At 45.4% G+C, this 137,049-nt stretch overlaps 2 protein-coding genes across 15 annotated transcripts in view; one reads left to right on the top strand and one right to left on the bottom strand.

The window, feature by feature from the left end:
- Positions 1–27,126, top strand: part of LOC123769148 (acyl-coenzyme A synthetase ACSM3, mitochondrial) — a 401,722-nt gene extending 374,596 nt beyond the window's left edge. For all 4 annotated transcript variants that reach the window (XM_045760127.2, XM_045760117.2, XM_045760154.2 and 1 more), the window contains 2 exons: positions 21,405–21,624; positions 26,715–27,126. In XM_045760127.2, the coding sequence (XP_045616083.1) occupies positions 21,405–21,624; positions 26,715–26,801 (307 nt within the window). In that variant the 3' untranslated portion in view covers positions 26,802–27,126. The remainder of the gene's footprint in view (positions 1–21,404; positions 21,625–26,714) is intronic.
- A 45,630-nt stretch (positions 27,127–72,756) lies between these two features.
- On the bottom strand, positions 72,757–132,138 carry LOC123769167 (uncharacterized). Of its 11 annotated transcripts, none has more exons than XR_011225574.1 (5): positions 114,861–117,120; positions 101,774–108,561; positions 97,375–97,473; positions 95,259–95,356; positions 72,758–73,754 (listed from the first exon to the last, which is right to left on the bottom strand). XR_011225574.1 is itself a non-coding variant. In XM_069317014.1 (4 exons), the coding sequence occupies exons 1-4, from the start codon at positions 101,781–101,783 to the stop codon at positions 73,539–73,541; spliced, it is 423 nt and encodes a 140-aa protein (XP_069173115.1). In that variant the 5' UTR covers positions 101,784–101,798; the 3' UTR covers positions 72,767–73,538. The 11 variants fall into 11 exon arrangements, 3 of the variants coding, with proteins under 3 accessions (XP_069173115.1, XP_069173113.1, XP_069173114.1); XR_011225573.1 differs by having other exon boundaries at positions 72,759–73,754; XR_011225572.1 differs by lacking the exon at positions 114,861–117,120 and having other exon boundaries at positions 72,757–73,754; positions 101,774–111,639.
- Positions 132,139–137,049: the final 4,911 nt, after the last annotated feature.

The following is a 137,049-nucleotide window of genomic DNA, read 5'->3' as shown; positions in this document are numbered from 1 at the left end:
TTGGTGCACTGGGTATGTCTGGCTTCCGCTCCTTGTTGGTGCACTGGGTATGTGTGGCTCCCGCTCCTTGTTGGTGCACTGGGTTTGTGTGGCTCCCGCTTCTTGTTGGTGCACTGGGTATGTGTGGCTCCCGCTTCTTGTTGGTGCACTGGGTATGTGTGGCTCCCGCTCCTTGTTGGTGCACTGGGTTTGTGTGGCTCCCGCTCCTTGTTGGTGCACTGGGTATGTGTGGCTCCCGCTCCTTGTTGGTGCACTGGGTTTGTGTGGCTCCCGCTCCTCGTCGGTGCACTGGGTATGTGTGGCTCCCGCTCCTTGTTGGTGCACTGGGTTTGTGTGGCTCCCGCTCCTTGTTGGTGCACTGGGTTTGTGTGGCTCCCGCTCCTTGTTGGTGCACTGGGTATGTGTGGCTCCCGCTCCTTGTTGATGCACTGGGTTTGTGTGGCTCCCGCTCCTTGTTGGTGCACTGGGTATGTGTGGCTCCCGCTCCTTGTTGGTGCACTGGGTATGTGTGGCTCCCGCACCTTGTTGGTGCACTGGGTATGTGTGGCTCCCGCTCCTTGTTGGTGCACTGGGTTTGTGTGGCTCCCGCTCCTTGTTGGTGCACTGGGTATGTCTGGCTCCCGCTCCTTGTTAGTGCACTGGGTATGTGTGGCTCCCGCTCCTTGTTGGTGCACTGGGTTTGTGTGGCTCCCGCTCCTTGTTGGTGCACTGGGTATGTCTGGCTCCTGCTTCTTGTTGGTGCACTGGGTATGTGTGGCTCCCGCTCCTTGTTGATGCACTGGGTATGTGTGGCTCCCGCTCCTTGTTGGTGCACTGGGTTTGTGTGGCTCCCGCTCCTTGTTGGTGCACTGGGTATGTGTGGCTCCCGCTCCGTGTTGGTGCACTGGGTATGTCTGGCTCCCGCTCCTTGTTGGTGCACTGGGTATGTCTGGCTCCCGCTCCTTGTTGGTGCACTGGGTTTGTGTGGCTCCCGCTCCATGTTGGTGCACTGGGTATGTGTGGCTCCCGCTTCTTGTTGGTGCACTGGGTATGTGTGGCTCCCGCTCCTTGTTGGTGCACTGGGTTTGTGTGGCTCCCGCTCCTTGTTGGTGCACTGGGTATGTGTGGCTCCCGCTCCTTGTTGATGTACTGGGTTTGTGTGGCTCCCGCTCCTTGTTGGTGCACTGGGTATGTCTGGCTCCCGCTCCTTGTTGGTGCACTGGGTATGTGTGGCTCCCGCTCCTTGTTGGTGCACTGGGTTTGTGTGGCTCCCGCTCCTTGTTGGTGCACTGGGTATGTGTGGCTCCCGCTCCTTGTTGTTGCACTGGGTATGTGTGGCTCCCGCTCCTTGTTGGTGCACTGGGTATGTGTGGCTCCCGCTCCTTGTTGGTGCACTGGGTATGTCTGGCTCCCGCTCCTTGTTGGTGCACTGGGTATGTCTGGCTTCCCCGCTCCTTGTTGGTGCACTGGGTATGTCGTGGCTCCCGCTCCTTGTTGGTGCACTGGGTTGTGTGGCTCCCGCTCCTTGTTGGTGCACTGGGTATGTGGGGCTCCCGCTTCTGTTGGTGCACTGGGTATGTGTGGCTCCCGCTCCTTGTTGGTGCACTGGGTTTGTGTGGCTCCCGCTCCTTGTTGGTGCACTGGGTATGTGTGGCTCCCGCTCCTTGTTGTGCACTGGGTTTGTGTGGCTCCCGCTCCTTGTTGGTGCACTGGGTTTGTGTGCTCCCGCTCCTTGTGGTGCACTGGGTATGTGTGGCTCCCGCTCCTTGTTGGTGCACTGGGTTGTGTGGCTCCCGCTCCTTGTTGGTGCACTGGGTATGTGTGGCTCCCGCTCCTTGTTGGTGCACTGGGTATGTGTGGCTCCCGCTCCTTGTTGATGCACTGGGTATGTGTGGCTCCCGCTCCTTGTTGGTGCACTGGGTATGTGTGGCTCCCGCTCCTTGTTGGTGCACTGGGTATGTGTGGCTCCCGCTCCTTGTTGGTGCACTGGGTTATGTGTGGCTCCCGCTCCTTGTTGGTGCACTGGGTTTGTGTGGCTCCCGCTCCTTGTTGGTGCACTGGGTATGTGTGGCTCTCGCTCCTTGTTGATGCACTGGGTATGTGTGGCTCCCGCTCCTTGTTGATGCACTGGGTTGTGTGGCTCCCGCTCCTTGTTGGTGCACTGGGTATGTCTGGCTCCGCTCCTTGTTGGTGCACTGGGTATGTGTGGCTCCCGCTCCTTGTTGTGCACTGGGTATGTGGTGGCTCCCGCTCCTTGTTGGTGCACTGGGTTTGTGTGGCTCCCGCTCCTTGTTGGTGCACTGGGTATGTGTGGCTCCCGCTCCTTGTTGGTGCACTGGGTATGTGTGGCTCCCGCTCCTTGTTGGTGCACTGGGTATGTGTGGCTCCCGCACCTTGTTGGTGCACTGGGTATGTGTGGCTCCCGCTCCTTGTTGGTGCACTGGGTTTGTGTGGCTCCCGCTCCTTGTTGGTGCACTGGGTATGTGTGGCTCCCGCTCCTTGTTGGTGCACTGGGTTTGTGTGGCTCCCGCTACCTTGTTGGTGCACTGGGTATGTGTGGCTCCCGCTCCTTGTTGGTGCACTGGGTTTGTGTGGCTCCCGCTCCTTGTTGGTGCACTGGGTATGTCAGGCTCCCGCTCCTTGTTGGTGCACTGGGTATGTGTGGCTCCCGCTCCTTGTTGGTGCACTGGGTTTGTGTGGCTCCCGCTCCTTGTTGGTGCACTGGGTATGTGTGGCTCCCGCTCCGTGTTGGTGCACTGGGTATGTGTGGCTCCCGCTCCTTGTTGGTGCACTGGGTATGTCTGGCTCCCGCTCCTTGTTGGTGCACTGGGTTGTGTGGCTCCCGCTCCATGTTGGTGCACTGGGTATGTGTGGCTCCCGCTTCTTGTTGGTGCACTGGGTATGTGTGGCTCCCGCTCCTTGTTGGTGCACTGGGTTTGTGTGGCTCCCGCTCCTTGTTGGTGCACTGGGTATGTGTGGCTCCCGCTCCTTGTTGATGCACTGGGTTTGTGTGGCTCCCGCTCCTTGTTGGTGCACTGGGTATGTCTGGCTCCCGCTCCTTGTTGGTGCACTGGGTATGTGTGGCTCCCGCTCCTTGTTGGTGCACTGGGTTTGTGTGGCTCCCGCTCCTTGTTGGTGCACTGGGTATGTGTGGCTCCCGCTCCTTGTTGTTGCACTGGGTATGTGTGGCTCCCGCTCCTTGTTGATGCACTGGGTATGTGTGGCTCCCGCTCCTTGTTGATGCACTGGGTTTGTGTGGCTCCCGCTCCTTGTTGGTGCACTGGGTATGTCTGGCTCCCGCTCCTTGTTGGTGCACTGGGTATGTGTGGCTCCCGCTCCTTGTTGGTGCACTGGGTATGTGTGGCTCCCGCTCCTTGTTGGTGCACTGGGTATGTGTGGCTCCCGCTCCTTGTTGATGCACTGGGTATGTGTGGCTCCCGCTCCTTGTTGGTGCACTGGGTTTGTGTGGCTCCCGCTCCTTGTTGGTGCACTGGGTATGTGTGGCTCCCGCTCCTTGTTGATGCACTGGGTTTGTGTGGCTCCCGCTCCTTGTTGGTGCACTGGGTATGTCTGGCTCCCGCTCCTTGTTGATGCACTGGGTTTGTGTGGCTCCCGCTCCTTGTTGGTGCACTGGGTTTGTGTGGCTCCCGCTCCTTGTTGGTGCACTGGGTATGTGTGGCTCCCGCTCCTTGTTGATGCACTGGGTTTGTGTGGCTCCCGCTCCTTGTTGGTGCACTGGGTATGTCTGGCTCCCGCTCCTTGTTGGTGCACTGGGTATATGTGGCTCCCGCTCCTTGTTGGTGCACTGGGTTTGTGTGGCTCCCGCTCCTTGTTGGTGCACTGGGTATGTGTGGCTCCCGCTCCTTGTTGTTGCACTGGGTATGTGTGGCTCTCGCTCCTTGTTGATGCACTGGGTATGTGTGGCTCCCGCTCCTTGTTGATGCACTGGGTTTGTGTGGCTCCCGCTCCTTGTTGGTGCACTGGGTATGTCTGGCTCCCGCTCCTTGTTGGTGCACTGGGTATGTCTGGCTCCCGCTCCTTGTTGGTGCACTGGGTATTTGTGGCTCCCGCTCCTTGTTGGTGCACTGGGTTTGTGTGGCTCCCGCTCCTTGTTGGTGCACTGGGTATGTGTGGCTCCCGCTCCTTGTTGGTGCACTGGGTATGTGTGGCTCCCGCTCCTTGTTGGTGCACTGGGTATGTGTGGCTCCCGCACCTTGTTGGTGCACTGGGTATGTGTGGCTCCCGCTCCTTGTTGGTGCACTGGGTTTGTGTGGCTCCCGCTCCTTGTTGGTGCACTGGGTATGTGTGGCTCCCGCTCCTTGTTGGTGCACTGGGTTTGTGTGGCTCCCGCACCTTGTTGGTGCACTGGGTATGTGTGGCTCCCGCTCCTTGTTGGTGCACTGGGTATGTGTGGCTCCCGCTCCTTGTTGGTGCACTGGGTTTGTGTGGCTCCCGCTCCTTGTTGGTGCACTGGGTATGTCTGGCTCCCGCTCCTTGTTGGTGCACTGGGTATGTGTGGCTCCCGCTCCTTGTTGATGCACTGGGTATGTGTGGCTCCCGCTCCTTGTTGGTGCACTGGGTTTGTGTGGCTCCCGCTCCTTGTTGGTGCACTGGGTATGTGTGGCTCCCGCTCCGTGTTGGTGCACTGGGTATGTCTGGCTCCCGCTCCTTGTTGGTGCACTGGGTATGTCTGGCTCCCGCTCCTTGTTGGTGCACTGGGTTTGTGTGGCTCCCGCTCCATGTTGGTGCACTGGGAATGTGTGGCTCCCGCTCCTTGTTGGTGCACTGGGTATGTGTGGCTCCCGCTCCTTGTTGGTGCACTGGGTTTGTGTGGCTCCTGCTCCTTGTTGGTGCACTGGGTATGTGTGGCTCCCGCTCCTTGTTGATGCACTGGGTTTGTGTGGCTCCCGCTCCTTGTTGGTGCACTGGGTATGTCTGGCTCCCGCTCCTTGTTGGTGCACTGGGTATGTGTGGCTCCCGCTCCTTGTTGTTGCACTGGGTATGTGTGGCTCCCGCTCCTTGTTGATGCACTGGGTATGTGTACTCACCTAGTTGTACTCACCTAGTTGTGTCTGCAGGATCGAGCATTGACTCTTGGATCCCGCCTTTCGAGCATCGGTTGTTTACAGCAATGACTCCTGTCCTATTTCCCTATCATACCTGGTTTTTAAAATTATGAATAGTATTTGCTTCCACAACCTGTTCCTGAAGTGCATTCCATTTCCCCACTACTCTCACGCTAAAAGAAAACTTCCTAACATCTCTGTGACTCATCTGAGTTTCAAGCTTCCATCCATGTCCTCTCGTTCTGTTACTATTCCGTGTGAACATTTCGTCTATGTCCACTCTGTCAATTCCTCTGAGTATCTTATACGTTCCTATCATGTCCCCCCTCTCCCTTCTTCTTTCTAGTGTCGTAAGGCACAGTTCCCTCAGGCGCTCTTCATACCCCATCCCTCGTAGCTCTGGGACGAGTCTCGTTGCAAACCTCTGAACCTTTTCCAGCTTCATTATATGCTTCTTCAGATGGGGACTCCATGATGAGGCGGCATACTCTAAGACTGGCCTTACGTAGGCAGTGTAAAGCGCCCTAAATGCCTCCTTACTTAGGTTTCTGAATGATGTTCTAACTTTTGCCAGTGTAGAGTACGCTGCTGTCGTTATCCTGTGTGGCTCCCGCTCCTTGTTGATGCACTGGGTTTGTGTGGCTCCCGCTCCTTGTTGGTGCACTGGGTATGTCTGGCTCCCGCTCCTTGTTGGTGCACTGGGTATGTGTGGCTCCCGCTCCTTGTTGGTGCACTGGGTATGTGTGGCTCCCGCTCCTCGTTGGTGCACTGGGTATGTGTGGCTCCCGCTCCTTGTTGATGCACTGGGTTTGTGTGGAGCCCGCTCCTTGTTGGTGCACTGGGTATGTCTGGCTCCCGCTCCTTGTTGGTGCACTGGGTTTGTGTGGCTCCCGCTCCTTGTTGGTGCACTGGGTTTGTGTGGCTCCCGCTCCTTGTTGGTGCACTGGGTATGTCTGGCTCCCGCTCCTTGTTGGTGCACTGGGTATGTCTGGCTCCCGCTCCTTGTTGGTGCACTGGGTTTGTGTGGCTCCCGCTCCTTGTTGGTGCACTGGGTATGTGTGGCTTCCGCGCCTTGTTGGTGCACTGGGTATGTGTGGCTCCCGCTCCTTGTTGGTGCACTGGGTATGTGTGGCTCCCGCTCCTTGTTGGTGCACTGGGTTTGTGTGGCTCCCGCTCCTTGTTGGTGCACTGGGTATGTGTGGCTCCCGCTCCTTGTTGATGCACTGGGTTTGTGTGGCTCCCGCTCCTTGTTGGTGCACTGAGTATGTCTGGCTCCTGCTCCTTGTTGATGCACTGGGTTTGTGTGGCTCCCGCTCCTTGTTGTTGCACTGGGTATGTGTGGCTCCCGCTCCTTGTTGATGCACTGGGTATGTGTACTCACCTAGTTGTACTCACCTAGTTGTGTCTGCAGGATCGAGCATTGACTCTTGGATCCCGCCTTTCGAGCATCGGTTGTTTACAGCAATGACTCCTGTCCTATTTCCCTATCATACCTGGTTTTTAAAATTATGAATAGTATTTGCTTCCACAACCTGTTCCTGAAGTGCATTCCATTTCCCCACTACTCTCACGCTAAAAGAAAACTTCCTAACATCTCTGTGACTCATCTGAGTTTCAAGCTTCCATCCATGTCCTCTCGTTCTGTTACTATTCCGTGTGAACATTTCGTCTATGTCCACTCTGTCAATTCCTCTGAGTATCTTATACGTTCCTATCATGTCCCCCCTCTCCCTTCTTCTTTCTAGTGTCGTAAGGCACAGTTCCCTCAGGCGCTCTTCATACCCCATCCCTCGTAGCTCTGGGACGAGTCTCGTTGCAAACCTCTGAACCTTTTCCAGTTTCATTATATGCTTCTTCAGATGGGGACTCCATGATGAGGCGGCATACTCTAAGACTGGCCTTACGTAGGCAGTGTAAAGCGCCCTAAATGCCTCCTTACTTAGGTTTCTGAATGATGTTCTAACTTTTGCCAGTGTAGAGTACGCTGCTGTCGTTATCCTGTGTGGCTCCCGCTCCTTGTTGATGCACTGGGTTTGTGTGGCTCCCGCTCCTTGTTGGTGCACTGGGTATGTCTGGCTCCCGCTCCTTGTTGGTGCACTGGGTATGTGTGGCTCCCGCTCCTTGTTGGTGCACTGGGTATGTGTGGCTCCCGCTCCTCGTTGGTGCACTGGGTATGTGTGGCTCCCGCTCCTTGTTGATGCACTGGGTTTGTGTGGAGCCCGCTCCTTGTTGGTGCACTGGGTATGTCTGGCTCCCGCTCCTTGTTGGTGCACTGGGTTTGTGTGGCTCCCGCTCCTTGTTGGTGCACTGGGTTTGTGTGGCTCCCGCTCCTTGTTGGTGCACTGGGTATGTCTGGCTCCCGCTCCTTGTTGGTGCACTGGGTATGTCTGGCTCCCGCTCCTTGTTGGTGCACTGGGTTTGTGTGGCTCCCGCTCCTTGTTGGTGCACTGGGTATGTGTGGCTCCCGCGCCTTGTTGGTGCACTGGGTATGTGTGGCTCCCGCTCCTTGTTGGTGCACTGGGTATGTGTGGCTCCCGCTCCTTGTTGGTGCACTGGGTTTGTGTGGCTCCCGCTCCTTGTTGGTGCACTGGGTATGTGTGGCTCCCGCTCCTTCTTGATGCACTGGGTTTGTGTGGCTCCCGCTCCTTGTTGGTGCACTGGGTATGTCTGGCTCCCGCTCCTTGTTGATGCACTAGGTTTGTGTGGCTCCCGCTCCTTGTTGGTGCACTGGGTTTGTGTGGCTCCCGCTCCTTGTTGGTGCACTGGGTATGTGTGGCTCCCGCTCCTTGTTGATGCACTGGGTTTGTGTGGCTCCCGCTCCTTGTTGGTGCACTGGGTATGTCTGGCTCCCGCTCCTTGTTGGTGCACTGGGTATGTGTGGCTCCCGCTCCTTGTTGGTGCACTGGGTTTGTGTGGCTCCCGCTCCTTGTTGGTGCACTGGGTATGTGTGGCTCCCGCTCCTTTGTTGTTGCACTGGGTATGTGTGGCTCCCGCTCCTTGTTGATGCACTGGGTATGTGTGGCTCCCGCTCCTTGTTGATGCACTGGGTTTGTGTGGCTCCCGCTCCTTGTTGGTGCACTGGGTATGTCTGGCTCCCGCTCCTTGTTGGTGCACTGGGTATGTCTGGCTCCCGCTCCTTGTTGGTGCACTGGGTATGTGTGGCTCCCGCTCCTTGTTGGTGCACTGGGTTTGTGTGGCTCCCGCTCCTTGTTGGTGCACTGGGTATGTGTGGCTCCTGCACCTTGTTGATGCACTGGATATCTCTGGCTCCCGCTCCTTGTTGGTGCACTGGGTATGTGTGGCTCCCGCTCCTTGTTGGTGCACTGGGTATGTGTGGCTCCCTATCCTTGTTGGTGCACTGGGTATGTGTGGCTCCTGCACCATGTTGATGCACTGGGTTTGTGTGGCTCCCGCTCCTTGTTGGTGCACTGGGTATGTGTGGCTCCTGCACCATGTTGATGCACTGGGTATGTGTGGCTCCCGCTCCTTGTTGGTGCACTGGGTATGTGTGGCTCCCGCTCCTTGTTGATGCACTGGGTATGTGTGGCTCCCGCTCCTTGTTGGTGCACTGGGTATGTGTGGCTCCCTATCCTTGTTGGTGCACTGGGTATGTGTGGCTCCTGCACCATGTTGATGCGCTGGGTTTGTGTGGCTCCCGCTCCTTGTTGGTGCACTGGGTATGTCTGGCTCTCGCTCCTTGTTGGTGCACTGGGTATGTGTGGCTCCCGCACCTTGTTGGTGCACTGGGTATGTGTGGCTCCCGCTCCTTGTTGGTGCACTGGGTATGTCTGGCTCCCGCTCCTTGTTGGTGCACTGGGTATGTGTGGCTCCCGCTCCTTGTTGATGCACTGGGTATGTCTGGCTCCCGCTCCTTGTTGGTGCACTGGGTATGTGTGGCTCCCGCTCCTTGTTGGTGCACTGGGTATGTGTGGCTCCTGCACCATGTTGATGCACTGGGTTTGTGTGGCTCCCGCTCCTTGTTGGTGCACTGGTATGTGTGGCTCCTGCACCATGTTGATGCACTGGGTATGTGTGGCTCCCGCTCCTTGTTGGTGCACTGGGTATGTGTGGCTCCTGCACCATGTTGATGCACTGGGTATGTGTGGCTCCCGCTCCTTGTTGGTGCACTGGGTATGTCTGGCTCCCGCTCCTTGTTGGTGCACTAGGTATGTGTGGCTCCCGCTCCTTGTTGGTGCACTGGGTATGTGTGGCTCCCGCTCCTTGTTGGTGCACTGGGTTTGTGTGGCTCCCGCTCCTTGTTGGTGCACTGGGTATGTGTGGCTCCCGCTCCTTGTTGGTGTACTGGGTTTGTGTGGCTCCCTCTCCTTGTTGGTGCACTGAGTATGTCTGGCTCCCGCTCCTTGTTGGTGCACTGGGTTTGTGTGGCTTCCGCTCCTTGTTGGTGCACTGGGTATGTGTGGCTCCCGCTCGTTGTTCGTGCACTGGGTATGTGTGGCTCCCGCTCCTTGTTGGTGCACTGGGTATGTGTGGCTCCCGCTCCTTGTTGGTGCACTGGTATGTGTGGCTCCTGCACCATGTTGATGCACTGGGTATGTGTGGCTCCTGCACCATGTTGATGCACTGGGTATGTGTGGCTCCCGCTCCTTGTTGGTGCACTGGGTATGTGTGGCTCCTGCACCATGTTGATGCACTGGGTATGTGTGGCTCCCGCTCCTTGTTGGTGCACTGGGTATGTCTGGCTCCCGCTCCTTGTTGGTGCACTAGGTATGTGTGGCTCCCGCTCCTTGTTGGTGCACTGGGTATGTGTGGCTCCCGCTCCTTGTTGGTGCACTGGGTTTGTGTGGCTCCCGCTCCTTGTTGGTGCACTGGGTATGTGTGGCTCCCGCTCCTTGTTGGTGTACTGGGTTTGTGTGGCTCCCTCTCCTTGTTGGTGCACTGAGTATGTCTGGCTCCCGCTCCTTGTTGGTGCACTGGGTTTGTGTGGCTTCCGCTCCTTGTTGGTGCACTGGGTATGTGTGGCTCCCGCTCCTTGTTGGTGCACTGGGTATGTCTGGCTCTCGCTCCTTGTTGGTGCACTGGGTATGTGTGGCTCCCGCACCTTGTTGGTGCACTGGGTATGTGTGGCTCCCGCTCCTTGTTGGTGCACTGGGTATGTCTGGCTCCCGCTCCTTGTTGGTGCACTGGGTATGTGTGGCTCCCGCTCCTTGTTGATGCACTGGGTATGTCTGGCTCCCGCTCCTTGTTGGTGCACTGGGTATGTGTGGCTCCCGCTCCTTGTTGGTGCACTGGGTATGTGTGGCTCCTGCACCATGTTGATGCACTGGGTTTGTGTGGCTCCCGCTCCTTGTTGGTGCACTGGTATGTGTGGCTCCTGCACCATGTTGACGCACTGGGTATGTGTGGCTCCTGCACCATGTTGATGCACTGGGTATGTGTGGCTCCCGCTCCTTGTTGGTGCACTGGGTATGTGTGGCTCCTGCACCATGTTGATGCACTGGGTATGTGTGGCTCCCGCTCCTTGTTGGTGCACTGGGTATGTCTGGCTCCCGCTCCTTGTTGGTGCACTAGGTATGTGTGGCTCCCGCTCCTTGTTGGTGCACTGGGTATGTGTGGCTCCCGCTCCTTGTTGGTGCACTGGGTTTGTGTGGCTCCCGCTCCTTGTTGGTGCACTGGGTATGTGTGGCTCCCGCTCCTTGTTGGTGTACTGGGTTTGTGTGGCTCCCTCTCCTTGTTGGTGCACTGAGTATGTCTGGCTCCCGCTCCTTGTTGGTGCACTGGGTTTGTGTGGCTTCCGCTCCTTGTTGGTGCACTGGGTATGTGTGGCTCCCGCTCGTTGTTCGTGCACTGGGTATGTGTGGCTCCCGCTCCTTGTTGGTGCACTGGGTATGTGTGGCTCCCGCTCTTTGTTGGTGCACTGGTATGTGTGGCTCCTGCACCATGTTGATGCACTGGGTATGTGTGGCTCCTGCACCATGTTGATGCACTGGGTATGTGTGGCTCCCGCTCCTTGTTGGTGCACTGGGTATGTGTGGCTCCTGCACCATGTTGAATGCACTGGGTATGTGTGGCTCCCGCTCCTTGTTGGTGCACTGGGTATGTCTGGCTCCCGCTCCTTGTTGGTGCACTAGGTATGTGTGGCTCCCGCTCCTTGTTGGTGCACTGGGTATGTGTGGCTCCCGCTCCATGTTGGTGCACTGGGTTTGTGTGGCTCCCGCTCCTTGTTGGTGCACTGGGTATGTGTGGCTCCCGCTCCTTGTTGGTGTACTGGGTTTGTGTGGCTCCCTCTCCTTGTTGGTGCACTGAGTATGTCTGGCTCCCGCTCCTTGTTGGTGCACTGGGTTTGTGTGGCTTCCGCTCCTTGTTGGTGCACTGGGTATGTGTGGCTCCCGCTCGTTGTTCGTGCACTGGGTATGTGTGGCTCCCGCTCCTTGTTGGTGCACTGGGTATGTGTGGCTCCCGCTCCTTGTTGGTGCACTGGGTATGTGTGGCTCCCGCACCTTGTTGGTGCACTGGGTATGTGTGGCTCCCGCTCCTTGTTGGTGCACTGGGTTTGTGTGGCTCCCGCTCCTTGTTGGTGCACTGGGTATGTGTGGCTCCCGCTCCTTGTTGTTGCACTGGGTATGTGTGGCTCCCGCTCCTTGTTGATGCACTGGGTATGTGTGGCTCCCGCTCCTTGTTGATGCACTGGGTTTGTGTGGCTCCCGCTCCTTGTTGGTGCACTGGGTATGTCTGGCTCCCGCTCCTTGTTGGTGTACTGGGTATGTCTGGCTCCCGCTCCTTGTTGGTGCACTGGGTATGTGTGGCTCCCGCTCCTTGTTGGTGCACTGGGTTTGTGTGGCTCCCGCTCCTTGTTGGTGCACTGGGTATGTGTGGCTCCCGCTCCTTGTTGGTGCACTGGGTATGTGCGGCTCCCGCTCCTTGTTGGTGCACTGGGTATGTGTGGCTCCCGCACCTTGTTGGTGCACTGGGTATGTGTGGCTCCCGCTCCTTGTTGGTGCACTGGGTTTGTGTGGCTCCCGCTCCTTGTTGGTGCACTGGGTATGTTTGGCTCCCGCTCCTTGTTGGTGCACTGGGTTTGTGTGGCTCCCGCACCTTGTTGGTGCACTGGGTATGTGTGGCTCCCGCTCCTTGTTGGTGCACTGGGTTTGTGTGGCTCCCGCTCCTTGTTGGTGCACTGGGTATGTGTGGCTCCCGCTCCTTGTTGATGCACTGGGTTTGTGTGGCTCCCGCTCCTTGTTGGTGCACTGGGTATGTGTGGCTCCCGCTCCTTGTTGGTGCACTGGGTATGTGTGGCTCCCGCACCTTGTTGGTGCACTGGGTATGTGTGGCTCCCGCTCCTTGTTGGTGCACTGGGTTTGTGTGGCTCCCGCTCCTTGTTGGTGCACTGGGTATGTCTGGCTCCCGCTCCTTGTTGGTGCACTGGGTGTGTGTGGCTCCCGCTCCTTGTTGGTGCACTGGGTTTGTGTGGCTCCCGCTCCTTGTTGGTGCACTGGGTATGTATGGCTCCTGCTCCTTGTTGGTGCACTGGGTATGTGTGGCTCCCGCTCCTTGTTGATGCACTGGGTATGTGTGGCTCCCGCTCTTTGTTGGTGCACTGGGTTTGTGTGGCTCCCGCTCCTTGTTGGTGTACTGGGTATGTGTGGCTCCCGCTCCGTGTTGGTGCACTGCGTATGTCTGGCTCCCGCTCCTTGTTGGTGCACTGGGTATGTCTGGCTCCCGCTCCTTGTTGGTGCACTGGGTTTGTGTGGCTCCCGCTCCATGTTGGTGCACTGGGTATGTGTCGCTCCCGCTTCTTGTTGGTGCACTGGGTATGTGTGGCTCCCGCTCCTTGTTGGTGCACTGGGTTTGTGTGGCTCCCGCTCCTTGTTGGTGCACTGGGTATGTGTGGCTCCCGCTCCTTGTTGATGCACTGGGTTTGTGTGGCTCCCGCTCCTTGTTGGTGCACTGGGTATGTCTGGCTCCCGCTCCTTGTTGGTGCACTGGGTATGTGTGGCTCCCGCTCCTTGTTGGTGCACTGGGTTTGTGTGGCTTCGCTCCTTGTTGGTGCACTGGGTATGTGTGGCTCCCGCTCCTTGTTGTTGCACTGGGAATGTGTGGCTCCCGCTCCTTGTTGATGCACTGGGTATGTGTGGCTCCCGCTCCTTGTTGATGCACTGGGTTTGTGTGGCTCCCGCTCCTTGTTGGTGCACTGGGTATGTCTGGCTCCCGCTCCTTGTTGGTGCACTGGGTATGTGTGGCTCCCGCTCCTTGTTGGTGCACTGGGTATGTGTGGCTCCCGCTCCTTGTTGGTGCACTGGGTATGTGTGGCTCCCGCTCCTTGTTGATGCTCTGGGTATGTGTGGCTCCCGCTCCTTGTTGGTGCACTGGGTTTGTGTGGCTCCCGCTCCTTGTTGGTGCACTGGGTATGTGTGGCTCCCGCTCCTTGTTGATGCACTGGGTTTGTGTGGCTCCCGCTCCTTGTTGGTGCACTGGGTATGTCTGGCTCCCGCTCCTTGTTGATGCACTGGGTTTGTGTGGCTCCCGCTCCTTGTTGGTGCACTGGGTTTGTGTGGCTCCCGCTCCTTGTTGGTGCACTGGGTATGTGTGGCTCCCGCTCCTTGTTGATGCACTGGGTTTGTGTGGCTCCCGCTCCTTGTTGGTGCACTGGGTATGTCTGGCTCCCGCTCCTTGTTGGTGCACTGGGTATGTGTGGCTCCCGCTCCTTGTTGGTGCACTGGGTTTGTGTGGCTCCCGCTCCTTGTTGGTGCACTGGGTATGTGTGGCTCCCGCTCCTTGTTGTTGCACTGGGTATGTGTGGCTCTCGCTCCTTGTTGATGCACTGGGTATGTGTGGCTCCCGCTCCTTGTTGATGCACTGGGTTTGTGTGGCTCCCACTCCTTGTTGGTGCACTGGGTATGTCTGGCTCCCGCTCCTTGTTGGTGCACTGGGTATGTCTGGCTCCCGCTCCTTGTTGGTGCACTGGGTATGTGTGGCTCCCGCTCCTTGTTGGTGCACTGGGTATGTGTGGCTCCCGCTCCTTGTTGGTGCACTGGGTATGTGTGGCTCCCGCTCCTTGTTGGTGCACTGGGTATGTGTGGCTCCCGCTCCTTGTTGGTGCACTGGGTATGTGTGGCTCCCGCACCTTGTTGGTGCACTGGGTATGTGTGGCTCCCGCTCCTTGTTGGTGCACTGGGTTTGTGTGGCTCCCGCTCCTTGTTGGTGCACTGGGTATGTGTGGCTCCCGCTCCTTGTTGGTGCACTGGGTTTGTGTGGCTCCCGCACCATGTTGGTGCACTGGGTATGTGTGGCTCCCGCTCCTTGTTGGTGCACTGGGTATGTGTGGCTCCCGCTCCTTGTTGGTGCACTGGGTTTGTGTGGCTCCCGCTCCTTGTTGGTGCACTGGGTATGTCTGGCTCCTGCTCCTTGTTGGTGCACTGGGTATGTGTGGCTCCCGCTCCTTGTTGATGCACTGGGTATGTGTGGCTCCCGCTCCTTGTTGGTGCACTGGGTTTGTGTGGCTCCCGCTACTTGTTGGTGCACTGGGTATGTGTGGCTCCCGCTCCGTGTTGGTGCACTGGGTATGTCTGGCTCCCGCTCCTTGTTGGTGCACTGGGTATGTGTGGCTCCCGCTCCTTGTTGATGCACTGGGTATGTGTGGCTCCCGCTCCTTGTTGGTGCACTGGGTTTGTGTGGCTCCCGCTCCTTGTTGGTGCACTGGGTATGTGTGGCTCCCGCTCCGTGTTGGTGCACTGGGTATGTCTGGCTCCCGCTCCTTGTTGGTGCACTGGGTATGTCTGGCTCCCGCTCCTTGTTGGTGCACTGGGTTTGTGTGGCTCCCGCTCCATGTTGGTGCACTGGGTATGTGTGGCTCCCGCTCCTTGTTGGTGCACTGGGTATGTGTGGCTCCCGCTCCTTGTTGGTGCACTGGGTTTGTGTGGCTCCCGCTCCTTGTTGGTGCACTGGGTATGTGTGGCTCCCGCTCCTTGTTGATGCACTGGGTTTGTGTGGCTCCCGCTCCTTGTTGGTGCACTGGGTATGTCTGGCTCCCGCTCCTTGTTGGTGCACTGGGTATGTGTGGCTCCCGCTCCTTGTTGTTGCACTGGGTATGTGTGGCTCCCGCTCCTTGTTGATGCACTGGGTATGTGTACTCACCTAGTTGTACTCACCTAGTTGTGTCTGCAGGATCGAGCATTGACTCTTGGATCCCGCCTTTCGAGCATCGGTTGTTTACAGCAATGACTCCTGTCCTATTTCCCTATCATACCTGGTTTTAAAATTATGAATAGTATTTGCTTCCACAACCTGTTCCTGAAGTGCATTCCATTTCCCCACTACTCTCACGCTAAAAGAAAACTTCCTAACATCTCTGTGACTCATCTGAGTTTCAAGCTTCCATCCATGTCCTCTCGTTCTGTTACTATTCCGTGTGAACATTTCGTCTATGTCCACTCTGTCAATTCCTCTGAGTATCTTATACGTTCCTATCATGTCCCCCCTCTCCCTTCTTCTTTCTAGTGTCGTAAGGCACAGTTCCCTCAGGCGCTCTTCATACCCCATCCCTCGTAGCTCTGGGACGAGTCTCGTTGCAAACCTCTGAACCTTTTCCAGTTTCATTATATGCTTCTTCAGATGGGGACTCCATGATGAGGCGGCATACTCTAAGACTGGCCTTACGTAGGCAGTGTAAAGCGCCCTAAATGCCTCCTTACTTAGGTTTCTGAATGATGTTCTAACTTTTGCCAGTGTAGAGTACGCTGCTGTCGTTATCCTGTGTGGCTCCCGCTCCTTGTTGATGCACTGGGTTTGTGTGGCTCCCGCTCCTTGTTGGTGCACTGGGTATGTCTGGCTCCCGCTCCTTGTTGGTGCACTGGGTATGTGTGGCTCCCGCTCCTTGTTGGTGCACTGGGTATGTGTGGCTCCCGCTCCTTGTTGGTGCACTGGGTATGTGTGGCTCCCGCTCCTTGTTGATGCACTGGGTTTGTGTGGAGCCCGCTCCTTGTTGGTGCACTGGGTATGTCTGGCTCCCGCTCCTTGTTGGTGCACTGGGTTTGTGTGGCTCCCGCTCCTTGTTGGTGCACTGGGTTTGTGTGGCTCCCGCTCCTTGTTGGTGCACTGGGTATGTCTGGCTCCCGCTCCTTGTTGGTGCACTGGGTATGTCTGGCTCCCGCTCCTTGTTGGTGCACTGGGTTTGTGTGGCTCCCGCTCCTTGTTGGTGCACTGGGTATGTGTGGCTCCCGCGCCTTGTTGGTGCACTGGGTATGTGTGGCTCCCGCTCCTTGTTGGTGCACTGGGTATGTGTGGCTCGCGCTCCTTGTTGGTGCACTGGGTTTGTGTGGCTCCCGCTCCTTGTTGGTGCACTGGGTATGTGTGGCTCCCGCTCCTTGTTGATGCACTGGGTTTGTGTGGCTCCCGCTCCTTGTTGGTGCACTGGGTATGTCTGGCTCCCGCTCCTTGTTGATGCACTGGGTTTGTGTGGCTCCCGCTCCTTGTTGGTGCACTGGGTTTGTGTGGCTCCCGCTCCTTGTTGGTGCACTGGTTATGTGTGGCTCCCGCTCCTTGTTGATGCACTGGGTTTGTGTGGCTCCCGCTCCTTGTTGGTGCACTGGGTATGTCTGGCTCCCACTCCTTGTTGGTGCACTGGGTATGTGTGGCTCCCGCTCCTTGTTGATGCACTGGGTTTGTGTGGCTCCCGCTCCTTGTTGGTGCACTGGGTATGTCTGGCTCCCACTCCTTGTTGGTGCACTGGGTATGTGTGGCTCCCGCTCCTTGTTGGTGCACTGGGTTTGTGTGGCTCCCGCTCCTTGTTGGTGCACTGGGTATGTCTGGCTCCTGCTCCTTGTTGATGCACTGGGTATGTGTGGCTCCCGCTCCTTGTTGATGCACTGGGTATGTGTGGCTCCCGCTCCTTGTTGGTGCACTGGGTTTGTGTGGCTCCCGCTCCTTGTTGGTGCACTGGGTATGTGTGGCTCCCGCTCCGTGTTGGTGCACTGGGTATGTCTGGCTCCCGCTCCTTGTTGGTGCACTGGATATGTCTGGCTCCCGCTCCTTGTTGGTGCACTGGGTTTGTGTGGCTCCCGCTCCATGTTGGTGCACTGGATTTGTGTGGCTCCCGCTCCTTGTTGATGCACTGGGTATGTGTGGCTCCCGCTCCTTGTTGATGCACTGGGTTTGTGTGGCTCCCGCTCCTTGTTGGTGCACTGGGTATGTCTGGCTCCTGCTCCTTGTTGGTGCACTGGGTATGTGTGGCTCCCGCTCCTTGTTGATGCACTGGGTATGTGTGGCTCCCGCTCCTTGTTGGTGCACTGGGTTTGTGTGGCTCCCGCTCCTTGTTGGTGCACTGGGTATGTGTGGCTCCCGCTCCGTGTTGGTGCACTGGGTATGTCTGGCTCCCGCTCCTTGTTGGTGCACTGGGTATGTCTGGCTCCCGCTCCTTGTTGGTGCACTGGGTTTGTGTGGCTCCCGCTCCATGTTGGTGCACTGGATATGTGTGGCTCCCGCTCCTTGTTGGTGCACTGGGTATGTGTGGCTCCCGCTCCTTGTTGGTGCACTGGGTTTGTGTGGCTCCCGCTCCTTGTTGGTGCACTGGGTATGTGTGGCTCCCGCTCCTTGTTGATGCACTGGGTTTGTGTGGCTCCCGCTCCTTGTTGGTGCACTGGGTATGTCTGGCTCCCGCTCCTTGTTGGTGCACTGGGTATGTGTGGCTCCCGCTCCTTGTTGATGCACTGGGTATGTGTACTCACCTAGTTGTACTCACCTAGTTGTGTCTGCAGGATCGAGCATTGACTCTTGGATCCCGCCTTTCGAGCATCGGTTGTTTACAGCAATGACTCCTGTCCTATTTCCCTATCATACCTGGTTTTAAAATTATGAATAGTATTTGCTTCCACAACCTGTTCCTGAAGTGCATTCCATTTCCCCACTACTCTCACGCTAAAAGAAAACTTTCTAACATCTCTGTGACTCATCTGAGTTTCAAGCTTCCATCCATGTCCTCTCGTTCTGTTACTATTCCGTGTGAACATTTCGTCTATGTCCACTCTGTCAATTCCTCTGAGTATCTTATACGTTCCTATCATGTCCCCCCTCTCCCTTCTTCTTTCTAGTGTCGTAAGGCACAGTTCCCTCAGGCGCTCTTCATACCCCATCCCTCGTAGCTCTGGGACGAGTCTCGTTGCAAACCTCTGAACCTTTTCCAGTTTCATTATATGCTTCTTCAGATGGGGACTCCATGATGAGGCGGCATACTCTAAGACTGGCCTTACGTAGGCAGTGTAAAGCGCCCTAAATGCCTCCTTACTTAGGTTTCTGAATGATGTTCTAATTTTTGCCAGTGTAGAGTACGCTGCTGTCGTTATCCTGTGTGGCTCCCGCTCCTTGTTGATGCACTGGGTTTGTGTGGCTCCCGCTCCTTGTTGGTGCACTGGGTATGTCTGGCTCCCGCTCCTTGTTGGTGCACTGGGTATGTGTGGCTCCCGCTCCTTGTTGGTGCACTGGGTATGTGTGGCTCCCGCTCCTTGTTGGTGCACTGGGTATGTGTGGCTCCCGCGCCTTGTTGGTGCACTGGGTATGTGTGGCTCCCGCTCCTTGTTGGTGCACTGGGTATGTGTGGCTCCCGCTCCTTGTTGGTGCACTGGGTTTGTGTGGCTCCCGCTCCTTGTTGGTGCACTGGGTATGTGTGGCTCCCGCTCCTTGTTGATGCACTGGGTTTGTGTGGCTCCCGCTCCTTGTTGGTGCACTGGGTATGTCTGGCTCCCGCTCCTTGTTGATGCACTGGGTTTGTGTGGCTCCCGCTCCTTGTTGGTGCACTGGGTTTGTGTGGCTCCCGCTCCTTGTTGGTGCACTGGGTATGTGTGGCTCCCGCTCCTTGTTGATGCACTGGGTTTCTGTGGCTCCCGCTCCTTGTTGGTGCACTGGGTATGTCTGGCTCCCGCTCCTTGTTGGTGCACTGGGTATGAGTGGCTCCCGCTCCTTGTTGGTGCACTGGGTTTGTGTGGCTCCCGCTCCTTGTTGGTGCACTGGGTATGTGTGGCTCCCGCTCCTTGTTGTTGCACTGGGTATGTGTGGCTCCCGCTCCTTGTTGATGCACTGGGTATGTGTGGCTCCCGCTCCTTGTTGATGCACTGGGTTTGTGTGGCTCCCGCTCCTTGTTGGTGCACTGGGTATGTCTGGCTCCCGCTCCTTGTTGGTGCACTGGGTATGTGTGGCTCCCGCTCCTTGTTGGTGCACTGGGTATGTGTGGCTCCCGCTCCTTGTTGGTGCACTGGGTTTGTGAGGCTCCCGCTCCTTGTTGGTGCACTTGGTATGTGTGGCTCCCGCTCCTTGTTGGTGCACTGGGTATGTGTGGCTCCCGCTCCTTGTTGATGCACTGGGTATGTGTGGCTCCCGCTCCTTGTTGGTGCACTGGGTTTATGTGGCTCCCGCTCCTTGTTGGTGCACTGGGTATGTCTGGCTCCCGCTCCTTGTTGGTGCACTGGGTATGTGTGGCTCCCGCTCCTTGTTGGTGCACTGGGTTTGTGTGGCTTCCGCTCCTTGTTGGTGCACTGGGTATGTCTGGCTCCTGCTCCTTGTTGATGCACTGGGTATGTGTGGCTCCCGCTCCTTGTTGATGCACTGGGTATGTGTGGCTCCCGCTCCTTGTTGGTGCACTGGGTATGTGTGGCTCCCGCTCCTTGTTGGTGCACTGGGTATGTGTGGCTCCCGCTCCGTGTTGGTGCACTGGGTATGTCTGGCTCCCGCTCCTTGTTGGTGCGCTGGGTATGTCTGGCTCCCGCTCCTTGTTGGTGCACTGGGTTTGTGTGGCTCCCGCTCCATGTTGGTGCACTGGGTATGTGTGGCTCCCGCTCCTTGTTGGTGCACTGGGTATGTGTGGCTCCCGCTCCATGTTGGTGCACTGGGTATGTGTGGCTCCCGCTCCTTGTTGGTGCACTGGGTTTGTGTGGCTCCCGCTCCTTGTTGGTGCACTGGGTATGTGTGGCTCCCGCTCCTTGTTGGTGCACTGGGTATGTCTGGCTCCCGCTCCTTGTTGGTGCACTGGGTTTGTGTGGCTCCCGCTCCTTGTTGATGCACTGGGTATGTGTGGCTCCCGCTCCTTGTTGATGCACTGGGTATGTCTGGCTCCCGCTCCTTGTTGGTGCACTGGGTTTGTGTGGCTCCCGCTCCATGTTGGTGCACTGGGTTTGTGTGGCTCCCGCTCCTTGTTGATGCACTGGGTATGTCTGGCTCCCGCTCCATGTTGGTGCACTGGGTTTGTGTGGCTCCCGCTCCTTGTTGATGCACTGGGTATGTGTGGCTCCCGCTCCTTGTTGATGCACTGGGTATGTCTGGCTCCCACTCCTTGTTGGTGCACTGGGTTTGTATGGCTCCCGCTCCATGTTGGTGCACTGGGTTTGTGTGGCTCCCGCTCCTTGTTGATGCACTGGGTATGTCTGGCTCCCGTTCCATGTTGGTGCACTGGGTTTGTGTGGCTCCCGCTCCATGTTGGTGCACTGGGTATGTCTGGCTCCCGCTCCTTGTTGATGCACTGGGTATGTGTGGCTCCTGCACCATGTTGATGCACTGGGTATGTGTGGCTCTCGCACTCGGCCTACTATGCAAGGCCTAATTTGCCTAATAAGCCAAGTTTTCCTGAATTTATATATTTTTTTATTTTTTTCTTATGAAATGATAAATCTGGCTATTTCATTATGTATAAGGTAATTTGTTTAAATTTGAGTTAAAACTAACGTTGAGTTAAAAACTAACTAAAAATATATATATATATATGTCGTACCTAGTAGCCAGAACGCACTTCTCAGCCTACTATGCAAGGCCCGATTTTCCTAATAAGCCAAGTTTTCATGAATTAATGTTTTTTCGACTACCTAACCTACCTAACCTAACCTAACCTAACTTTTTCGGCTACCTAACCTAACCTAACCTATAAAGATAGGTTAGGTTAGGTTAGGTAGGGTTGGTTAGGTTCGGTCATATATCTACGTTAATTTTAACTCCAATAAAAAAATTGACCTCATACATAATGAAATAGGTAGCTTTATCATGTCATAAGAAAAAAATTAGAGAAAATATATTAATTCAGGAAAACTTGGCTTATTAGGCAAATCGGGCCTTGCATAGTAGGCTGAGAAGTACGTTCTGGCTACTAGGTACGACATATATATATATATATATATATATATATATATATATATATATATATATATATATATATATATATATATATATATATATATATATATATATATATATATATTAGTATATTTTGGTAGCAGTCTTTCCTGTAGACATATATTATTAAATATGACCGAAAAAGTAAGATTAATTATTTTTACACGAATCTTCTCAATATTACGTATGGTTTTCTTGACTTATATATATATATATTCTATATATATATTATTATATATATAAAACAATTTGTAGGTATCGCATCGGACCGTTTGAGGTGGAATCTGCCTTACTGGAGCACCCAGCAGTTGTGGAGTCAGCTGTAGTGTCGTCCCCCGACGCTCTGAGGGGTGAGGTGGTGAAGGCATTTGTGGTGCTGGCCGCCGACTACAAGGACCAGGAGCCTGCGGACCTGGTGGTGGCGCTGCAGGATCACGTCAAGCGCTCCACCGCTCCCTACAAATACCCAAGGAAGGTAAATTATGAAGATTACTGCGCGAGGGTACAAGTTTTTTTCCTCAACCGACATTGCTGAGGGCAAGACCTGATGGGATAACAATTATAGCTTGCATGACGGTGTCGATCTTTTATCTGGATGCAAATCACTGCAGTTGCGTCAACCCCGAAAGAATAAGACATCAAAGTTACAATATGCCTAATGAAAGGGTTAACACGGGACGAATAATTTTATACTAGGTTTAATGCTAACTGGAATGATAACTGTTTGTGTTTAATAGCCTTAACATCTAAGGTATACAAATAGCTTTATTGGATATTTTACTTTACTGAAATTAATAAGACTGATTGGCAAAGTCAGTCTCCTGGGAAAATTTAAACTTAATAAAACTGATTGGTTTCTAAGCCAGGACTTAAGATTGCCTGATGGGCGTCAGTACTTGTCCCAAAGTGGCACGACATATAACTACTCAGAATAATTTTCAAAATAACAAAGGCTGAATATTCTCTGAGAAACTGAAAAGGCACAGATAAAGTGTTTTTCGCTAAAGTTTAAATGTTGTAAAATAAATGTTATCAAAATATTGAGAAGTGAGACAAATTAGAATAATGAGACATATGACAATTACTACAGAATAAACTCCGTGGTGGTTACTCCACGCTTGGTATGTTGTACACAAAACATACTAAATCAAGATGCTTATAGGAACTTAACGTTCCACTCCCACGGGGCGAAAAATGTCAACTTTACCAGGCGTCAACTGCGACATCAACATGGAAATCCATCAAAATTTAAGGAAACGTTATTCTAGATTAGCACCATAATATGACTTTGTACAGTAAGCTAATATGTTTCAAGGAGTAGAGACTAAGTCCTGGAAGGAGACGAGATGCATTGACAAAAACGTCATGAGCGTGGCGCCACCGTGCTCGTGCTGGCGCCACACCGGCCACATCCTGTCTGTTGCATGCCAATCTCGCTGCCGCAACAGAAACGGCATTTAGAAAGATCCCTTCCATACAAATCTCCTCACGTCCAGGAAAGCTGAAGAAAAGTAAAATTCATGTAAATTTTAAGGATTTAAGTAAACGTGTCTGCATAACAGGGACATTGTATTACAACAGAGAGCTTTACTCGCTAACTAAGAAAAGAATAACATACATACAGAGCACATACAGAATGATGGCCACCAACATGGAGACAAGTCCCCACAGCTTTGCAAGAGGTGGAAGCAGCCACGACCATCCACTACGTTTCATTCCGATTTAGCCGCTTTTGAGAACTGCTCCATTAAACTCACGACACGAAGCAGCTGCAGGAAAGAGTATTTCAAGGAATGTATTTACATCAGGGGAAACTTGATGTCTTGAATTTCAGGCACGGTGATGGCTGCAAATGAAGGGACATGTCACGCAATCTTAATGACATGAACTGTCCCCTTTAGAACCGGGTTTGAAACATAGCAAATTTGTTTCTTGTTGCAGATCTTGTTGTTTGTTGTTGGCGATCTTGTTGTCCTGACTTGCAAGACAATGAATGGCTGCAACTTGCATTTGCTGCAACTGCAACTCTAGGTCGCAACAAGACTGAATAATAGAAACAGGTCGACCACTGACCTGTCAAGTACCCAAAATTTTCAAGCCAGCAAGTCGTAGCCAAACTAAACGATTCCAATGGCGGCTGGACAAGTATTCGTAGATTGAAAACCATCGTTTTTATCATAATCCTTTATGCCAGTTTCTTGGGCTTTATTCTAGGTTTCTACATTTAACACACATTTTCATATTATTTTCAAACATCATATGTACTTTTCAGAGTTTTTACACTAGTACTGGGTATTGTTTTGTTCATTTACAAGTGGTCCTCTCACAGAGGCAGGATAGCTGCTTCATTGCAGATATTTTCAAAAGCTGTTTGCATATATTTCAAACAGAAAAGGCATTTAAAATGGCCCCTTCCTTTCACCTGTGATAATTTTCCTGGGTCAGGCACTGTTTTAAGTTATTATGAGCGACTGGAATAGGTGCCTAGGATGTCCCAGCCTCACATGCTAAAGAAATTTTCAGTACATATTTTGGGTATGAACACAACTACCTCAACGACGCCCTCCAGAGAGTAGTTCAACGTTTACCTCAACGACGACCTCCAGAGAGTAGTTCAACGTTTACCTCAACGACGCCCTCCAGAGAGTAGTTCAACGTTTACCTCAACGACGCCCTCCAGAGAGTAGTTCAACGTTTACCTCAACGACGCCCTCCAGAGAGTAGTTCAACGTTTACCTCAACGACGCCCTCCAGAGAGTAGTTCAACGTTTACCTCAACGACGCCCTCCAGAGTTTCCCAACAAAAGTGAACACAGTCTTGATATAAATGTCTCTAACCTTCTTAGCATTATACTATTTGCCGACAACACCACCACCTTTATTTTCAACCACCAACCAATACGCTCTAAATAATATTATGAATTAGAAAGACACGACAAATACGCTACAGTGAGCAAATTCAAGAGCAAACATGGAGCAAATTTAATTACCGACAGTGAAAAAGAAAGGATTTTTATCAATATATAAAAATGACTGACTGCCGTTGTCTTGGTAACATTGTGCTGGGTGACTGGTGTTGTCCTGGCTACATTGTGCTGGGTGACTGGTGTTGTCCTGGCTACATTGTGCTGGGTGACTGCCGTTGTCCTGGCTACATTATGCTGGGTGACTGCTGTTGTCCTGGTTACATTATGCTGGGTGACTGCTGTTGTCCTGGTTACATTCTGCTGGGTGACTGCTGTTGTCCTGGCTACATTATGCTGGGTGACTGCTGTTGTCCTGGTTACATTGTGCTGGGTGACTGCTGTTGTCCTGGCTACATTATGCTGGGTGACTGCTGTTGTCCTGGTTACATTGTGCTGGGTGACTGCTGTTGTCCTGGTTACATTGTGCTGGGTGACTGCTGTTGTCCTGGTTACATTGTGCTGGGTGACTGCTGTTGTCCTGGTTACATTGTGCTGGGTGACTGCTGTTGTCCTGGTTACATTGTGCTGGGTGACTGCTGTTGTCCTGGTTACATTGTGCTGGGTGACTGCTGTTGTCCTGGTTACATTGTGCTGGGTGACTGCTGTTGTCCTGGTTACATTGTGCTGGGTGACTGCTGTTGTCCTGGTTACATTGTGCTGGGTGACTGCTGTTGTCCTGGCTACATTATGCTGGGTGACTGCTGTTGTCCTGGTTACATTGTGCTGGGTGACTGCTGTTGTCCTGGTTACATTGTGCTGGGTGACTGCTGTTGTCCTGGTTACATTGTGCTGGGTGACTGCTGTTGTCCTGGTTACATTGTGCTGGGTGACTGCTGTTGTCCTGGTTACATTGTGCTGGGTGACTGCTGTTGTCCTGGTTACATTGTGCTGGGTGACTGCTGTTGTCCTGGTTACATTGTGCTGGGTGACTGCTGTTGTCCTGGTTACATTGTGCTGGGTGACTGGTGTTGTCCTGGTTACATTGTGCTGGGTGACTGCTGTTGTCCTGGTTACATTGTGCTGGGTGACTGCTGTTGTCCTGGTTACATTATGCTGGGTGACTGCTGTTGTCCTGGTTACATTGTGCTGGGTGACTGCTGTTGTCCTGGTTACATTGTGCTGGGTGACTGCTGTTGTCCTGGTTACATTATGCTGGGTGACTGCTGTTGTCCTGGTTACATTGTGCTGGGTGACTGCTGTTGTCCTGGTTACATTGTGCTGGGTGACTGGTGTTGTCCTGGTTACATTGTGCTGGGTGACTGCTGTTGTCCTGGTTACATTATGCTGGGTGACTGCTGTTGTCCTGGTTACATTGTGCTGGGTGACTGGTGTTGTCCTGGTTACATTGTGCTGGGTGACTGGTGTTGTCCTGGTTACATTGTGCTGGGTGACTGCTGTTGTCCTGGTTACATTGTGCTGGGTGACTGCTGTTGTCCTGGTTACATTGTGCTGGGTGACTGGTGTTGTCCTGGTTACATTGTGCTGGGTGACTGCTGTTGTCCTGGTTACATTGTGCTGGGTGACTGCTGTTGTCCTGGTTACATTGTGCTGGGTGACTGCTGTTGTCCTGGTTACATTGTGCTGGGTGACTGGTGTTGTCCTGGTTACATTGTGCTGGGTGACTGGTGTTGTCCTGGTTACATTGTGCTGGGTGACTGCTGTTGTCCTGGTTACATTGTGCTGGGTGACTGGTGTTGTCCTGGTTACATTGTGCTGGGTGACTGCTGTTGTCCTGGTTACATTGTGCTGGGTGACTGCTGTTGTCCTGGTTACATTGTGCTGGGTGACTGCTGTTGTCCTGGTTACATTGTGCTGGGTGACTGGTGTTGTCCTGGTTACATTGTGCTGGGTGACTGCTGTTGTCCTGGATATAAGCTGCTTGATGGTTGTAATTGTCCTCGATAGAGGCTAATGGTCGTCGTTGTCCTGCATATAGGATGAAGGATGGTTGACATTGTCCTGCATATAGACTAGTGGATTTGCATTGCCCTGGATATAGGCTGATAGATAGTAGCCATTGTCCTGGATATAGGCTGATAGATGGTTGAAATTGTCCTGGATATAGGCTGATAGATGGTTAGCATTGTCCTGGATATAGGCTGATAGATAGTAGCCATTGTCCTGGATATAGGCTGATAGATGGTTGAAATTGTCCTGGATATAGGCTGATAGATAGTAGCCATTGTCCTGGATATAGGCTGATAGATGGTTGAAATTGTCCTGGATATAGGCTGATAGATAGTAGCCATTGTCCTGGATATAGGCTGATAGATGGTTGATATTGTCCTGGATATAGGCTGATAGATGGTTGATATTGTCCTGGATAAAGGCTTCCGGGTTTTTGCCGTTTTCCTGGCTATAGGGTGGCTGCATGGATGGGAGCAGTTGCCCCCTGTTAAAAAATAAATGCCCCTCACCCCAATTACTATTAAATGCCTCCCCACCCTCTTTTACTATTTTATGCCCCTTCACTACTTCTTACTGTTACATTCCTGTTGCTGCTTTTAATACCATTCGTGTTACTATGATCCTTGCAGCGACAAAATCATTGTTTATTATAAAATATTTGTTAGACGCAGGTAAAGGTATGTAATTACAGGTGGAGTTCGTGGACGCCCTCCCCAAGACTGTGAGCGGGAAGATACGACGAGTTGAACTAAGGAGCAGGGAGTGGGGCAGGGCCTGAACCTCTCCTCTTTGGCCATATGGCCACCTACCTAACACACTAGACAATTATGGCCAGCCACCTAACACACTAGACAATTATGGCCAGCCACCTAACACACTAGACAATTATGGCCAGCCACCTAACACACTAGACAATTATGGCCAGCCACCTAACACACTAGACAATTATGGCCACCTACCTAACACACTAGACAATTATGGCCACCTACCTAACACACTAGACAATTATGGCCAGCCACCTAACATACTAGACATTTATATATCAATATATGCTTTCAGTCTATACTCTATAATGTATTGAGAATATATATTGTTACATATTACTATGTGTTTTAATGTCCATCTCTCTATGGTATGTATAAAGACATTCTTTTCTCACACTGATCCCAATAACTAAGGTTATTAGCCTGACTCACATATGGCCTAAACCGCTCTACAGGCCTCTTGGAATAGGAATAGCTTCCGGTGAAATATCACTGATATATATCTCTGGGTCCTGAGAGGATTTGGACCATTGTATTCAAGCATTGTATTCACCTTCAGAGAGACACATCGGCTTTGGAGAAGGTTCAACCCCGAGCGACAAAAATCATCCCTGAACTAAGTCGACTCTCACACCAGGAACGGTTAAGGGCCACAGGATTAACAACACTACGCACAAGGCATGACACAGCGGATCTCACCCAAACATTTAAAATACTGAACACTTATTTTAAAGGTCAGATGTAACACAGTGAAAGAACGACGGCTTCAAGCTCAACAAGTCACAATGCAGGCCAGAAAACAAATGATTTTAACCCATAGGGTTAAAACCCCAGTGTGCTACACAAACCCGCCTATGTCGTAAATACCACAACACTGATTAATTTCAAAATTTAGTTCGATAAAGTCATGCGGACAAATGGAGGGACATTTGACAGTCCGCCGGCTACCTGTCCACTCAGGTAAATTCAGAAAAATATGTGCAAGAATAAAGAAAAAACGTGATTCAAATATGTGTAAGTAACAACATGAGAAACGAAAGCAAGTTTACTTGGCAGCGCCACTCATCCTGTGAGTGGACACACCGCCATAGTGACAGTATTGGGCAGCGCTACTCATCCTGTGAGTAGACACACCGCCATAGTGACAGTATTGGGCAGCGCCACTCATCCTGTGAGTGGACACACCGCCATAGTGACAGTATTGGGCAGCGCTACTCATCCTGTGAGTAGACACACCGCCATAGTGACAGTATTGGGCAGCGCCACTCATCCTGTGAGTAGACACACCGCCATAGTGACAGTATTGGGCAGCGCTACTCATCCTGTGAGTAGACACACCGCCATAGTGACAGTATTGGGCAGCGCCACTCATCCTGTGAGTGGACACACCGCCATAGTGACAGTATTGGGCAGCGCTACTCATCCTGTGAGTAGACACACCGCCATAGTGACAGTATTGGGCAGCGCCACTCATCCTGTGAGTAGACACACCGCCATAGTGACAGTATTGGGCAGCGCTACTCATCCTGTGAGTAGACACACCGCCATAGTGACAGTATTGGGCAGCGCCACTCATCCTGTGAGTGGACACACCGCCATAGTGACAGTATTGGGCAGCGCCACACATCCTGTGAGTGGACACACCGCCATAGTGACAGTATTGGGCAGCGCCACACATCCTGTGAGTGAACATACCACCATAGTGACAGTATTGGGCAGCGCTACTCATCCTGTGAGTGGACACACCTCCATTGTGACAGTATTGGGCAGCGCCACACATCCTGTGAGTGAACATACCGCCATAGTGACAGTATTGGGCAGCGCCACACATCCTGTGAGTGAACATACCGCCATAGTGACAGTATTGGGCAGCGCCACTCATCCTGTGAGTGAACATACCACCATAGTGACAGTATTGGGCAGCGCCACACATCCTGTGAGTGAACATACCGCCATAGTGACAGTATTGGGCAGCGCCACACATCCTGTGAGTGGACACACCGCCATAGTGACAGTATTTGGCAGCGCCACTCATCCTGTGAGTGAACATACCACCATAGTGACAGTATTGGGCAGCGCCACACATCCTGTGAGTGAACATACCGCCATAGTGACAGTATTGGGCAGCGCCACACATCCTGTGAGTGAACATACCGCCATAGTGACAGTATTGGGCAGCGCCACACATCCTGTGAGTGGACACACCGCCATAGTGACAGTATTGGGCAGCGCCACTCATCCTGTGAGTGAACATACCGCCATAGTGACAGTATTGGGCAGCGCCACACATCCTGTGAGTGGACACACCGCCATAGTGACAGTATTTGGCAGCGTCACTCATCCTGTGAGTGGACACACCGCCATAGTGACAGTATTGGGCAGCGCCACTCATCCTGTGAGTGAACATACCGCCATAGTGACAGTATTGGGCAGCGCCACACATCCTGTGAGTGAACATACCGCCATAGTGACAGTATTGGGCAGCTTCACTCATCCTGTGAGTGGACACACCGCCATAGTGACAGTATTTGGCAGCGCCACTCATCCTGTGAGTGGACACACCGCCATAGTGACAGTATTGGGCAGCTTCACTCATCCTGTGAGTGGACACACCGCCATAGTGACAGTATTGGGCAGCGCCACACATCCTGTGAGTGGACACACCGCCATAGTGACAGTATTGGGCAGCGCCACTCATCCTGTGAGTGAACATACCGCCATAGTGACAGTATTGGGCAGCGCCACACATCCTGTGAGTGAACATACCGCCATAGTGACAGTATTGGGCAGCTTCACTCATCCTGTGAGTGAACATACCGCCATCTTGAGATGGTTATCTTGAGATGATTTCGGGGCTTTAGTGTCCCCGCGGCCCGGTCCTCGACCAGGCCTCCACCCCCAGGAAGCAGCCCGTGACAGCTGACTAACACCCAGGTACCTATTTTACTGTTAGGTAACAGGGGCATAGGGTGAAAGAAACTCTGCCCATTGTTTCTCGCCGGCGCCTGGGATCGAACCCAGGACCACAGGATCACAAGTCCAGCGTGCTGTCCGCTCGGCCGACCGGCTCCGTCATAGTGACAGTATTGGGCAGCTTCACTCATCCTGTGAGGAGACACACCTCCATTGTGACAGTATTGGGCAGCGCCACTCATCCTGTGAGTGCGCATACCGCCATAGTGACAATATTGGGCAGCTTCACTCATCCTGTGAGTGGACACACCTCCATAATGACTGTATTGAGCAGCGTCACTCATCCTTTGAGTGAGCACACCTCCATAGTGACAGTATTAGGCAGCGCCACTCATCCTGTGAGTGGACACACCGCCATAATGACAGTATTGGACAGCGTCACTCATCCTGTGAGTGAACACACCGCCACAGTAACAGTATTGGGCAGCGTCACTCATCCTGTGAGTGAACACACCGCCACAGTGACAGTATTGGGCAGCGTCACTCATCCTGTGAGTGAACACACCGCCATAGTGACAGTATTGGGCAGCGTCACTCATCCTGTGAGTGGACACTGTTATGATCCCAGGTGGCCTGAAAAACGAGTCTACCCCTGTGAGAGTTATTCAGCAAACCAGGCCCAATTGAGAGGTCAAAGGAAATATAGACATATGAGTATATATTAAATGCTTGGCAGAGATTGATGAAGAGTTTAAAAGCATGGGCAGTGAATAAACATGCATATAAGTGACTTGACATGAGATGTCGGGATTTTGCTGACAAGGTGAGGCTCGCTGGTCACTTGAGTAGCAGAGGTCGTGAGAGAAGATTGCATTGTCTTTAGTCTCCCGACAGGGAGAGAAGAATCTCTAGTTTCGTGCTCCGTCAAGAGTAGGAACTAGTCAGGAATTCGTGTATGAACCCTGGGGACGACTTAGTGCTCGAGTCAGGACCAGGAGGGGCTGGTGAAGCAGTTTAATAGCGACTTTGTGGGCGACGGAGATCGCCAAATGTCGGAGACAGAGGCCTGAACGCGCCCCGCCCAAGATAAAATTCTGTGGTATATCTATTTAACCAGTTGTTAGTGATTGATCGTGTGCCCAGCGATCATGGCAAGTGTTTATGGATACATTAGTTACGTTTTGTTAGGGCAGTGAGCTGAAATAAGTGGGTAGAGATGCAGGAACATCCTGGAGGGCGGAATGACACGTCCATCATCTCCTAACGCAAGGTGGGTGACTGAGACAGGCTGCCTCGCAAGCGGAGGGCTGCTAGCGAAGGCGGAGCATGGATCCGTCCGAATGGGGAAGTTCTCTTCGCGGCGTGCAGGAGCTTAAAGAAATGTTGAGTAAAGATACTTATTGTGTGTGAATATATTTAGTTATAATACTTCAGTAGGGAAACATTTTTATTGACATGTCAATGGGAATTGCAGGTTTATGTGGAGAAGTTAATGGAACTTCGAGACCAGAGGAGAAGTCAATGGATGGCACCTCAAGGCAGTAGGAGTGAATGTTGAACTCTGGAGGAGCAGAGCCCCCATAGTAAAGGATCAATTTCAATATGTGAAGAGGAGCAGTGGAGGGAAGTTTCACGTGCTTCTATGGAGTCAGTGGTGGAGCATCACTGGTGTTGGAGGAAAAACTCCATTGTGTAGCAGTCTGGGAGGGCTGCAGAGAACCCTTGATGACCATTCTTTGGAGAACCTGAAGATGTACAGGGTAGTGAGCCTCAATCAGGACTGATTATATAGTAGTGATGTTTCTAGTGTTACAGGATCATCCTAAACCGACTGTTGCACAAAATAGGCAGGTTAGGGGAGGGGGTCAATGGATTTGTTAAAGGACAGAGTACAGCAAATTGTATAGTTAATTACTTGGCTAATGACACGGCTAGGTACTCTGTATTTGTTGACATCAAAGGAGCTTTCGACAAAGCACAGGGGATTGCGATCCTGGACGAGCTTGCATGCATGGGTGTCAAGGGGAGACTCATGAAATGGATTGAAGACTACCTCACAGGGAGGAAAGCCAAGGTTTGCTTCAATGGAGCAGTCTCAAGAACAACGAATATGGAACTCGGGACCCCCAAAGGTGGAGTCTTAAGCCCTACACTATTCAATGTACTTATGAACGCCATTGCAAATATTGATTTTCCGGAAGGAACACAAGTGGGATATGCCGATGATGTCCTAATACAAGCTCCCACCTTGGGAAAAATTGAACAGTCCATTGAACTCCTTGGAAGGAAATGTATTGAGCCCAGTTTCACTCTCTCCACAAACAAGACGATGGCATACTCCCATCACAAGCGGGGAGTAAATGAAGAACTACAAAATAATGGCGTAACACTTGAATGGGTTGACCACTATCGGTACCTTTGCGTCACTGTCGGCTCTAATAAGGGGAAGAAAGAGGAGCTCAATTAACTCATAGGAACATGCAAAAGTCGACTCAGGGCACTGAAAGCTGTGACCTGGAATGGACATGGAGCCTTTAAGCCGTGCTTAAAATGATATACACAGCCTATGTGCGCTCAGTCATAGACTAATAGACTATGCCGCACCAGTTCTGTGCACCTACTCCCAAAGCAATATGAAAAGGCTTGAAAGCATTCAAAATGAAGCCATGACAATCATTCTTGGGGTTCCAAGAACTGCCAAAACGTCTAATCTATGAGAGTTGTCCCTCCCCAGTGTTAAAAGCAAAATTAAGGAGCTGAATGCTAAGCTTGCAATTAGGGTAGCCAGAGATCCCCCATTACAATCAAATTGCTAAGAAAAAACTGAGTTCTGTGCTACTTTCAGGGGGAAACAGGAGAAACAAAAAAATAGCATCACAGATCAGTCTGCTACCTCGAAGAGCTTCACCTGCTTGAGCAAGCCCGTGAGTTCCTCCCTGCAGAGAGGTTACCTCTCTGGGAGGATGACTCATACAAGATTATCATCAATGAAATGGCGACGAAAAAACACAACATGTTACCACATGAAATGAAGCACAAGTATCTCGAGGAAATTTATAAAGAAACCGGAGATGAACTAGATCAAATCTACACTGACGGGTGTGGAGGTTTTCTTTTTTTGCTTTCACGACTGCAATGCGTACGTCGCCAATGTACATGTGGCAGACGCTTCACGAAACTGTCTGAATTAGCAGAATAGACAATACGAGAGCAACCGTACAGGTCCTGGGAGCAAGGTCGAGTTAGAGTCCTTGAGGGTCTCTTCTCAGACTAGCCTCACCTGGTCCTGCTCCACGTTGATCGTTGGAATCTCCTCAATGATTTAACACTTTAAGGGACTCCTAGGGTCCTCATCACATTTATAGTTTAGTGACTTATAGGCAACTCGGTGTTGGAGACACTTAGAGCTGAAGGGTTGAGTAATATTGGCAGTATTCAGAAGTGGTTCAACGGAAACACAGCATAACGCTTAACAGTAGTTTATTTACTAACTTATCCACTAATACAAAGGGTGCTTGATTTACTTTAGATTGGCGTCAGAAAGGCTATGGTTGTATTAGCGAGACTCTTGACGTCTGGCTAAACGACTCGTATCCACTCGTGGAGAAACACCTAACTTATGCACACGCTCTTGGCACTGGCGGTGAGTAAGGGTGGTGACGTCACGTGGTACATACAGTGAGGGCGGCGGAGGCTGGCGGCTGCAGGTTATATGGTACCATGCACTACACTGTACACTGTGGAACAGGTACACTGTGGTAAAGTCACACACAGATTACTTAGGCGGCGGCACTGCCTTAGTTCACTCACAACGATCTTTGTCACCAGGGGTTACCTGATACCAGTCTGTTTCGCTCTGGTGATTTTGTCACTATAGGCTTCTGAACAATATAGTCACACTCGTGATTCTGGGCGAGTGTGTGGTATATCGCAAAGACGCTGAGTTTACTTGACGGTGAGGAATGGACGGTGTTCAGTCTATTGGCCGATAGACAGAACAGCTACACGTCCTCTGGGTAAGGGCTCCCTCACTTGAATACTCTACAAGGGCTGCCGGGCATCTCGTGGCACACAGCACAAAAGAGTTACAGTTTGACCAATAGCATTGCAGCAAATGAGCGGGAACCAATCATATTGACCGTTCGATGATCAGTAGCAGGAGTGACGTCATGAACACGTCACGACCACGTCATAGCTGTTATTCTCCATCACGCCGGTTGAGGTTGACCTCAGGGTCACACTGTCGCCTCGCAGGCGTCTCTCACGCGGGCACCAGCCAATGTACTCACTGACCCTTTGTGGCAAGTATGCTTAACTCCCTGTATCTACTTCCTGCCTGAACATACGGCGGCCTCCGTATTATAAAAGTGTTCCTGGTTAAGTGGGCATTCTGGAAATACCCAACATGCCAGGTCACTATCCAGGGTTAAGAGACAGGGCCTTGTGCACGAAGTTCGGTGCACTGTGCACTGCAATGAGGCATTCTAGTCAGCTGTGGGAAAATCTTGAGAGACCATTCTCTGACAACGGGTCATCTAATCCTGTCAATGGAAGGGCTGGTGCAGCATACACGGTAATCAAGGATAATGCTTTCCAACACAGAAATGAATAAAAAGCGTGTATTGAGAACTATGCCTCTTCAACGCAAGCAGAGTTAACTGCCATTGTTATGGCGTTAAGGTTTCTTGAACGGAGCTGTATATGTTCTCTGTTCATTAAATGTGTATAGTTAACAGGTGTTTGCTCTTGTCCTAGTGAGGCTTCCCAGAAAGCAGAAGAGAGAGAGAGAGAAACGACCACAGTTGTGGATAGGGTGGTAAGGAATACTAATTCAGAAAAGGGGGATTGAGGAGATCATACCAATATAAGGAGAGAGTGGGGGGTCACAGCGGCTCAAGTAGGGTGTGTGTACAGGACAATGAGGCCGGAGTTGGAGCCGCACACCCAGATATGTGATGCTGAACCCCTCTCCAAGATCAAGAGGCGTACTCCTGAAAAAAACTACAAGTGCTCTAAAGTTCATTGTTGGTCGACCGGTGGTAGCGAGAGTGTGGTTACCGAGGTTGGTTGTCTGTTTCGGCAAAGAGTGGTTGGGGAACGTTGTCTATCTGTTATTGAGGAACAGTCTGGTGCAGTAACCAGAGCTCTTTGGAGGTTTAGGCTCTATAAGCCCCAACCTCCTCAGGAAGTCCGGGACACAGGACAACCCACTGCCATAGTGACAGTATTTGGGCAGTGCTTCTCATCCTGTGAGTGAACACGATGCCATAGTGAAAGTATTGGGCAGCGCCTCTCATCCTGTGAGTGAACACATCACTATAGTGACAGTATTGGGCAGCGCCTCTCATCCTGTGAGTGGACACACTGCCATAGTGACAGTATTGGGCAGAGTCACTCATCCTGTGAGTGGACACGCTGCCATAGTGACAGTATTGGGCAGTGTCACTCATCCTGCGAGTGAACACACCATTATAGTGACAGTATTGGGCAGCGTCACTCATCCTGTGAGTGAACACACCACCATAGTGACAGTATTGGGCATGCAGCGCCATTCATCCTGTAAGTGAACACACCGTCATAGTGATAGTATTTGGCAGTGTCATTCATCCTGTGTGTGAACACACCTCCATAGTGACAGTATTTGGCATTGTCACTCATCTTGTGCTTTCGGGTTGTTGATACAAATAGCCTCGGCTATCAATGACTTTTGTAAAGTCTGTAATGGCCAAGTGGATAACGTATTGGATACGCTGGTGTTTGGAGCACCATAATATCTAAGGTTTGAATCCTTTACGAGGTTGAATTCTTTAATTGACATTTAACTTGTGCGTTTCTGCAAGTGTTTCAAATATATATATATATATATATATATATATATATATATATATATATATATATATATATATATATATATATATATATATATATATATATATGTCGTACCTAGTAGCCAGAACGCACTTCTCAGCCTACTATGCAAGGCCCGATTTGCCTAATAAGCCAAGTTTTCCTGAATTAATTGTTTTTCGACAGCCTAACCTACCTAACCTAACCTAACCCAACTTTTTCTGCTACCTAACCTAACCTAACCTATAAAGATAGGTTAGGTTAGGTTAGGTAGGGTTGGTTAGGTTCGGTTATATATCTACGTTAATTTTAACTCCAATAAAAAGAATTGACCTCATACATAATGAAATGGGTAGCTTTATCATTTCATAAGAAAAAAATTAGAGAAAATATAATAATTCATGAAAACTTGGCTTATTAGGCAAATCGGGCCTTGCATAATAGGCTGAGAAGTGTGTTCTGGCTACTAGGTACGACATATATATTTATATATATATATGTCGTACCTAGTAGCCAGAACGCACTTCTCAGCCTACTATGCAAGGCCCGATTTGCCTAATAAGCCAAGTTTTCCTGAATTTAAATATTTTCTCTAATTTTTTTCTTATGAAATGATAAAGCTACCCATTTCATTATGTATGAGGTCAATTTTGTTTTATTGTAGTTAAAATTAACGTAGATATATGACCGAACCTAACCAACCCTACCTAACCTAACCTAACCTATCTTTATAGGTTAGGTTGGGTTAGGTAACCGAAAAAGGTAGGTTAGGTTAGGTTAGGTAGGTTAGGTCGTCGAAAAAACATTAATTCATGAAAACTTGGCTTATTAGGCAAATTGGGCCTTGCATAGTAGGCTGAGAAGGTCGTTCTGGCTACTAGGTACGACATATATATATATATATATATATATATATATATATATATATATATATATATATATATATATATATATATATATATATATATATATATGCAATTGACGATCACAAAACACTGATCATTTTATGCGGAAAATCCACAGAGAAATATGAAATGAGGTGAACGTTTCGGCTTTGTTAAAGCCTTTGTCAACACCAGACTGACAGACTGAGTCAGTCTGGTGTTGACAAAGGCTTTAACAAAGCCGAAACGTTCACCTCATTTCATATTTCTCTGTGGATTTTCCGCATATATATATATATATATATATATATATATATATATATATATATATATATATATATATATATATATATATATATATTAACAATCTTTGGACAACACCCACCAGTGGGCCTCGAACCCAGAAAGCACAACTACCTTCCAGTAGCTGCCATAACTAGTACGCCTTAACCCACTACACCATCAGACCCTACAAAAGAAGTAGAGACTTCGAGATATATATACACCTCAAATATCTCCACTTCCCGAGGGCACTAGACAAGTGAGAGGTTACTCTGCGTTTTTCATCAAGCCACTGTTAATGTGAGAGAACTCGTGTCCATGCTATAAGCCTATACTTGCATAAACCACAAGTGAAGATTAACATTCTTTGGACAACACCCACCAGTGGGCCTCGAACCCAGAAAGCACAACTACCTTCCAGTAGCTGCCATAACTAGTACGCCTTAACCCACTACACCATCAGACCCTACAAAAGAAGTAGAGACTTCGAGATATATATACACCTCAAATATCTCCACTTCCTGAGGGCACTAGACAAGTGAGAGGTTACTCTGTGTGGAAGTGGGAAGTGGAGATATTTGAGGTGTATATATATCTCGAAGTCTCTACTTCTTTTGTATATATATATATATATATATATATATATATATACATATATATATATATATATATATATATATATATATATATATATATATATATATATATATATATATATATATATATATATATATATATATATATATATATATGTCGTACCTAGTAGCCAGAACGCACTTCTCAGCCTACTATGCAAGGCCCAATTTGCCTAATAAGCCAAGTTTTCATGAATTAATTGTTTTTCGACTACCTAACCTACCTAACCTAACCAAACCTAACTTTTTCGGTTACCTAACCTAACCTAACCTATAAAGATAGGTTAGGTTAGGTTAGGTAGGGTTGGTTAGGTTCGGTCATATATCTATGTAAATTTTAACTCCAATAAAAAAAATTGACCTCATACATAATGAAATGGGTAGCTTTATCATTTCATAAGAAAAAAATTAGAGAAAACATGTTAATTCAGGAAAACTTGGCTTATTAGGCAAATCGGGCCTTGAGTAGTAGGCTGAGAAGTGCGTTCTGGCTACTAGGTACGACATATATATATATATATATATATATATATATATATATATATATATATATATATATATATATATATATATATATATATATATATATATATATATATATATATATATATATATATATATATATATATATATATATATATATATATATATATATATATTATTAAATATGACCGAAAAAGTAAGATTAATAATTCTAACACGAATTTTCTCTATCTTTCGTACATTCCTTTTCACTGTTGGTGGTAATTAAAAAATCAATTCTCCAAAATTCATTTTTATTTCTAGTCTGACGCGACACTTGAGCGCGTTTCGTAAAACTTATTACATTTTCAAAGACTTTACATACACAACTGAATAGAACTTACACATCTCCGATTTGTTTATATCTACATTTGAGTGAGGTGGATGGGGTGAGGTGGCATTAAAGGGTATTAATTTCATCAACACAACACAGAACACGAAACAATGGGTATTGAATGGAAGTGATTGTAGAAAGCCTATTGGTCCATATTTCTTGATGCTTCTATATTGGAGCGGAGTCTTGAAGTGGGTAGAATATAGTTGTGCATTAATTGGCTGTTGATTGCTGGTATTGACTTCTTGATGTGTAGTGCCTCGCAGACGTCAAGCCGCCTGCTATCGCTGTATCTATCGATGATTTCTGTGTTGTTTGCTAAGATTTCTCTGGTGATGGTTTGGTTGTGGGAAGAGATTTTATGTTCCTTAATGGAGCCCTGTTGCTTATGCATCGTTAATCGCCTGGAAAGAGATGTTGTTGTCTTGCCTATATACTGAGTTTTTTTAGGCTTACAGTCCACAAGAGGGCATTTGAAGGCACAGACGACGTTGGTCTCTTTTAAAGCGTTCTGCTTTGTGTCTGGAGAGTTTCTCATGAGTAGGCTGGCCGTTTTTCTGGTTTTATAGTAAATCGTCAGTTGTATCTTCTGATTTTTGTCTGTAGGGATAACGTTTTTATTAATAATATCTTTTAGGACCCTTTCTTCCGTTTTATGAGCTGTGGAAAAGAAGTTCCTGTAAAATAGTCTAATAGGGGGTATAGGTGTTGTGTTAGTTGTCTCTTCAGAGGTTGCATGGCGTTTCACTTTCCTTCTTATGATGTCTTCAACGAAACCATTGGAGAAGCCGTTGTTTAACGGCTTAACGGCGTTGTTAAACATACCTGCAGTATATAGCCGGTTTCAAGTTCATGTCGACATGAACTTGAAACCGGCCATATACTGCAGGTATGTATATATATGTATGTTAGGTGTTACTCCACGAGTGGATCCGTGTCGATTAGCCTAAGTCAAGAGTCTCGCTAATGCAACCATAACCTTTCTGACGCGAATCTAAAGTAAACCAAGCACCCTTTGTATTAGTGGTTAAGTTAGTAAATAAACTACTGTTAAGCTTTATGCGGTGTTTCCGTTGAACCACTTCTGAATACTGCCCACTATTTACTCAAGCCTTCAGCTCTAGGTGTCTTCAACACCGAGTTGCCTATATTCACTAAACTATAAATGTGATGAGGACCCTAGGAGTCCCTTAAAGTGTTAAATCATTGAGGAGATTCCAACGATCCACGTGGACCAGGACCAGGTGAGGCTAGTTTGAGAAGAGACCCTCAAGGACTCTAACTCCACCTTGCTCTCAGGCCCTGTACGGTTGCTCTCGTATTTTCTCTGCTGATTCCGACAGCTTCGTGAAGCGTCTGCCACATGTATATAGGCGACATATGCATTGCAGTCGGGAAAGCAAAATAGAAAACCCCCACAGAGACGTAATTGTCTTGCCTATATACTGAGATCTTTGGGCCTGATAGTCCCCAATTGGGCATGTGAAGACATAGACGACGTTGGTCTCTTTTTAAGGGGTTCTGTTTGGTGTCTTCATAAGTTTATCATAGGGGTTTCATTATAGTTATATTTGTAACTGTTTGGTAGGTGACATGTTATTAATGGAGCCGTTTGGGAACATTGCCATAATTGTGCCAGTGTGGACTGTGTCTCTAGGGAGAAGTTGTGGACTTAATCAAATTTTATGGTTAGACTTAGATTTTTGAGATGAGATTTCTGACTTTGCCACTTTTCCTGACATTGTAACTCCAACGTTTGAAGACGAGTAATTGACTATGCCATTTGTCAGGTCATTATGGACTTAAGACTTCCATAAAGCGTTATTGACTTTGTCACATTTCCAATCATTGTGGACTCTGACTAATTTGCATGAATGTAAAAAATACCAGTCTTATGTAATCTCACCATCCCATTGTATCTCCTTGCTAAAAATAATTATTATTCTTATTATTATATTATAATTTAACGAAGAGTTTAGACTTTGCCACTTGGCAGTCCAGTTGGGTCTTAGTTTTTCTGAAGGCAAGTAAGAGTTCATTGACTTGTGACTGGGGAGACCCCACCGTCAGCACGACTGGCGGGGAGCCCCTCCCCCCTCCCCTTCAGCACGACTGGCGGGGAGCCCCCATCATCAACACGACTGGCGGGGAGACCCCATCATCAGCACGACTGGCGGGGAGCCCCCATCATCAGCACGACTGGCGGGGAGCCCCCATCATCAGCACGACTGGCGGGGAGCCCCCATCATCAGCACGACTGGCGGGGAGCCCCCATCATCAGCACGACTGGTGGGGAGCCCCCATCATCAGCACGACGGGCAGAGGAGCCCCCGTCATCAACACGACTGGCAGAGGAGCCCCCATCATCAACACAACTGGCGGGGAGCCCTCATCATCAACATGACTGGCAGAGGAGCCCCCACCATCAACACGACTGGTGGGGAGCCCCCACCATCAACACGACTGGTGGGGAGCCCCCATCATCAGCACGACTGGCAGAGGAGCCCCCACCATCAACACGACTGGCGGGGAGCCCCCATCATCAGCACGACTGGTAGAGGAGCCCCCACCATCAACACGACTGGCGGGGAGCCCCCATCATCAGCACGACTGGCAGAGGAGCCCCCACCATCAACACGACTGGCGGGGAGCCCCCACCATCAACACGACTGGCGGGGAGCCCCCATCATCAGCACGACTCGCGGGAAGCCCCTCCCCCCTCCCCTTCAGCACGACTGGCAGGGAGCCCCCATCATCAACACGACTGGCGGGGAGCCCCCATCATCAGCACGACTGGCGGGGAGCCCCCATCATCAACACGACTCGCGGGGAGCCCCCATCATCAACACGACTGGCGGGGAGCCCCCATCATCAGCCTTCAAATTGTTAAACGGTTAAAGTGACAACCAATCACGAGGCAGCTAGGCCGCTGACGTCTTACCCCATAGAGCGTGGGTGCTGCTGAGAGTAGGCCAGTCAGTGTGTACAGTGATCGCTAGAGCAGGAGGACGTCTGGTGAGCTGGATCTTGTGTTACCCTCTAAATAAAGTGGCATACAGGGAACCAGATTGTATTCTCTATATTCGCAAGTGAGAGTCTTCACCATATATTTAAGCAACAAGAAAAAGCCGAAACATGTTATCTTGAGATGATTTCGGGGCTTTTTAGTGTCCTCGCGGCCCGGTCCTCGACCAGGCCTCCACCCCCAGGAAGCAGCCCGTGACAGCTGACTAACACCCAGGTACCTATTTTACTGCTAGGTAACAGGGGCATAGGGTGAAAGAAACTCTGCCCAATTGTTTCTCGCCGGCGCCTGGGATCGAACCCAGGACCACAGGATCACAAGTCCAGCGTGCTGTCCGCTCGGCTCCAAGTCGCAAGTCGCAACATATAATACAAATATGAATGTCAGTCGTTTGATGGTTCGTTTGAATCACAGTTAAGCGAGCATAATATTTACTGTGCAAATACCAATGTTATCAAAATGCAACATGTAATAACTTTTTCTACTACTGCAGGACTCACAAGCTGTCTGCTCTATACCTGCACAGACTCTTGGCTCTATACCTCCTCCACAAGCTCTCTGCTCTATATCTTCGCAGATTCTTTGTTCTAATCCTCCTCCACACGCTCTCTGCTCTATATCTTCGCAGACTCTTGGCTCTAATCCTCCTCCACAAGCTCTCTGCTCTATATCTCCACAGACTCTTGGCTGTATACCTCATCCACAAGCTCTCTGCTCTCTACCTCCACAGACATTTGGCTCTATGCCTCATCCACAAGCTCTCTGTGCTTTATACCTCCTCCACAGGCTCTTGACTATATGTTCTCCACAAAATCTCTACTCAGTACGTTCTTCACAAGCTCTGGTCTATATCTCCGCACGAACTCTCTGCTCCTCTAACGCGCCTCACAGCTGGGTGGACAGCACTTCGGATTCGTAGTCCTTGTGGGAAATTTTTACCCACCATATCTAATTATCATCTAAGAAATGTATAATTTCTGTATCATATCAAAATCATATCTAAAATCATATCAAATCGTATCAAAATCATATCAGAATCATTATAGATTCATAATACATTTTGACCCCTAGATGATAATGCCACTTGGATCACGTACGCATAGGGCCCTATAGATGCCTATGTGACTTTGTGCATGATCTCTTATGGATCCAGAAGCTTCTAGAAGGATTTTTTAATTAAAAAAATATTGGAACATTGATTCAATATCCGGTAGGGATAAAAATTGAATCCTTATTAAGAATCAGTGGTACTATCAAGTACTACTTATAATCTTTATATCCTATATCAAATTATATTATAATCACATCTTATCTCAATCATAAGTCTAGACTGTAAAAATAATCAATCAATATTCATAGAAGACTTCCGTGCTCTGGGAGCATGGGAGGGGATCTGGGGCAGAATCGCCCACGAGAGTGCAGGAGGACCACGCTTTTGTTGACAACTGTGAACACGTGTGATGGATCCTTAGCGAACATTACCAGCTCAAGGACACCTTATCTAATATCTTTATCACCAGTGAACACTCTCTAGAACTGGGGGAGTACCTGGACAATATCTACAAGGAAAATCCTAGAACATTTATATAAAATAAGAGTGTATAGTGGAGATCACAGTGACACGGTTTCCACCACCTTATTTATTTATTTATGCATATACAAGAATGTACATAAGGAATGTGAGGATACAAATATGGTAATTACAGTCTTGTAAAGCCACTAGCACGCGCAGCGTTTTGGGCAGACCTTCATTCCTAATCTTCATCAACTATCATTCTTCTGCAACTGCAGGGACAATCACATAGCAACGCTACCAGATCATCATACAGCAAAGCTGTGACACAAAATATCGTGCCTAAACTCAACAAGAGAAAGTTAATCAGTCTGGCACCTTGTCAGACAGGCACCCCGACTGGCAGAGAAGTATATTGAAGGTTATTTTGGTATATGATTGGCCAATTGTATGCTTGTGTGACTTTAATATCCTATAAATCTGTCTGTCAGTTAAAAAGCGAGGCAACGCCTCATATTTCAGTAAGTTTATTAATATTGTAGAAGAGCAGTAGGTCCTTATCCAGGCACTAGATCTCATGAGTGTCCAGTTGTGTCAGAAAAAGATTCAGTCGCAATGCGTAAATAAAGTCTCATGAGTGTCCATTGTGTGGAAAAGGATTCAGTCAAGCTGACTACATAATCATATAAATTGAATATAAATATGTCTGCATATATATTTGAATATATAAATTAAGTTAACAATTGCTTTCTTAGTTAATTTATAAGTTATCATACAAGTTCATTTAATTGGATATAATTTCTAGTACTTAGTTAAGTGCTTAGACTACATTTAAAGTCATTTATTATACTTTTGCAATTTAATTTGTTGTTTCTAGTATAAGAACATATTGGCTGTTAATAGTTATGGTGCTAGGTTAGACTTTGTATGTTTAAATCCCTGATTTAAACAGAGCCAGTGTTCAGTCATATAACTGAATTTATCAAATCTTATCCTTGTATAATATACAAGCTGATGTGAGATCCCTCTCTACAGGTGGACTGGAACTTCTATCAACTAATTCATTCACCCCACCTGTCCCTTACAGCCCACAATCTGTCATTAGGAAAAGAGGAGCTAGGATTTACAACCCTAGCTAGAGATTTTAGGAATTAATTTGCAGACAGTAATTTTTTAATTTAGTTCAGTCCAAGTCTCTAGTAGTCTCCTCTTATATCAATCCCAGCAGGATTTTCCCACATTATTGGTCCTTCGAACCTAGATATTTATGGTCATTCGTTTACCAAATATCATTCCAGCAAATACATAAGAAACTTCTTGAGTTTGCATTGAAATAATTTTTACATATTCTAGCCTAACCTAGCTATCGGCCAATATTTATCATAGCTATATATCTAAGTAAACATATTGTTTGCAGTGGCTTAAGCCACCATATCCATTAACTAGTAAGCATTCATAGCATACTAATATTGTTCTGTGTTAAGAAACCACAGTACTTAAGTATATCAGTGTCAAAATCGACTTGAGAATGGTCCAGGACGGACCGAAACGTCGTCGTCCCTTCAACTTCTAGTGTGTGGTCTGGTCAACTGCATCTTAATCATAAACACAATTATTTACCTCACTTGTGGTAACATTATATACATATTTAAGTGTTATCTAGCATTATCTCTAATCAACTGATTTTCAGAGCTGCTCATTACATAATATTCCTTAAAAAAGGGTTTTTATCACTGTAAGAGCATTTCATTACAATCTAACTATAATCAACTATATCAAACCCTATTACAGGTGAAACCAGTAGGCATTCTACTGTATTTTATCAAACAACTATTAGGGTAACAGATCTTGTAATAACTTTGCAAAGATAGTGCCATTTACTATTTTTAACAAATTATTACAGGATTTACCAACTTGGTGTATTCGTGCATTCGGATCACAAACCAAATTATTACAGTACCTTTGATAATTGAACACCTGCTGCATCCAGATTCCAGGGAGGAAATGAAGGACGATCTTTGGAATCATTACCTAAGTAGACAGGATAGCTCATAATCAAAATACATTAACATCATAAACATTTATCAGAAAAGAGAAAATATCTCGGAATCTCCGAAACTCGGAAAAGGTCAAAATGGCTGGCAGTATTCCACCAGCAGCTGAAACAGGAAATAGAAGGACACTTATTGGTCTACAAAATCACCTATCTCAACTGATTGACAAATGTCAAAAGTTGGCTAGACAACCATCTCCTGATTTAATAATTCTGAATACCAGAGTAAAAGCAGCTGTTGAAAAGTATGGACAAATCAAACGCCATGCAGAGATTTATCTAACAGAAATGGCTACTGCAGATTTAACCCGAAAGGAACTTCAGGAAATCATTGCTGAAATGACAATGTATGAAGATAAAATCCAAGATCAACTTGATCCTTTAATCAAACAAATATCTCAAGCAGGAACCCAATCCAATATGAGCTCATCCACTCAACAGAGCAATGCAACTATCACACATATAGCAGCAGAGCTCCCAAAGGTACATTTACCATATTTTGAGGGCAAGGATGAAGACGATTGGGATACCTTCTGGAGAGCCTTTGATTCTATAATAAACTCCAACGCTTCTCTCAAAAAAGCGACGAAGTTTCAATATTTGCAAGGCCAGTTACGAGGAGAGGCAAGGCAGGTCATTGCTAATTTGTCATTAACAGATGATGATTACGACCATGCCTTACAGTTGTTACAAGATAACTACAGTGATAAGGAGACTGCAATTGCCCGTCTCTCATACAAATTATTGGATTTACCCTCTCCAAATAAAAGTTATGAGTCACTACAATCATTTCGATTGTCTATAGAATCAATCATCAAAGCCCTCAGTACAAAAGTACCTGTAGGAAATGCAGAGTGGCTTACAAAGTTAATCATTCAAAGGAAACTTCCTAATGAGGTCATAGACAGCCTATGCACCCATTATAACACCAACATCTTATCACAGAGCCAAATCATTGATGGACTTCGAGCTTACGTACAAAGATTATGAAGCCGAGGAAAACTTAAATCGCAAGAAAAAATCACTAAAAGTGAATCCACGGACAAAAACAAAAATGTCCAAACTGGCAGTCAAAAATCAAGGCAACAAAACTCCTCTTCTGCAAAGTGGAAACAAAGTAATGTTGGCTCATATGCTATATCCCCCACAGTTAACAGAACTGTAGGAAATAAAACTCCCAAGACAGATAAGACAAAAGGAGCTGCAAGTGCCCTAAAATGTTTATTCTGTCAAGAAGCACATACCATTTATCAATGCACAGTTTATGAAGACCGTGCCAGTCGAATCAATAGACTGAAATCTCTGAACAGGTGCATCCGTTGTCTACGGAAACATGATACAAGTGAATGTAATACTCGGTTGCAGAACTGCCAATATTGTCATAAAAGTGTACATCACATAGCACTCTGTGGTGATATCAACACTCAATCCAGATCACAGACATCCAATAATCAACTTGCATCTCAGGCAAAGCCAAAAGATGATAATACCACAACAGCCGTACAATTCTGTACAGTAATGAGTAATGTCAATGCCTTAGATACAGAAATTGTTACAACAGCCATATTGCCTACTGCACAGCTAGAACTATGCAATCAAGGGATTTGTATTCAAACAAGAGGCTTTTTTGATCAAGGTTCACAGAAAACCTTTATCAGTAAAAAGATGGCAGAAGATTTACAACTTAAATCTTCAAAGCAAATATCTACATCCATATCAGGGTTTTTACCAGTTCAGGTCGTAGAACCTTTCCGGTAGTACAACTCATTGTCTGTCTAGGTACATCCCAAAGGACATTCGAAGCCATAGTAGTTGATAAAATTCCTACTGAAATGGAAGTGACTGGTCTGGCAGCAACAATTAAATTCCTAAAAGAAAAAGGAATCCAATTAGCAGATCCTCTACTCGATTCTGACTACATAGGGGATATCGGAATCCTGATTGGAGCTGACTACTATCATCGATTCATTCTGGGATCAGAGGAATGTATGGGTATGAATATACTCAAATCAGCAGGAGGCATATTGATGACAGGACCTATACTAGATCTTGAACCTTCAACTCCTGAAAAATCACATCATATAGAAACTGTAATCGTGGCATGGCTAGGCAAAGAACAGTCACCACTTAATATCCCCCACATGATTGATGATGGATTGGAATCTGTACATCAATTGTGGGAACTTGATGCCATAGGAATAATTCCTGAACAACCAAGTCCTGATGATGTCTGTGCATACAATCAGTACTTAGAAACTGTACAGTATCATGATGGACAATACTGGGTAAGGCTACCATGGAAAATCAACCATAAAACCTTACCTACCAATTATCACATGGCTTATAGCCAATTTAAATCTCAATTAGCAAAGCTAAGAAAAAGGCTTGAGCATTTACAACTCTATCATGAGATTATTACTCAACAATTAAAGAATAAATTCATCGAAGTCGTGAAACACGACGATAAGCAAACAGGCCATTTTTTACCACGGCTGTAATGAGAGAATCAAAAACGACTCCTTTACAGATAGCTTTTAATTGTAGCTCTAAATCTGGACCCCAAGGAACCAGTCTAAATGATTGTTTGCAAACAGGTCCAAGTCTAACTCAGAAATTGTATGACATACTGTTGAAGTTTAGACTTAACAAATATGCTTATTCAGCAGATATTAGTAAGGCCTTTCTAAGAGTTGGCTTGCAGGAAGAAGATAGAGACTTCACTAAGTTTCTATGGGTAGAGAACCCAGAAGATATTGATAGTCCTATAGTGACTTACAGATTCTCATCAGTTCTTTTTGGCGCGACAAGCAGTCCATTTCTATTGCAAGCAACTCTAGATACTCATCTGAAGAAATCATCAAGTCCCTATAAGGCTGAAATCAGTCAGAATCTATATGTAGATAATTTTCAAGGGACAGTTAACAGTACAGCTGAACTGTTACAATTATATCAAGAGGCCAATAAGGAACTACAAGGTGCCAACATGCCACTACAATCTTGGGCCTCTAATAATACAACATTGAATAATCAAATAGCAAGAGATTACCCTGAATATCATGTACCAGAATCACAAAAGGTGTTAGGTATGGAGTGGGATTTAATCTCGGACACAATTCAAATCAGAGCTGTACCAGTAAATTATTGCATTGCTACAAAAAGGGATTTGCTTTCACAAGTTAGCAAAGTATTCGACCCACTTGGTCTACTAAATCCTTTAACTATCAAGTGGCGTTTATTGGTGCAAGAAGCTTGGAAGACTAAAGTTGGTTGAGATGATCCACTACCACTCCAGTTACAAAAAGCTTGGATGGAAGTGGCTCAAGAACAAACTTTAGTCGAAAAGATAATCTTTCCAAGACACATAGTCGAGGAAAATGATGAAGTATCACTACATGTATTCGCAGACTCGTCAGCCAAAGCTTTTGGAGCTTGTGCTTATTTAGTGACTTCTAATTAATCATATCTTATCACCTCTAAGGCCAGAGTCGCTCCATTAAAAAAGAGGACTTTGCCTCAGATGGAACTAACTGCATTACTAACTGGCACACGCTTAGCAGTGCATATCAAACAAGTCTTGTCTACCATGAACATCAAAGATGTCATTATATGGTCTGACAATGAAGCTGTATTACAATGGGTACGAAACGACAACTGTCCAACTCCATATGTAAAAAATCGTGTCTCGGAAATTAAAGAAATTTCCGCAGGCTTTCAATTGTTGCATGTACCAACAAAAGATAATCCAGCTGATCTCTTATCAAGAGGTATGACATTTAAACAATTTGCAAAGGCAGATATTTGGTTTCATGGGCCTCGATGGTTAGTGAATGGTAGTTGGCCTGAACAAAAGCCACACATTACGACACAAACCATAACTACCACCAGGCAGCAAGCTCAAATATCAGTCTTGGATTGTACTCGTTACTCCTCGCTCATCAAATTAATCAATGTAACACAGAATGTGTTTCATTATCTCAGGAAAAAAGGTATAAAATACACTTTTCCAGATGCACTTATCTATTGGGTAAGACAAGCCCAGAGAGAAACTTATGGGAATAACTATGAAAATCTTCCGCATAAGTTAAAACACAATCTCGGTCTGTGGATAGACCAAGAAAATCATAACATTCTGCGTTGTGGAGGGAGACTTAAACACGCAGATATCAATCTAGATACTGTGCATCCATGGTTTTTACCAAAAAATCATTGGATCACCAGGTTGATTGTGTTACATACACATCAACAAATCATCAAACATGGAGGAGTGTAAGACACACTCACACAAATCAGACAGCAGTACTGGATTCCTCAGGGAAGACAGTCAGTCAAATCAATCTTGAAGAATTGCATGATATGCCAAAGGTACGATGCAAGAACTTGCTCTTATCCAGGGCCACCACCTCTACCAAAGGAACGAGTGGTCCATCTACACCCTTTCGAAACGACAGGAGTAGATTATACAGGAGCAATATATCTAACAGGGACTCCAGATAAGCAACCTATCAAGGCATACATCTGTCTGTTCACCTGTGCTACCACCAGGGCAGTACATCTAGAGGTAACACCCGATATGACTGCTCAATCATTTATACAAGCTTTCCGCAGATTCGCAGCACGCCGATCATGCCCTACCTTGAGGTTACCTTGAGGTGCTTCCGGGGCTTAGCGTCCCCGCGGCCCGGTCGTCGACCAGGCCTCCTGGTTGCCGGACTGATCAACCAGGCTGTTGGACGTGGCTGCTCGCAGCCTGATGTATGAGTCACAGCCTGGTTGATCAGGTATCCTTTGGAGGTGCTTATCCAGTTCTCTCTTGAACACTGTGAGGGGTCGGCCAGTTATGCCCCTTATGTGTAGTGGAAGCGTGTTGAACAGTCTCGGACCTCTGATGTTGATAGAGTTCTCTCTCAGAGTACCAGTTGCACCTCTGTTTTTCAACGGGGGTATTCTGCACATCCTGCCATGTCCGCAGCTGATGATTTCAGATAACGGAGCAAACTTGGTAGCTGGAGAAGCCTGTCTACGGGAAATCTGTTCCCATCCTGCAGTTACTTCCACACTGGAACAGAGTCATTGCAGATGGAAATTTATCCCTCCGAGAGCCCCATGGCACGGAGGATTTTATGAACGGTTAATAGGAACTGTCAAAAGATCCTTGAGAAAATCTCTACACCGTCAGAAAATCAATCTTCAAGAACTCCAGACAGTAATCACGGAAATAGAATCAAGGGTGAATAACCGGCCGTTTACTTACTTGTCTGATGATCCTACTCAACATGAGCCATTAAGTCCTGCACACCTAATGTATGGAAGACTTCTGACTCCAGTACCATCTCTAGTGGATGATGAGATCAGAGATCCCTCATATGTGGGTCAGAGCGAGTTGGTACAGGGGTATAAGCATCTGTCCAGCATAATCCAAAAATAGAATGATGTTTGGACAAAAGAATATCTTACATCTCTACGAGAATATCACTATGGGGCCAATGTCCCACATAATATATCTAATCTCCAACCTGGCGATATTGTCTTGGTAGACATTGATGGCCCTAGGGCTGACTGGCCATTAGGTAAAGTTGTCTCAGTCCATCCAGATAGCCAGGGGATTCTGAGAATAGTCAAAATCCTGTCTAAAGGAACAACTTCCCTGAAGACATTAGACAAACTCATCCACATTGAATCAGTGAGCCAGCTGCAGTTAGATCCTGAGAGACCTCAAGACACTCTAACTCCATATGACCCACAGACTCCTAACAGACACAATCGTCCACAACGGACAGCTGCACAAAAGTGCAAGCAAAATTTGCACTTGTACTATCAATCCAATGGAGAGTAAATAAATACATAGGGTTACTACTGTCCTTAGTATTGGACTCTGTGCCAGTTCTCTCCCTCTGGAAGATGTGGGAAATTTTTACCCACCATATCTAATTATCATCTAAGAAATGTATAATTTCTGTATCGTATCAAAATCATATCTAAAATCATATCAGAATCATTATAGATTCATAATACATTTTGATCCTAGATGATAATGCCACTTGGATCACGTACGCATAAGGCCCTATAGATGCCTACGTGACTTTGTGCATGATCTCTTATGGATCCAGAAGCTTCTAGAAGGATTTTTTAATTAAAAAATTATTGGAACATTGATTCAATATCCGGTAGGGATAAAAATCGAATCCTTATTAAGAATCAGTGGTACTATCAAGTACTACTTATAATCTTTATATCCTATATCAAATTATATTATAATCACATCTTATCTCAATCATTTATTTATGTATTTATTTATTTATGCATATAAAAGAAGGTACATTGGGAATGTGAGGATACATAATATGGTAATTACAGTCTTGTAAAGCCACTAGTACGCGCAGCGTTTCGGGCAGGTCCTTAATCTAAGAAAATTTTAAGTAGGTAAATACTTGCAAAATTTATAGACTAAAAAAATGATAACAGTTACATGGAATGAAAAAAAGATGAGAGAAAATTGTAAGTACAGTATATTAAAACACATAGTAGCTAAGATTGATTGCAATGACAGCTTGAATGGTAGTTGACAAAAATTGGTAGGCACAATACAGCAGAAACAATATAAGATTGATTGCAATGACAGCTTGAATGGTAGTTGACAAAAATTGGTAGGCACAATACAGCAGAAACAATATAAGATTGATTGCAATGACAGCTTGAATGGTAGTTGACAAAAAATTGCTAGTCACAATACAGCATATGGCTAGCACATAAAAGAAGACAGCAATGAACACAATTATAAGGTTGTTTGATACTACATTAAAATTAGGAGATTGGGTAACACTAGGTACAGAGCAAATTTAAAGCACAGTGTAGGAAACTAAGAAGATGAAATTAGGTACTTTTTGGTTTTGCTTTTAAACAAGGCAAAAGTTTTACAGTTTTTCAATTCACTAGGGAGTGAGTTCCATAGACGAGGTCCCTTAATTTGCATAGAGTGTTTACACAGATTAAGTTTGACCCTGGGGATATCAAAGAGATATTTATTTCTGGTGTGGTGATAATGGGTCCTATTACATCTGTCCAGGGAGAGTTTCAGAGCATGGTTTGCATTTAAGAACAGGGTTTTGTAAATGTAGTTGACACAAGAGAATGTGTGGAGGGAGTTAATATTTAGCAAGTTTAGGGATTTAAACAAGGGAGCTGAGTGTGTGTCTGAAAGCAGAGTTAGTTATTATCATAAGTCTAGACTGTAAAATAATCAATCAATATTCATAGAAGACTTCCGTGCTCTGGGAGCATGGGAGGGGATCTGGGGCAGAATCACCCACAAGAGTGCAGGAGGACCACGCGTTTGTTGACAACTGTGAACACGTGTGATGGATCCTTAGCGAACATTACCAGCTCAAGGACACCTTATCTAATATCTTTACCACCAGTGAACACTCTCTAGAACTGGGGGAGTACCTGGACAATATCTACAAGGAAAATCCTAGAACATTTATATAAAATAAGAGTGTATAGTGGAGATCACAGTGACACGGTTTCCACCACCTTCATTCCTAATTTTCATCAACTATCATTCTTCTGCAACTGCAGGGACAATCACGGAGCAACGCTACCAGATCATCATACAGCAAATCTGTAACACAAAATATCGTGCCTAAACTCAACAAGAGAACGTTAATCAGTCTGGCACCTTGTCAGACAGGCACCCCGACTGGCAGAGAAGTATATTGAAGGTTATTTTGGTATATGATTGGCCAATTGTATGCTTGTGTGACTTTAATATCCTATAAATCTGTCTGTCGGTTAAAAAGCGAGGCAACGCCTCATATTTCAGTAAGTTTATTAATATTGTAGAAGAGCAGTAGGTCCTTATCCAGGCATTAGACCTCATGAGTGTCCAGTTGTGTCAGAAAAAGATACAGTCGCAATGTGTAAATAAAGTCTCATGAGTGTCCATTGTGTGGAAAAGGATTCAGTCAAGCTGACTACATAATCATATAAATTGAATATAAATAGTGTCTGCATATATATTTGAATATATAAATTAAGTTAACATTGCTTTCTTAGTTAATTTATAAGTTATCATACAAGTTCATTTAATTGGATATAATTTCTAGTACTTAGTTAAGTGCTTAGACTACATTTAAAGTCATTTATTATACTTTTGCAATTTAATTTGTTGTTTCTAGTATAAGAACATATTGGCTGTTAATAGTTATGGTGCTAGGTTAGACTATATATGTTTAAATCCCTGATTTAAACAGAGCCAGTGTTCAGTCATATAACTGAATTTATCAAATCTTATCCTTGTATAATATACAAGCTGATGTGAGATCCCTGTCTACAGGTGGACTGGAACTTCTATCAACTAATTCATTCACCCCACCTGTCCCTTACAGCCCACAATCTGTCATTAGGAAAAGAGGAGCTAGGATTTACAACCCTAGCTAGAGATTTTAGGAATTAATTTGCAGACAGTAATTTTTTAATTTAGTTCAGTCCAAGTCTCTAGTAGTCTCCTCTTATATCAATCCCAGCAGGTTTTTCCCACAGTCCTGAGGTTCCGTGTTCGATTCCCGGTGGAGGCACACACAAATGGGCAAAACGTTTCTTTCACCCCTGATGCTCCTGTTACCTAACAGTAAATAGATACCTGGGAATTAGCTGCTTCCTGGGGTGTGTGTAACAAAAACGGTAGCTTGGTCAAGGACCGGGCCGCGGTGACGCTAAGCCCCGAAATCATCTCAGGATAACCTCAAAAAGATAACCTCCTCCCCCACGAGCTCTCTGCATCTATACCACCCCCACGAGCTCTCTTGCCTCTATACCACCCCACGAGCTCTCTGCTCTATACCTCCCCCACAAGCTCTCTGCTCTATACCTCATCCTCAGACCCTTGCCTCTACACCTCCGTCACGACCTGGGTCCAAGATTAACACTCTGTAGGAACCAGCAGGATCGTGGTGCTTTTGTTTCACATGAATTAAGAACCATTCACTTAAGTATTTTTAGTGATAGGCCTTGAATCTTTTGGCTTATGTGTAGGATTTTGAGTAGTTAAATTATAGAGCATTATACATAGGTTGGGTTATGAGGGAAGGACAGTCTGGCAGTCTGATATTTCAAGAGGGCTTGAGATCTTAGCCCCCTCCCGCCTCAGCTCGTTGTCGCCGTGTGGGGGCTTCGTGGGCGGCTGCCGGTGTATGATGCTCCTTGGGACAGTCCTCTGTCCTTTTCTAGCCTTGTGCTCCTGCTGCCGTCCTCTCCAATTCTGCTGGGCATCTTTTCCTTTTCCTTCTGTTTCGTTTTTCTCCCCCCTCTTCTCCTATGTGCTTGCCGTTTTCTGCCGACCTTTTGCTCGTTCTGGTTCTTCCCTTGGACTTCTTCTATTTTGACACCCGGGTGCTTGAGGAGGCATACTCTTGCACCCGTAGAACTGTAGTACCCAACGTCGAGAGCGAGGGGAACCTTTTATTGTCAATCCCCCCTTTCGTCACTGAACCACGATCTCGACGGACTGTCGGTTTCTTAAGGTGGCGTTTGTGGGGCGTATACTCACGACACACCCCTAGGGAGGCCCCGACAAGATCGGCGATAGCTTCTTGTTGGGGTGTCCTACCTCTAATTGTGGCTCCATGGTGGGGTGTGGGGCACATTTCGTGAATGAATTCTTCTTTTCGTCAAGATGTTAACCCCTGTTTCGGCTGCTTCTGGCTTACCTTCTCAGGCTCGTGGGGTGGGCGACCATGCCCCCGAGTCGGTCCGTATTGGAAGACCGGGCTCTGTAGCCTCCGCTGCATTGGGCCCCGACCTTGCTCCTCCTTTGGCCTCTCTGACTCCTTCCCCTGGCTCCCCTCCCCTCCTCTGTGGTTGGGTCGAGCCCCAAGGCCCCCAGTGGTGACTACTTGTCCCCTGGCGCGGCTCCTTCTCTAGTTGTAACTACTGTGCCTTTAAACCCCTCTCTCTCTGGGGGTTCTCACCGCGTCCTCGTCACGGCCGCCCCTCGCTCGATCCTTCCAGTTCTGCTACCTATCAAGCCTTGTTTGGTCCCGCTTCGTGGGCCAAATATTTTGATCTCTCCTCCCTCTTACTTCTTGCGGCCTCCTGACGATTTCTCCCCTCCATCGACATCTCATTGATTCCATGGATGCCTCATTACTTTCAACCCCACTCGTCTCGGTACACAGTGTCGTTGCTGCTCCTTCTCAGGATGCGGCTTCCCGCTTGGCTGCCTTATCCTGCCTTGGCGAGACCCCCGTTCGGGTCTCTACAGAACGCTCAGTTGAATGCCAGTGGTTGGCACTATTTTGCTCCCGCCCATGTTGCGACCTGTGTTCGGGACCTGCGCGACTGCCACGACGATATTCGACATATCCTCGCTGCCCAGGGCCATTTCTATTCTCCAGGTGGACACGTTTACTCGTCCCCCTCGTGGTAGTCGCCGTCAACCCCTCCGGGTTGTGAAGATTACCTTTGATGGTAGGACCCTTCCACCCTCTGTCATTCTTTGCTGGTGCCAGGTGCTCTGTCCAGGAGTACATTCCTTCTCCTCGGCTCTGCAACAAGTGCTGGAGGTTTGGGCATGGTGCCCTCCGCTGCTCCGGGACTGTCTCTCTCTGTCCTTTGTGTGGTGGCGAAGGTCACTCTAAGTCGGAGTGCACTTCTCCCCAGGCTCGTTGCCTCAACTGCGGTGAGGCCCCATCCTACCTTCTCCCGTGCGTGGTGTCCATTACAAGCTTGAGGCAGCCGTCCTCAACCTGAAGCACCAGGAGCGTTATCTTTTCCTGAGGCGAGGCGCCAGGTTCGCCGGCTCCCGCCTTATGCGAATATCTCTTATGCTCGCGTGTTGCGCTCTTCCTCTCCTCGTCCTTCCCGCCTTCCTCAGACTCACAACCGTTTCCGGGCCTTGGACCCTGATGCGCCCACTGCCCCCTCCTCTGTTCCTTTGGGTTCTCTCCTGAAGGATCCTCCTCCTGGTCCTCTGTCTGGGGTTCCCCTTCCTTCCTACCCGGTCTGTCGTGTCTTCTGTGTCTTCTTCCTCGTCCCCCTCCGATCCTCCTTCCCATCCTCTCCTCCATCTATCGGCTCTCCCCACCGCCTGTCGGTGCGGGCGGATGTCCATCGCTCTCCTAACGGCCGTCGTGTGTGCTCTCGTTCGGCTTCTCCTGTTGAGACACTGGAATCCGTTGCCGGTACGTAGTTGCTGGGACAACCGGTCTCTTTAAGTCAGAAGCGTAAGCCTGGCTCCTCTCCTTCCTCTTCCCCGGCGGGTAAGAAGGCTTCGCTTTCTTCCTCAGCTCCTCCTCCTGGCTCTGTTGCTCCTTCCCCTCCCGTTTCAGTGCTTGTGCCCCCTGTTCCTGCTATGGAGGTTTCTTTGGCCCCTGCTTCCCTTTTCGGTTGCTGCTCTTGCTGGGGTGCGCTCCCCTCTTTCTACTCCCCCTCTTCCTGCTGCTGTCTTGACTGCTCCTCTCCGTTGTCTCCTCCTCTTCCTCCTCCGGACCCTGCCCGCCCACCTCTGATCTATTCTCCCGTTTCCTTTCCCCCGTCTTTGCTCAGTTTACCCATGCCCCCTAACCCTGACTTTGCTGACCCTGATCCCGACCCTGATATTCTTTAACGTGCTCTGTTGCTCTTTCGCCTTTGTTTCTTCCTTGTTCTCTGTTTTTGTCCTTTCTCTTCTCGTCGTTGTCCAATTCTTCAATGGAACGTTCGAGGTTATTACGCCAATTTCCTCGAACTCCAACTTCTGATTTCACGGTTTTTGCCCCTTTGTGTCTGTCTCCAGGAGCCAATGCTTGGTGCTCGTCCTGGTCGTTTTCGTGGCTATTCCTTTCTCTCCCCCCCCCCCCCAGCCATTGCTGGCGCTTCTAATTCTTCTGCTCTCTTGATTCGGGCTGATGTTCCCTTTGTTCCTTTACTTTTTCCTTCGCCTCTCCATTGTTCTGCTGCTCGTATCTTTGTGGGGAAATAGTACACAGTTTGTTCCATTTATCTCCCCCCGAGTGTCCCGCTCTCTCTTCCTGATTTGAAACACCTCCTAGACTCCTTGCCGGAGCCTGTGCTCCTGCTGGGTGACTTCAATTGTCGTCATTCTCTTTGGGGTGACGTTCTGACGAATACCCGGGGTCGCCTCCTTGAGCCGTTTCTCCTCTCTTCTTCCCTGTCTCTTCTGAATTCTGGTGAGCCCACTCATTTGGACTCTCGGACTCGCACCCTTTCTTGTCTTGATCTTTCTCTCTGCTCTTCTTCTCTTTACTTAGATTTCACGTGGCAGGTTCTTGATGACCTCCATGGAAGTGATCATTTCCCCATCCTTGTTTCCTTTTTCTCTTTTCGCCCTTCCCTCTCTTTCCCTAGGTGGCAGTTTGCTAAGGCAGACTGGACCCTATTTACCCTCAGTGCTGCTCTCTCTGACCTCTCCCTTCTGCCTCTCTCTCGCGCTCTCCTCCTTTTTCATGACACTGTCTTCAACGCTGCCCTCCGCTCTATTCCTCGCTCTTCCTCTCGGGGTCCACGGAAGTGCGTTCCCTGGTGGAATGCGGACTGTGCTCGGGCTGTCCGCTATAAGCGTGCAGCCTGGAAGAGGCACCGCCGTAGGCAGACGACCGATTCTTTTCTTTCCTTTCGGAAAGCGAGTGCGGTGGCCCGTAGGGCCATCCGTACGGCTAAACGTGAATGTTGGGCATCTTATGTCTCAACAATTACGTCCGAGACCCCTCTGGCCCAGATCTGGAAGCGTATCCGCAAGATAGCGGGTAAGTTCGTTCCCGATGTTTCACCGGTCCTTCACCTCCGTGATACTCTTGTGGCGGACCCGTTGCAGGTCGCTTCCGAACTGGGTTCCCACTTTTCTTCTGTTAGCTCTGGTCTTCATCTTCCCCAATCTTTCCTTCTTCGTAAACCTGTCCTTGAGTCTCGTCCTTTAGATTTCTGCACTCATCTTCAGCTTCCCTATAATGATCCCTTCTCTCTCTCTGAACTTCGTTCTGCCCTGGCCCTCTGCGGTTCTACGGCGGCGGGCTCCGATGGTATTCATTATGAGATGCTTCGCCATCTCCCTCCGAGCACGTCTCAGTATTTACTGAGTCTGTATAATCGGATCTGGGAGTCGTCGTCAGTCCCTGAGGACTGGCTCGATGCCGTTGTCCTCCCTGTTCGCAAACCGGGGTCTCTGGGTACTTCCCCTAAGGACTTTCGCCCTATTGCTCTCACAAGTTGTGTCTGCAAACTCTTTGAACGTATGGTTAACGTTCGTCTGATGTGGTTCCTGGAACACCATCACCTCCTCTCCCCTTCTCAATTTGGTTTCCGCAAGTGCCGCAGCACGGCAGATGTCATGGTGAACTTGGAGGTCTATATTCGTACTGCTTTTGCTGCGAAGACCTCCGTTGTTGCCGTCCTTTTTGACCTAGAAAAGGCTTACGACACCACTTGGCGTTATCATATCCTATCTCAACTTCATTCTTTTGGCCTTCGTGGTCATCTCCCTCTCTTTCTCCGCAGCTTCCTCTCTCGTCGTTCCTTTCGGGTGCGCCTTGGTACCGCTCTCTCTCCCTCTTTTCAGCAATACGAAGGTGTGCCCCAGGGTAGTGTTCTGAGCACTACTCTTTTTCTGGTTGCCCTCAATGGTCTTCTTTCCTCTCTTCCTTCTGGTGTCTGCTCCGCTCTCTATGTCGATGATCTTACCCTTTGTTGTCAGGGTGATGATTCGCCTCTCCTTCAACGCCGGCTTCAACTTGCAATTGATGCCGTGTCGTCTTGGGCCACAGGTCATGGCTTCAAGTTCTCTACTTCTAAGACTTGTGCCATGACTTTTACGCGGAAACGGGTTGTTCTTCGTCCCTCTTTGTCACTTTATGGTCATCCCCTTGAATACAAAGATTCCGCGAAGCTTTTGGGGTTATTCCTTGACACTCGTTGTCTTGGTCTCCCCATATCTCTTACCTCCGTGTTGAGTGCTCTAAGGCCCTTACCCTCCTTCGGGTCTTGTTCCATACTTCTTGGGGGGCAGATAGGCGCACTCTCCTTGCTTTACATTCCTCTCTCGTCCTGTCTAAGCTCGATTATGGTTGCCCTGCTTACTCGTCTGCTTCTCCTTCTACTCTTCGCCGTCTTGATGCTTTGCACCATACTGGGTTGCGCCTCAGTTCTGGTGCCTTTCGTTCGACTCCCATCCTTAGCTTGTATGTGACACTGGCTTCCTGTCTCTCCAGGACCGCCGTGATCGCTACTGTCTTCGCTATCTTGCGCGGTCCTTGCAACATCCTTCCTCTCGCCTCTGTCGTGCTTTAACTTTTACCCCTCCTGCGGTTCCTGTTCCTCTTCATCACCTCCCTCTTTCTGTCCGGTTATCTCGCCTACAGGATTCTCTCTCCGTTCGTATTTCTGATGTTTCTCCTCGTGTTGTTCCTTCTTTGCCCCCGTGGAGGGTCCCTCTTCCGCGGTTTTGTACTTCCTTGACCCGTATCACTAAAGCTTTTACCCCTCCTACGGTTCTAAAACGCCTTTTCCTCGAGCACTTTTCTTCTCACTCCCGCTCCGTTTCTGTCTTCACCGATGGGTCTAAGTCAGCGGACGGTGTTGGCTACTCTGTTGTTTTTCCTGATCGCACTTATGTGTCGCTTGCCTCCGGAGACTAGCATCTTTACAGCGGAACTTTATGCTATTCTCTATGCTCTTCGTCTCCTGCTTTCTCGTTGTCAGTCTTCCTTTGTGGTTGTTGTTGACTCTCGTAGTGCCCTCATGGCTCTCGGGTCCTTTAATCCGGTTCATCCAGTAGTTGTCGAGATCCAGCATTGGGTGTTTCTCGTTCACAGTAAATTTAAGTTGGTTGAGTTTTGTTGGGTTCCCAGCCATATTGGTGTCTCTTTAAATGAGCGTGCGGATGCTGCCGCTAAGGAAGCTGTCCGCTCTTGTCCCATCTCTCGTAAAGGCATTCCGTATTCCGACTTTTACCCGGTTATCCATTCCTCAGTCCTTACCCGTTGGCAGGCTTCTTGGTTGTCTGTTACTGGTAACAAGCTACGTACTCTTAAATGTTGTGTTTCCTCGTGGCCGTCCTCCTTCCACCATAACCGGCGGTGGGAAACAGCTCTGGCGAGGTTGCGTATTGGCCATACTCGCTTAACCCATGGTCACTTGATGGAGCGCCGCCCTGCTCCTTATTGTCCTAGTTGCATTGTCCCTCTTACGGTCGTGCATGTCCTTCTTGAATGTCCTGACTTCCAGGACGAGCATGTGTCTTGCTTTCCGACCGCCCCTAGCGGTCACCTGTCCCTCGATAGAATTCTTGGTGACTCGGATACTTTTGATATCGTTCGCCTTATGCGTTTTTGTTCTCGTATTGGCATCCTTGGTGATATTTAGCGCCCTCTGATTATTTTGCGTATTTGATGGTGCTACATAGCCTTCCCTTTTTGGTGCCTTCTTTTGATAATTACTTACTTACTTGAGATCTTAGCTTGGTAAATGGCGGTTCCGTTTCCCTGCCAGACGGAGGAACAACTTGATGCTCACAGAGATCTAGAACAGAAATAAAGATCTCGGAGTAGATATCACACCAAACCTGTGTCCTGAAGCCCACATCAAGAGAATAACATCTGCAGCATATGCGAGGCTGACTGACATCAGAACTGCCTTCAGGAACCTGTGTAAGGAATCATTCAGACCCTTGTACACCACATATGTAAGACCAATCCTGGAGTATGCGGCCCCAGCATGGAGCCCGTACCTTGTCAAGCACAAGGCGAAGCTTGAAAAAGTTCAGAGGTATGCCACTAGACTAGTCCCAGAACTAAGAGGCATGAGTTATGAGAACAGGCTGCGTGAAATGCACCTTATGACACTGGAAGACAGAAGAGTAAGGGAGACATGATTCCTGAGCCTACTGGACTCAGGAACCTGTACACAGTTGATTAACAGTTAAGAGGTGGAACCAAAGAGCCAGAGCTCAACCCCCCACAGCACAACTAGGTGAGTATAACCAGGTGAGTACAGAGCTGGTATACTCTGTGATAATTGAACGTTAGTGTAAGGTAAAGCTAAGATGTTAGTTGTGCCCGAAACCCTATGCATATTAGTGGCTTTAGGTATTGTATGTATTAGCTTTGATTTGTTGCCGCCGGAGGAGCTAGTTTATTGTGCACCCCATATCCATCCTGTGAGCGGTAGCGCAAAAAGCATTACAGAGGGCACAAAAGGTCTTTATCAGACCTCATCTTAGATTATTACATAAACAATTTCATCTATCCTTCACACCTTATAATTACAATGTCAGCTAGTTACAGAGAAAATGCTATTTCAAGAGCTATATATTTACAGTAAGTCATTATACATTAATGGTAGGTCTTATCGCTAATACATAATAGTTTGACCAATGGAGATAGTCATAGGGTAGTTTCTGTTTGTTATTAGTCTTCACAATACACTACTTGTTTCTTAATCTCATATGTCATTTATCTACTGGAAGCGAAATATGGATACAGTGCAAGGATTTCAGTTAATTTATCCATGGTAATAAGATAGGTTGCCATATCATACAGAGTGAGCTTAGATTTATCTCTAAATGGCTCAATTTTACTACAATCCAAGATATACTGTTCGAGTGTGTCCCTGTCTTTGTCCACACACTTTACACTTTACTTCATCTAGATCCCTATACAAGCCGAACTGTCAGAGATACTTGTAGCCAAGTCTTATACGAGCTGTGACAACATCTGTTAGCCTACTGACTTTATTACTTGCCCCATACACATGTTTTACTTCACACATTTCATTGTGATGAACAATGGACCTGCTAGTTCCAGTTTGCACTGTTCTGCTTTCTTCAAATCCATCCAGGAGTTATCGTCTAATGACACTTTTACTAGCTCTATCTATAAATCCAACAGTATGTTTGTAACCCTGCATCTATGTATGTACTTTTCCTAAATCAAATGTTATTGATATTATGTTATTATTAACTGATTAGTGGGAAGTAAATATTTGTATTGAAGAATAAGTAATGTTACTGTACGATCAGTTTTATGATTCAGGCAGCGGCCACATTGTGAGGAGGCAGCCCGTCCTCCAAAAATGGGGAGGTAAATGTAAAAGTCCTAAAAGTGCAATTATGTACTATGTATGACAGTCAGGAATACTTATTTTCACTTAGTATTAAACAGTAGTGTCAAATATATTGTGAATATTTGAGTTTACCTGAAAAGCTGAATGGAAAACCCCGACCTAACCTAACCATCTTAGTTTTTGAAAAAAAAAGCATTTAATTGCTTATTAATTACAATTGATACTTAACCTATAGCTACATTGATATTACAGTTTTATAAAACAAAACTAAAATATTTCAATAAATTTGAAAGTAACTCAAGATATTTTAAAATTTTGTATAAAATCTCTATTGTTTAATAAAACTGAAAAATAAATTTCTAATATGTAAAACTTGTGCATAATTAAACATATTAACTTCAAGACAGCAATTGTTAAGACTTAACTATACTGCTTCCATCAGGCCCTGCAACATGTTAAACTACACCTCTACAAGATGCTCATTTGGTCAACCCTACTGGTACACGCCACTTACTGTGGCATAGAAATCGAACATGCTGAAACTGCAACAGGTCCAGAACAGGGCGCTCAGATTTGTGGCAAATGTGTCACTCTTAGACAGAGTGCGCACAGACGACCTTCATACCAGACTGAGGAATGAATCAGTGAATGTTCGCCTGCATTGCCTATTGATCAAACAGCTAAATAAAATGAAAAGTATGTACAGGCCAAACCGTGAGGATCCCTTTGTTGTCCTTAACACGACGAATTACGCAATGCTCGACCAGCCCCACAGGTCGAGGAGGATGTCCCTTCAACAAAGGGTAAGAAGATACATCCATCATTCATATGTATCTTCATACATATGTATGAAGATACATCAAACATAAAAAGATACGACAGAGCCTACCCCAGGAAGCCGGTCGGCAGAGCGGGACAGCACGCTGGACTGTGATCCTGTGGTCCCGGGTTCGATCCCGGGCGCCGGCGAGAAACAATGGGCAGAGTTTCTTTCACCCTATGCCCCTGTTACCCAGCAGTAAATAGGTACCTGGGTGTTAGTCAGCTGTCACGGGCTGCTTCCTGGGGGTGGAGGCCTGGTCGAGGACCGGGCCGCGGGGACACTAAAGCCCCGAAATCATCTCAAGATAGGCCCAGGATCTTAAGCAACCTACCACAAGAGGACGAATGGCATCCACCAGCCCCACTGTACACCTAAGTCCTACGACCTGAAACCCACCGATTAAGGATTTAAAAACTCCACTCAACCACTGATAAAAAAACAAGCATAGCTCTCCAGGAAAAACGGCGAGTGGCTACTTAATGAACCACCACCTGCACTATGGCTACTCACCGATAGCTGATCAGGGAAAAAAAAAGAGCCATCTACTAACCACCATGTATCACCTCCACATTCATCCATCACTTCTCATCACAATCAACCCAAAGTGGTTGGGTCACTTACCTGTAACCCCTCCTCTCCCTCATACTCTAATCCTTTTCAAGTTTTCCTACATCCTTCTCTTCCCGACTGGTAATATGAAACTGCGACTGAACGTTAAAACTCCATCCTAAAATTCCAACCCATCCTCCGAATTGACATTACGTTTTAATACTAAATGTAATAAGTATAAGTACATTTCCTAACTGCCATATGTAGTATATAATTGCACTTATGGGGCTGTTACACTTACCGCCCCATTTAATTCTTCTCGTTTTCTGTTTAGACACTCAGAATGTTAAGATGAAACTTTAAATATTAGCCCGCTAGTCACAAGTTTTAAATATCAGAATTTTCTTTTTCAGTTTTATTAAACAATAGAGATTTTATACAAAATTTGAAAATATCTTGAGTTACTTTACAATTTATTTAAATATTTTAGTTTTGTTTTATTTGTTTTATAAAACTGTAATATCAATATAGCTATAGCTTAAGTAATAATTCAAATTATGAAGCAATACAATGCTTATCTTCAAAAACTAAGAAGGTTAGGTTAGGTCGTGGTGTTCTATTCAGCTTTTCAGGTAAACTCAAATATTCACAATATATTTGACTACGAACACAAAGTGTAAATAAGTACAATTCCTGACTTTCATACACAGTACATAATTGCACTTTTGTGGCTGTTACATTTACCTCCCCATTTTTCGTGGACGGGTTGTAAAATTCATAGTGTCTTAACAGAAAACGAGGAGAGTAAATGGGGAGGTAAATGTAACAGCCCAATAAGTGCAATTATGTACTATGTATGACAGTCAGGCAGTGTACTTATTACACTTAACTGTAAAACGTATTGTCAATTCGGAGGATGGGTTGGAGGAGGAAGGCTTCTTAACTCTACTGAGCTACGGGGCGGACATAGTGTTGTGGGCTCTCCTTTCTTATCTCCTTCCTTCTCCTCTCTCCTTATTCTTTAAATAACAAGATAAGTACCTATACATTTGTTACCGTGCCATTAGTTATTCTAAGTGTATTTGTTCTATGTTCATTAGGTCAATGTTTGAGCCCCCAAGTGTTTGACTCGCTGGGGTGGCCTAGGGTCCACCTGTTGATGTTATTAAGTGTTGTGTTCTGACCCTTAAGGAACGTAGACGTTACCTCTAGTTTGCTGATTGTAACTCCCGTCTCCTGTTTATGTGAATTCTGAGAAATAAAGTAAGATCGAGGTGGTAAGGTATTTATTGTACTTGGGGGGATTAGGGTTAATAAATTATATATGAAAGTAAATATATAATAAATTATATATGAAACCAGGCGTCTCCATAGCCCTTGCTGCAGTGGGGTAAGTGATCTCTTACTAGACGTCAGATGATATATTGATATTCCTACTTTACTGGGAATTGCTTTCCCTGGAGGCCGGGCCTTACCTAACCCTCCACTGATTGGAACTTCATTACATTGATATTAACCCAACTGAGCAAGCACGTGTTTATAACAACCTCCTACACAAGTTCTCTGCTCTATACGTTTTTCTCAAATCCTCTGCTCTGTACGTTGTTCATAAGCTCTGCTCTATACCTCCTGCACAAGCCGTCTGCACTATATGTTCTCCACAAGCTCTCTGCTATATAGCTCTCCACAAGCTCTCTGCTCTGTGGCTCTCCACAAGCTCTCTGATCTATAGCTCTAAACAAGCTCTCTACTCTAAATGTTCTCTACAAGCTCTGTTCTATATGTTCTTCACAAGCTCTCTTCTTTATACCTTTAACACAAGCCCTCTGCTCTATAACCCCACTGCAGGCTCTGCTCTATAACCCCACTGCAGGCTCTGCTCTATAACCCCACTGCAGGCTCTGCTTTATAACCCCACTGCAGGCTCTGCTCTATAACCCCACTGCAGGCTCTGCTCTATAACCCCACTGCAGGCTCTGCTCTATAACCCCACTACAGGCTCTGCTCTATAACCCCACTACAGGCTCTGCTCTATAACCCCACTACAGGCTCTGCTCTATAACCCCACTACAGGCTCTGCTCTATAACCCCACTACAGGCTCTGCTCTATAACCCCTCACTGCAGGCTCTGCTCTATAACCCCACTACAGGCTCTGCTCTATAACCTCACTACAGGCTCTGCTCTATAACCCCACTACAGGCTCTGCTCTATAACCCCACTGCAGGCTCTGCTCTATAACCCCACTACAGGCTCTGCTCTATAACCCCACTACAGGCTCTGCTCTATAACCTCACTACAGGCTCTGCTCTATAACCCCACTACAGGCTCTGCTCTATAACCCCACTACAGGCTCTGCTCTATAATCTCACTACAGGCTCTGCTCTATAACCCCACTACAGGCTCTGCTCTATAACCCCACTACAGGCTCTGCTCTATAACCCCACTACAGGCTCTGCTCTATAACCCCACTACAGGCTCTGCTCTATAACCCCACTGCAGGCTCTGCTCTATAACCCCACTACAGGCTCTGCTCTATAACCCCACTACAGGCTCTGCTCTATAACCCCACTACAGGCTCTGCTCTATAACCCCACTACAGGCTCTGCTCTATAACCCTCACTGCAGGCTCTGCTCTATAACCCCACTACAGGCTCTGCTCTATAACCCCACTACAGGCTCTGCTCTATAACCTCACTACAGGCTCTGCTCTATAACCCCACTACAGGCTCTGCTCTATAACCCCACTACAGGCTCTGCTCTATAACCCCACTGCAGGCTCTGCTCTATAACCTCACTACAGGCTCTGCTCTATAACCCCACTACAGGCTCTGCTCTATAACCCCCACAACCTCTGCACTATCCCTCCTCCACGAGGGCAGGAAGGGAGGGGCAGGGTTCCTGGCATCCCGTGCACTGTGTGTAGGGGGGGCGTGGCCGAACTGGCTACCACCACATACTTCTGACGTCACGTACTTCTGACGTCACGTACTTCTGACGTCACGTACTGCCGACGTCACATACTGCCGACGTCACGTACTTCTGACGTCATGTACTGCCGACGTCACGTACTTCTGACGTCACATACTGCCGACGTCACGTACTTCTGACGTCACGTACTTCTGACGTCACATACTGCCGACGTCACGTACTTCTGACGTCACATACTGCCGACGTCACGTACTTCTGACGTCACGTACTTCTGACGTCACATACTGCCGACGTCACATACTGCCGACGTCACATATTGCCGATGTCACGTACTTCTGACGTCACATACTGCCGACGTCACATACTGCCGATGTCACGTACTTCTGACGTCACATACTGCCGACGTCACGTACTTCTGACGTCACATACTGGCAATGTCACGTACTTCTGACGTCACATACTGCCGACGTCACATACTGGCAATGTCACGTACTTCTGACGTCACATACTGTCGACGTCACATACTGCCGACGTCACATACTGTCGACGTCAACACGGATGATAGACAATTGTTCTCATTCTCACATATACAACCTCATCTAATTTTTATTTAATTATTTTTGCTCGGAAGGGTGTCTGAATTGCAATTATTATAAAAAGTTGCACTAAGTTGGGAAAACCACGTAGCGACAGACTGGCAATAGAAGGAGAATTTGTAAGAATATGATAAGAATAATGCACAGAGAAATCCCATTTACCTGCTGTATCAATGAGAAAATCAGTAGGAGCCGTGATGAGGATTCGAACCACTGCTCGCGGTACTCCCAAGCAATGGTCCCTATGCATTGCTTGGAGGTAGCCATAGGGAACATTCTTCTTATGTTCTGGGAGTAGCCCAGATCGAATCCTCGTCACGGCTCCTGCTGATTTTCTCGATATTAATAATGGTAATGATAATATTAAACAAAAGTAAGGTTAGTATTGAACTGTATAAGAAGCTAAGAACTAAATGACATCTTGACTAGTTTTTTATTTTTAGAACGATCTTATTTGGCAACTGTTCCAAGCGTTCGTGTGAGGCCTCGCTAGTGAAAGTTCGTGTTTGTGGGACCTCGTTGTGAAAGTTCGTGTTTGTGGGACCTCGTTGTGAAAGTTCGTGTTTGTGGGACCTCGTTGTGAAAGTTCGTGTTTGTGGGACCTCGTTGTGAACGTTTGTGTTCGTAAGACCTCTTTTTTTTTTTTTTTTTTTTTTTTTTTTTTTTTTTTTTTTTTTTTTTTTTTTTTTTTTTAGTAAAGAGGAAGGAGAGGCATAGGTGAAGGGAAGTATAGAAGTGGGAAGTATAGTGAGAGGTATGAAAGCAGGCGGGCTGTCCGCCTTGCTGACACGATGTGTGGGTGTTGGCAGCTAAGCTAAGCTGGCTCCCTCTTGTCAGGGAGCTGTGAGTGTGTGAGAGGTTCTTCACATGTGTTTCACCATATATGGATGTCCATAGATGAATACTGTGTAGCATTCATATATACACACTCCGATGCTTTCACACATGTTATTCTGTTTAAGGCTCTTTATTTTATTATTATTATTTATCGAGTTGTTCATACAAAGACCTCGCTGTGAACGTTCGTGTTGGTGCTACTGGAGGTGAATAATATAATTCAAGAACAGACGGGACCACAGTGAACTACTCTGTGCCCAGCACCAGCTCCTTAACTTAACCATTAAAGTACTATTTTAACTCTTTATATATATCAGTCTAAAGTCCTGGAGTTCTTAGCCTTTTCACAATTACAGACCCCAATGGAATACCTAATATGTCTCTTACCCTCTTCCTCAGGCTGTTGAAATCATCATCACTTACATGTGGATAGTAGAAAGAGAACAGCTGAAAATCATATGGATTTTATTATATATATTTATAGAACAATGACAAATCAAAAGTACACAAGGTAGCTACATACTGTGTGATTCTTGATGTAGTTTATGTGCAAGTAAAACCTGGAATTGAGTTACAATTACTGAAATTGATAGTAAATTTTAATCCAAAAAATTATTTTATATAATTGAGAGATAAAGTTCCATACCACCATCATTTGGTATTTATACCCCCGAAGGGGTTAAGGAGCTCTACTCTAAAAAAAACATAATATGTTCGACAATCCCTTACAACAAAAGAGAAAATTGTACCATATAAGATTTAGACCAAACCTCACACACTCACCTGTCTTGTTCGGTCAGTCTAAACTGTTCATCCACTTTAGGAGTTATCATGTCAACCTATCGCCAGGGAGGAGATTTTCTCATGGGAATGGATTGGAAACAACTATATAATTTGTGCTATTATCTATTCTATCCATGGTTAGGTTAGGTTAAGGTTACTTTAGGATAAGAGTACTTTAGGTTAAGGTTTGGTTAGGTTAGGTTTCATTAGATTTAAGAACATAGAACAAAGGTAACTGCAGAAGGCCAATTGGCTCATACGAGGCAGCTCCTATTTATAACCACCCAATCCCACTCACAAACATGTCCAACCTACGCTTGAAACAATCGAGGGACCCCACATCCACCACGTTACACGGTAATTGGTTCCACAAATCAACAACCCTGTTACCGAACCAGTATTTACCCAATTCTTTCCAGAATCTAAACTTATCCAATTTATACCCATTGTTTCGTGTTGTCTTATTTTGATACTTTTAATACCTTTTTAATATCCTCTTTGTTGTGTCCATTCATCCACTTATAAACCTCTATCATGTCACCCCTAACTCTTCGCCTTTCCAGTGAATGCAATTTAAGCTTTGTTAGTCTTTCTTCATATGAAAGATTTCTAATTTGAGGAATTAACTTAGTCATCCTACGCTGGACACGTTAATGTGAATTTATATCCATTCTATAGTACGCCGACCAAAACTGAACTGCATAATCTAAATGGGGCTTAACCAGAACAAGATATAACTGAAGAACAACACCAGGTGTCTTGTTACCAACGCTTTGATTAATAAATCCCAGTGTCCTATTTGCCTTATTTCGAACATTCATGCATTGATCCTTTGGTTTTAAATTCTTACTAATCATAACTCCCAGATCCCTTTCGCAATCCGACTTCGCAATCTCAACACCATCTAGCTCGTATCTTGTAACTTTATCATCATTACCTAGCCTCAGAACTTTACATTTATCAGCATTAAACTGCATCTGCCAATCCTTTGACCATTTCAAAACCCTATTTAGATCAACTTGAAGTGATAGTGAGTCTATTACCGTGTTAATTTCCCTACCGATTTTTGTATCATCGGCAAATTTACAAATGTTGCTACTCAAATCTGAATCTAAATCATTTATATATATATTATAAACAACAGAGGTCCCAATACAGAGCCTTGAGGCACTCCACTTACAACATTTTCCCACTCTGACTTAATCCCATTTATACTAACTCTCTGTTTACTTTGGTATAGCCACGCCCTAATCCAGCTTAATATAGCACCCCCAATACCATGAGCCTCTATCTTTTTAATCAGTCTTTCATGTGGCACTGTATCAAAAGCTTTGCTAAAGTCAAGGTACACAACATCGCAATCCTTACCACTATCAACTGCCTCAACAATGCTGGAATAAAAAGATAGCAAATTTGTTACACATGAACGGCCATTTGTAAAACCATGTTGTGACTCGTTTATTAATTTATGTTTTTCAAGATGGAGACGAATTGTATTTGCAATTATCGATTCAAGTAACTTTCCCACAATAGACGTTAGGCTAATTGGCCGATAGTTTGATGCAAGTGATCTATCTCCTTTCTTAAAAATTGGTACTACATTAGCAGCCTTCCACGACTCTGGTACTCTGCCTGACTCTAATGATTTATTAAATATGGTAGACAATATGGTATGCATGTCTACTATATGTAAAGCTCCTCTTTGCATTCTTTAAGCACCCTGGCAAACATTTCATCCGGCCCTGGGGATTTGTTTGGTTTGAGTTTTACTATTTGTTTAATAATATCATCCCTGTAACTGTTAGACTAGTAAACCTGTCCTCGTCCCCACCCACATAGACTTGTTCGGCTGAAGGCATAGAGTTAAATTCTTCTTTAGTAAATACAGAGATAAAATATTTATTAAAAATACTACTCATCTCTTCGTCAATATCCGTTATCTGACCTGTCTCGGTTTTTAATGGATCTATCCTTTCCCTAACCTTTGTTTGATATAACTGAAAAAACCTTTAGGATTTGCCTTTGCTTGACCTGCTATACGAACTTCATAATTTCTTTTTGCTCTCCTTATCTCTTTTTTAACATTTCTAACCAGTTGTGCGAATTCTTTTTCTAAACTGACTTCCCCATTCTTAATCCTTTTGTACCAAGCTCTCTTTCTACCTATAAGGTTTTTCAGATCCTTTGTTATCCATTTCGGGTCATTTGTATTTGATCTATTCAATTTGTATGGTATACTGCTTTCCTGTGCTTTGCTTAGAATATTTGTAAAAAAGTTATATTTTGAATCCAAATCGAAATCCTCCTCTACATCACACCTCGCTGGGTTCACGTCTTGCTCCAAGACCGCCCCCCCCCCCTATGCCCAAGACTTTCCCGTCTATTTGCCCCCCAAAAAATTTCTTAGGATATTGAAAATAGCTTTACGAAAATCTGGCACTTTAGCAGAATTTTCTCCTGCAGATCTATTCCACTCTATGCTAAATCTGATTTCTTTGTGATCACTGTTCCCTAGTTCACTCCCGATTTCTGTCATTAATCGTGTTTCCTTGTTAGTTAACATTAAATCTAAAATATTATTTTCCCTCGTTGGTTCCTTAATGTGTTGCGTAAGAAAACAATCGTCAATTAACTCTATAAAATCTTCTGCTTCGTTATTCCCTGTTATGTTAACCCAGTTTAATCCACTAAAATTAAAGTCACCCATGACAAATACTTTTAGACCTAGATGCTCAAGATATTTCATCCCATAGATGCTTTGCTTCTATTCTGTCTAAATTTGGTGGCCTATATATAAGCATATTAACATTTGGTTATGTTAATATGATGTATATTGACGATAATGTGAAATATGGAAGTAGAAAACTGTGTCAGTGTACCCACAAATTCCTTTAAAAAAAAAAAAAATTCTTCAAAGAAAACATTTTCAGCATATACTTTATATTTTAAACCAACGATTTCTATTATATTACAATTATAAATAGTCTCTGAAAGTCATAGATAGTCATAAATAGTCATAAACAGAGAATAGTCTCTGTTTATGACAATGGTTCATTTGCCAGTTTACATGTAGACTATTATGGAACCGTAATATGCTTTCAGAATATCACAAATATCAAGATAACTCTCCAGGTGGTTTGAGGGGACGACGGGTGTGGTTTCTCTCGGTAATGGATTTGGTTTGAGGACGGTTGCATATATGGACCAGTCTCCCAGTCTTCAAGATTCATGAACACTTTCATTGCTCAAACATAAACTCCAACAACACTTTATATTATATTACAATGAAGATGCTTAAATATAATAGATTCCCATAGGCTCCCAGGAAAATCCAATACACATATAAAGAATAATTATCTTACTACTATAATCTTATAAGACTACCAAACTATCAGTAGTATAAACCAGGACGGAAACCAGCTTTTTTCTTATTTCCCAAAGCTAGTTTCCATCTCCTTAATTTGTCGATGCATGACATCGACAGCCGATTATAATTCTCATTTTTTTATGAAACTCCATAATACGTGGTTGCAGTCGGCAAATTTTCAGAGTTCGTTTATGGCTTACAATTATTTTTCAGTTAGTTAAAGATTGTATATTAATACCAAATATATTTTGACAGTGTCTGTTTAAAGATTGCTTATTTTAAGTAAATATTTGTCAAGGGTATAGTTAAATAATACTTATTAGCACCAAGTATAATTTAGGATCTAGTCAGAGTGCCTATTGAGTACTAGAATAAACGAAACTACTGATTTGATTGTAATACATTCTGTAATTAATTACATAATTCTGTATTAATTAATTATGTAAATTAATGCAGAATGAATTAAATTATTCGGTATTTATTTTTGTGTCAATTAATATTAGTTTAATTCGGTAAATACAGAATAAAGGAAATTACAGAAGGCCTATTAGTCCATACCCATCATCGCCTATTTTTATCCACCCATACTGATCATATATGTTAAGCCAATCATGTCACCTCTAAGTCCTATTGGCCCATACGCATTACCCCTATTTATATCCACCTAAACTCATCATAATATATATATATATATATATATATATATATATATATATATATATATATATATATATATATATATATATATATATATATATATATATATATATATATATATATATATATATATATATATATATATATATATATATATATATATATATATATATATATATATATATATATATATATATATATATATATATATATATATATATATATATATATATATATATATATATATATATATATATATATATATATATATATATATATATATATATATATATATATATATATATATATATATATATATATATATATATATATATATATATATATATATATATATATATATATATATATATATATATATATATATATATATATATATATATATATATATATATATATATAAGGCAAGAAAACCTAGTTTCCACCCTGGTCTATACCACTACTACTATCCACTTTATATTATACAGATTATACTTAGAATTATTATAAATTTACCAAATCAATATTGTTTACTACTACTATCCACTCTATATTAGATAGACTATACTTAGCATTCTATATTAGATAGACTATACTTAGTATTCTATATTAGATAGACTATACTTAGCATTCTATATTAGATAGACTATACTTAGTATTCTATATTAGATAGACTATACTTAGTATTCTATATTAGATAGACTATACTTAGTATTATTATAAACTAATCAAATTAATATTGTAACAGGTTAAGATTGTACTCTCTCTAGCAAATTTATGTTAATATTGTAACAGATGTGACAGTCTCAGCATCTTATAAGAGCATTACTATCTGTCTTGCTATATAACTATTGTATCAGCTCAAGATATTAAGATATTTCTCATTATTCACTGTGGTTTTTTATATTGTATTACTTATTAACTGCCTTAGATACGCTTAGTATAATTTCAGAGTGTAAATTTTGTAATGGAACCATATGTGTAACCCGCGACTGTAATCCAATGTGAATGCCGCCATCCAGGCTTGTGCTGTGACACCGGAGTTTATCGCAGCTGCTGCTCACTTTACCACAGTGTACCTAACAATTTATTCTTCTATCCCAAAGGTAAAAATGTTACTTTATCTTTCATCCAGGGAAGATTAACTCTTAGGGGGTTAAGTCTCTTCTGGTATTTGCAACCAAAACAAACATAGTTCAACAACTTCGTACTGATCATCTTCAAGAGCCATGCGAGCAGTTTCCTTCAAGGCTCGGGGGCTCAAATTTGGTAATTTCCTCAACACATCTGTGACTCCATTCCAGTTTCGGTCATTAAGAAAGAGTTTGAAAAATTTGTCATCATGCCCATTGGCGCCTGTCAGCTGCTGAGCCTGTGAAAGTATAAGTTCCATTAGAAAATAATCTATATTCATAAGAGAGAGAGATTGTCTATCTAAGGATGGAGATCAGATGCTTGGAGCAGCCTCACCCATCTTGCAGGATGACTCATAGAAGGTATGGGAGTGTCGTAGGCCAGCTGGGGGTCGGCCACACTGCCACACTCAAGAAATATCGTCATCTATAGCAACACCCTGAAAGTTTTATGAGGACTGAAATATAATCAGTTGTTTTTCACGTAGAATTTTGCCATAATATGTAATATCACCTCTTGTACCTTGCGTGTGACATCACCCTTGAACCCAGCCTGTGACATCACCCTTGAACCCGGCCTTGGACATCACCCTTGTACCTAGCCTGTGACATACCCTTGTTCCAAGACTGTGACATCACCCTTATACCCGACCTGTGACATCACCCTTATACCCAGCCTGTGACATCACCCTTATACCTGACCTGTGACATCACCCTTATACCCGGCCTGTGATATCACCCTTATACCCGGCCTGTGACTTCACCCTTGTACCCAGCCTGTGACATCACCCTTGTACCCAGTCTGTGACGTCACACTTGTACCTAGCCTGTGACATCACCCTTGTACCCATCCTGTGACATCACCCTTGTACCCATCCTGTGACACCACCACCCTTATACCCGGCCTGTGACATCACCTTTGTACCCAGCCTGTGATATCACCCTTATTCCCAGCCTGTGACATCACCCTTATACCCAGCCTGTGACATCACCCTTATACCCAGCCTGTGACATCACCGTTATACCCAGCCTGTGACATCACCCTTATACCCAGTCTGTGACATCACCCTTATACCCAGCCTCTGACATCACCCTTATACCCAGCCTGTGACATCACCCTTATACCCGACCTGTGACATCACCCTTATACCCAGCCTGTGACATCACCCTTATACCTGACCTGTGACATCACCCTTATACCCGGCCTGTGATATCACCCTTATACCCGGCCTGTGACTTCACCCTTGTACCCAGCCTGTGACATCACCCTTGTACCCAGTCTGTGACGTCACACTTGTACCTAGCCTGTGACATCACCCTTGTACCCATCCTGTGACATCACCCTTGTACCCATCCTGTGACACCACCACCCTTATACCCGGCCTGTGACATCACCTTTGTACCCAGCCTGTGATATCACCCTTATTCCCAGCCTGTGACATCACCCTTATACCCAGCCTGTGACATCACCCTTATACCCAGCCTGTGACATCACCCTTATACCCAGCCTGTGACATCACCCTTATACCCAGTCTGTGACATCACCCTTATACCCAGCCTCTGACATCACCCTTATACCCGGGCTGTGACATCACCCTTATATCCGGCCAGTGACATCACCCTTATACCCAGCCTCTGACATCGCCATTATACCCGGCCTGTGACATCACCCTTATACCCGGCCTGTGACACCACCCTTATACCCGGCCCGTGACATCACCCTTATACCCGGCCCATGACTTCACCCAATTGTACCCAGCCTGTGACATCACCCTTGTACCCAGTCTGTGACGTCACACTTGTACCTAACCTGTGACATCACCCTTGTACCCATCCTGTGACATCACCCTTGTACCCATCCTGTGACATCACACTAGTACCTAACCTGTGACATCACCCTTATACCCGGCCTGTAACATCACCCCTTGTACCTGGCCTGTGACTTCACCCTTGTACCTAGCCTGTGACATCACACTTGTACCCAGCCTGTGACATCACACTTGTACCCATCCTGTGACATCACACTTGTACCTAGCTTGTGACATCACACTTGTACCCAGCCTGTGACATCACACTTGTACCCATCCTGTGACATTACACTTGTACCTAGCTTGTGACATCACACTTGTACCCAGCCTGTGACATCCCACTTGTACCAATCCTAAAATTGGGGTGGAAGCCGGTCGGCCGAGCGGACAGCACGCTGGACTTGTGATCCTGTGGTCCTGGGTTCGATCCCAGGCGCCGGCGAGAAACAATGGGCAGAGTTTCTTTCACCCTATGCCCCTGTTACCTAGCAGTAAAATTGGTACCTGGGTGTTAATCAGCTGTCACGGGCTGCTTCCTGGGGTGGAGGCCAGTAGTGAATAAGGAGACAGATTGAGGTAAAAAAATTTCAGAAACGGTTGGGCACTTCCATGCCGACTTGACCCTGTCGGGCCAGATCGTCCATTCCTCTTATTTGGGTGGTTAGGTTAGGGCACAGTCAGCGCGCTCCTGGCTGGCTGGCTGGCGGTGGTGGGGTGGTGGTCCCCCCTGGGGTCCCGGGGGGACCACCACCAATGGTGTACCTGAGGAACTGGTGCCCTATCCTAACCTGTTTTCCTGAACGATTCGTCTCGAGCTTTTAAGATGAGTCTAGGGCCTCAATGAGGGGGTCTCTACTTATGAGAGGTACCGAGGATGAATGTTCAATAGTTGGAAACCAAAAAATACACTGGTGAAAGGCGTATAAACGTTTTTGGAGTATTTTAATGGCATGAGCAAAAATGCACGATTTGTCCCGGGGGTGTTACGAGAGTACTACGGTATCAATTTGGGGGCCCTTACTTTTGAATGGATCAGAGGGTGAATGTTCAATAGATTCAAACCAAGAAACACAGTTGAAAGCGAATATAGAAGTTTTTGGAGTACTTTAATGAGGCTATGACTGAATAGTATAGGGAGCCCTTGGGCACAGCTCCATTTTCTGTAATGGTCAGAGGTGGATAACCCCCAGTGGGGGTCAAGCATACAAGGGGGGGTCAAGATTCCTTACAAAGACCAAGTTTGGATATATAGGTGTAGTAAGCCTTATCTTGAATTTGCATGATACTGTGGGGTACATTGACATGAAGGGCGAGTCATAGAACAGGATCTGCATGTGAGATGGGTCATATTGGGGTTTTAAAAAAGTTAAGATAGCTTTAAAGAGTCCTGTGTGCTTGATAGTGGGGAAATGTTCAGTCAATAATTCTCGTGTTTTGAATCTGAATGAGGGGTCCTAGTTTGCGTTCTAGTCGTAAAATGAGTTCCTTAGTATATTTGCTATGGAAAATGAGCTTTCAGTACTCTATATAATTTGAAATGAGGTCAAGAAAGACATGTTTATGTGCGAGAAGAGTCAGGTTGGAAACTGTTTATTTCAGTCATCCCCCCTTGGCTTTGCTCCGTTTTCTGTAGCTAAAGTAAAGATTCCATTTTCTGTGGCATACAGTTGATTACTGGTGAAAAAGGCATACTTGAATTTGTATGGTTCTAACCTGTTTATAGATATATGTTTCGGGCCTCAAATTAGATTTTAATATGAAAAATAGCATCAAATGTATGTCTATCTTTTGCAATAAACGTTACAAGCATTAACAATACCTGTGATATTTCATAGCATACGAAAAGAAGTTTAAATAGTGGGGCCTCAGCCATATTGTGTTGGGGTTTGACACTTCTAACATGAATTTGACACTCGTAAATATACTATAAAGGAAAGTAGTTGAGTAGTTTAAGCAATTTAATACGTATTGGGGTATTCTGTATTAAATTTCATTTTTAAACATTATAATAGTTTTCAGCTATTGTGGTAGGGGCCCAATAACTTCGTATAGCGCAACGACTGGCGCTATCTGTACTTAGTCCCCCCTAAACTTAAAACAGTTGCACAATCTTACTTAAACACATTGCTAAACTCTTATACACAAACAAAAACTCAATTTTTAACTTACACAAATAAACCCAGGGCTTTCACATTCGCGCAAAATACTTAGTCCCCCCTAAACTTAAAACAGTTGCACAATCTTACTTAAACACATTGCTAAACTCTTATACACAAACAAAAACTCAATTTTTAACTTACACAAATAAACCCAGGGCTTTCACATTCGCGCAAAATACTTAGTCCCCCCTAAACTTAAAACAGTTGCACAATCTTACTTAAACACATTGCTAAACTCTTATACACAAACAAAAACTCAATTTTTAACTTACACAAATAAACCCAGGGCTTTCACATTCGCGCAAAATACTTAGTCCCCCCTAAACTTAAAACAGTTGCACAATCTTACTTAAACACATTGCTAAACTCTTATACACAAACAAAAACTCAATTTTTAACTTACACAAATAAACCCAGGGCTTTCACATTCGCGCAAAATACTTAGTCCCCCCTAAACTTGAACACTCACAATCTTACGGTGCTTTAATTTCCAAAGCCTTCCAAACCTGCACTGGGTCCTGCCCTGCTGACTGCGGCTGGATGGATTACAATTGAGCCAAAAACAGTTGGTCAGGGCGAGATACGGCCTCATTTTTAGAGACATTTACTATAGCAAAAGCTTGAACGTCGAGAACTGAATGCGGGCCTGCACGAGAGTTGTTCTTGGCACTCAAATGTTTAGAGATTAAAATACATAGAATCTGCAAGAGCCCACCCTAAGTCGCTCACGCGGCCAATAGACATGTTTTTCGCCCAAATGTATTTATTTAAAATAATACGTCAGATAGAAAGAGTTTCGCATTGCTATTACATTTACCTTATAAAGCCTCTTTATAAAAATGATATGGCACTGCGTATTATGATTGTTTGATAATAAATATTGCATAAATACTTACACGATTTCATAAACAAAAAAAAACTTTTAATGAGCCATGGTTGGAAGGCTGTATCATTACCGTAATTACAAACTTTTAAAACTAACTAAAAATATATGTCTCATAGAGGAAGATTTATTCTTCAGGATATATATTATTTATTAATTAAGAGTTTCATTCTGTATAAAAAATGAAAGTTGCCAATATTTTCAAAGCTCTGGCCACTAATTTTTTATAAAGGTTTTCCAAGGGAGTAAATCTTGCTTCCTCTCTTTCTCCCAAATGTTTCCTCATTTGCACAGGAGCAGAGCAACCTTCGTGCGGGCCCTGGTTCAGTTCCCCAACGTCCGAGCTAATGGACATTACAAATTTCACTAAATGATGCAGTATCTTAGCTGTCTCTCTCTAATTATAAAGGTGTTAATCTTTATTGTTTTAACCTTTGAGTGCTAGGTCTCAAAAAGGTTCTTTACCTCAGAAAGAAAGAGAGAGAGAGAGAGATTCTATTTTTGTCCATATTCGAGCGGAATGTTGAACAACCTTCGTGCGGGTCCTGGTTCAGTTCCCCAACGTCCGAGATATTGGACATTACAAATTTCACTAAATGATTCATTATCTTAGCAGCCTCTCTAATTATAAAGTTGTTAATCTTTTTTATAACCTTTGAGTGCTAGTTCTCAAAAGGTTCTTTACCTCAGAAAGAGAGAGAGAGAGAGATTCTATTTTTGTCCATATTCGAGCGGAATGTTGAGCAACCTTCGTGCAGGACCCGGTTCAGTTCCCCAACGTCCGAGCTATTGCACATAGCAAATTTCTCTAAATGAGGCAGTATCTCGCCCCCACCCCCGGATCAATGATTTTAGGGCAGTAAATAAGCAATTGCAATCCATCCAGCCGGCGACTTATCAGTGACTGTGGAAAGAATGTGTGTTCTTAGGACCATTATGGCCACTTCGTGCATTTTCATTCCCTCACACATTTGAGTATTTGTTTCCCACATCAAGAATTTTGTCAAAAAAAAACGTTCAAGGAAATACGAGCTTATTTATTCCAACTTATAGATAAAAAAAACAAAAAAAAAATAAACTAGCGACCCCTGGCAGCAAGTTCAGGAGGTCTCGGCCTATATCTGGCTGGGGTGGGTGTGGGGTTCTCAGTGAGAGATCATACGACCAAGCTGTGATGGAGACTATAAATGGTATGCATAAATCCTAATACTTTACAGGACTAGTCATGGTTTGTGCCTCATTGATAATTCGTTCCAAGTAGTTAAAAGTTAAATCTAAAAGAAATCCAATAAAGTTCAACAATTTTTTTCTCTCTCTCTATGGGCGTATGCAATTAATTTTTTCTGTTATATCTTTTATCAGAGCTCGGCCATCAGGCTGTAGATGTTGAGGAAAAGAGGAAGATGCAATGCAGGGAATCGCCCCTGGTATTTATTTCACGAGGTCATTGCGTCGTGGAGTATGAGGAATTGCCCAAGTTCATCGCACGCGTCAAGGCTTTGGCGGCAATTGAAAAGCAGTATGAAGGCGCAGATTTAGAAGACTCACATGTTCAAAGACAGAAAACAAAAAAAATTAACGCCGTTGAGACCGTATATGGCGGTTTTTGTGACGAAACAGAAATAAGACTACCTGTCGAAATAGGAATAGGCTTGATTAATGTGGCGTATAATGGAATACCCAACTTTATCGAGTGGGTGCAAGCCCAAGGTGAAATAGAAAAACAGTTTGCGGGGATTGATTTTAAACAGCGTGAAAACTGGTTTATTTATCATGACAAAGTTCGAGCGCAGAATGCATTTAGAGAAATTTTCTTTGGGGATTATGGGGATTATTGTTCCACCTCCGAAGCTGAGGAAATTGCGCCAGAGGATGAGGTTTATTGGAGGGAAAATTTGCATCCCGTCATTAAGGCAGATCTAGATAAAGCTCCACCCACAAGATAACTCTTAGGAACTAATGATGCAAAGGGGACATACTACAGGAACAATGTGCAGGTGGCCTGATGGGGGGGGGGGGTTATCCCCAAATCCTGAGACTTTGTCCCCCAACCCAGACTCTGTTCAATCAGAACATTATTTTGTTTGTATATATATATATATATATATATATATATATATATATATATATATATGTGTGTTTTTTACCTAAATAAAAAAAAATCATGTATCATTATTATTATTATTATTGCACACTCCCCTTGAAGATGAAATATGTTAAAAAAAAAAAATGTCAGGTAGTATTTGCTAGAGTACTTGTCATGGGGGTGAATAAGTGATGAGGTCTCTCTCTTATTTTTAAAAACTACTTTAACAGATAAAAAAAAAACTTGACATTTATACAATTTTTTATTTTATTATGAGTACATATACAAAAAAAAACAAGCACTTTTTTATTATTCGTCGTTAGTGTAATAAGATCTAAGGTTCCTCCTTTTACTCGATGGTCTTTTCACTACTTGTGGCGGTACTTGACCTTTCCCTGCTCCATCTTGTTTAGGACGCACCAGCACAAATTCTTTTTTGCATTTTTTCATTACATGGGCCAAATGAGCCAGTGTAGGGTAGTAAGATGCCAGCCATTCTTCTTCTTCACCCGCTCTAGACCAACCCACCCCAGAATTGCAGCCTATACCAAATGGCATAACTATCCGTTTGATAGAATTATTACTCTTGGCTTCGCTCATAATGCGACTCACGGCCTTTTTAAAACACCATCGTCTGTTGATAGTTGTATCTCTCCGCAATCCCGCTACTAAATCAATATCTTTACTGTGCTTAATATGAAATTGGTTAATGTCATTATTTTCAATAAACGCACCTACACTATATTGACATATGAGGGCTAAGAGATAAGGCTGCACATTAGGTTCTGGTGGCGGGGAGAGGATTATATTTCCTGGAGTGTCACGATCTGTAACTACAGCACAAAGCGTTTCAGGACATATTTTCTTTTCAACCACCCCATAAGGATATTTTTCCCACAGCTGTTGGGAGTAACCATTAGAAAACTGGTGTAGGGCAGGAAGATCATAGACAATACAGTCCCCGGGTTTAAATATATCATCGTTGGGGAAATCCACTTCAATAATAGAATCTTTGAGTCTCCGTAATTTGGCTCGCATGTAGTTGGAACACATCTCGAAGCGATTAAAAAGGTTTTTTAACATAACCTTCGTCTTATATACACCTTGTCACATAGAGTTGTTAGAGGCTTTTATAATATGTAATTCATAGTTTTTCTTTTTGCACCGAGAAATTAGGAAACAATAAATAAATAAATGTGTGTGTGTGTGTGTGTGTGTGTGTGTGTGTGTGTGTGTGTGTGTGTGTGTAGAGAAATTAGGAAAAGTAAATAAAAATACAGGTTAACATTTCTTTTTTGTGGTTTAATTTGTATGAAATATTACAATATAGATTCTACAGCTTTTCTAATCTCATCTTCATTATATTCCATTTCCATTTTCTCTTTGTCTTCATTGTCGTCGTCTTCCACAATAGTGAGCACTTCATCTCCTACAGTAACAGACATGGCGCCGGTAGATGGATCATCTTCCACAGCAACGCTCGTGGTATCTTCCACGACAGCTGACCCGTCTTCTCTCACGTCAGCGGCAGGTCCGACAGTAGAAACAGTCTTTATCATTCGTAGAAACAGGTGGAATGGCCATACGTGGAATCTTGTGTCTAAAGATGCCATGGGTTGGAGAGCGAGTTGGCGTGTCATTATTTACAGGACATATCATTAAAGTGTCTATACCACGTTCTTGCAGTTTCTGAGCTAATTTGCACATCACAGGGAAATATTTAGTCTCCCATATGTTGCGTTCGCCACTTGTGAGATACTGCCCGCAAGCCTTGCCCAACCCATATGGGAAAATAATCCTTCCCACTTGTCCTCTTCGGCTTCTCTGAAGAATATGTTCAATGGCTTTTCGCAGAGCTTTGTCAAACCAACGCCATCTTTGGTATTCGGTATCATTTTTCAGGCCGTCATAAAAGTGCTCATCCAAACTCCATGCTTCGTACCTGGGCTTTTTGTAAGAAGATGGCGTCGCTGGACCGTTGGTAAACTGGGTGATTAATCCAATAAGGTGCGGTAAAACAGCATAACTTTCATAGGGGTCGTCATCCATCCTATTGCAGAATTCGGGTGCTTCGCCAACAAATATGAGGCCGGGGATATCTCTATCAGTTCTAACAGCACGATTTTTGTACGGCAGGTTTATCCGATGCAATCGAGCATAGGGGTATCGTTCCCATAAAGTGTGCACCATTTCGCTCAACTGCACGCTTGTTGCATCCAAATCATAGAGCAGACAATCACGATTGTTATAGATGGGCAAAGAGGCAAAGTCGCCAATCAGGGAGGGGAGCTCCATAGTGCTGGCTTGTGAGGTAGTGACTCGGAAGGGGGTCTATATACACTTTTCACGCCGGCGCGGGGGACAACTGCGCATCGTAGAGTTGCCAGGGACATTTTTTTTTTTCCTTGGAGCTCTGGTCATTACGCACCAATATAACATTAACATCGTAATGTTTTAAGTTTTTATACAGATCTTCGATAATTGGAAGATATGTTTCCTCCCAAATTTCATCTCTTTGAACACAGGTGCGACCAATACCCACAGGTAATACAACTCGTGCGATTTCCGGAGAAGACTTGATGAATCTCGTTATGGCTTCTATAGCCTTTTTGAAATAGATGAGGCGATTTTGCGTTGTATCTTCTTTTAATCCGGCGAGCATATCACGATCTTTGGATTTTTCTATATGCGACTTGGCGATCTCATTGTTCTCTACAGGCGCCCCTATACCATATTGCACTGCAGCAGCAATAATGCAGGGGAGATTTTCAGCTCGACGATTGGAGACATGAATTGAACCGGGAATTGGGCGATCATGGGGAACACATCTCTTGAGATTATACAAAGGCCTGCGTTCACCATAGGCGCTTGCGTGTTTGTATTTCACTGATATGTCCTTCGCCATCCCGTACGGGACGCAAGATATGCAGTTTACAGGATACACAATGCATGTTTCATTATTGCAAAATTCTTCATCGGTTAAATATCCGGTGTGCGTTTCCAGCCACGTCTCCATTTTTCTTTTTTTTTTTTACTTTCCCTTATGTTTTGGATAAAGCTTAGTCAACCGCCCTGTGTCGACCCTGCGAATATTCGTCGTGGGGGCTTTGCGCCCTTATATCTCCATCCCTGCTAGTGCGTGTAAAAGTTACCACGTACTGAGCAAATATTTATATTATTATTATAAGGGCCTCGACCAACAAGAAGCCCATAGGAACATTTTTTTTCACTGACTTAATTAGCATAAAAAAAACCCACCTCAAATAGCGCAATATGTATCTCAAAATATCTTGCCATAAAATATCAATATACGTCAGCTTAATACCCAAACACTGGCAACCTTTTTTTTCAGAAGCAGAAAAGGTCAAACACAGTGCGACATGTTACAATTTTTTTTTTTTAATGTTCCCCCCCCCCCCCATGAAAAAACCGTAGTCAGACCATATTCCCTTAATGAAATATATATAAAGTCATGGAGGCCACATCATTATTGGAAGGTTTGTGATAACTTATTGACATTAGGGATACCTTATGTAGTTAATGACATTTCTCGATAATTATCACAAAAAATAAGTACTTGGTCACCTTTCCTAGACTACCAACTGCCATCTTTTTTTTTTTAATTCACTGCATTATGCAACATGATTTAGCACATTTGCGAGTCATTTTTTCCTTTCCCTGTTTCCTCATAATTATGCCATAAAAAAAAAGAGTAGCGGTGGCTAGAATTGCCAAACCAAAAAAAAAAAAGAAACTAGCACATATGTAGCGATCTTTGACACTTATTTCGGGGAGGGAAAGGACGGGCAATATATAGCCTAGGATCTTGCCTCCATTCGCCAGTGTCGCACCAGTACACAATGGAACCTTCCCGTACTAAAACGTTTTACTCCAGGGACAGTCTTAAATGTGCCCAAATGCATTTAGACACCTTTATAAATTGGCCTGTCGAGTGGCTAAACCCCCAAGACCTGGTGAATGAGGGATTTTATTATCTGAGAGTTGCGGATCATTGTTCCTGCGCCTTTTGTTGTAAAGTTGTGCATGCTTGGATTGAGGGCGATACGCCCCGTAGTAGGCATGCGAAAGTGTCGCCAAATTGTTCCTTCATAAGAGGCGAAAAGGACAATAACGTTCCTTTGGAAATCACCAAACTGGCATTCGAATATGGGCTGGATTTCTTTTCACCACTATTCGAACCAAAGAATATAGCAACATCTGATCGTGAGTATATTGTATAAATATAATTTACTAGTTTATCTGTGAATAATTAGTATTGGCGATGTGGAGGGAGGACAAAAAAAAAATAAGTATAAACGCAGTAAGTCTTTTCAAATAATTTTTCTTTATTTTTTTTTGTTTTTGAAAGAATTGACTTAGAACCTGTGTCTTATGCATATATGTGATGGAGCATCTTTGTTTTTTTAGAGACCCCACCCCGCGAGGAAGAAACTAAAATGACTGGAGATGATTTGCAGGTTCTGGGGGTAATTCCATACGCTAAACCTAGATATCCAGGCTTGGCAACATACAAACAGCGTTTGGAAACATTCGACCTCAGCTGGACTGGTTGTGTCAAGCAAACATCTCACGAATTGGCAGAATCAGGATTTTTCTTCTGTGGTAACAAATATTGTTGGAGTTTTTGTTATTTTTAGTGTGTGCGTGTGTATCCTCCTGGCCGGGGAGGATTTACTGGGCGCAAATCCTTAACTGTAGCCTCTGTTTAACTCAACAGTAAAATGGGTACTTGGTTGTAAAAAACGATTCTTCGAGGTGGGGATTGTATTCTAGGGACCTGCCCGAAATGCTAGGCCGTACAAGAATGTAACAACTCTTGTATATATCTGAAAAAAAAAAGTGTGTTTACTCCCCCAATTGTGCTTGCGGGGGTGGAGCTCTGGCTCTTTGGTCCCGGGAAGTGTGTGTGTGTGTGTGTGTAATTACCTAAGTGTAATTACCTAAGTGTAGTTACAGGATGAGAGCTACGCTCGTGGTGTCCCGTCTTCCCAGCACTCTTTGTCATATAACGCTTTGAAACTACTGACGGTCTTGGCCTCCACCACCTTCTCACTTAACTTGTTCCAACCGTCTACCACTCTATTTGCGAAGGTGAATTTCTTATATTTCTTCGGCATCTGTGTTTAGCTAGTTTAAATCTATGACCTCTTGTTCTTGAAGTTCCAGGTCTCAGGAAGTCTTCCCTGTCGATTTTGTCAATTCCTGTTACTATTTTGTATGTAGTGATCATATCACCTCTTTTTCTTCTGTCTTCTAGTTTTGGCATATTTAATGCTTCTAACCTCTCCTCGTAGCTCTTGCCCTTCAGTTCTGGGAGCCACTTAGTAGCATGTCTTTGCACCTTTTCCAGTTTGTTGATGTGCTTCTTAAGATATGGGCACCACACAACAGCTGCATATTCTAGCTTTGGCCTAACAAAAGTCATGAACAATTTCTTTAGTATATCGTCATCCATGTATTTAAATGCAATTCTGAAGTTAGAAAGCATAGCATAGGCTCCTTGCACAATATTCTTTATGTGGTCCTCAGGTGATAGTTTTCTATCTAGAACCACTCCTAGATCTCTTTCTTTATCAGAATTCTTTAAAGATTTCTCACATAATATATAGGTTGTGTGGGGTCTATGTTCTCCTATTCCACATTCCATAACATGACATTTATTAACATTAAATTCCATTTGCCAAGTGGTGCTCCATATACTTATTTTGTCCAGGTCTTCTTGAAGGGCATGACAGTCATCTAAATTTCTTATCCTTCCTATTATCTTAGCATCATCAGCAAACATGTTCATATAATTCTGTATACCAACTGGTAGATCATTTATGTACACAATAAACATCACTGGTGCAAGAACTGAGCCCTGTGGTACTCCACTTGTGACATTTCTCCATTCTGATACATTGCCTCTGATTACTGCCCTCATTTTTCTATCAGTCAGAAAATTTTTCATCCATGATAGAAGCTTACCTGTCACCCCTCCAATATTTTCCAGTTTCCAGTGTGCGCGCGTGTGTGTGTTTTTGTATTACAACATTGCCGGATGTGAGCTATAATAATAATAATGAATGGGAATATTTTTTTCTTAAATTTACAGGCCTAAGTGACCACATGCGCTGCTTTTTCTGTGGGAATGGTTTTCGTAATTGGGAACCCGCTGACGACCCTTGGACACTGCACGCGCAATGGTATCCTGAGTGCACCTTTGTCAACATTAAAAAGGATGCACAGTTCATTAAGAATGCTAGAGAATCTTCGCAGCGTCGAACTATAAAACCCATAGATGAACATCTTTTAACTGGTCTGATGGAAGGTTTGGGTTTTTTCCCAGCATTAATTGAACATTTTGGATTTCCTGATGTCTGTGTGAGACCTGCCTTAAGGCTATATCTCAAAAGCACCAAAGATTTATTACCGTTTGTTACAGAGGCCAGATGTATAGAATTAATGTTGTGGTATATGCAAGAGAGCACTAAAGCCGAAATGGGTTTAAGGGGAATTCATCATGAGGATGTGGAAGGTAGGGTAGAGCCTGCGAATCTGGAATGGCAATCCGCGCCCTCTGACATGGAAACAGTCGCCACAGCTAATGAAATGGATGTCGACGTTGTTGGATCAATGAGCGGGTTCATGAGCACTAATCTTGGTTTGCGGGCTTTGCCTTCTCCTGTTGAAACAGAGGCGGAAGAGACGACTATAGTCGCTAATGAAATGGATGTTGAAACTGGCGAAGAGGCCACAGACTTTGATGCGACATCCCATGTTGAAACTGTGATGAACACATCTACGCCAACGTCTTGGGCTGCTGATATTTTGTGTAAGGTGTGCTTTAACAATGCGTTGAGTGTCGTACTGCTGCCCTGCAGACATATGGTAACATGCAGTAATTGTCTTGTATCTATGAGAAACTGCCCCATTTGCAGACGCACCATTTCGCATGTCCTTCGACCGATTATTTCCTAAGAAGACAAAAAAAGGCATAGAGACTAATTTATTTATGTAAATAAAAATTGTACAAATGTCGAGTTGTTTTTTTATATTCATAAATTAGTATAAATAAGCTCACATTTTCATGAACAGTATTTTTTTTTTGGGGGGGGGGGGGATTAGATTGCAATTGCTTATTTACTGCCCTAAAATCATTGATCCAGGGGGTGGGGGCGAGATACTGCCTCATTTAGAGAAATTTGCTATGTGCAATAGCTCGGACGTTGGGGAACTGAACCGGGTCCTGCACGAAGGTTGCTCAACATTCCGCTCGAATATGGACAAAAATAGAATCTCTCTCTCTCTCTCTTTCTGAGGTAAAGAACCTTTTGAGAACTAGCACTCAAAGGTTATAAAAAAGATTAACAACTTTATAATTAGAGAGGCTGCTAAGATAATGAATCATTTAGTGAAATTTGTAATGTCCAATATCTCGGACGTTGGGGAACTGAACCAGGACCCGCACGAAGGTTGTTCAACATTCCGCTCGAATATGGACAAAAATAGAATCTCTCTCTCTCTCTCTTCTTTCTGAGGTAAAGAACCTTTTTGAGACCTAGCACTCAAAGGTTAAAACAAAAAAGATTAACACCTTTATAATTAGAGAGAGACAGCTAAGATACTGCATCATTTAGTGAAATTTGTAATGTCCATTAGCTCGGACGTTGGGGAACTGAACCAGGGCCCGCACGAAGGTTGCTCTGCTCCTGTGCAAATGAGGAAACATTTGGGAGAAAGAGAGGAAGCAAGATTTACTCCCTTGGAAAACCTTTATAAAAAATTAGTGGCCAGAGCTTTGAAAATATTGGCAACTTTCATTTTTTATACAGAATGAAACTCTTAATTAATAAATAATATATATCCTGAAGAATAAATCTTCCTCTATGAGACATATATTTTTAGTTAGTTTTAAAGTTTGTAATTACGGTAATGATACAGCCTTCCAACCATGGCTCATTAAAAGTTTTTTTTTGTTTATGAAATCGTGTAAGTATTTATGCAATATTTATTATCAAACAATCATAATACGCAGTGCCATATCATTTTTATAAAGAGGCTTTATAAGGTAAATATAATAGCAATGCGAAACTCTTTCTATCTGACGTATTATTTTAAATAAATACATTTGGGCGAAAAACATGTCTATTGGCCGCGTGAGCGACTTAGGGTGGGCTCTTGCAGATTCTATGTATTTTAATCTCTAAACATTTGAGTGCCAAGAACAACTCTCGTGCAGGCCCGCATTCAGTTCTCGACGTTCAAGCTTTTGCTATAGTAAATGTCTCTAAAAATGAGGCCGTATCTCGCCCTGACCAACTGTTTTTGGCTCAATTGTAATCCATCCAGCCGCAGTCAGCAGGGCAGGACCCAGTGCAGGTTTGGAAGGCTTTGGAAATTAAAGCACCGTAAGATTGTGAGTGTTCAAGTTTAGGGGGGACTAAGTATTTTGCGCGAATGTGAAAGCCCTGGGTTTATTTGTGTAAGTTAAAAATTGAGTTTTTGTTTGTGTATAAGAGTTTAGCAATGTGTTTAAGTAAGATTGTGCAACTGTTTTAAGTTTAGGGGGGACTAAGTATTTGCGCGAATGTGAAAGCCCTGGGTTTATTTGTGTAAGTTAAAAATTGAGTTTTTGTTTGTGTATAAGAGTTTAGCAATGTGTTTAAGTAAGATTGTGCAACTGTTTTAAGTTTAGGGGGGACTAAGTATTTTGCGCGAATGTGAAAGCCCTGGGTTTATTTGTGTAAGTTAAAAATTGAGTTTTTGTTTGTGTATAAGAGTTTAGCAATGTGTTTAAGTAAGATTGTGCAACTGTTTTAAGTTTAGGGGGGACTAAGTATTTTGCGCGAATGTGAAAGCCCTGGGTTTATTTGTGTAAGTTAAAAAATTGAGTTTTTGTTTGTGTATAAGAGTTTAGCAATGTGTTTAAGTAAGATTGTGCAACTGTTTTAAGTTTAGGGGGGACTAAGCACAGATAGCGCCAGTCGTTGCGCTATACGAAGTTATTGGGCCCCTACCACAATAGCTGAAAACTATTATAATGTTTAAAAATGAAATTTAATACAGAATACCCCAATACGTATTAAATTGCTTAAACCACTCAACTACTTTCCTTTATAGTATATTTACGAGTGTCAAATTCATGTTAGAAGTGTCAAACCCCAACACAATATGGCTGAGGCCCCACTATTTAAACTTCTTTTCGTATGCTATGAAATATCACAGGTATTGTTAATGCTTGTAACGTTTATTGCAAAAGATAGACATACATTTGATGCTATTTTTCATATTAAAATCTAATTTGAGGCCCGAAACATATATCTATAAACAGGTTAGAACCATACAAATTCAAGTATGCCTTTTTCACCAGTAATCAACTGTATGCCACAGAAAATGGAATCTTTACTTTAGCTACAGAAAACGGAGCAAAGCCAAGGGGGGATGACTGAAATAAACAGTTTCCAACCTGACTCTTCTCGCACATAAACATGTCTTTCTTGACCTCATTTCAAATTATATAGAGTACTGAAAGCTCATTTTCCATAGAAAATATACTAAGGAACTCATTTTACGACTAGAACGCAAACTAGGACCCCTCATTCAGATTCAAAACACGAGAATTATTGACTGAACATTTCCCCACTATCAAGCACACAGGACTCTTTTAAAGCTATCTTAACTTCTTTAAAACCCCAATATGACCCATCTCACATGCAGATCCTGTTCTATGACTCGCCCTTCATGTCAATGTACCCCACAGTATCATGCAAATTCAAGATAAGGCTTACTACACCTATATATCCAAACTTGGTCTTTGTAAGGAATCTTGACCCCCCCTTGTATGCTTGACCCCCACTGGGGGTTATCCACCTCTGACCATTACAGAAAATGGAGCTGTGCCCAAGGGCTCCCTATACTATTCAGTCATAGCCTCATTAAAGTACTCCAAAAACTTCTATATTCGCTTTCAACTGTGTTTCTTGGTTTGAATCTATTGAACATTCACCCTCTGATCCATTCAAAAGTAAGGGCCCCCAAATTGATACCGTAGTACTCTCGTAACACCCCCGGGACAAATCGTGCATTTTTGCTCATGCCATTAAAATACTCCAAAAACGTTTATACGCCTTTCACCAGTGTATTTTTTGGTTTCCAACTATTGAACATTCATCCTCGGTACCTCTCATAAGTAGAGACCCCCTCATTGAGGCCCTAGACTCATCTTAAAAGCTCGAGACGAATCGTTCAAGAAAACAGGTTAGGATAGGGCACCAGTTCCTCAGGTACACCATTGGTGGTGGTCCCCCCGGGACCCCAGGGGGGACCACCACCCCACCACCGCCAGCCAGCCAGGAGCGCGCTGACTGTGCCCTAACCTAACCACCCAAATAAGAGGAATGGACGATCTGGCCCGACAGGGTCAAGTCGGCATGGAAGTGCCCAACCGTTTCTGAAATTTTTTTACCTCAATCTGTCTCCTTATTCACTACTGAGGCCTGGTCGAGGACCGGGCCGCGGGGACACTAAAGCCCCGAAATCATCTCAAGATAACCTCAAGAAGATCCTGTGACATCACACTTGTACCCAGCCTGTGACATCACACTTGTACCCAGCCTGTGACATCACACTTATAACAAGCTTGTGACATCACACTTGTACCAAACCTGTGACATCACACTTATATCTAGCTTGTGACATCACACCTGTACGAAGCTTGTGACATCACACTTGTACCCAGCATGTGACATCACACTTGTACCAAGCCTGTGACATCACACTTGTACCAAACCTGTGACATAACACAATTGTACCAAACCTGTGACATCACACTTGTACCCAGCCTTTGACATCACACTTTTACCCAGCATGTACCCACCTAGTTGTTGTACTCACCTAGTTGTACTTGCGGGGGTTGAGCTCTGGCTCTTTGGTCCCGCTTCTCAGCCGTCAATCAACTGGTGTACAGATTCCTGAGCCTACTGGGCTCTATCATATCTACATTTGAAACTGTGTATGGAGTCAGCCTCCACCACATCATTTCCTAGTGCATTCCATTTACTAACTACTCTGACAATGAAAAAGTTCTTTCTACTATCTCTGTGGCTCATTTGGGTACTCAGCTTCCACCTGTGTTTCCCCCCCCCCCTCCTGTACGTGTATCACCCGTGTTAAATAATCCATCCTTGTGCCCCTCTGTCAATTCCCCTGAGGATTTTGTATGTGGTGATCATTTCTTCCCAAGCTCTTCTGTCTTCCTGCGACGTGAGGTGCAGTTCACGCAGCCTTTCCTCATAACTCATATCTCTTAGTTCTATGACTAGCCTAGTGGCATATCTCTGAACTTTTTCCAGCTTCGTCTTGTGCTTGACAAGGTATGGGCTCCATGCTGGGGCTGCATACTCCAGGATTGGCCTTACATATGTGGTATACAAGGTTCTGAAATATTCCTTACACAGGTTTCTGAAAGCAGATCTGATGTTAGCCAGCCTCGCATACGCCACCGATGTTATTCTTTTGATGTGGGCTTCAGGAGACAGGTTTTGCATATCATCTTCCAGATCTTTCTCTCTGTCCATTTCGCGAAGGACTTCGTCTCCCATTCGGAATCCAGTGTCTGGCCTCCTATTTCCTCCGCCTAGTTTTATTACCTTAAAGTTACTTGGTTGAATTTTAGTAGCCATTTGTTCGACCATTCCTTCAGTTTGTTTAGGTCTTCTTGTAGCCTGATACTATCTTCCTCTGTTTTAATCCTCCTCATAATTTTCATCATCAGCAAACATTGAGAGGAACGAGTCTATTCCCTTTCGGAGATCATTTACATATATTAGAAACAGTATAGGTCCAAGGACTGATTCCTGTGGGACTCCACTAGTGACGCCTCGCCTCTCCGAGACCTTCCCCCTCACAGTGACTTGGTCTTCTGTTGCTTAGGTACTCCCTTATCCAGTGGAGTACCTTCCTTGTCACTCTTGCCTGCATCTCCAGCTTGTGCACTAGTCTCTTACGTAATACTGTGTCAAAGGCTTTCTGGCAATCGAAAAAATATGCAGTCTACCCAGCCCTCTTTATCTTGCCTGATTTTTTATGCCTGGTCATAGAACTCAATTAATTCTCTGAGACATGACTTGCCATCTCTGAACGCATGCTGATGTTGTGTTACAAAGTTCTTTCGCTTCAGATGTTCCACAAGCTTTTTCCGCACAATCTTTTCCATCGTTTTGCATAGTATGCAAGTTAAGTACACTAGACTGAATCTCAATGCCTCCTGTCTGTCACTCTTCTTGTATATCGGGACTACATTAACCATCTTCCCAATTTTTGGCAGTTCACCTGTTACCAGTGATTTGTTGAACACCATGGAGAAAGGCAGGCACAGAGCTTCTGCTCCATCTTTTAGTATCCATGGTGAGATTCATCCGGGCCTATAGCCTTTATCACATCCAAATCTAGCAGATGCTTCTACACCTCTCTACTGGTGGAAGTTGAAAGAGTGGATGAGTGGAAGTTGAGAAATGGGATGGATGCAGGGATGGGTAGGGTTGAGAGATGGAATGGATGAAGGGATGAGAGGTGTTGAGAGATGGGATGGATGTAGGGGTGGGTGGGGGGTTGATAGATGGGATGGGTGGGGTTGAGAGATGGGGTGGAGGTGTTACAAGCTAAGCTTGTTTTAGAAGTTATAGATCCCAGATCATATGGTTTTACAGGGAACATAAGCATGAAGTCTGAGGGTATTTTTACTTGGTTAAGAGAGGAAAGGTCATCTCGCCAGAGATTAAGGGATTAGCGAGGATTGAAAATAAAATTTTGCGTTTCCCTTGTATTAATTCAACAGTGATGAATAATTCAATAAATACAGTAATTGTAGTAATAATCCATCTGGTTTAAGGACTTAGGTTAGGTTAACATGAATGTAGAGTCAAGATCAAGGTTCGTATGCTGGCAAAGAGAAAGTGACGTCATTTAGGATAGGGGGGACTAGTTCGCCAGGCCCGTCTATGACTCACCCTGGGTCAAGGTCACGTGGCCAGAGGTGACCACAACCTTCCAAGTTGTTAATTCATAATTTATAAATTCAGGTCACTATTCAATAGTGTAATTGGAAATAGCCGGGATCAAGATGCCTATCGAATTACCATCAGTATCAATAGGAATTCAATCATCTGGGTGGCCAGTAAATAAGATTAGTTTGTTCAATTAACCCTCCTTAGTAATCCCGCAGCTAGAGAAGCTGGCGGGGTAATCTTAGCTAGCTTCAGTCTGGAAGACAGAGAGTAGAGTTAGTGTGGTGTGGAGCATCCTGGGGTCACCATCTCCCCTCCAGAAGGCCAAGCGAACTTCAGGCTGGGCTTAGAGAATTACGGTAAAGTGTTTAAGAGTTTACTACATTTGATTTTTAACCCATTTAATTCATTTGCCTCAGTTAGGGATATATTCAGTTTAGGAAGTGTTAAGATAGGGCGTGTTTCATTTTAAATTCATTTGATAATCTTGATATAATAAATCTTGTTGAGTAATTTCTAGTTTAGTGTTTTGAGTTTACCCATAGAATATATGATTGTCTTTGCCGCGGAATCCACGAGCCGGGTCAATAGACGAGTCGTGGCACAAATTTCAAGCAAGCCTATTATATTTAATATCGGATATATTCCCTTGGTTTTCGATTTAATTCTACACTTCACTTAAATTCATCCCTCCCTTTTCAGTTAATTGGGGGATCCATATTAGGAGAATTATATCTAATTGATGGTTTCCTGCTTCACTGTCAATTAGGGGGCTAATCAAGGAAGCGGATTCAGGTGGTGGCAGCTGAGCAGATCTCAAGAGGTTACTAGGGACGCAGTACAGCTTTCGTGTCTGTAGTATCTAAGACGATCAACCGTATAAGATCATGAGGAGTGGACTGAAGGTTAATAATGGAGCTCTGCAGCCTTTAAGTTTAGTTAACTAAAGGCAGGGTAGTGGACGAGAGAGACATTACCCCGTCCCTGTTACAGAGGCAGGGATGGGTGGGGCTGAGAGATGGGATGGAGGCAGGGATGGGTGGGGCTGAGAGATGGGATGGAGGCAGGGATGGGTGGGGTTGAGAGATGGGATGGGGGCAGTGATGGGTGGGGCTGAGAGATGGAATGGAGGCAGGGATGGGTGGGGTTGAGAGATGGGATGGGGGCAGTGATGGGTGGGGTTGAGAGATGGGATGGGGGCAGTGATGGGTGGGGTTGAGAGATGGGATGGAGGCAGTGATGGGTGGGGTTGAGAGATGGGATGGAGGCAGTGATGGGTGGGGTTGAGAGATGGGATGGAGGCAGTGATGGGTGGGGTTGAGAGATGGGATGGGGGCAGTGATGGGTGGGGTTGAGAGATGGGATGGAGGCAGTGATGGGTGGGGTTGAGAGATGGGATGGAGGCAGTGATGGGTGGGGTTGAGAGATGGGATGGGGGCAGTGATGGGTGGGGTTGAGAGATGAGATGAATGATGATAAAAGATAAATGAATCTGGTTATTATTTAATAAGTTTAAAAAAAATGTTCTAGTGAGGTGAATTGACACTGCATCAACATGTGCACTGGTGCAGTACAATGTGTGCACTGGTGCAGTACAATGTGTACAATGATGCAGTACAATGTGTACAATGATGCAGTACAATGTGTACAATGATGCAGTACAATGTGTACAATGATGCAGTACAATGTGTACAATGGTGCAGTACAATGTGTGCAATTCATTATTGCAACTTAAATAACGTTATAATGCTATAGCTTGTTATACCATTATGTTAAACCATTGACCATTAAAATACTTACTGTTGTGCGCTGGGGGTTCCTGTGAGCGGTGGGACCCGGAGGAGTAGTGAAAGGTGGTGGCGCCTCCAGCACCTCCTCCTTCACGCCTCCAGCACCGCCTCCAATGTAACAGTCTATTAGCTTACACATCTTAGTAACTCTCTGTTAGTTCTAACAAGCAAGATTTTGCAGAATTATTTTATGTGTGAATGTGTAAATAATTATGATGAGCAGTGGACTGGAAAAATGTTTGTTTGTTGACTCCACATGACATATTGGGGGTTAGTTTCATTGGATTTATTTCATTAAGATTTAAACTGTCCAGTGTACTGTTGTTTAATTTGTAGGAATAAAACAATAAATATTGTTTTATTTCAGTAAAGCGTATTAATTTTTCTATAACAACTGAACAGCATAAATCATGGTTAGCAGTTTAAGAAAAAAAGGCTTTAGCTGGCAGGAAGTGGAGGCCAGCCTCGAACTGGTGACTCCTCAATACAGCAGCTTCAGCGACCTCCTTGGTGGGTAAATCCTGCTTGATAAATCCCTCCTGTCGCCAGATTTATTATATATGACCAGTACCATCTGCCACCCCTACAGTCTCCATATGACCAGTACCATCTGCCACCCCTACAGTCTTCATATGACCAGTACCATCTGCCACCCCTACAGTCTCCATATGACCAGTACCATCTGCCACCCCTACAGTCTCCATATGACCAGTACCATCTACCACCTCTACAGTCTCCATATGACCAGTACCATCTACCACCCCTACAGTCTCCATATGATCAGTACCATCTACCACCCCTACAGTCTCCATATGACCAGTACCATCTGCCACCCCTACAGTCTCCATATGACCAGTACCATCTACCACCCCCTACAGTCTCCATATGATCAGTACCATCTGCCACCCCTACAGTCTCCATATGACCAGTACCATCTACCACCCCCCTACAGTCTTCATATGACCAGTACCATCTGCCACCCCTACAGTCTCCATATGACCAGTACCATCTACCACCCCTACAGTCTCCATATGACCAGTACCATCTGCCACCCCTACAGTCTCCATATGACCAGTACCATCTACCACCCCCCTACAGTCTTCATATGACCAGTACCATCTGCCACCCCTACAGTCTCCATATGACCAGTACCATCTACCACCCCTACAGTCTTCATAGGATCACTGCAGGCCAAGAACGTCCCCACCTGTTCACGGCCTGCAGTGTGCTTCATTTAAAAATCTGCTTCATCTCGCGAATTACCAATTTGTTATTTTGTGAGAAAACATTCTGTGTGTGTTAGAGAGTTTCTGCATATTTTAAAAAGTTAATTAGACTTTCGAAGCTTATTCCAGTCCCAATATCTTAAGCACTTCGACTCCACTTGCAGACACTGTGGGCAAGCCACGTAATTTCCGACATAAGCTTCGAATGTAATCAGATGAAACATCAGGAACGGTATTCGCTAAAGATGTTATGAATTGAAATAAAGATTATTACTGGAGATATTTTATATCAAAATTGGGACCATCTCTGTTAGGCTCTTTCAAATTATTTGAAACTTTAGGCTCGGGAGTTTGAGGATGACTTGCTGACATGTGATGCGAGTTAAGAGGACAGACTCGTTGGTAAGAGAATGTTTCGTCCAGAGAGTACAGTGATTACAGCTACTCTGGACGAAGTACAAAATGTAGAATATCGCATCCCAAAAGAGTCCTCAATTTTGTACTATTAATTTTGCAATGGGCCTGAGAATGAGGGCAACAACCAAACCTAACTTTTGCTTAGTCTACTATACTACACACGTACTAATATAGGCCTAAGTATAAGATTGTTAGGCCTAGGATTGCTAGGTCTAACATTAGTAGAACAGACTAGAATAGGCTTATGGTTACCCTTTTTACATATGCTGTCTATCCCATAGTATTTCAAGAGTACAAAACGTTACTTTTTGGGATACAAGTGTCCATATTTTGTGCATTTCATCCACAGTAGCTACGGGTTCTAAACTTTGTTGAGGAGGTTGTGGTCAGAGGCATACAACACATGGGACAACTGAAAGATCTCCCAGAAGGGTTAATTACTAATATTAGAATTCAAGGAGATGCTTCTTGATGCAAACTTACCTGTATCGAGATTTAGATTCTCAAGTAACTGTGTGACGTCATGTGCAGGACTTCGGGGGTAGGCAGAGGCCGGGGTGGCAGGGCACGAGTCAAAGTTGTCTGCAACAATAACAATCGTTGATAACACTTGCACGCTCTTTCATTATTTTCTCAATAGCAATAAAACTTACAATTCAAATGAAATATTACTTAATTTTTTTGCATATTTTTTTTTTACAAAGGTTGACCAAACTTAATGTAATCAAACAATAGTCCTACTGTCTAAACCATCACTCAATACGTTTTGAGGCAATCGGAAACAAGTAATTATCAAATGAAAGTGACCTCGAGGGACAACAGGAAAACAAGTCACCCGAACGTACTGAAAGTCGAGACATTACACAAGCAGTACAACATTACATAACAGTAAGCAGGACAATGCAGTGGACAATAAGGAGCAGGGCAGCATTCCACAAAGTGCCCGTGTAGCCTAGCCAGAGCCATTTCCCACCGCTGATTAAGGTGATTGGAGGAAGCCCAAGGGGACAGCCTACTCTTCAGAGTGTGCAATTTGTCACTTGTAACACCTGACCAATGGTCCTGGATTGAAGGGTGAACCGTTGGGTAAAAAAGGTGAAGAAGGGATGCTTTGTTGGGAGAGTGTGGATAGTCTCCTTAGCGGCAGTGTCCACATGCTCGTTTAAAGTAAAATAATACCAATGTGGATGGGATCCCAGCAAAACTCAACTATCTTAAATCTGCTAGAGATAAGAAACAACCAATTTTGGACATTGAATATCACAGGAGGTATAGTATTAAATAACTCCAAAGCGTTGAGAGCACTACGAGAGTTAACCACAATGACAAATGAACGTTTAGGTCAGAAAAGCAATTGACGAACAGAACAGCATAAAAAAACTGCATAGAGTCCACCTGTGAAGATACTAGCATGAAGATACTAGCACTAAGATACTAGCATGAAGATGAAGATACTAGCACTAAGATACTAGCATGAAGATACTAGCACTAAGATACTAGCATGAAGATACTAGCACTAAGATACTAGCATGAAGATACTAGCACTAAGATACTAGCATGAAGATACTAGCACTAAGATACTAGCATGAAGATACTAGCACTAAGATACTAACATGAAGATACTAGCACTAAGATACTAGCATGAAGATACTAGCACTAAGATACTAGCATGAAGATACTAGCACTAAGATACTAGCATGAAGATACTAGCACTAAGATACTAGCATGAAGATACTAGCACTAAGATACTAACATGAAGATACTAGCACTAAGATACTAGCATGAAGATACTAGCACTAAGATACTAGCATGAAGATACTAGCACTAAGATACTAACATGAAGATACTAGCACTAAGATACTAGCATGAAGATACTAGCACTAAGATACTAGCATGAAGATACTAGCACTAAGATACTAACATGAAGATACTAGCACTAAGATACTAGCATGAAGATACTAGCACTAAGATACTAGCATGAAGATACTAACACTAAGATACTAGCATGAAGATACTAGCACTAAGATACTAGCATGAAGATACTAGCACTAAGATACTAACATGAAGATACTAGCACTAAGATACTAGCATGAAGATACTAGCACTAAGATACTAGCATGAAGATACTAGCACTAAGATACTAACATGAAGATACTAGCACTAAGATACTAGCATGAAGATACTAGCACTAAGATACTAGCATGAAGATACTAGCACTAAGATACTAACATGAAGATACTAGCACTAAGATACTAGCATGAAGATACTAGCACTAAGATACTAGCATGAAGATACTAGCACTAAGATACTAGCATGAAGATACTAGCACTAAGATACTAACATGAAGATACTAGCACTAAGATACTAGCATGAAGATACTAGCACTAAGATACTAGCATGAAGATACTAGCACTAAGATACTAACATGAAGATACTAGCACTAAGATACTAGCATGAAGATACTAGCACTAAGATACTAGCATGAAGATACTAGCACTAAGATACTAACATGAAGATACTAACACTAAGATACTAGCATGAAGATACTAGCACTAAGATACTAGCATGAAGATACTAGCACTAAGATACTAACATGAAGATACTAGCACTAAGATACTAGCATGAAGATACTAGCACTAAGATACTAGCATGAAGATACTAGCACTAAGATACTAGCATGAAGATACTAGCACTAAGATACTAGCATGAAGATACTAGCACTAAGATACTAGCATGAAGATACTAGCACTAAGATACTAGCATGAAGATACTAGCACTAAGATACTAGCATGAAGATACTAGCACTAAGATACTAACATGAAGATACTAGCACTAAGATACTAAGCATGAAGATACTAGCACTAAGATACTAACATGAAGATACTAGCACTAAGATACTAGCATGAAGATACTAGCACTAAGATACTAGCATGAAGATACTAGCACTAAGATACTAGCATGAAGATACTAGCACTAAGATACTAGCATGAAGATACTAGCACTAAGATACTAGCATGAAGATACTAGCACTAAGATACTAACATGAAGATACTAGCACTAAGATACTAGCATGAAGATACTAGCACTAAGATACTAGCATGAAGATACTAGCACTAAGATACTAGCATGAAGATACTAGCACTAAGATACTAACATGAAGATACTAGCACTAAGATACTAGCATGAAGATACTAGCACTAAGATACTAGCATGAAGATACTAGCACTAAGATACTAACATGAAGATACTAGCACTAAGATACTAGCATGAAGATACTAGCACTAAGATACTAACATGAAGATACTAGCACTAAGATACTAGCATGAAGATACTAGCACTAAGATACTAGCATGAAGATACTAGCACTAAGATACTAGCATGAAGATACTAGCACTAAGATACTAGCATGAAGATACTAGCACTAAGATACTAGCATGAAGATACTAGCACTAAGATACTAGCATGAAGATACTAGCACTAAGATACTAGCATGAAGATACTAGCACTAAGATACTAGCATGAAAATACTAGCACTAAGATACTAGCATGAAGATACTAGCACTAAGATACTAACATGAAGATACTAGCACTAAGATACTATCATGAAGATACTAGCACTAAGATACTAGCATGAAGATACTAGCACTAAGATACTAGCATGAAGATACTAGCACTAAGATACTAGCATGAAGATACTAGCACTAAGATACTAGCATGAAGATACTAGCACTAAGATACTAACATGAAGATACTAGCACTAAGATACTAGCATGAAGATACTAGCACTAAGATACTAGCATGAAGATACTAGCACTAAGATACTAGCATGAAGATACTAGCACTAAGATACTAGCATGAAGATACTAGCACTAAGATACTAGCATGAAGATACTAGTACTAAGATACTAGCATGAAGATACTAGCACTAAGATACTAGCATGAAGATACTAGCACTAAGATACTAGCATGAAGATACTAGCACTAAGATACTAGCATGAAGATACTAGCACTAAGATACTAGCATGAAGATACTAGCCTTCATAAGTACGTTACACATATAAGTTTGGTCTGTAAAGACTATGGAATTGCCATCACCATCGGCAGACTTGGACCCATCTCTGAATAGGTGCAACAGAGTGCGAGTGTGAAGAAACATTTTCAAGGAAAAGGCGTTTCACATTAGTAGGAGAGATAGAAGCCTTCATCAAGTGTGTCATTTAAGACGCACTATGAAGGCAAAGACGGAGCAACACGAGACGAGACATTGCAAACATGAACCGAAAGTGAAACTTGCAAGTGAGACATTCTAATAGAAAATGGAAGGTGATGAAGGGTAACAGGATCTATCACAGAGGCAACACCCAAAGCTTGGCAAAAGCGAGAATGAGAATGTTGCATAGACCATGCTATGCAGCGAAGGCATTAACGATCCCAACGATCTTGTAGCGACAAGACGTCGGTTCCTACGTGTAGGAACCGTCTATGTTCGTCCTACGTCTGTGTAGGGGACGAACGAGAGGCACCAGAGGTGAGGCGCCACCCAGCATGGTGCAGAGCATCAGGATGACGAAGGGGATCGAAGGAGAGGCAAAGCAGTACGAAGGACGGCCATAATCAAGTTTAGACAGCAGAAGAGAGGAATGCAAATAGGTGCATCAATCAGGTTCCCTGGGACTACAGGACAAGACCAAGTAATGTAAGGGCCTTAGAGCACTCGACTTGCAGGTAAGAGATATGAGGTGGTTAAGATAAACGAATGTCAAAGATCAACCCCAAAAATTTAGTAGAATCTAAGAATGGGACTACCTTAGAGCGACCGTAGGAGTGATAAATTACGTGCTTCTGAGTAAAAGTGATATCATAAGTCATAGACGTAATGTACCTGAAGCCATGATTGGTGGCCCAGGACGATGCAGCATTGGTGGCCCAGGACGATGCAGCATCAATTACAAATTGGAGCTCATGTTGGGGTAAAGGATAGTTATTCCTGTGACAGCTGAAAGTTGGAGCTCATGGTGGGGTAAAAGATAGTCATCCCTGTGTCAGCTGAAAGCGAAATCGTGGCACAGTCGAGGAAAAGTATTCCTTTACTCCTTGATTTCGTGGAACGTGTAAAAATGACAATGCCACATTTGTTATTGTTGTAGTATTGGGTAAGATTGTGAATGAACAGGCGGTTTGTAACGATGAGTCTCATTGGTCAGAACACGGTTTATGTAACTCACATTGCTATCAAAAGAAAAAAGGTGTAGAGCAGTGAATAAAAGTTAATATATGTAGATAGTGAACAAGGGAGATGGCTCTACTTTTGTGCTTAAGAGTTTATTGACCTTTTATGTTAAATATACAATAGATGATAATTTTACGTTTTGGTATTTAAATGTCGAGTTAAAGACGACGTGACGTCATACACAAACGCTACCTCGATCCTTGTTGGCCGTCAAGCAACAACACCATCGTCGTTGGCCGTCAAGCAACAACACCATCGTCGTTGGCCGTCAAGCAACAACACCATCATCGTGGCCGTCAAGCAACAACACCATCGTCGTTGGCCGTCAAACAACAACAACATCGTCGTGGCCGTCAAGCAACACCATCGTCGTTGGCCGTCAAGCAACAACACCATCGTCGTTGGCCGTCAAGCAACAACACCATCGTCGTTGGCCGTCAAGCAACAACACCATCGTCGTGGCCGTCAAGCAACAACACCATCGGCGTTGGCCGTCAAGCAACAACAACATCGTCGTGGCCGTCAAGCAACAACACCATCGTCGTGGCCGTCAAGCAACAACACCATCGTCGTTGGCCGTCAAGCAACAACACCATCGTCGTTGGCCGTCAAGCAACAACACCATCGTCGTGGCCGTCAAGCAACAACACCATCGTCGTGGCCGTCAAGCAACAACACCATCGTCGTTGGCCGTCAAGCAACAACAACATCGTCGTGGCCGTCAAGCAACAACACCATCGTCGTGGCCGTCAAGCAACAACACCATCGTCGTTGGCCGTCAAGCAACAACACCATCGTCGTTGGCCGTCAAGCAACAACACCATCGTCGTGGCCGTCAAGCAACAACACCATCGTCGTGGCCGTCAAGCAACAACACCATCGTCGTTGGCCGTCAAGCAACAACAACATCGTCGTGGCCGTCAAGCAACAACACCATCGTCGTGGCCGTCAAGCAACAACAACATCGTCGTGGCCGTCAAGCAACAACACCATCGTCGTTGGCCGTCAAGCAACAACACCATCGTCGTTGGCCGTCAAGCAACAACACCATCGTCGTTGGCCGTCAAGCAACAACACCATCGTCGTGGCCGTCAAGCAACAACACCATCGTCGTGGCCGTCAAGCAACAACACCATCGTCGTTGGCCGTCAAGCAACAACACCATCGTCGTTGGCCGTCAAGCAACAACAACATCGTCGTGGCCGTCAAGCAACAACACCATCGTCGTTGGCCGTCAAGCAACAACACCATCGTCGTGGCCGTCAAGCAACAACACCATCGTCGTGGCCGTCAAGCAACAACACCATCGTCGTTGGCCGTCAAGAAACAACACCATCGTCGTTGGCCGTCAAGCAACAACAACATCGTCGTGGCCGTCAAGCAACAACACCATCGTCGTGGCCGTCAAGCAACAACACCATCGTCGTTGGCCGTCAAGCAACAACACCATCGTCGTTGGCCGTCAAGCAACAACACCATCGTCGTGGCCGTCAAGCAACAACAACATCGTCGTGGCCGTCAAGCAACAACAACATCGTCGTGGCCGTCAAGCAACAACAACATCGTCGTGGCCGTCAAGCAACAACACCATCGTCGTGGCCGTCAAGCAACAACAACATCGTCGTGGCCGTCAAGCAACAACAACATCGTCGTGGCCGTCAAGCAACAACAACATCGTCGTGGCCGTCAAGCAACAACAACATCGTCGTGGCCGTCAAGCAACAACAACATCGTCGTGGCCGTCAAGCAACAACACCATCGTCGTGGCCGTCAAGCAACAACAACATCGTCGTGGCCGTCAAGCAACAACAACATCATCGTGGCCGTCAAGCAACAACAACATCGTCGTGGCCGTCAAGCAACAACAACATCGTCGTGGCCGTCAAGCAACAACAACATCGTCGTGGCCGTCAAGCAACAACACCATCGTCGTGGCCGTCAAGCAACAACACCAGCGTCGTGGCCGTCAAGCAACAACACCATCGTCGTGGCCGTCAAGCAACAACAACATCGTCGTGGCCGTCAAGCAACAACACCATCGTCGTGGCCGTCAAGCAACAACACCATCGTCGTGGCCGTCAAGCAACAACAACATCGTCATATCCGTCAAGCAACAACAACACAGACAACATATACGTTAAAAGTGGTTTGCACACATTTACATTTGTAAATACAGTTGATATACTTTATATGAATAATGGTATCAAGAAGTAATTACACATAATATCAGAAATAGACAGAATTAGAAAGTATTATAAATCATTATCATTTAATATTACTGACAGTTGGAAGACAAAGTGAAGGGAATAGCCGCAATGTGACGTGTATTGGATTCCTGAGAACAACTAGTATTAAATTAATTAATTTGGTAATTAAATACATTACATAATAACAGGCATAGTTGACCAAATAATTACGAGAGGGAGAGAGAGAGACACACACAGACGAGGGGGCCTCGCGGCTGAGTGGACAGCGCTCGGTAGTCGTATTCCTAAGGGTCAGGGTTCAAGTCCAAGCCGTAGCGGAAACCAATGGGCAACGTTTCTCTCACACTGATGCCTCTGTTCATTTAGCAGTAAATAGGTACCTGGTAGTTAGACAGCTGTAATGGGTTGCTTCCTGGGGATGTATTCACCTATTTGTATTCACCTATTTGTGCTTGCGAGGGTTGAACTCTGCTCTTTCGGCCCGCCTCTCAACTGTCAATCAATCAACCATTATTAACTACTAATATTTTTTCCTCCACACACACACCCAGGAAGCAGCCCGTAGCAGTTGTCTAACTCACAGGTACCTATTTACTGCTAGGTAACAGGTGTATGAGGGTTAAGGAAGCTCTGCCCATCTTTCTCCGCCGGGTGCGGGGATCAAACCCCGGTTCCTAGGTCCACAAGTCTAGAGTGCTGTCTACTCGGCCACGTAGGTGTGTGTGTGTGTGTGTGTGTGTGTGTGTGTGTGTGTGTGTGTGTGTGTGTATGTGTGTGTGTGTGTGTGTGTGTGTGTGTGTGTGTGTGTGTGTGTGTGTGTGTGTGTGTGTGTGTTTTGTTGGGGAATTATGTTCCTCGGTGAGCAACCGTCTCAGTACTTAATCCTGGCAAGGTCGCCAATGTTAGGGTTTCCACTCTCTGGTGGTGAACAACAGTATTACTCATGGTCGCTCACCGTAGCCCTGCGGGTCTTCACTCTATCCTCCCGGCGCCACTGTACGCCAGGAGAGTATCCCAGTCAATCCCAACCGGCCTCTGATCGAGAAGGAGTGGGAACACAACTCGTTCACTTAACTGTTATGTGCCCGCCCCAACAATAGGGCTCTACTATTAACCTCAAGGTCGCCAACTGGTGTTTTCGGTGTCCAGTAACACGTCAGTGGATTTGTTGAGTTGTGGTAACCGTGGCAAGGACACACTCAATAGATCGGCATATCAGGCAGGTATTTACTTCTATCACTCTCTGCTTTCAGGTATTATATAGCCACAAGAAATATGGAGGGGATGATATAAACACAAATGTATTTTGTATTTTACTTAAAACTCATTCAAAGACACCACAAGGTCATATCAATAAACTATCAGCTGATCCAGGCGGGAGTCGTTCGTTCCCACGTATAATATGAACTCACTACACTGGCAACACTCCCCCTCTCGTCAATGTCATGATCAGCTGGGCGACTTCCCCCGTGCGAATGTTTATTGCTTGTTTCTCTGGCGTCACGCGCTCTGTTTCTTTAAGTTCTCACAGATCACTAGAAGTCGAACACTCGATATTTGCGACAATAGCACGTATTACTTCGTTACACTGATCTTGGGCTCAAACAAATATTTCTATATTAAGTGTGACAATAATTCACTTTCATGGTATTACACACTGCCCTTCATTTAATGATAACTTATGAAGTATTTAACACTGGAGTTCTCAGTATTTCCTTTTGTGGGCGATAACACAATTAATCACTGCACACATGAATGATTATTCAATGCACGAACATAGACATATATAATATATATAGATGAATCAGACATCAATAAATGGTAATAACATAGTTACTGGGCACATAGCCTAACTTTCAACACTGGCATAATTATATATATTTTATCTCATTATATGATCACACTAAAGTCTCAATAAAGACATTCTCAACACAGTAAATCAATCAATTACTCCAGGCGCCGGTATACACCCATAATAAACATAAATATCGTGAGTACTCTTGATAGTACCACTCTGCACACTGGTGCCTTACTGTGACATAGGTGAGCCTTGCTCACGACATACAAAATCCTCAGGCTAAATAATATAGCTGAATAATATAGCTGACTAAAGGGGAATTTGGGAGGGAAACTAGAACCACCTACTTAATTCCACCTATCCTCCGATGAGAGTTGAGTTGTAGCTCCTGGTCCTGGCTCCTGCCTCGTGTCGGGAACGCCCCCACACACACACTGTCGTGTCCTCCAGGAACTCAATCAATGTCCCACCGTAAGCGCGTCTTCTCCGTGCCTTCTCCCAGCAGGTCCGTGCTCCTCCTCGACTTCTTGTAGGGTTGGAGTCGGTCTCCCGGCCGTCGACTTCTCCCAGCTACGGCTGCTCGCCTACGTCTTGGCTGCAGTCGTTCGGATTCCCGAGTAGTTTCTTTCTTCCTCTGCTTCCCAGTGGCTCTGTTCAGCCACTACGCCGTCACGAACTGGTGAACTGCCTCAGACGTCGCATACTTCACTGCACAGACTTCAGAATCTTCTTGCACAGTACCTGTCCTGGAGCACTTGTTGCTCAATATCCCGTCGATTCCCTCTCTGGTTCCACACACGAACGAAGGAAGACCTCACAGAGTACTGGCAGACTTCGGGTGACGCGTAAAATCCACGGGAGCGGGAAACAACTGTCAAACTGACAGGACCAATCTTCGCACGTCCAACCTCCTTGACGTGTCGTGTCAGACTGATTCCCTCACGGAGGATTGGTTCAGCAACTACGTCATCACTGTGGAGCTATCAGCCGTCGCATACGTCGCTGCCTAGACTCCACTCTTGCACAACACCTGTTCCTGGAGCACTTGTTGCTCAATATCCCGTCAATTCCTTCTTCGGTTCAACACATGAACGAAGGAAGACCCCACAGGTGTTGGCAGACCACGGGTGATGCGTAAATCCTCCGGAGACAGGGTAAACTGTCCAACTGACAGGACCCCCCAGCGCACGTCCGACCTCCTTGACGTGCTGTCTTAGACTGATGGCGCCAGCGCGGCGCGATGACCGGACCCCCTTTCCTTCGTGACGTCATATTCGCCACGGGAGGTTTTCATTGGCTCCCTGTGCCACATTGTTGTCGGTGACCAATCCGGTGTCACTGACGTCACACAGTTTTGGCAGGGAAACAGGAGAGCCAGCGCCATCTTGGCTTCCTAAAGGACCTAAACCACAGGCCAAAATACTCTTGTTTTATAAATTTCTCGACACTCCGAGAACACTCCACTCTCCCACATATATCAAATTGATGCCTGCAACGTAGAGAACGCTCGGGTAAAGTGGACATGACTCTTACTGCAGGCGTGGGAGAAATATAAGGGGGGGAACACCATCACATACCCCTCCCCTTAAAATAAGAGTCATGTCTGGTTAGTGCATACAGGACAGGGCATCCGCAACCACATTGTCGTCCCGTCGGATGAGTTTAATTTCCAACCAGTATTCCTGCCGCCAATGCAAAACGCTCCTTACGTATCCATTGACCGTTCCCACGGTCACTCCTGATGTCCATTGTTCCTTCAGCATGGACAGAGGACCTTGCACCCCCTGTCCATACACCAGCTGAAAAGATGAGAAACCTATCGACCCTACCACTGCGTTATGCATGGCAAACAACGCAGGACATACTGCTTCATCACACTCAGTTCCCTGCTCTGTGCAGAACACTCTCATCAGCATGCCATCCTGTACGTAATGATTAGTGGCCCTCTCAGGACCAACACGTTCTCCATTGGCCTCATAAAACAATTCGGGGAACTCTATCTGCTGCAGCTCTTCGAGACGAGTGCGGTCCGCCTCTAGAGAACTGGTGAGGGTCACCTACAACTCACCATTCGGGCTGCCTTCGCCCTCCGCTCGTTCTCCGGGTTCCATGAAGAGGTGATCGATTTCCGGACTGTCGGACGTCTCCTCGTCAGCCCTATCAGATCCACACCCTCCGTGTCCTTCGCACTGCCTCGGCATCACAGCATAAACCGGGAACGCCGCCGTGGCGATTCCTATCTCGTCCCCACAGGCGTCTAACACTCTGCCTGTCTCCTCATAGTGCTCTATGCACTCCTCGCCTTTCGCGAGATTCGGGAGGACATATCCTCCACATGCGTCATTTCCCAAGATGACTTGTGCCTCCATCTTGGGCATCGATGCACAGACCCCCACCACAAAGGTCTGGCAGCCATAATCAGAATTCAGAGTCACCTGGTGTAAGTAAGTAATTATCAAAAGAAGGCACCAAACCGGGAAGGCTATGTAGCACCATCAAATACGCAAAATAATCAGAGGGCGCTAAATATCACCAAGGATGCCAATACGAGAACAAAAACGCATAAGGCGAACGATATCAAAAGTATCCGAGTCACCAAGAATTCTATCGAGGGACAGGTGACCGCGAGGGGCGGTCGGAAAGCAAAACATACGCTCGTCCTGGAAGTCAGGACATTCAAGAAGGACATGCACGACCGTAAGAGGGACAATGCAACTAGGACAATAAGGAGCAGGGCGGCGCTCCATCAAGTGACCATGGGTTAAGCGAGTATGGCCAATACGCAACCTCGCCAGAGCTGTTTCCCACCGCCGGTTACGGTGGAAGGAGGACTGCCACGAGGAAACACAACATTTAAGAGTACGTAGCTTGTTACCAGTAACAGACAACCAAGAAGCCTGCCAACGGGTAAGGACTGAGGAATGGATAACCGGGTAAAAGTCGGAATACGGAATGCCCTTACGAGAGATGGGACAAGAGCGGACAGCTTCCTTGGCGGCAGCATCCGCACGCTCATTTAAAGACACACCAATATGGCTGGGAACCCAACAAAACTCAACCGACTTAAATTTACTATGAACGAGAAACAGCCAATGCTGGATCTCGACAACCACTGGATGAACTGGATTAAAGGACCCGAGAGCCATGAGGGCACTACGAGAGTCAACAACAACTACAAAGGAAGACTGACAACGAGAAAGTAGGAGACGAAGAGCATAGAGAATAGCATAAAGTTCCGCTGTAAAGATGCTAGTCTCCGGAGGCAAGCGACACATATAAGTGCGATCAGGAAAAACAACAGAGTAGCCAACACCGTCCGCTGACTTAGACCCATCGGTGAAGACAGAAACGGAGCGGGAGTGAGAAGAAAAGTGCTCGAGGAAAAGGCGTTTTAGAACCGTAGGAGGGGTAAAAGCTTTAGTGATACGGGTCAAGGAAGTACAAAACCGCGGAAGAGGGACCCTCCACGGGGGCAAAGAAGGAACAACACGAGGAGAAACATCAGAAATACGAACGGAAAGAGAATCCTGCAGGTGAGATAACCGGACAGAAAGAGGGAGGTGGTGAAGAGGAACAGGAACCGCAGGAGGGGTAAAAGTTAAAGCACGACAGAGGCGAGAGGAAGGATGTTGCAAGGACCGCGCAAGATAGCGAAGACAGTAGCGATCACGGCGGTCCCGGAGAGACAGGAAGCCAGTGTCAACATACAAGCTAAGGACGGGAGTCGAACGAAAGGCACCAGAACTGAGGCGCAACCCAGTATGGTGCAAAGCATCAAGACGGCGAAGAGTAGAAGGAGAAGCAGACGAGTAAGCAGGGCAACCATAATCGAGCTTAGACAGGACGAGAGAAGAATGTAAAGCAAGGAGAGTGCGCCTATCTGCCCCCCAAGAAGTATGGGACAAGACCCGAAGGAGGGTAAGGGCCTTAGAGCACTCAACACGGAGGTAAGAGATATGGGGAGACCAAGACAAACGAGTGTCAAGGAATAACCCCAAAAGCCTCGCGGAATCTTTGTATTCAAGGGGATGACCATAAAGTGACAAAGAGGGACGAAGAACAACCCGTTTCCGCGTAAATGTCATGGCACAAGTCTTAGAAGTAGAGAACTTGAAGCCATGATCAGTGGCCCAAGACGACACGGCATCAATTGCAAGTTGAAGCCGGCGTTGAAGGAGAGGCGAATCATCACCCTGACAACAAAGGGTAAGATCATCGACATAGAGAGCGGAGAAGACACCAGAAGGAAGAGAGGAAAGAAGACCATTGAGGGCAACCAGAAAAAGAGTAGTGCTCAGAACACTACCCTGGGGCACACCTTCGTATTGCTGAAAAGAGGGAGAGAGAGCGGTACCAAGGCGCACCCGAAAGGAACGACGAGAGAGGAAGCTGCGGAGAAAGAGAGGGAGATGACCACGAAGGCCAAAAGAATGAAGTTGAGATAGGATATGATAACGCCAAGTGGTGTCGTAAGCCTTTTCCAGGTCAAAAAGGACGGCAACAACGGAGGTCTTCGCAGCAAAAGCAGTACGAATATAGACCTCCAAGTTCACCAGGACATCTGTCGTGCTGCGGCACTTGCGGAAACCAAATTGAGAAGGGGAGAGGAGGTGATGGTGTTCCAGGAACCACATCAGACGAACGTTAACCATACGTTCAAAAAGTTTGCAGACACAACTTGTGAGAGCAATAGGGCGAAAGTCCTTAGGGGAAGTACCCAGAGACCCCGGTTTGCGAACAGGGAGGACAACGGCATCGAGCCAGTCCTCAGGGACTGACGACGACTCCCAGATCCGATTATACAGACTCAGTAAATACTGAGACGTGCTCGGAGGGAGATGGCGACGCATCTCATAATGAATACCATCGGAGCCCGCCGCCGTAGAACCGCAGAGGGCCAGATCAGAACGAAGTTCAGAGAGAGAGAAGGGATCATTATAGGGAAGCTGAAGATGAGTGCAGAAATCTAAAGGACGAGACTCAAGGACAGGTTTACGAAGAAGGAAAGATTGGGGAAGATGAAGACCAGAGCTAACAGAAGAAAAGTGGGAACCCAGTTCGGAAGCGACCTGCAACGGGTCCGCCACAAGAGTATCATGGAGGTGAAAGACCGGTGAAACATCGGGAACGAACTTACCCGCTATCTTGCGGATACGCTTCCAGATCTGGGCCAGAGGGGTTTCGGACGTAAGTGTTGAGACATAAGATGCCCAACATTCACGTTTAGCCGTACGGATGGCCCTACGGGCCACCGCACTCGCTTTCCGAAAGAAAAGAAAAGAATCGGTCGTCTGCCTACGGCGGTGCCTCTTCCAGGCTGCACGCTTACAGCGGACAGCCCGAGCACAGTCCGCATTCCACCAGGGAACGCACTTCCGCGGACCCCGAGAGGAAGAGCGAGGAATAGAGCGGAGGGCAGCGTTGAAGACAGTGTCATGAAAAAGGAGGAGAGCGTGAGAGAGAGGCAGAAGGGAGAGGTCAGAGAGAGCAGCACTGAGGGTAAATAGGGTCCAGTCTGCCTTAGCAAACTGCCACCTAGGGAAAGAGAGGGAAGGGCGAAAAGAGAAAAAGGAAACAAGGATGGGGAAATGATCACTTCCATGGAGGTCATCAAGAACCTGCCACGTGAAATCTAAGTAAAGAGAAGAAGAGCAGAGAGAAAGATCAAGACAAGAAAGGGTGCGAGTCCGAGAGTCCAAATGAGTGGGCTCACCAGAATTCAGAAGAGACAGGGAAGAAGATAGGAGAAACGGCTCAAGGAGGCGACCCCGGGTATTCGTCAGAACGTCACCCCAAAGAGAATGACGACAATTGAAGTCACCCAGCAGGAGCACAGGCTCCGGCAAGGAGTCTAGGAGGTGTTTCAAATCAGGAAGAGAGAGCGGGACACTCGGGGGGAGATAAATGGAACAAACTGTGTACCATTTCCCCACAAAGATACGAGCAGCAGAACAATGGAGAGGCGAAGGAAAAAGTAAAGGAACAAAGGGAACATCCGCACGAATCAAGAGAGCAGAAGAATTAGAAGCCCCAGCAATGGCTGGGGGGGGGGGAGAGAAAGGAATAGCCACGAAAACGACCAGGACGAGCACCAAGCATTGGCTCCTGGAGACAGACACAAAGGGGCGAAAACCGCGAAATCAGAAGTTGGAGTTCGAGGAAATTGGCGTAATAACCTCGAACGTTCCATTGAAGAATGGACAACGACGGGAAGAGAAAGGACAAAAACAGAGAACAAGGAAGAAACAAAGGCGAAAGAGCGACAGAGCACGTTAAAGAATATCAGGGTCGGGATCAGGGTCAGCAAAGTCAGGGTTAGGGGGCATGGGTAAACTGAGCAAAGACGGAGGGAAGGAAACGGGAGAACAGATCAGAGGTGGGCGGGCGGGGTCCGGAGGAGGAGGAGGAAGAGGAGGAGACAACGGAGAGGAGCGGTCAAGGACAGCAGTAGGAAGAGGGGGAGTAGAAAGAGGGGAGCGCACCCCAGCAAGAGCAGCAACCGAAAGGGAAGCAGGGGCCAAAGAAACCTCCATAGCAGGAACAGGGGGTGCAACCACTGAAACGGGAGGGGAAGGAGCAACAGAGCCAGAAGTAGGAGCTAAGGAAGAAAGCGAAGCCTTCTTACCCGCCGGGGAAGAGGAAGGAGAGGAGCCAGGCTTACGCTTCTGACTTAAAGAGACAGGTGTCCCAGCAACTACGTACCGGGCAACGGATTCCAGCGTCTCAACAGGAGAAGCCGAACGAGAGCACACACGACGGCCGTTAGGAGAGCGATGGACATCCGCCTGCACCGACAGGCGGCGGGGAGAGCCGAGAGATGGAGGAAGAGGATGGGAAGGAGGATCGGAGGGGGACGAGGAAGAAGACACAGGAGACATGACAGACCGGGTGGAAAGAAGGGGAACCCCAGACAGAGGACCAGGAGGGGGACCCCTCGGGAAAGAACTCAAAGGAACAGAGGAGGGGGCAGTGGGCGTATCAGGGTCCAAGGCCCGGAAACGGTTGAGAGTCTGAGGAAGGGGGGAAGGACGAGGAGAGGAAGAGCGCAACACGCGAGCATAAGAGATGTTAGTATAAGGCGGGAGCCGGCGAACCTGGCGCCTCGCCTCAGGAAAAGACAAACGCTCCCGGTGCTTCAGGTTAAGGACGGCCGCCTCAAGCTTGTAATGGACACAGGCACGGGAGAACGTAGGATGGACCTCACCGCAGTTGAGGCAGCGAGCTCGGGGAGAAGTGCACTCCGACTTAGAGTGACCTTCACTCCCACACAAAGGACAGAGAGAGACAGTCCCGGAGCAGCGGAGGGCACCATGCCCAAACCTCCAGCACTTATTACAAAGTCGAGGAGAAGGAATATACTCCTGGACAGAGCACCTAGCACCAGCAAGAATGACAGAGGATGGAAGGGTCCTACCATCAAAGGTGATCTTCACAACGCGAAGGGGTTGACGTCGACGACCACGAGGGGGACCAGTAAACGAGTCAACCTGGAGGACAGAATGGCCTTGGGCATCAAGGATATGCCGAATATCATCGTGGCAATCCTGCAGATGCCGAACACCGGTTGCAACATGGGGTGGGAGGAGAATAGTGCCAACACTGGAATTCATCTGAACGTTCTTGGAGACCCGAACAGGGATCTCGCCAAGGCAAGATAAGGCAGCCAAGCGGGAAGCCGCATCCTGAGAAGGAGCAGCAACGACACGTGTACCGAGACGAGTGGGGTTGAAAGTAACACACGCATCCACGGAATCTACAAGATGCCGATGGAGGGAGAAATCGTCAGGAGGCGCAGAATCAAGAGGGAGGAGATCAAAGTATTTGGCCCATGAAGCAGGACCAAACAAGGCCTGATACGCATCAGCACGGGAAGGAATCGAGCGAGTGCGGTTGGGGCGCGAACGGCGTTGAGAACCCCTAGAGAGAGAGGGGTCAAAAGGCGCAGTAGTCACAACGAAAGACTTAGCCACACCAGGGGACGAAGTGGTCACCACCGGGGGCTGGAGGCTCGACCCAACCTCAGAGGAGGGAGGGGAGCTGGGGGAAGAAGTCAGGACGGTCAAAGGAGGAGCAAGGTCGGGGCCCAACGCAGCGGGAGCTACAGAGCCTGGTCTTCCAATACAGGCCGACTCGGGGGCTTGGTCGCCCACCCCACGAGCCTGAGAGGGTACAACGGAAACATTCAACGACATAGAGACGAAAAGTGACAAATTCATCCACGAATGTGCCCCCATACCCACCATGGAGCCACAATTAGAGGCAGGACACCCAACAGGAAGCTATCGCTGATCACGCCGGGGCCCCCTAGGGGTGCGTCGTGAGTATACGCCCCACAAACGCCACCTTAAGAACCGTCAGTCCGTCGAGATCGGGTTCAGCGACGAAAGGGGGATTGACAATAAAAGGTTCCCCTCGCTCGAGACGTCGGGTACTACAGTTCTACGGGTGCAAGAGTATGCCTCCTCAAGCACCCGGGCGTCAAAATAGAAGAAGTCCAAAGAAATAATCCAAAACAAGCAAAAGGTCGGCAGGAAACGACAAGCAGATAGGAGAAGAGGGGGGAGAAAAACGAAACATAAGGAAAAGGAAAAGCGATCCGGCACAATTGGAGAAGACAGCAGCAGGAGTGCAAGGCCAGAAAAGGACAGAGGACTGCCCAACGGAGCATCACACTCCGGCAGCCGTCCACCAAGCCCCCTCACGACGCCAACGGGCCGGAAGGGGAGGGGGTCACCTGGTGTAGGGGCATCCTCACTGGGCCTCCCACAGTGGTCACACTTGCCATCCCCACACTGGTACTCTCGTAACCCTTGGGGAATAGGGTTTCACTCACCAGGGTACAATCTGCCCCAGTGTCTCTTAATATCTTCACCGGGATGGGGTCTGCGTCCCCCATCCTTACGGTTCCCTGACACACGAATGGGTGAACTCTCTTCTCCCCACTCAGTACGGGTTCATCCCGCACCCACTCGGACATCTGGTCCTCGACCCTCACAAAAGCAACGTTCCCCCGCTGCTCAGGGTGTCTGCATTCCCGCACGACGTGTCCGAATATTCCGCAGTTGTAGCAGCGGACCCTTCTTTGGTGTATCTTCCTCGCGCCATTCATCGACTCCTCGGTTTCGGCAACAACTCTTGAGCTCTCAGCTTGGGACTTCTCTACCGGCTCCACAGCAGTCTTTGAGCCTCTCCTGTCTCCACTTGAGAGGTGGGACTCAGGAGAACTCGCTCCTGTCCTCCATCCGTCCGTCCTTCTATATCTTCTACCATATCCAGAGCGTATGGGCTGTCGGTGCCGTCCCTCTCGGTACGGTCGCAGAGCTTCTTCCAGCATGTCGGCTCTGTCGGCTGCGGCTCTCAGGTCCTTTATGTCCGCCTCCTTTACTCTCACCCTGATCTCAGGAGAGAGCACGGACATAAACTTTTCCATGACCATTAGCCCCTTGACCTCTTCAATCGTCCTCGCTCCTTCAGAGTCCAGCCACTTAAGGAACTTTCTCTCCATGTCCCTCGCCGTCTCCGCATAAGATTTTCCTGGCAAACGGGTACATTCCCTGAACCTCTTCCTGTAACATTCCGGCGTGAGCTTGAAAGAATGGAGCACAGCTCTCTTTACAGCATCGTAGTTGGTGCATTCTTGGAAGTCAAGCATATTGTAGGCTTCACGAGCTTCACCGGTGAGCCTACCCTGAAACAGCTCCGCCCACTCCGCCCTTGGCCACCTCTTCAAAGCAGCAACCCTTTCGATGTGGTCGAAGAAACCTTCGGCTTCACTTGGTACAAAGACCGGCAGATCTCCCTCCCTCACTCGACGGTCTTCCTGTTGCGGCGGAGCAGGTGCACCTAGTCCTAGAAGTCAGCTCGCTTCAGCTCCACCTCCTTGTTAGCTTCTATCTCCTGCTGTCTCATTCTAGCTTCTAGTTCGTCTTTGCGCTGCTGTGCTTCCGCTTCTCGCTCTTCTTTGCGCTGCTGTGCTTCTGCTTCTCGCTCTTCTTTGCGCTGCTGTGCTTCTCGCTCCTCACGCTTCAGCTGTGCTTCTCGCACTTGTTCTTCCCTGCGCAGCTGTGCTTCTTCTCTCCTCAGCTGTGCTTCTCGCTCTTCTTTGCGCTGCTGTGCTTCCAGCTGCAGCTTCATTATTTCCAGCTTAATGCTGTGCCTGCTGCCGCTGGATCCCCTGCTGCTCCCACCAATGCTCAGGTGTTCTCCCACACTGGCAGGTGTTCGTGGCCGTTCCTCCCCCAAAGCTTCGTCTCGTGCCCTGAGCTGTGCCATGATCTCCAGTCTTCTTTCTCCCACTCTGGGAGATCTCAGCTTTATCCCAAAATGGTCTGCTATTGCCTGTAACTGTGCCTTGGTGCATTCCTCCAGCACCTGCTCATCTCTAGTGTCAATGAACCTTGTCACTTTATCATCCTCCATCTTGTGCTATGAGTGATAACCTGTACCTGATATCTAATACCACTGCCAGCTACCACAACTGCAACCTTTATTTCGATCGATATCCTGGCGAGGTCGCCAATGTTGGGGAATTATGTTCCTCGGTGAGCAACCGTCTCAGTACTTAATCCTGGCAAGGTCGCTAATGTTAGGGTTTCCACTCTCTGGTGGTGAACAACAGTATTACTCAAGGTCGCTCACCGTAGCCCTGCGGGTCTTCACTCTATCCTCGCGGCGCCACTGTACACCAGGAGAGTATCCCAGTCAATCCCAACCGGCCTCTGATCGAGAAGGAGTGGGAACACAACTCGTTCACTTAACTGTTATGTGCCCGCCCCAACAATAGGGCTCTACTATTAACCTCAAGGTCGCCAACTGGTGTTTTCGGTGTCCAGTAACACGTCAGTGGATTTGTTGAGTTGTGGTAACCGTGGCAAGGACACACTCAATAGATCGGCATATCAGGCAGGTATTTACTTCTATCACTCTCTGCTTTCAGGTATTATATAGCCACAAGAAATATGGAGGGGATGATATAAACACAAATGTATTTTGTATTTTACTTAAAAACTCATTCAAAGACACCACAAGGTCATAGCAATAAACTATCAGCTGATCCAGGCGGGAGTCGTTCGTTCCCACGTATAATATGAACTCACTACACTGGCAACACTCCCCCTCTCATCAATGTCATGATCAGCTGGGCGACTTCCCCCGCGCGAATGTTTATTGCTTGTTTCTCTGGCATCACGCGCTCTGTTTCTTTAAGTTCTCACAGATCACTAGAAGTCGAACACTCGATATTTGCGACAATAGCACGTATTACTTCGTTACACTGATCTTGGGCTCAAACAAATATTTCTATATTAAGTGTGACAATAATTCACTTTCATGGTATTACACACTGCCCTTCATTTAATGATAACTTATGAAGTATTTAACACTGGAGTTCTCAGTATTTCCTTTCGTGGGCAATAACACAATTAATCACTGCACACATGAATGATTATTCAATGCACGAACATAGACATATATAATATATATAGATGAATCAGACATCAATAAATGGTAATAACATAGTTACTGGGCACATAGCCTAACTTTCAACACTGGCATAATTATATATATTTTATCTCATTATATGATCACACTAAAGTCTCAATAAAGACATTCTCAACACAGTAAATCAATCAATTACTCCGGGCGCCGGTATACACCCATAATAAACATAAATATCGTGAGTACTCTTGATAGTACCACTCTGCACACTGGTGCCTTACTGTGACATAGGTGAGCCTTGCTCACGACATACAAAATCCTCAGGCTAAATAATATAGCTGAATAATATAGCTGACTAAAGGGGAATTTGGGAGGGAAACTAGAACCACCTACTTAATTCCACCTATCCTCCGATGAGAGTTGAGTTGTAGCTCCTGGTCCTGGCTCCTGCCTCGTGTCGGGAACGCCCCCACACACACACTGTCGTGTCCTCCAGGAACTCAATCAATGTCCCACCGTAAGCGCGTCTTCTCCGTGCCTTCTCCCAGCAGGTCCGTGCTCCTCCTCGACTTCTTGTAGGGTTGGAGTCGGGTCTCCCGGCCGTCGACTTCTCCCAGCTACGGCTGCTCGCCTACGTCTCGGCTGCAGTCGTTCGGATTCCCGAGTAGTTTCTTTCTTCCTCTGCTTCCCAGTGGCTCTGTTCAGCTACTACGCCGTCATGAACTGGTGAACTGCCTCAGACGTCGCATACGTCACTGCACAGACTTCACTTCTTCTTGCACAGTACCTGTCCTGGAGCACTTGTTGCTCAATATCCCGTCAATTCCCTCTCTGGTTCCACACACGAACGAAGGAAGACCTCACAGAGTACTGGCAGACTTCGGGTGACGCGTAAAATCCACGGGAGCGGGAAACAACTGTCAAACTGACAGGACCAATCTTCGCACGTCCAACCTCCTTGACGTGTCGTGTCAGACTGATTCCCTCACGGAGGATTGGTTCAGCAACTACGTCATCACTGTGGAGCTATCAGCCGTCGCATACGTCGCTGCCTAGACTCCACTCTTGCACAACACCTGTTCCTGGAGCACTTGTTGCTCAATATCCTGTCAATTCCTTCTTCGGTTCAACACATGAACGAAGGAAGACCCCACAGGTGTTGGCAGACCACGGGTGATGCGTAAATCCTCCGGAGACAGGGTAAACTGTCCAACTGACAGGACCCCCCAGCGCACGTCCGACCTCCTTGACGTGCTGTCTTAGACTGATGGCGCCAGCGCGGCGCGATGACCGGACCCCCTTTCCTTCGTGACGTCATATTCGCCACGGGAGGTTTTCATTGGCTCCCTGTGCCACATTGCTGTCGGTGACCAATCCGGTGTCACTGACGTCACACAGTTTTGGCAGGGAAACAGGAGAGCCAGCGCCATCTTGGCTTCCTAAAGGGCCTAAACCACAGGCCAAAATACTCTTGTTTTATAAATTTCTCGGCACTCCGAGAACACTCCACTCTCCCACATATATCAAATTGATGCCTGCAACGTAGAGAACGCTCGGGTAAAGTGGACATGACTCTTACTGCAGGCGTGGGAGAAATATAAGGGGGGGAACACCGTCACAGTATGCACGTGTGTTAGAGAGAAATATATGTAGCAGACGTAACAAGGGAAAATAGATTGGTTAGAAAGGCGGGGGCAAAGAGCTAATAGCTCGATTCTGCAGACACAAATAATAAATACACTGTCTGTGGCATTCATTGACAGCCGACAATTCCACAACTGTGGCGTTGTCGGCTGGCATTCCAAAAGCGAAACTATGAGGAGACAAGAACGTTCCTAACAGATATAGCATGGAAAATAGAACTCAGGGGCAAGACGGCTTAAGACATGTTGGAATACATTACGCAGAAGTGTAAGAAGGCAGCAGACACGATTGTCCCATTCCAAAAGGAAAAAAAAAAACGAAATGCAAATGAAGAACCCATGGTTTAATCAGGGATGTAAACTGGCAAAGCAACTAAGTATAGGGGCATGGAGAAACTATGGAAATAACAGGACACCAGAGAGCAGAGAAATATATCAGAGTGCCAGGAATGAGTACCTCAGGGTGAGAAGAAAGGTAGAAAGACAATACGAAAATGACTTAACAAGTAGGGCAAAGCCTCAACCTAAAGTGCTGCACAGCCACAGCAGAAGGAAAACAACAGTGAAGGAACAGGTAGTGAAACTGAGGATAGGGGCAGACAGGTTCATTATAAATGACAAGGAAGTGTGCGAGTAACCCACTAAGAATTTCCAGGAGGTCTTCACATTAGAGCAAAGAGAAGTTCAGAGATAAGGGAAGAAATATTTACCCAGGCACCACTGGAGGTGGTGCATTGCTATTTTGCCACTGAGAGTACCAGTGGGGCCTGAAGAAGCATTTGCTTGAGCTGAATGTGACAAAGGCTATAGGCCCAGATGGAATTTTACCATGGATACTGAAAGAAGGAGCAGAAGTGCTGTGCCTACCACTCTCCATGGTATATAACAAGTCATTGGTAACAGGAGAACTGCCAAAGACTTGTAAGACAACTAATGTAGTCCTGATATACAAGAAATGGGACAGGCAGGAGGCACTGAACTACAGGCCAGTGTCTCACACTTGTATACCATGCAAGGTGATGGAGAAGATTATGCGAAAATAAAACTAGCAGAACATCTGGAGCGAAAGAATTTTGTAACACATCATCAGCTTGGGTTCAGCTATAGCAAATCTTGCCTCGCATAATTAATTGAATTATACGACCAGGCAACAAAAATTAGCCAAGAAAGAGAAGGGTGTGCTGACTGTATATTTTTAGATTGTCAGAAACAGTGCATAAGTTGAAGATGTAGGCAGGGTAAGAGGGAAGGTACTCCACTGAATAAGGGAGTACCTAACCAACAGAAGACAGCAAGTGACTGTGAGGGGTGAGGTCTCAAATTGGCGAGACGTCACCGGTGGAGTCCCACAGGAATCAGTCCTTGGACCTATCCTGTTTCTGATATATATGCAAATGATCTCACGGAGAAAGACTCGTTCCCCTTAATATTAACAGATGATGCAAACGTTATGAAGAGGATTAAGACCGAAGAACCTACAAGATGACCTAGACAAACTGGAGAAATAGTCCAGCAAATGGCTACTAAAGTTCAACCCCTAAAGATGTAAGATAGTGAAACAAGGTGTAGGGAACTGGAGGCCATGTTATGACACAGCCTAACCAGTTCAGACTGGATACGCTGAGGTCATACCTGTATTGTTAATGTGCCTCTTATTATATTTTTCTCCCCCTGCTGCAGTATTGAAATTTATGCATATCTACACTCAAATATCAGTATATACACGTGTATTGTATTGTAGTATTACTATATTATATGATATGTCATGATGCAGTGTGTGAGTGTTAACTGCTCGTTTTGCTCCTGTGTGTGTGTGTATATATATATATATATATATATATATATATTATATATATATATATATATATATATATATATATATATATATATATATATATTAGTATATTTTGGTAGCAGTCTTTCCTGTAGACATATATTATTAAATATGACCGAAAAAGTAAGATTAATAATTCTAACACGAATTTTCTCAATCTTTCGTACATTACGCTTCACTGTTGGAGGTAAATCAAAAATCAATTCTCCAAAATTCATTTTTATTTCTAGTCTGACGCGACACGGGCGCGTTTCGTAAAACTTATTACATTTTCAAAGACTTTTGTTCACAAATACACAACTGATTAGAACTTACGTATCTCCAATTTTATATCTACATTTGAGTGAGGTGGGAGGGGTGATGTGGCATTAACACAAGACAGAACAAGAGGGGATATTAATAGGGTATTAAAAGTATCAACACAAGACAGAACACAAACAATGGGTATTGAATAGAAGTGTTTGTAGAAAACCTATTGGTCCATATTTCTTGATGCTTCTATATTGGAGCGGAGTCTTGAGGTGGGTAGAATATAGTTGTGCAATAATTGGCTGTTGATTGCTGGTGTTGACTTCTTGATGTGTAGTGCCTCGCAAACGTCAAGCCGCCTGCTATCACTGTATCTATCGATGATTTCTGTGTTGTTTACTAGGATTTCTCTGGCGATGGTTTGGTTGTGGGAAGAGATTATATGTTCCTTAATGGAGCCCTGTTGCTTATGCATCGTTAAACGCCTAGAAAGAGATGTTGTTGTCTTGCCTATATACTGGGTTTTTTGGAGCTTACAGTCCCCAAATGGGCATTTGAAGGCATAGACGACGTTAGTCTCTTTTAAAGCGTTCTGTTTTGTGTCTGGAGAGTTTCTCATGAGAAGGCTGGCCGTTTTTCTGGTTTTATAGTAAATCGTCAGTTGTATCCTCTGATTTTTGTCTGTAGGGATAACGTTTCTATTAACAATATCTTTCAGGACCCTTTCCTCCGTTTTATGAGCTGTGGAAAAGAAGTTCCTGTAAAATAGTCTAATAGGGGGTATAGGTGTTGTGTTAGTTGTCTCTTCAGAGGTTGCATGGCTTTTCACTTTCCTTCTTATGATGTCTTCGATGAAACCATTGGAGAAGCCGTTATTGACTAGGACCTGCCTTACCCTGCAGAGTTCTACGTCGACTTGCTTCCATTCTGAGCTGTGGCTGAGAGCACGGTCGACATATGCGTTAACAACACTCCTCTTGTAAGTTTTACGAAACGCGCCCGTGTCGCGTCAGACTAGAAATAAAAATGAATTTTGGAGAATTGATTTTTGATTTACCTCCAACAGTGAAGCGTAATGTACGAAAGATTGAGAAAATTCGTGTTAGAATTATTAATCTTACTTTTTCGGTCATATTTAATAATATATATATATATATATATATATATATATATATATATATATATATATATATATATATATATATATATATATATATATATATATCTATTGTCTTCTTGTGAGATTTTTCCTACGCTTACCTCCTTTAGGAGGTGGACCTCAAACAGAAAAGACTGCGCAAGCAATGCAACTTATATACTTTTGGCTAGAGACTATAGGAAGGCGGGAGCAACGGCCGGGATTCACTGAGGGTGAAATCAACATCCACTAGGTCGTCGGGCTCCTTTTATGCCGTAGCACAAGGGTAACACACGGACTCTCACATCAAAATTTAATTTGATGTGTGGCGCTATGAATTGGGTTTTGAATTCCCAGAAGCAATCCTTCATTATAAGATCACATTACTAGACAATCATACAAAGCAGAACATGGCTGGAACAAGAAAGGTTGAAGGGTTGACATTAAAAACCCTTTTCTATAACAATAACAAGTTTATTAACAAAGAGACTAAACTACTACAACATCGAGTTTACGTTACGTTAATGTCCATCTAGTGGCACTTTAACAACAGCTACTTAACAACCATATAACAACGACATCTGTCCATTGCCGCGAGGTTGAATACTGAACTAACATGAACACAGGTGTGTGCCCACTGACGACGCAATATTGCAAGCAAATAATTCAACAAGACTAAGTTTACACAACAGTGAACGTTACGTTACGTTAATGTCCATCCAGTGGCACATTGTAAGAAAGCTATTCAATAACTCATCGAGAAATAACAACAGTGTCCATCTTGTTGTCACATCGAGCTGACTAAATGAACTAACTAAACTTTTGGAACGAACTAACTTTTGGAACCAATTGCCGCGTAACGTGGTGGAGGTGGGGTCCCTCGATTGTTTCAAGCGTGGGTTGGACATGTATATGAGTGAGATTGGGTGGTTATAAATAGAAGCTGCCTCGGATGGGCCAATAGGCCTTCTGCAGTTACCTTTGTTCTTATGTTCTTAAACAATGGTGAACCCACTGACGACACGAGAATGCAATCAAGAAACCCCTGCAGTATCCTACAATACAGTAACTATTGCATACAACATTAGGGCAGGTTCTAAAACGAGTCTCCAATAACCTCCTTTCAGTTACGTTAACACTCTTTGGGACTCCTTGCAATTAATTTACAAATGTAAACAAAGCTAGCCAAGGTGGGACCCTGAGACACTCCTCTGGTAATCCCCAAGTTACTTTAACTCTCATCTCTCGCGACGATAATAAAAGAAATTGCCTTAATCAATTACTAAATTGATTATGTGATTAATTACGTTAATTGACTGTCAACAGCAGTCAGCAACAAAGTACTCTACGTTAATCACAAACACTTGCTCCTACAAACAAGTCAAACTGTTAAACAATAACTCGTTATCTCTTAATTACATCACACTTGACCCCTCAAGCATTCAGTGAGTAATTTCTAATTACTGTCAAACGGACAACTAATTAAATTCCAACTGAGTTACGTTAACTTAGCTTACCTCTCTCTTGGTAGCTTCTCCAGTCTATGTCAAGTTTACTTTAATGAACATTAATTCACCTAATTAACCCAGAGCAATTAATTAACTGTCAACTGGACCGATAATTTATTATACACAAATACGTCTCACTGCCTAAGCAGGTCTCATCAAACTCCGTGAATTCACGGACGAGGTGTTAATTATCCTAATTAACATTGGTGCTTAGTCATCTGTGCCCCCAGACAGATATGATTAATCTAACGACTTATGCTAGCCCAATGACTTCACCCTACGACAGTCAAACCCTTTGACGTTAATTACTCCACTAATTAACTTCAGCCACTAATTAGCCGTCCCACAGACAGGTAATTAGTCATTAGCAAATTACGTTAACACAAATACTGTAACCCTTGACAGTCCCTCACAACTATGTGAATTCATGATGAAAATGCTAATTATGCAATTAGCTAGAGTAGGCAATTAGTTGTCACACGGACAATTAATTGCACCCGAAACGTATAAGCTCAACACTGTCTACCTTAACAGCTCCCTCATTAAGTAATGTGCAACTCCTTATGAATTAATGAACCCCCTAATTAATTCTCACTGAATCCTTAATGACCCAAGATTACTACAAGAACACACTAGGGTCTTGGCTCCACAGACAAGTGACCCTGGTGTGACACAAGTCACCCCACTTAATATACACCCATATAATCGAAACGCTTTGCGTAATAGTGGCTTTAGGCATTGTATGTACTAGCTCTATCTATTAATCCAACAAACTTTGTAAAATCTCTTTATGTATGTACCTTACCTAAATAAACATTTATTTATTTATTATTTATATATATATATATATATATATATATATATATATATATATATATATATATATATATATATATATGCAATTGACGATCACAAAACACTGATCATTTTATGCGGAAAATCCACAGAGAAATATGAAATGAGGTGAACGTTTCGGCTTTGTTAAAGCCTTTGTCAACACCAGACTGAGTCAGTCTGGTGTTGACAAAGGCTTTAACAAAGCCGAAACGTTCACCTCATTTCATATTTCTCTGTGGATTTTCCGTATATATATATATATATATATATATATAATTATATATATATATATATATATATATATATATATATATATATATATAACTGAAAACTCACACCCCAGAAGTGACTCGAACCCATACTCCCAGAAGCAAGGAGTACAAGACGCCTTAATCCACTTGACCATCACGACCGGACATAATGAGGTGATAGCCGAGGCTATTTGAACCACCCCACCGCCGGCACTCGGATAGTTATCTTGGGCATAGCATTTTACCAAATCACCTCATTCTTAGGGGCACACGTGAGGAACACAAATGCGAACAAGCCAGAATGGATCTGGCTTGTTCGCATTTGTGTTCCTCACGTGTGCCCCTAAGAATGAGGTGATTTGGTAAAATGCTATGCCCAAGATAACTATCCGAGTGCCGGCGGTGGGGTGGTTCAAATAGCCTCGGCTATCACCTCATTATGTCCGGTCGTGATGGTCAAGTGGATTAAGGCGTCTTGTACTCCTTGCTTCTGGGAGTATGGGTTCGAGTCACTTCTGGGGTGTGAGTTTTCAGTTGCATATTGTCCAGGGGACCATTCTGGCTTGTTCGCATATATATATATATATATATATATATATATATATATAATATATATATATATATATCACGGCCCCATATGCTTACAACCCACCGTAACACGTTAATTACTGTGAACACACACACGGTAATGACACACACTGTTTGGTAACAATACAAATGTATACACCTGCATCACTGCTCCTTACTTCTGCAACAACTTGCGAAGAATTACTGTGTGGAATCACTTTGAATGCTAATTATTCTAATTAGCCTGAATACGTAATTATCTGTCCCAGGGACAGATAATTACTTCAGCAATGAAAATACGTTAACTCAAAACACCGTCGCTCCACCGACAGCTGGCACTAATTATCATAATTAGCCAGAGTAACCAATCCCTCATTAAACATTGTGAATCCTCTGATTTAGTTAAAGACCCCTTAATTAACTCTAAAACTCCTAATTTCGCAATTAAGATTAGTACCAGGCACCCACAGCTCCCAGTGCAGTAATATGAACATATACATATACATTGAACACTGCCCAAACACACACAACATAGGATTAATTAACATACCCCATATGCTAATGACAACACAACACATTAAGTCAGTAATCACAATTACTGACTCCCCACACGACACATGACACAGTAATTACAGACACCAGGGGTGTCAACGGTCCACCCATGACCATGGTCTGACAAATTACTGGACCTGCAATGAACACTCATGGACATTTTCCTGGCACAATGTATAATAAACAATACTCTATAACCCCCTCACGAATAAATCAATTATTGCACTAGAGAAAATTACAGTTACTACAGACCTCAGGGTGTCACTTGACCAACCCTATGTTATCTTGGCCCTGCAGCTGCTTTCCTCTGAAATGATATACATATCTGGCAACATGACAATTCTTGACTCTGAACGATATATATTGAATCGTCAGATCAAAATAACATTTATATGGAAAATCTCCACACTAACTGGTTTAAATACCCGAGCCAGTCAACACACAATTTGTACCACATATGCATCTAATTGTGTTCCTGTGTAAATCATACACACTCACGTCCTTACAGACAGCCTGTGTCCTCCCACAGCTGCTAATTGATGTCAATACTGGTGCGCCTCTCCACCTGGCTTCCCTCATCTAGCAGGCGCTTGGCACAACCACAGCTGCAACTGATTTCACATCAATACAGAGGCATTACAGCACCTAATACAGAATTATGAGTACTCACGTTACCGGTTCTCCTCATTCACAATCATCTTCATTCACACTCCACTGGCTGAAGCACTGAAGCTGAACATCACTCAACTCCTCACACGTGGTTCTGGCATAACCACGTGCATAGACCCGGTGTAGTCACAGAGTGTAGCCACAGGGTGATGCGAGGTGATGTTGGCGCCGCTGCCAGGGTGAGGAGCGGCATAGGCTGGCTGTGTAGCCCTCAGGCGTACACAGCTGGTGTAGAGGACTCTTGAACGCGCGCGCGCACACACGCACACACGCCACGAGCATGAGGTACTCGTACACAGGGCGTGCTGGTGTGCATATAATGGCGATGCGGGTGAGGTAGAATTCAATGTCCCAACACGGACTCGTAATTTCACTAAATCCCAGCTAGGATCTTCCTCTAACACTTGAGAAACCATCCTCAATTCTACCTCGTGCCAAACATCTTAGTCAATACAACAGATGACTAGAGATGTGAGTAATAACGTGCGATCACAACGAGGCTGCCTGTTGCCTCGGCTGAGCACATGTTCACTCATACTGAGTCCTTCTCAATTCTTTACTATCTTTCCCACTGTTACGACCCAGGTTGCCTAGCCTCTCCACCCTTGTAACCCAGGTTGCCCAGCCTCACCACCCTTGTAACCCAGGTTGCCCAGCCTCTCCACCCTTGTAACCCAGGTTGCCTAGCCTCTCCACCCTTGTAACCCAGGTTGCCTAGCCTCTCCACCCTTGTAACCCAGGTTGCCTAGCCTCTCCACCCTTGTAACCCAGGTTGCCTAGCCTCTCCACCCTTGTAACCCAGGTTGCCTAGCCTCTCCACCCTTGTAACCCAGGTTGCCTAGCCTCTCCACCCTTGTAACCCAGGTTGCCTAGCCTCTCCACCCTTGTAACCCAGGTTGCCTAGCCTCTCCACCCTTGTAACCCAGGTTGCCTAGCCTCTCCACCCTTGTAACCCAGGTTGCCTAGCCTCTCCACCCTTGTAACCCAGGTTGCCAGCCTCTCCCCTTGTAACCCAGGTTGCCCCTCTCTCACCCTTGTAACCCAGGTTGCCAGCCTCTCCACCCTTGTAACCCAGGTTGCCTAGCCTCACCACCCTTGTAACCCAGGTTGCCTAGCCTCTCCACCTTGTAACCCAGGTTGCCTAGCCTCTCCACCCTTGTAACCCAGGTTGCCTAGCCTCTCCACCCTTGTAACCAGGTTGCCCAGCCTCTCCACCCTTGTACCCAGGTTGCCTAGCCTCTCCACCCTTGTAACCCAGGTTGCCCAGCCTCTCCACCCTTGTAACCCAGGTTGCCTAGCCTCTCCACCCTTGTAACCCAGGTTGCCCAGCCTCTCCACCCTTGTAACCCAGGTTGCCTAGCCTCTCCACCCTTGTAACCCAGGTTGCCCAGCCTCTCACCCTTGTAACCCAGGTTGCCCAGCCTCTCCACCCTTGTAACCCAGGTTGCCTAGCCTCTCCACCCTTGTAACCCAGGTTGCCCAGCCTCTCCACCCTTGTAACCCAGGTTGCCTAGCCTCTCCCCCTTGTAACCCAGGTTGCCTAGCCTCTCCCCCTTGTAACCCAGGTTGCCCAGCCTCTCCCCTTGTAACCCAGGTGCCCAGCCTCCCTACCTTGTAACCCAGGTTGCCAGCCTCTCCACCCTGTAACCCAGGTTGCCCAGGCCTCTCCACCCTAGCTCCATTGTGCTCTTGGCTTTGCCTGCGCCTTCTAGTGCAAATTTTACTTTCAGTGTACCTGAAAGTATCCTTAAGCGACCTACCTCATTTTTTGTATAGTTTTATATATTCTTTTTTCATATCTGGATATTTTTTACATTTTTTTTTGTTTTTTTCTGTCAAACAGCCCTCTTATGCAAACTATTATAGACTCAGACCTTAACCTCTTATCTAGTATCTATGACAATCATCACTTTAATGATCAAAGTTACAGGTATTATACAGCACATGATGTAAACAATGCTTTAACTTGTAATCACAATGTTTCTGTAATTAACTTGAATGTAAGATCTCTAAGCAAACACTTTGATTATGTTAATGCCCTGATTCAAACAGCTGACAACAAATTCTCTTTTGTTGTGTTTACTGAAACGTGGTTAAAAGAGGACACTACTCAACTCTACAACATACCTAACTACTCAGCTATTCACAACTGTCGTCCTATACAAAGAGGTGGTGGTACTTCTCTTTACTACCACTAGAACTGACTTGCTTAAAAGTAATTAAATCTAGAGACCCTTGTAGAGTATATATTTGCCTGTTTCAGAGTCAAGGGTAGCGAGGCTGTCTTGACTGTGGGAGCAGTCTACAGGATCCCTAACACTGATGTGACTGAGAGTGAAGAGCTCTCATTCTTTGAGGAACTCCTTGACCCTCACAGAGCAACCATTTGCCCCCGCATAACACCCACGATCGATCAAATTGGATCCAGGCACAATCCACGATAGCGGGATCACCGTAGGGATAAGGAAATTGATGATAACATGGCGATAACGGTGTTGGAGGTGGCAGACAGGCCACCCCTACCAAGGACACCTCGCCCCAGACAACGCCGATCCCAGACTGAGTTTTGGCGGGTTAGAGGACACCAAGGTACTGGCCTCCCCACCCCCCCCTCACCTTGTCTTGCCCAATCAGAACGAAACCTTACAGGCCTATGAGATGCCACTTCCAATCACAGGACTTGGCACCCAAACACCTACAAGGTGCCACTACCAACCACCACTCTTCCCCGTGTCACATGACTTGTGACGGAGGCGAGGGAGGCCTGGGGATGATGTCACACACAGGGTGGGGGAGGTGCCCAGCACCCATCCTCCACCAAAAAACCGTTGGCCCCAGTTTCAAGTACCTCCTTGCTCTGTACACATTATCTAAGTATGTTAAACGCTGTATTTCTTCTCACAGAGCAGTTACAGACTCCCTTGTAGTCTTAATGAACAGCCCATAAGCTTGGGCTTTCTTTACACTCCCCACAAGAGCTTGTAGTGTGTGAACGTATTGTTTCTAGAGCACTGGAGTGCACCCTACACTCTAACATAATCTAGAAAAACTAGCTGGGAATTCCATTCCCTCACGCTTCTTACCAGTAAAGTAAGAAGGGGATTATCGTGTGGATTAGAGTTAAATAAGTGTTATCACTAAAATTCCCAAACTGTAACTACAAATGTGAAGTGACATATTTTATTTGCTGTTTGGCGGCTCCCTGAGACTCCAACACTGAGTAGTGTCATATTTTGATGCCTTTGTGGACTTCAACTCTGAAGAGGAGATTCAGGACTTCTAGCCTTGTGTTAAGGGGGCGTCTGGTTGGCATCTGGGTCCAAAAATGCAAAAATGAAAACTCATTCGATTTCAATCAAACTTTTTTGACAAGTTCTATATGAAAAGTGTTTCATCTGGTCCAAGTTTCAGCATTGTAGCATAAATAGGAAGGGAGAAAAAAAATATTGAAGTAGTTGTGAAAATTATGCAAAAATGGTCAAAATCGATTATCAATCAAAAGTGTCAACTGAAATCATAACTACAACTCTTTGCTATCACAATAGCATATATTAAACAAATATTATTATTAGTTTAATTGGAAAAAAAAATTAAGGAAAAAAAAAAAAAAGGATTTTTTTTTCTTTTTTTTTTTTAAATATTTTTTTTTTTCATTTTTTTTTGGGGCGATTTGCATCAAACTTACACACCTGACTGTACGTAAGCCTATCTGTAAGGATGCCTATTTTGGAGAAAATTGGTTGATGTCAACCCCAGCCACAGATTTTAGAACCTTAGACTTTATTCATTTCTGTTTTTTTTTCAATTGACACAAACGTTTACAAAACTCATTCTTTTTTTATTCAATTTACATGAAACTTACACAGTATATGTGGAGGGCATGTCTCTACATTGGGGGGCTTTCATTTTTCTCTAAGTTCATTTATTGATTTTATAATAGCAATAAACATGCCATATTTGCAAAAAATTTTTGGGGAACTTTGAACATTTGTATTAGGAAAACTAAAGATGTTTTGGAAATTCTAAATCCCCAAATCCTTTATTATATGCTAATGTGTCAGAAAAGTGTCACAGAATAATTTTATCTGAAACGTGTGTTCTGAAGTGTGGACTTGAAAATGTGTAAAAAACGTTCAAAAAAAAAAAAAAAAAAAAAAACTCCCTTTCTATTTACGCTGCAGTACTGAAACTTGGGACAATTTAAGCACTTTTCATATACAACTAGAAAAATAATATTGGTTGACATTGAACAACTTTCATTATAATAACCAGACGCCCCCTTAACTTACTTGATTGTTACATCGTTGTGGATATGTATATATAATAAGCTGTGCCATGTAGATAAGTTCGCTCCTGTAAACTGGTGGATTTTACTTAGACTTTCACTCTGAAAACATGCCGACTGTTAAAATTATCTAAATGGAGCACAGGCTCTGAAAAGAGACCCAAAGTCATCTAAGATTGAAAGGAGAAAGAGGAAAATGCAGGGGGTGGAAATGGATCAGATAGTGTAGCATTTGCGTAGAAAAACACGACTGGCAGAGGAATAAATGTTTATCTGAAAAAGTAGAGAAACAATGGAAAAATCAATCCAGATCAAGAGAGCAGTAGAGCTAGGAGAGGTCCCAGCAAAAGCTGGACGGGAGGAAAGAAAGGAATAACCGTGAAAATTACCAGGACGAATGCCAAGCCTCGGCGCTCAGAGACAGATATAGAGCAGAGAAAATTGTGATATCGTAAGTTAAAGTTCATGAAAATTGGCTTAGAAGCCATGAATATTCCATTGAAAAGTAGACAAAGTTAAGAACCGAGAACAAGAAATAGACAAAGGAGAAACACTAAGGCACATGACACTAGGGTGGATTAGGAGCAGGTTCAGTTAAGTCTTGCAGTAGACGTTAGTGGGGGGGGGGGTGGTGGCCATGGACGTCAGGGTAGGGGCGAAATGGAAAATCTTGCAAAGAAGGTGGCAGGAAGGAGCATATGTCCACTGGTGTAGTGTGACGTCCACTGGTGTAGTGTGACGTCCACTGGTGTAGTGTGACGTCCACTGGTGAAGTGTGACGTCCACTGGCGTAGTGTGACGTCCACTGGTGTAGTGTGACGTCCACGGGTACATTGTGATGTCCATTGTAGTAGTGTGCAGTCATCGAGGCACCTCACTACCCAAATGTCAATATAGAGATGAGAGTCTCACCAAAGCTACTGTCAGCTCCACCTGGGCTACGGTCAGCTCCACCTGGGCTACGGTCAGCACCACCAACACCTCGACGTTCATTCTGTCTTCTCTTTAACTCTTGTTCTCTGTCTGAAATAGGGAGAGAGGAGCATTAGTTTAATTGGGTTTCCAAGATTTACAATCATTTACGTACAGTCAATTTGGTACAGCAGCAGCAACCTGTCCTCAGGATGTATGTACCCACACAGCTCGTATAAGACTTGGCTACAAGTATCTCTGGCAGTTCGGCTTGTATAGGGATCTAGATGAAGTAAAGTGTAAAGTGTGTGGACATAGGCAGGGACACACACTCGAACACTATATCTTGGATTGTTGTAAAATTGAGCCTTTTAGAGATAAATCTAAGCTCACTCTGTATGATATGGCAACCTATCTTATTACCATGGATAAATTACCTGAAATCCTTGCACTGTATCCATATTTCGCTTCCAGTAGATGAACGACATATGAGATTCAGAAACAAGTAGTGTATTGTGAGGACTAATAATAAACAGAAGCTTCCCTATGACTCTGTAATATCCCCATTGGCCAAACTATTATGTATTAACGACAAGACCTACCATTAATGTATGATTACTTACTGTAAAGATGTAGCTCTTGTAATAGCACTTTCTCTGTAACTAGCTGACATTGTATCTATAAGGTGTGAAGGATTGAAGAAATTGTTTATGTAATAATCTAAGATGAGGTCTGATAAAGACCTATTGTGCCCTCTGTAATGCTTTTGCGCTACCGCTCACAGGATGAGTATGGGGTGCACAATAAACTAGGCGCCTTCGGCGGCAACAATCAAGGTAATCCCTTTGGAACCATTATGCCATTATTGCTATTATGTACTCCCCATCTATAGTAATGTAAGGTTTACGTTCGTTTAGATTAAGTTAAACCAGTGTATTATTGTTCCATGCGTGAAATATGGAATCGAATAGTATGAGTATCCTCTAGAATTTAAATTAAAAGAAAACTTAGGCTTCAGACTGTTTAAAAAAACGAATTAACAATAGGTTTTGTGTATTTTAAATCAACGATTATAATACAATAAGGTTCTAAATGTGGAAAAATTTCCACCAAAATTATAGCATGACATGTCTGAGTACATGGTTTATGAAAGCATATGGGCCAGGCATGGCTATTCACAGAACAGGCCAAGCTCTCTCGAAACCGAGAGTGTCAAGTCAGCATAATACGACCATTTTGTGATCTTCACCATCCCAGGAAGGCCTCTATAAATGAATCCATATCAGAAAATGTAATTGCATCTAACAGCTATAAGCATACCATAGTAATACTTCAAAATAAATACATATACTTAAGAAATATTTGTTTAGCCAAATACATTTGGTTAACGATAGTTTAAATGGATCATTAAAAGAAGCAATGCAATGATACTCGCCTTAGGATAGATTTGCATGTGTGTCCAGATGCTGACACTTTAATAAACACGCTACCACCTCATGGGGACTCCCTTGTTCAGCCTTGACGCCGAGTAGACGTCTGGACACCACCTCTGTCTGGGAGCCGCCTGTTCACGTCTTGTTTTCGCGTTTTGGCTTTGCTACTGCCGTTTGGCATCCCTATTCAACGGTCCGATTGTACGACGCCTGGCGCACATATCGCCTTGGGTCACGGGATTGTTGATAGATTTTTTTGGCGTGTACTGGCTGGTTCTCCCGGCGGGGTGACGGTGTTCGGGGGCCGGATTGGCCGAGAGGTGCCGGGGGTTGGTGGGTCTTGGTGGGCTCCTGGTGTGCCCTCAGTCATGGTGGGCGGCCGGCTTTTGCTCTGCCAGAGAATATACTGGATGACTTTTTGCGTTTTAATTGGGGGTCGAGTTTTGGTTTTGCTACCTGGTTTTCTCCGCCCGTCTGCGTGTTTCTTTGCCGCGAGGCATATTAGTTTTTAGTGATTGGCGTCACTCGTTTTGCAATTTGCTTGGCGTTTCACCTTTCCGGGCTTCGCGATTAACCCATCACGGGTACGTCGGGGCGCATCCGATCCCACGATCGTCGTCACCCCTAAATCAACAACAACTCCATGGTTGTTCAAGTTGCTTTATTTACAGCCGTTTAACATCAGTGGACCTGGATGGTGGTGTAAACTGCACGTACAATTTGCATAAACAGCAAGACACTATTTAAAGTGATAAGTGTGTCTTGCCACTGTGAGAGGAGTGTGGACACTGACACCACAGCCTTGTCACCACCCTCCCTCACTGAGTAAACAACACTCGACCACCTCAACAACACTCCACAATGTTCAAGCTGCTTTATGTGTAGCTGTTCATCATCCGTCGACCTGGATGGTGGTGCTAACTGTACATAAATGTGTATAAACATTAAGACACTATTTTAATGAAATAAGTGTGTGTCTTCCCATAAACTGTGAGTGGAGGGTTAGAAACATCTGACGCCTGTAACCAGAACACGACAGAGTCAACAACACCAAATCAACATTAGTAGTGAATAACCAGCCCGTCCTCTTAATTTTAACGTCACTTTTCGCTCGTATGCGCACTATGGCCAAATTTGGACGTAATTTGAAATGAAATCGACTCACAAAAGTGACGTTCTGTTTCGTTTTCTATTTGAGTCCGGCGTACGCGCAGAGGTTATAAGAGGACACTTTAAATTAACGTTTTTCATAACGTTTTGAAACTTTATGAGAATTTCCTGCCCACCTAACCTATCAGAGGACCCTTAACTTACTGTTGTTGAAAAAAAAATCCCAAATTTATTTTCATATTTTTTATTTTCAAATTACGTCCAAATTCGGCCATACGGGTAAACGGCCAAAAGCGACGTTCTTTTTAAGAGGACAGGTTGTTGCACTACAAGCTCTGGCCTTACAAGAGGGTAAAATCTTTGTATAAGAAGACAAAGCTCCATACCTGCATCCTAATAAAATAAGAGAAGGTTGGTAGTGTAGTAACTAGAGATTGGATCCAATGCCTTTTTGTGCCACTAACCCCATTATATTGCAGGTGTGGTTATAATCATGAACTTACGAGCTCACCTAAGTAAATTACTTGCTACTAAAATAAAAATATACTAACTAGGTTAGTCAATGTTTGACAAATATTTGATATATTGCAACTGCTTAAAGACAAATAAAAGTATACATGTGCAATAAATTCACAGCATGAAAGAATCTTGTCATTGTTTATAATACAATTCATATGTGGCAAGATACCAGATCAAAGGGATTGGCTAAAATTACTTGTAACCGTATCAGTGCTAGCTGCATATATATATATATATATATATATATATATATTATTCCTTTTTACCAAGTGGTAAGTGGAGACTTTCATTCGCACAGGTTAATGGAAGGCAGCACCATTCCTGCTGGATAACTGAAAACTGAACCACTTAGGGAACACATAGACTGGGAGAATGGGGACCCACATGGTGGTGCAGATACGTGGCGAGCTAAACTCTTGGAAGTGGCAACAAGGAATTTTCTGAGCCAGCATGTCAAGGAACCCACAAGAATGAGAGGCAATGATGAACCAGCTAGACTCGACTTAATATTCACCCTGAATGAGTCAGAAATAAGGGAAGTCAAAGTTGAAGCCCCCATAGGAATGAGTGACCACAGTGTACTGACCTTTGAGTACTTGGTGGAGGTAGGGATAACCTATCCAAGGATGGGAGTGGAGGGGAAAAGACTGAATTACCGAAGAGGAAAATATGACGAGATGAGGAACTTCTTCAGGGGAATACCATGGGAAACAGAACTTAGAGACAAGAATGTGCAGGTCATGATGGATATTGTCACCCAAAAGTGCCAGGAAGCTGCAGACAGGTTTATCCCCGTCCAAAAGGGGAAAAACGAAAAACAACAGAAAAACCCATGGTTCAACCAGGAATGTAAGGTAGCGAAACAACTGAGTAAAAGAACATGGAGAAACTACAGAAATAACAGAACACCAGAGAGCAGGGAGAGATACCAGAGGGCCAGAAATTAGTACATCAGAGTGAGGAGGGAAGCAGAGAGACAGTTTGAAAATGACATCGCGAGTAAAGCCAAGACCCAACCAAAGCTGCTCCACAGCCATATCAGGAGGAAAACAGCAGTGAAGGAACAAGTGATGAAGCTGCGGAAAGGGGAGAACAGATACACAAAGAATGACAAGGAGGTGTGTGAAGAACTCAACAAGAGATTCCAGGAGGTCTTCACAATAGAACAAGGAGAAGCCCCTGCACTAAATGAGGAGGCGGCAAACCAAGCAACCTTGGAGGAATTTGACCTCACCAGTGATGAGGTCAAAAGGTGTCTGCTGGAGCTAGATGTGACAAAGGCTGTTGGGCCTGATAGAATCTCACCATGGATACTAAAGGAAGGTGCAGAAGCACTAAGTGTGCCACTCTCTATGGTGTATAACAGGTCACTGGAAACAGGAGACTTACCAGAAAGTTGGAAGACAGTTAACGTGGTCCCAATATACAAAAAGGGTGACAGGCAAGAGGCACTGAATTACAGGCCAGTTTCCTTAACTTGTATACCATGCAAGGTGCTGGAGAAGATCGTGAGGAAAAGGCTCGTAGAGCATCTGGAGGGAAATAACTTTGTAACGCACCACCAACATGGGTTCAGAGATGGTAAATCGTGCCTCACAGGTTTAATAGAATTTTATGACCAGGCAACGAAAATTAGGCAGGAAAGAGAAGGGTGGGCCGACTGCATTTTCCTGGATTGCCAAAAAGCCTTTGACACAGTACCCCATAAAAGGCTGTTAAAAAAGTTGGAGCAACAGGCAGGAGTAAAAGGGAAGGTGCTCCAGTGGATAAGGGAGTACTTAAGCAACAGGAAACAGCGAGTAACGGTGAGGGGGAAGACATCAGAGTGGCGAGATGTCACCAGCGGAGTCCCACAGGGCTCAGTACTTGGACCCATCCTGTTTCTAATATATGTGAACGATCTTCCAGAGGGTATAGACTCATTCCTCTCGATGTTTGCTGATGATGCAAAAATTATGAGAAGAATCAAGACGGATGAAG

This window comes from Procambarus clarkii, chromosome 86 (assembly GCF_040958095.1).
Source record: "Procambarus clarkii isolate CNS0578487 chromosome 86, FALCON_Pclarkii_2.0, whole genome shotgun sequence".
NCBI classification, from domain to species: Eukaryota; Metazoa; Arthropoda; class Malacostraca; order Decapoda; family Cambaridae; genus Procambarus; species Procambarus clarkii.
Note: the sequence above shows the minus strand (reverse complement) of the source record. Positions and strands in the feature narration are given on the sequence as shown.

Coding starts and splice junctions, on each gene's coding strand:
- LOC123769167 (XM_069317012.1), bottom strand. Junction 95,357..97,374: donor GAATCTAAATCTCGATACAG/GTAAGTTTGCAT, acceptor GTTACATTGGAG/GCGGTGCTGGAGGCGTGAAG. Junction 87,429..95,258: donor GGAACCCCCAGCGCACAACA/GTAAGTATTTTA, acceptor TTGTCTTCTTAG/GAAATAATCGGTCGAAGGAC.